Source organism: Odocoileus virginianus, chromosome 8 (genome assembly GCF_023699985.2).
Source record: "Odocoileus virginianus isolate 20LAN1187 ecotype Illinois chromosome 8, Ovbor_1.2, whole genome shotgun sequence".
Lineage (NCBI taxonomy): Eukaryota > Metazoa > Chordata > Mammalia > Artiodactyla > Cervidae > Odocoileus > Odocoileus virginianus.
In genome coordinates, this window is record NC_069681.1 from 3,472,047 (window position 1) to 3,616,225 (window position 144,179).

A 144,179-nucleotide genomic window follows, 5' to 3' on the forward strand; every position below is an offset into this window, starting at 1 on the left:
TTATATAGTTGGAATTTTAGTCACCAAATGCACAGGTGAAATCCAGATGTTTTTGCAGTCTTGTAGAGAGATAGCAGTTTTCAGTATTGGCTTTAAAGAATATTACCAGGTATCTAGTTTTAAGGATGATAACAAGATAATCTTTATCTGTCACGGACTGCTTTTTAAGTTTTATTATTAATTTTGAAGTTTGAAAGTACTTTTTTTTTTAGCATCTCTATAAACCTCATCACCTTTCAGAGCTGTTGATAGAAAAGTACTTAGGGGCGAGGAGTGCTGGGAGAAGTGGTATGGTTGATTTAATCATTTTTGAAAGGAATTTATAAGACCATGACAAATGGCTCTTTAAAGTTTTAACCACAGTGAGAAAACAGTGCTGAGGCTCATTTCTAATTGTGGATTATGGTATAGTTCACAAGTCTCTGAAGTAATTTATTGAACAGGAGTTGGGTAGGAGTTTTACTAAGCAGACATTCTGAATTCTTCTGAAATAACCAGCAAATGCTTCTGAATTTAATTTACTAACTTCAACCAACATTAATACCTGCCTGAAAAGACTGGAGACAGAATGATACCAGAAGGCTGGTGGGAAAAAAAGAAACTCAGAATTTTCAATAGTCATAGACAATTTGACAGAGAGCTGGGATACAACACTCACTAAACTAGTATTGAGATTGGGCTGTCCCAGACACATTTAAGAACTTGGTGGATGGGATTTGAAGTGTTGACTAAGATGATTGCGCTACTTGATGTTGCCTTATCAACCTCAGATTGGACATATTACTGGGTGGTAAATCTTGGTGACTGCCATCAGTATTTGTTGTTTATTTGGGAATGAACAGAGAGAATATACATGCCGCTGGCCCTGCTCTCAATAAACGGATACCTTTATAGGTATTGTTAGATAACTTGAGGTATTGCTAGCTATCTGGAAAGGCCAAGAGGATGATAGGCTAAAAAAGGGACAGCAGCCTGGCTTGCGTAACCAACGCCCTCCAGTGGCACTGCTCTATGTCTTAAGTAGATCGAGGGCAAAGAGGGCAAGCAGCCCTCTGTATCAGTTTGGAGATACAGGTAGTAGAGGACGGGAAGAGGTAGATCCTTCAAGTAAGGATATGACCTTTCTGAGATGCAAGACCGTAGTTAAATCTTGAGAATTATAGGTTAATATCAGGAGTTAATGAGATATTCTATAAAACAGTGATTTTCAAACTGGAATGGCTTTTCCCCTATATCACAAACTGGACAACTGGCAATGCCTGGAGACATTTTTAAAATAATTTAGCTAATTTGTATTGAAGTTTAGGTGGTTTAGGGCTTCCCTGGTGGCTCAGAGGGTAAGGCGTCTGCCTTTAATGTGGGAGACCCGGGTTCGATCCCTGGGTGGGGAAGATCCTCTGGAGAAGGAAATGACAACCCACTTCAGTACTCTTGCCTGGAAAATTCCATGGACGGAGGAGCATGGTAGGCTACAGTCTGCAGTGTCGCAAAGAGTCAGACACAACTGAACGACTTCACTTTCACTTTCACATAGTTGATTTAGAATGCTATGTTTGTTTTGTTTTAGAGAAGTCAGTTAACCATTTGCATATATCTGCTCTTTTTCAGATTCTTTTTCCGGGTGGGTCATTACGCAGTATTGAGTAGAGTTCCCTGTGCTGTACAGTCAGTTTTTATTAGTCACACATTTTATGTAAGCATGTGTGCTAAGTCACTTCTGTCACATCTGACTCTGTGCAACACTATGAACTGTAGGCTCTTCTGTCCTTGGGATTCTCCAGGCAAGAATACCAGAGTGGGTTGCCATGCCCTCCTGCAGGGGGTCTTCCTGCCTCGGGAGTGGAACCCACATCTCTATGTCTCCAGCACTGGCAGACGAGTTATGTGCCATTCACACCATCTGCCGGTACTGCGCACACGTCAATCCAGGCTCCCAGTTCACCCCCCCCCCCCACATCTCCCTTGGCAAACACATGTTGTTTGTTGTTGTTTGTTTCTGCATCAGTGACCCTATTACTGTTTTGTAAATCAGTGAATTTGCACCATGTTTTTTACATTTCACATATAATTGATACCATGTGACATTTGACTTTGCCTGACTTCATGTCAAATGATGACTTCTAGGTCCATCCATGTCCCTGCAGATGACATTATTTTGTTCTTTTTTATGCCTGAATAATATTACATGTATCTTTTCAAATTATGGTTTTCTCTGGGTTTATGCCCCAGAGTGGGATTGCAGGATCATATGGGAGCTCTATTTTTAGATTTTTAAGGAACTTCAATACTGTTCTCCACAGTGGCTGTATCATTTTACATTCTTACCAACAGTGTAGGAGAGTTACCTTTTCTCCACACTCTTTCCAGCATTTACTGTCTGTATAATTTTTGATGATGATCATTCTAATTCGTGTGAGGTGATATCTTATTATAGATTTTATTTGCATTTCTCTGATATATGATGATGTTGAGCATCTTTCTGTGAGCTTCTTGGTCATCTCTGTGTTCTCTGGATAAGTTAGAGATGTTTCTTTGTGGTCACTGGTATCTGGTAGCAGAGGTCAGAGATGCTAATAAACATTGAGGACAACTGGCTCCCCCCAAACATATCCCCCAAATAAAATCCTATAATGAAATGCATGGTGATGGGGTAATGGGAGGGAACACATTCTAGAACTCTTAGAACACCTGTCTTTTGCTCCAAATGAGAAGAGTATTTCCATCTACCAATGTAGGCAGCAGAAAATACTACCCAGTAGGTATAGGTAAAGGCAAGAAAGACTAAATAAACCCTGTAAATATTGTTTTAGAACTGTATAGTCAAAGTAGATGCAATATTTTTGTAGCTATGGATCTTTTAACTCATTATTCTATGCATCTGTTTCATACTTGACAAAATAATGAATAGCTTTCTCCAAGGTTGGCCTAACTTTTAATTATTTTGAATAAGGCATAAAGAAGATATTTAGGAAAGCAGAAAGCTAGCCACCAGTGAGTCTCCTGTACCCTGGACATTGTGAATATTCTCTGCTAGATCTAAGCATTGATGCTGAAGGCAAACAGTCAGTTTCCTATTAGGTCATTTCAGGCAGTTTCAAAAGCAGGTCTCTTATTTTTTAATGACAAGACTAAACAAAATCTGTCACACATTTCTCCAACAAATTCTTATACAAACTTTGTAAGCTTCACATGTTTCACTTAATTAATTATATGGTATTCATCTTCCTGGGAAAGGTACACAAAGATTTTCTGGGAGTTCACTTGAGTACCAGAGTTTAATCTGGTAATTTTATGTTTTCATTTTTTCCCCCAAGGTACAGGAAGCAATATTAAATATATGGTGTGGGTTTAGGAGACCTTGTTCTTCAAAGCAGATTTTAGCAAAGGCTTTCCTAGTCTACCCACCTAGAATAAAAAGGCCTCTACTTTGGAGATGGCTATTGTGAGTTTTTGTGGGTTTTGTGGGTTCATGTTGGCTGCTTAGATCTGTTCAGAGCAATTGAGATGTTTTGCAATATGGCCACAGAGGGTATTGTCAGTAACCTAGAACAATAAGGGCACTGAGTGGGCCATATCTTCTTTAAGAGACTGGCAATATTTGTCAGAACCTTACTAGATAGGCTGGAAACATTCCACCCAGAATGGAACCCCCTAAAATAATATGAATAACCATGAATAGCTTTTCAAAATGGTGTTGCCTGGTTTCTTAGCCCATTTGCTGAAGTTTGGATGAAGCTCTAAGTGACGCCACACTTACACTTTGAGTTAGGATACTGTCTTGGATGGGAGTGAAGTGTTTCACTCTATATGGAGCTGAACACAAGGATCATATTGGTTGGTAGATGCTTTAAATCTGGGAAAGAATGTTAATGTAGCACCACTTAGATGTGGTGCTAGGAACCTTAGAGTTTCAAAGGTCTTCAAGTTACTGTAACTTAGCAGACTACTGGAAGAGGGTTCTGTTTTTGATAATCAGTAAGTAAGAGCCTGCCAAATGATGAAGTGCGGCTGAATTTGGGCTGTGCTTATAAGACTGTGTCACGAAACTGCTTTCTGGTGAAAGGTGGGGAGAAGTTAAATCTACAGTGTAGTATTTTTCTTGTCCAAAAGGAAAACAGCTCTAGCTCTTGGTGAGAATAGAGTGCTGGTGGGACAGTGAAGAGACAGGGCCCTTCAGACCAAACTATGGAGTGGTAAGGGCAATTTGGAGAAGGAAATGGCAATCCACTCCAGTACTCTTGCCTGGAAAATTCCATGGACGGAGGAGCCTGGTGGGCTACAGTCCATAGGGTTGCAAAGAGTCGGACACGACTGAGCAACTCCACTTTCTTTCTTTTTTTGTGGAAAGGTAACATGATTGTTTTAGCCATTAATGTCTACCTTGCTCATTACCCATTAAGGAGAAGTTGAAAGGAACCAGGCAGGAAAGAAGAGTCAACTCCAACACCCTGGATCCACAGAGGCAGGGGATGAAGATTATACATGGATGACTTAAGGAGCTGGACCCAAGCAAAGTTACATGTCAAAGAGGAGAAACAGCAGGAGTAACGGCAAGCAGCTTGGTTTGAAACATGTGTAGTAGATAGCATTTCTTAATGCTTTGTGTTTAACTAGTTGGAGATCTGAAGGGTGGCAGGGAGGGGATCCAGAAGTGCAACTCAGTTCCTTCTTGTCTTCCAATGAGAGAGGACACATTTTGGAGGTAGAGATGATAAGTTTAGCTTTAACCATATTTTAAAAATTTGGTGATCATATTCAAATAAAAATGCCTAGAAGACATTGGAAAACACACTTCTGAATATTATGAGAAAAATCTGGGATCCAGCTATGCTAAAAATGAGGATGGAAGCCTTGAGGATAGATGATTTTCTAGGGAGATTGCAAGGTGTGAGGACTTAAAACAAAGTAGATGGCCTGATAACACTGGCCTTTTAAGGCTGAGCAGAGGAGAGAAATCTGAGTATGAACTAAGAAAGGGATTCAGAGGTACAGAAACAAGAAAAGCAGACTCCAGAGTCATGCGCTTCCAAGGAAAAAGCTTTAAGGCATAAGGAGCAGTAGTGTCAAATACTACTTCAAGGTCAAGTAAGGTAAAGACTATGTCCACTTGATCTAGCAAAATTAATATTAACTTTGATAAGAGAAAGTTCAGTAGATTGGTAAAGATTAAGGTCAGATTTTTGAATGTCAAGTGAGGAAGAGGGAGCAATGTGAATACATGACTTTCAAAAGGCTGTAAAGGGCAGGAGAGAAATAAGGAATCATTGAGAAAAACATGGGGTAGATAGGGAATAATTCGGTTTGGGAGATTAGTTTGTATGCTCAGTGTTCTTGAGGGAGTGGGCAGTAAACACAGCTTACTGAAGACACAAAAAGAGACTACAATATTCATTAACAACTTGATAAAGGATAGAAATGGAATAAATCAGGTTGTCATATTTAGTAAAAAAAGTAAAACAAAAAGTCAGGGTGTCTAAAAAAATTTGGGTTTCAAATAAACAATAAATACATTTTTTTTAGTATAAGTATATATCAAATAATTCCGGAGACTTAGTTATACTTAAAGAAAAATCATCTGAAATTCAAATTTAATTGGGAATCCTATATTTTATCCAGCAACTCTTAGAGATACCAATCACAGATGAAAGGTTAGCTAGATTAAAATATATATTTTTCATTATGATGAGATGTGGATTAAGTTTAAGTCTCATAGCAGGAAGTTTTCACTGAATTCCTTTCAGCAATTTCTGTTTCCTCTGAGAAGTGAAAAATAGACCACTGGCTAGGAGAGAGGCATAGTGACAGTATTATACATTTGAAGGAGATGTAGAAGGTTTGAAATAACTGCTGTGGAGAATAGGAGAAGAAATTGATTAGGAAAACATAGAATTATTTTCAGGCACTTTGCAAGCTTAGTTGACATCAGGGACCTTGAATTGATAGAGGTACCAGTTCATGCAGGTGAGTGTCACTAATCTGCTGAGGAGGGCCAACAGGCAAATGGAGCTGTCGATACTAAGAGGGTGATGGACAGGCTGGAACAATGATCCAAGGTGGATAGTGAGGGCGGGCAGTTCAGAGTGGGCGCGGGAACAGAGGAATCGAACAATGAGCAGTACATGAAGACAGCAAGCAAAGAAGTAAGAATCACTGAATAACTGAGCTAACTGGGAGCTGTGATAGGAAATGGAATGTTAGAATTTAATCTCAGAGGTTAAAGTTCTAAGTTCTGAGTAATGATAAATTCTAGCTGGGACCATGAAAAAAGAGACTGAGGAGGATATGAGGTGAACCTCACAAGAGATGGAAAGGTAAAAACCTAAAGGCATTATGATTTTTTTTTTTTAAAGAGAATACAAAAAGCTTTCTCATAGTCCTCAGGCACTATGATATAGGTAAAGGAACAATGCATTCACTAGTGCCCTTCTAGCTGCTATAACAGAAAAGCATCCAGAACTTCATGGCTTAACATAAAAAAATATTTATGTGTATACACGTAACTAACCCAGTCATCACCTCTAATGACCAACTTTCCTCCAAGAGATATTCAGGAACCTGAGTTCCTTCCAGCTATGGCTCTATTATCATCTTACCAGGCAGTTTCCAAGGCTTCCTTGGAGCGGTCTCCATTGCAGTCAAGGAAAGGGGATGGTCCTTTGGAAGAGTAAACATTGGAGGTTTTGAACGGTTTGGTTTGAAGGCAACACTCAATGCTTTTCCTACATGAACTGACCTGGATCCAGCCATGTGGTCACACAGCTGCGAGGGCTTCAAGGACCTGTGACCAAGAACAAAACAGAAATGTAGATGAGCGGGCAACCCGCCTCAGACAGTGTCTACCTGTGAGTGTTTCAAGGCTAGCACTGTCTTCAGGGAAGAATGCTTTTACTTAAGGAGAGATGTTAAGTAAATAATTCAGTGAAACCAGAGGTCTGAGGGAAAGGTGAGGGAGGGAGAAGCCCTGTGAGGCCAGATTAAGAAACAGGACACACGGACTGGAATGGGATGGCAGAGGCTCCTGGCGGTATTCGCATCCTGCCTGAGGATCAGCCACCTAGATCTGCTAGAGAGGCTTTTGGAGGACTTAGTCTCTGCTCCCGTGGTCCTGAGCATTGTTTCCAGGAGCATAGAGTATCCTGGACAGAAGGGTTTGGGGTCAGACCCTCAAGGCACTGTGGTGCTGGATCCCTAGTGTGATGGCCTGGGCTTCGTGCCTCTGAAGCAATTTCACCCGCTCCACCATACAGTCCATTATCTTAAATCTTTGGTTAAGTATTCTGCTGCACTCTATTACATCAAATTCAATTTTACATAGTGGCTTGCTGTGTTGTTCTCCTTTCTTAAGGTATATACCCTTGGAAATGAAAGTCACTCGGTCATGTCTGACTCTTCACAATCCCATGGAGTACAGTCTATGGAGTTCTCCAGGCAAGAATACTGGAGTGGGTAGCCTTTCCCTTCTCCAGGGGATCTTCCCAATCCAGGGATCAAACCCAGGTCTCCCGCATTGCAGGCAGATTCTTTACCAGCTGAGCCACAAGGGAAGCCTGATATATCCTTTAGAAACCTCAGATTATGTGGGTATATAATCTATAGTTGATTAAATGTGATATTTGTGACTACTTCTATAAAAAATGGGCATCCAGCCCACTTGGAGTTAGAAATGTGACTTCCTGTTATAATTTTGCTAGTATCATTATTCCAAATTGCAATTATTTTTCTAGGAATTGAATCTGCAATATATGTTTAAGACTATCTTTAGAGGATAATATGCTAAGATTTAAGTTTGTTTACTTATAATCAACTGTTGTTTTACATTCTCTCTCCCCCTGCCTCTTTCTCTCTCTCTCCCCTCAACTCCAGTATTGGTGTTTCAGTGTAAATGACACCCCGAATCCTTTTCACTTCTTGCTGCCTTAGCTCTGCTTAGTGATTTATTGTTCCCAGACAGTTCTGATTCTTGTGGCCTTCTAAAATAGTAGATGTGCTTCCTCAGCTGTTTACATGATTCACTGACAGTATTATGTGCACTGCAAGCCAACTAAAAAGGGGCTTTAGCTTAGCTTCTTCTAATCATTCTGATTTGTACTGGTTCAGAGTCAATTGAACAGAGGCAGACAGAAGATCAGTTTCAACATGTCTTTCTTTTAAGATTTATCTTTTCTTTCTATCTGTGTCTTATAAGAACAATATTCATTTTATTCTTTTAATGTATAAATAATTCACTATCTTACTTCTTTTGCACTGTATATAATCTTTATTTTCCCTTCAATTTCCATTCTCTTAGTCCTTTTAAAATGAGATTTTGAAAAATATCCATGGGTTTAATGGAAGTGGAGATCTTATTGGAGACATAGGCATGCCTTTTCTATCTCAGTTACATTCTTTAAATATTATTTGTGGAACCACAATATATAGAGAAGGTAATTGATTATGGCCATCAGCTGCTACAAAGAAGGAAGGATTCAAATTCAGTCAGAGTATACTTAAGTCAATTAGATTTTAGTTGTTAAAACCAAGACATAGACCTTTGAGAAGAGTTTGGGAGAAGGAAACGGAGGTAGAAGTTGAAAATATATGTTTGTGAGAATGAATTTTTGGTTATTATTTATCCAAACTTCAGAAAATGGGTGCCTGTGTGATATGAGTAAACACTGTTTTTTATTTTCAATTTGTTTTTGACTAATAGTTTGCTATTGTTCTCTAGTTCTTCATTTTCCTTAACTTGATTATAAATAAAGGCTTAAAGAACCTTGCATGTGGACAGCATCATATGTGTAGTAATAACCCAGTGACTGAAAAGAAAGCATATGAATTAATAAATGGTTGTATGAATTTCTTAATTTCTTTAAAAAATTATGGTGTTATTCGATTTCAAAATATAGTGAGTATATCACAGGAGTCTTTGAAGTGTTTCCTATTCAAAAAAATTTAAACTTGAGAAAATTTTTCTCATTCAAGTAAGAACATAAACAAGTACTACTAATAACTTGTCTTATATCAAGTTAACTTTTATCTTCTTTTTAATAGTAAAAGGGAAACAGTGTATCATGAATGGCTTGATAAAAGAGTATGCTTTGTTTTCATACATATTTCAATGGTAATTTCTATTTTCATTGAGTGTATAAATAACATTGGCTAGAGCTTTGTTTTTAAATATTTAAAGGACTGCTTATAATTTTTTTTTTAATCCAAGTGCTATTACTGAAAATGAGAAAGAACCTCCTAGAAGAAAAGAAGTAGCTTCATAAGCAGCCCATGGCTGGAATTTTTTTCAAAGCTTGTGCTTCATCTTTGAAATTCATGTGAAATGTTGCAGAAACATTTCGTCTCTTTTTATAACGTGCAAAGTTGTGAATGGTAGCTGGTAGCATCCTTTTGGGGAAGAGCCTGGACAAAGAAAGAGAAGTTGTGGATTTTATTCTTGATTCTGCTTTTAACAAATGATTCACCTTGATAAACTCAGTTACTTCAAATTCTCTTAACTTCAGTTTCTCCATCAACAAAATGAGATCGTTCATCTCTTCTCAGACAAACTACATCAAGTGAGACAGAGTTGTACCAAAGGCTGTAGGGACTTGTAGCAAGTCTCCTCAAAATGTGTTACTTTTACATGGTGATTATTTTAAGCTAAAGACAATTGAGATCTTTCAGGTTCAAGAGAAAACTGCTGCCCTTCCATTAACGAGCTAAAATAATTTAAACTGGGGATTTTTCCCAAGAAAGAGTTATTGCCAGAGATACATATTATCTAAGTGGTCCCATCTTTATTGCAAGTCCAAAAGCTACTTATCAAACAGTTGTTCTTTTTGTCCTGTGAACGATCATTCTGTCCTTGGAAGCCCCAAGTCCCCAACCCATTGTTTGGCTTAGGATGACTTCTATACATCATTTTGCCCTACTGTCTTTAAACCTCTCATTTACATGAAGTTCCCAAACATGAAAAATTGTTTGATATTCTCCTGTTAATCAGTCTCATGTCAGTTTAATTCTTTGACCAGTCAGAAGGACCTTGAAGTGTAGAGGACAGTTTTCTTCCTTCCTGACAGGGTTAAAGGAGATCAACTATATTAAAGGAAGGATATATCAGAACATACTGCTGCTATGAAGATCCATATTTATTCCACAGGTATGTACATATTATATGTTGTAAATAAAATGAATGGATATACAGTTATAACCTTAATGAGTTTGGCAAAATTACTGAAGTTTACTAGACCAAGGAAGTCCATGCTGCAAAGTGGTCATCTTGTGGGTTTTTCCAGGTTAGCTAAAACACGCAAACAACAAAACAACCAAGTAGATCCTATCCTCAGTGCTTATTTAGAATCAGGCATGATTAATTTGAATAATAATGTAACTTTTATGAGACATATCACTTCAGGCAAAATAATCCTCTAAACCTTGATTTTCTCATTGGTAGAATAGAATTATAAACAATCTATGCCAGGTTCCTCCTTTGCAGTCAACGCTGGTAAATTATTCAGTAAACGTAAACTTTTATTATAGCTCAGCAGTTTCAGGTCACAGTTAGAGCATGCAATGGAGAAACATACTTACTCCTGGCTAAACTGTATTTATTTGTTCCTGTGGTGTGTGTGAGCATTCAGCTGAGTCCATCTTTTCACAATCCCGTGGACTGCAGCCCGTCCGGCTCCTCTGTCCATTCTGGACATACTGGAGTGGGTTGCAATTTCTTCCCCAGGGGATCTTCCCAACCCAGCGATCGAACCCACATCTCAGATGTCTCCTGAATTGCAGGCAGATTCTTTTCTCACGGAGCGATAACATAAAATTTACAGTCTTATCCATTGGGATTCCCTGGTTGCTCAGATTGTAAAGAATCTGCCTGCAAGGCAGAATCCCTGGGTTTGATCCCTGGGTCAGGAAGATCCCCTGGAGAAGGACATGGCAACTCACTCCAGTATCCTTTCCTGGAGAATTCCGTGGACGGAGGAGTCTGGCGGGCTACAGTCTGTGGGGTGGCAAAGAGCCAGACCTGACTGAGCGAGTAACACTTTCACTTCACTTTCATACCAAGAAACAGAATGGCTATATGGTAGTTTTATTTACTTATTTTTGAGGAAACTGTTTTTCATAGTGGCTGCACCATGTTACATCAAGTCCAGAAGAGTTCTAATTTCTCTACATCCTCGCCAGCATTTGTTATTTTCTGCATTTTTGTTGTTGTTGTCTAATAGTGTTCATCTTAACAGATATGAGGTGATGACTTATTTTGGTTTGCATTTCTCTGATAATTTGTGACTCTGGGTATCATCTCCTGTGCCTGTTGATAATTTGTACATCTTCTTTGGAAAAATGCACCTCTTTGTCCATTTAAATATCAGGCGATTGATTGATTTTTGTTTTTAAACTGCAAAAGTTCTTTAATACTCTAACTATGAACTATTACTAAAAATCTGTCAAATTAACACTTGTTGAGTGGAGAATAGGGTGAAAAATGGCAAGTAGTGGTTCAAAAACAGACCAGAAAGTAAACTGAAATAGAGAATTTTATTATACATATGTCCTGGGGAAAGTAACTCACATTTCTTGAAGGGACACATCGAGAGGTCAACGGAAATGTAAATAGAAATATGAGATTCTGCGGGAGGTGTGGCCAAGATGGCACAGTAGGAAGACGTAGAGCTCACCTCCTCCCATGAACACATCAAAATTTCATCTATTTACAGAGCAAGTACTGATGACTGATGAGAATGACCTAAACACTAGCCAAAAAGATTTCCTACTCTAAAGAAGGAACCACAATGAGACAGACAGGAAGGGCAAAGACATGGGACAGTTAAGCCCCATATCCCAGATGGACAACCCACAGAAGAGAGAGTAACTACAAGATTATAACTGCAGAGTTTCTCCTGAAGCAGTGAGGGATCCAAGTCCCATATCTAGCTTCTCAACCCAGGAGCCCTTACATCAGGAAGACATCTGGCTTTGAAGGCCAGCAGGGATTGCTTACTTTCAGAGGTGGCAGAGGGCTATTGGGAAATAGAGAGTCCACCCTTAGAAGGCTCACACAAAATCTCATGCACTTTGAAACACAGGACAAAAATAGTAATCTGAAAGGAGCCTGGGTCAGATCCACTTGCTGATCTTGCAAAGCCACCCAGAAGGACGAGAAGCAGTTGGAACTCACACTGGGGGCATTTGCCCTAGTAGCAACCATTTCTGAGTCCTTGTCCTATTAAAAGGAAACTGGTGCAGGCAAGAACCTTTTTAAAATCCTGAAGTCTAAAATCCTCCAGCTTATTAGAACCAGCACCTGATTTTGCACATTGGTCCTGAAAATCCAGAGGCCAAGCAGCTAACTGGGCCAGGACTCAGCCCACTCATCAGCAAGCCAGAACTAGCTCCAGGACCACTTGGTTCCTGGCCCTGCTCACTCTCAGGCTGACACCAGATCCAAGAAACTCTGTGCCCCTCAGCCAGGTGCTCCAGGATTTTGCCCAACTCAGCAGCAGGCTGACAACAACTTTGGGATGCCCCCAAAGCTTCAGCCAGTGAAGGAACTGACCTGCTTGCAAACAGTTGACACCGGATCTTGGACCCACAGGCCTACAACCAGCTAACTACAAAGCTGGCCACACCCACCAGTGACCAGCAGCTTGCACATAAAGCAGGGCCTGGGAACTAACCTGACCAGGGGCCAGCCAAACCTACCAGATCACCAACAGTAATCAGCCGGCTATAACAGAAGGACCCACACAGCTTACACAGAGGGGGGACCCTAGAGAATACAGCTCTAGGTGGCCAGAGGGTAGTGCATTGTTGGGACATAAAGGATATGTCCCAACATACAAAATACCACTTCTACTACAAAAGACCACTTCTTTCATATTGGGAAACATAGCAACACTACCAGATATGTAGAAATTAAAAACAACAAAAATGGCAAAATGAAGTGACAGAGGAATGTGTTCCAAAGGAAGGAAAAAGAAAATAAAAAAAAAGACCTAAGTGAAGTGGAGATAAACCATCTATCTTAGAAGAGTTTAAGGTAGTGATCATAAAAATGCTTAAAGAACTCAGAAGAAGAAAGGATGAACATAGTTTCACAGAGTTAGAAACTATAACAGATAACCAAACAAAGCAGAAAAATACAATAACCAAAATAAAAAAAATATACTAGAAGAGATCAACAATAGATTAGATAATATAGTGCTCACTTTGGCAGCACATATACTAAGATTAGATAATACAGAGGAATGGATCAGAGAACTGGAAGAAAAAGTGACAGAAATTACTCAAGCTGAACAGAAACACATTTTAAGAATGAGGACAGTTTACAAAATCTCTGAGACAGCATCAAGTGTACTAACCTTTGCATGTTAGGGATCCCGGAAGGAGAAAAGAGAAAGTGAGAGAGAACATATATGAAAACATAATATACGAAAATGTTCTTAACCTGGGAAAAGAAACAGACATCCAGTTCTAGGAAGTACAGAGAATCCAGACAAGGATCAACTCCAAAAGGCCTAAACAGACACATTATAGTTAAAATGGCAAAAATTGAAGACAAAGAAAGTATATTAAAGTCAGCAAGGGAAAAACAGCAAGTTTCAATGACAGAAACTCCCATAAGTCTATGGACTGCCTTTTCAGTAGAAATTCTGCAGACCAGAAAACAGTGCCATAATATACTTAACTTGATGAGAAGGAAAAACATTACAACCAAGAATATTCTACCTAGCAGGATTTAAAGGAATAATAATCAATAGTTTTACAGACAAGCAAAAAATAAGAGTTCAGTAAACCAGTTTTACAGGAAATGTAAAAGGGATTGTCCTAAGTTAAAAAGAAAAGAGACTGCAATCAGAAATATCAAAATCACAAAAGGAAAAAAAAATCTCACTGATAACAGCAAATAAAAAGAAAAGATAGTGAATTAATCATTTATAATGCTAGTCTGTCTAATCAAGGCTATGGCTTTTCCAGTGGTCATGTATGGATGTGAGAGTTGGACTGTGAAGAAAGCTGAGCACCGAAGAATTGATGTTTTTGAACTGTGGTATTGGAGAAGACTCTTGAGAGTCCCTTGGACTGCAAGGAGGTCCAACCAGTCCATCCTAAAGGAGATCAGTCCTGGGTGTTCATTGGAAGGACTGATGCTGAAGCTGAAACTCCAGTACTTTGCCCACCTGATGTGAAGAGTTGACTCATTGGAAAAGACCCTGATGCTGGGAGGGATTGGGGGCAGGAGGAGAAGGGCATGACAGAGGATAAGATGGCTGGATGGCATCACCGACTCAATGGGCATGAGTTTGAGTAGACTCCGGGAGTTGGTGATGGACAGGGAGGCTGGCGTGCTGCGATTCATGGGGTCGCAAAGAGTCAGACACGACTGAGCGACTGAACTGAACTGAACTGAACTGAAGAGATTAAAACAAGTAAGTGGTAAAGTTATTTATAAACAGAGTAAGAAGTTAAGGGATGCACAAAACAAAAAGATGTAAAATTCAAAGTAAAAAACAGTAAATGTAATGGGGGATAAAAATGTGGGATTGTTAAAATGTCTTTGAATTTAATACATCAACAACTTAAAATAATCACATGTATATTTGCATATAGATAGCTATATATAAACTCACATAACCACAAACCAAGAATCTATAATAGACACACAGATAAACAAAAGAAAGAAATTAAAAAATAACACTATAATCATCAAATCACAAAGGGCAATAGCCCCAGAAGAAGGAAGTAAAAGACTAAAAAAAAAAAAAAAACAAACCAAAACAAAACAAAAATGTAAAAGCAATGAACACAATGGCAATAAGTACACAGTTATCAATAATCAATTTAATTGTAAGTAGACTAAATGGTCTAATCAAATGACATAGAGTGGCTGAATGGATACAAAAATAAAATCCCTTTATGCTGCCTACAAAAGACTCACTTCAGATCTAAAGACACACACATACATTGAAAATGAGAGGAAGAATAAAGGCATTCTGTGCACGAAATCAAAAGAAAGCTGGGGCAGCATGACTTCTATCATGCAAAATCGAACAAAAACTGCAACAAGAGACATAAGAGCATTATGTATGATCAAGGGATCCACCCAAGGAGAACATGGGTTATTCTTATATGGCCATTGTAAACTTATTGCACTATGCACTCAATGTATTAGCACCTACTTACACAAATAGCAATATATATATCTAAAGGGAGAAGTTGACTGTAACACAATAATAGTAGGGAACTTTAAGAGTCCACTTATATAAATGGAAAGAAAATACAGACAGAAAGTCAACAAAGAAACATTGGTCTTAAAGCCATGGTCCCCAACTTTTTGGCATCAGGGACTGGTTTTATGAAAGACAATTTTTCCATGGACCAGGATGGGGAAGGGAGGGGTGGTTTCAGGATGATTAAAGTGCATTGCATTTAGAAAGTGGTGGTAAATATACTTAGCTAAAGTCTTGATAATTTTTTTTTATCAGATATATTCATTGAAACTATTTTCTCCATTTCATAGGTTGCTTTTACACTGTTGAATATTTTCCTTTTGTGCAAGTTTTTAAGTTTGACATAATTTTGTTTTTGCTACCTATGTTTTTGTTGTCATATACAAGAAATATTTGCCAAATGCAATGTCATGAAGCTTTTCTCCTATGGTTTCTTCCAGGATTTTATATGTCTTTAACCTTTATATGACTTTAATGTTGGCTTAAAATTCAACATTCAGAAAACTAAGATCATGGCATCTGGTCCCATCACTTCATGGCAAATAGATGGAGAAACAATGGAAACAGTGACAGACTTTATTTTTGGGGGCTCCAAAATCACTGCAGATGGTTACTGTAGCCACAAAATTAAAAGACAGTTGCTCCTTGGAAGAGAAGTTATGACCAACCTAGACAGCATATTAAAAAGCGGAGACATTACTTTGCCAACGAAGGTCCATCTAGTCAAAGCTATGGCCTTTCCAGTAGTCATGTAGGGATGTGAGAGTTGGACTATAAAGAAAGCTGAACACCAAAGAATTGATGCTTTTGAACTGTGTCATTGGAGATGACTCTTGAGAGTCCTTTGGACAACAAAAAATCTAACCAGTCCATCATAAAGGAAATCAGTTCTGAATATTCACTGGAAGGACTGATGTTGAAGCTAAAACTCTAATACTTTGGCCACCTGAAAAGACCCTGATACTGGTTAAGATTGAAGGTGGGAGGAGAAGGGGCCGAAAGAGGATGAGATGGTTGGATGGCATCACTAACTCAAAGGACACAAGTTTGAGTAAACTCTGGGTGTTGGTGATGGACAGGGAGGCCTGGCTTGCTGCAGTCCATAGGATCACAAAGAGTTGGACATGATTAAGCAACTGAACTGAACTGAATTGAACCTATTTTGAGTTAAATTGTGTTATAGTGTAAGGCAGTGGTTCAGCTTCTTTATTTTTCATGTGTATATTCAGTTTCCCAATATCACTTGTTGAAGATATGGTTCTTTCCCCATTAAGTGGTCTTGATACCCTTGTTGAAGATTATTAGATCACATATGCAAGGATTTATTTCTGGTCTCTATTCTGCTCCATTAATCTCTCTATATAAATGATTTTATTCCAAAACCATACCATTTTGATTGCCATAGTTTTTAACATGATTTAAAATCAGGAAGTGTTAGACTTTCAGCTTTGTTTTTCTTTCTCAGGATTGTCTTGATTACATGAATCTTTCAACCTACAATATGAATTTTAGAATTTTTTCTATTTATTTAAAAAATGACACTGGGATTTTGATAACTGGTCCATTGAATCTATTTGTTGTTTTGGTGCATTTTAACAATATTAAGTTTTGAAATTCATGAACAATATTGTTTTCATTTATTCTTAATTTAAGACCTATATTACAAATGACACTTATATACTTTGAGAGATTTCAGACCCCTTGTTTAGTGAAACAAATGCACAAATTTCATATTAAGTTTAGATACTTTTCTTGACTTTCAAATATTACCTCAAAATATGGTTATCATTTTATTCAACAAGTACAACTGCATGATATAATATGACTCACTCTGTCCTGAGATTTGTTTCTAATAGATCTGTGATTTTTTTACCCAATGGATGTTCTCAACTCCCTTCTCCCTTGTAACTGAACTCCTATTATGAACAGTGAAGAGGGTTAATGTTCATTTTCCCAGTACCCATAACAGCAAGGCCTCTGGTAATTTACTCAGTGTTAGTTTAAAAGGTACAAAATGTGGGAATTCTAGGAAAATTTTCTTCCTCTATAGACTATTTCCTATTCTGTTGTTTTCCTCTATTACTTTGCATTGATCACTTAGGCAGGCTTTCTTATCTCTCCTGGCTATTCTTTGGAATTCTTCATTCAAATGGGAATATCTTTCCTTTTCTCCTTTGCTTTTTGCTTCTCTTATTTTCACAGCTATTTGTAAGGCCTCCTCAGACACCATTTTGCCTTTTTGCATTTCTTTTCCATGGGGATGGTCTTGATCACTGTCTCCTGTACAAGGTCACGAACCTCCGTCCACAGTTCATCAGGCTCTCTATCTATCAGATCTAGTCCCTTAAATCTATTTCTCACTTCCACTGTATATTCATAAGGGTTTTGATTTAGGTCATACCTGAATGGCCTAGTGGTTATCCCTACTCTCTTCAGTTTAAGTCTGAATTTTGCAATAAGGAGTTCATGATATGAGCCACAGTCAGCTCCGGTCTTGTTTTTGCTGACTGTATAGAGCTTCTCCATCTTTGGCTGAAAAGAATATAATCAATCTGATTTTGGTGTTGGCCATCTGGTGATGTCCATGTGTAGAATCTTCTCTTGTGTTGTTGGAAGAGGCTGTTTGCTATGACCAGTGCGTTCTCCTGGCAAAACTCTATTAGCCTTTGCCCTGCTTCATTCCATACTCCAAGGCCAAATTTGCTGTTACTCCAGGTGTTTCTTGACTTCCTCCTTTTGCATTCCAGTCCCCTATAATGAAAAGGACATCTTTTTTGGGTGTTAGTTCGAAAAGGTCTTGTAGGTCTTCATAGAACCGTTCAACTTCAGCTTCTTCAGCATTACTCGTTGGGGCATAGGCTTGGATTACGGTGATATTGAATGGTTTGCCTTGGAAACAAACAGAGATCATCCTGTCATTTTTGAGATTGCACCCAAGTACTGCATTTTGGACTCTTTTATTGACTATGATGACTACTCCATTTCTTCTAAGGGATTCCTGCCCACAGTAGTAGATATAATGGTCATCTGAGTTAAATTCAACCTTTCCAGTCCATTTTAGTTCCTTGATTCCTAGAATGTCAACATTCACTCTTGCCATCATCTGTTTGACCACTTCCAATTTGCCTTGATTCATGGACCTAACATTCCAGGTTCCTATGCAATATTGCTCTTTACAGCATCAGACCTTGCTTCTAAGAAACCTGTATGCAAGTCAGAAAGCAACAGTTGGAACTGGACATGGAACAACAGACTGGTTACAAACAGGAAAAGGATTACATCAAGGCTATATATTGTTACCCTGCTTATTTAACTTATATGCAGAGTACATCATGAGAAACGCTGGGCTGGAAGAAGCACAGGCTGGAATCAAGATTGCCGGGAGAAATATCAATAACCTCAGATATGCAGATGACACCACCAGATATGCAGAAAGTGAAGAGGAACTAAAAAGCCTCTTGATGAAAATGAAAGAGGAGAGTGAAAAAGTTGGCTTAAAGCTCAACATTCAGAAAACTAAGGTCATGGCATCTGGTCCCATCACTTCATGGCAAATAGATGGAGAAAAGTAGAAACAGTGTCAGACTTTATTTTTTTGGGCTCCAAAATCACTGCAGATGGTGATTGCAGCCATGAAATTAAAGATGCTTACTCCTTGGAAGAGAAATTATGACCAACCTATATAGCATATTAAAAAGCAGAGACATTACTTTGCCAACAAAGGTCCATCTGGTCAAGGCTATGGTTTTTCCAGTGGTCATGTATGGATGTGAGAGTTGGACTGTGAAGAAAGCTGAGAGCCAAAAAATTGATGCTTTTGAACTTTATTGTTGGAGGTGACTCTTAAGAGTCCCTTGGACTGCAAGGAGATCCAACCAGTCCATCCTGAAGGAAATAAGTCCTGGAAGGACTGATGCTGAAGCTGAAACTTCAATACTTTGGCCACCTCATGTGAAGAGTTGACTCATTGGAAAAGACCCTGATGCAGAGGGATTGGGGACAGGAGGAGAAGGGGACAGATGACAGAGGATGAGATGGCTGGATGGCATCACCGACTCGGTCAGCATGAATTTGAGTAGACTCCGGGAGCTTGTGATGGACAGGGAGGCCTGGTGTGCTGCGATTCACGGGGTCGCAAAGAGTCAGACACGACTGAGCGACTGAAATGACTGACTGACTGACTGATAGACTATTTCTTCCTAAGAGAAGAAAAGTTGCCCTTCCTTCCAACTTTTACATGTTGCCAAATGAAAATGTGACTCTTGGAGCTCTGAAGTCTTTCTGCAAAGAACTGGAACCAGACCTCTCATACTGCAATGCTAAACTAATCAGACCTATAGTCACACAACTCTCAACTTCTTGCAATGTGAAATGTGTTGATGCATTTTTTGTGTGTGTGTAAGTCCAAGAGAAAAGCAAAATATATTTTAAATGATACAGTTCCAATACATCATTGTTAGCATAACATATGCTTAAGAGTGAGATCTCTGTCATCTTAAGCAAGTTTTCTAATTTTAATATACTTTAGTTTCTCATCAATGAAATATGGATAAATAATATTTATTACATAGGTTTGTTATTGGGATTCAATTAAACAAAATTTATGAAGCATTTATCCTGTCTTGCATGAAGGGTTGTACAAACCTGAGATGAGCTGGTGTTATCTTTAATGTTTATATTGTTGACACTCCTTTTCTCCCTAAGATAATTTTTCTATTTTTGCTATCTCCCATTGCTCTTTACCAATTTCTTCTTAAACATACATTAGTCTTTCATTCCCAATACTTCATGTCAAGATCACCAGTGATGTCCACATTGTTGATTATTTCTTATTTTATTTAACATACCAGCAGTAATAAACTGTCAATCCTCTTCCCTAAAACACTTTCTTCATTTGACTTGCAGATAAGTACACTCATTCTGCTTGTCTTCTTCGCTTCCAGTTATTTCTTCTGCTTGTTTGACTCATTCCTCTTCATCACTTCTGAAACCTCCTTTCCAATCATGTCTATCATCAAAACAAACAAACAAAAACAAACTTTCTCCTATCATAGAACTCTTCATTTCAATAAATGGAAGCTCCATAAGCCAAATTTTTAGGCAAAGATATCTGGATTTGGCCTAGACTCTTTTTCTTTCTCTCAAATTCTCAACTCGGTCAGCACTAACTTACTCTGCCTTCAGTGAATTCCCACCAGCTACAAGACTTCTCAACAAAGTGGCCAAAGTGATCTTACTAATAAGTGAAGCAATGCTCAATGTTTTAACTCTTCTTTAAATCCTGCCAATCAGGATTAAAGCCAAAATCCCTAGAATAATCTATATTATGTTTACCCATAGCTTCCCACTCTTACCTTTTACCACTCACTCCATCAGAACTCTAGTCTCTGTTCCTTAATTGCAGCAGGCCTGATTTCTTTTCAGAGCCTTCTTCTAAATAGCTACAAAGGTGACTTCCCATTTCACTTAACTTTTTACTCAAATGAAACACTTTGAGTGAAGTCTTCCTTATATGAAAACATCTCTCTTCCTCAAAATCTCATATTTATTTTCTATGCTGTATAGTGTATTTTTTTCTCCGTGGTACTCAACAACATTTTGTATACTAGGTAATTTGTTTATTTTTTTGTGTTCTTTCTTAAAAATAAATTCTATGAGACAGAAAGTTCATTTTGCTTTTTCACTGTTGTAGCCTAGCAAATGAAACACTTATTTTACATAGTGTGTGCATGCATGCTTAGTCACTTCAGTCGTGTCCAACTCTGGGTGACCTTATGGATTGTGGGCCTCCAGGCTCCCCTCTCCATGGAATTCTTCAGGCAAGAATACTGGAGTGGGTTGCATGCCCTCCTCCAGGGGAACTTTTTGACTCAGGGATCAAACCCACATCTCTTATGTCTCCTGCATTGGCAGGTTTTTTTGTTTGTTTGTTTGTTTTGTTTTGTTTTTTGTCACTAGCACCACCTGGAAAGCCCTATATAGTGTATACTCAATATAAAAATATTTGTTTGGTGAATGTATTGGGGCGAGGAGAGGGGCATTTTAATCAGTTACTTGCACTGTAAATGAAATCCAATCCCCCATTTCACATAGCTATGACATTTTCAAACAACTCCATTAAATATTCTTATGGATGCAGAAATTCAGAGGGATTATTATTGATTTATTTCATGCTCAGTGTCATGTGATTTTAATTTCAATACAATAAAAATTAGAAATTTATTACTCAGAATTCTTCAGGATAAAAACTTGGGTTTAAATGAAACAGATTGTGTATGCTAGTTTTCTATTCAGAAATAATAGCTTCACTTGATTAATTCAGTTAGTAGAAACCATGATGTTTCTAAACAATATGTAATAACCAATCAATCACTAAAAGTTTACATACCTAAACAGTGTAGAGAAACACTTAGCTCTCTGTTTGGCCAATCCTACCTAGTTGAAGTACACTGCCTGATTTATGGGCTTCCCTGGGGGCTCACATGTTAAAAATATCTGCCTGCAATGAAGACCTGTGTTTGATCCCTGGGTGGGGAAGATACCCTGAAGAAAGGAATGGCAACACATTCCAGTACTCTTGCCTGAAAAAGTCCCATGGACAGAGGAGCCTGGTGGGCCACAGTCCATAGATTTGCAAAGAGTGAGGAGTGGGTGGAAAATCGTGTCCCATTTGGCCCTGCTGAAACTGGGGTTGTGGGATGGGTGTATTACGTGTATTAGGCTACCCTTTGGAGCGAGAAGACTTCGTGGTGCTTGTTTTTGTCGAGGCCTCTGGCAGACCTGGGATGCTAGTTTCTGTAGCACTCTGTCAGGGATATACAAAAGACAGTAAGGTCCCCCAGGAATTCAATACCCTGTCATTCTTCCAGCTCTGAGGTTCCTAGGAAGTTTGCCTTCTTCTTTCTACTTTATGGAGCTTTTCTATGCTTGTTTATTGTGCTATGTACAGGGGATTTGGGTTTTAGTAAAAGAGAGCAATGGAGTCACTCCACCTTGGCTGGATTCTAGAGCCTTATTTTATTTTATTTTATTTTATTTGTTTATTTAGTATCTTAGTCTAAGAAAAATCAATTTGCTAAAGAGTAGAATTTCAATTAATTATGAAACATTTATTTTTGTCATACAATCTTACTATGAAATGTCTTTAACAAATCAAGTGAATCAGAAGTTGTTTATATGCTAATTGATATTATTTTATAAAACCAAAAAAAGTCATAGGTTTTCTGATACTCCAAAGAGATCCACATTTCTCCCAGTAACCAGATCTCAAACCCAGCTTCTTTCCTTAGAATTCTAAAAGAATGAAATAATTCTTATTTATATCCATTATAAACCTTTGGAAAGGGCTTATTTAAAGGTTTTATGAAATATATTCACATGTTCAGCATTCATTTTATTTGTATTATATCTTCTGTCCATTTTTACAAAAGCAGACTTCTATCACTAGTTCTTTTAAGTTGAGCTGCTTCTTAGGAAAAGAGATATGTGGAAAGTAAAGGGTGATAAGAATTTTTAAATTGGGTTTTTTTTTTTTCCTCCAAAGTTCTTTCCATTGGGGAAACTGAAATTTAATGATATAACTTTACATTCACACTTTATTTTTAAATAAAAATAAATGCTCACCAAGGACATGAAACTTTTGAACATGCTTCTTTCAGGATAAAAATGAGAAGAAACTTTGAGGTTATTTTATTCATAAATAAATTAGAATTACAATTCATACTTTTCACCTAACCACACAAATACTTAGTTTTTACAGTAAAGAATTAGAAACATTTCTAACTCATGTAATATCTATAGTTAAATGCTAAATGTTTGAAAGATCTATATATACATAAATATGAAAAAAGCATATTAAAATTCAGTGAGTAAGTCATGATAACATCCCATAAAATCAAAAGAGTGGAGTCAGGGACTAAATTATTGAATACAGGACATGATGGTAAGAAAATTCATCAAATTACTAAGATTTGAAAGCCTAACTGAAAGCTGAAAATGTAATACTTATATGAATTACAGACTATATTGAAAAGAGCAAGTATCTTTGTGCTAATGCCTAGAGAAATACCAAATGAACTCCTTGACCTGCACATTTACATGACTTTGTATTAGCACATTTGCAGTGTCCAGAATATTAATGTACTAGAGATCAGTGTAGTGTCTTGAAGCATGAATATATAATTTATTTTAAGTACTAAATGCTTTTATATCATTTTGGTAAACAGCTTATATCATTCTGGTAAACGTTCTGGATATTCTAAGGCAATTTTTATTTCAAATACTCTGTTCAATGTTGTTCCAACCAAGAGTTATGTATTTTAGTACAGAACAGTGTTCTCTCTACATTTTTATTTCCTTCAGTTTGTGTAATATTCCTGTTCTATAAAATCTTTGGGTGTCATTCACACAAAGGGTACATTTTTGCAATATCTGCTGTCAGACATTGAAATTCCCTTCCCAAACACTGAATTTTAACTCCACTAGTACAAACAAAACCTGAAATTCATTGGAACCCAGACTATCACAATGTAGACTATGGTCTGTATTTAAAAACAAAAATCTTTTCTATGAGCATGATTATTCATTTTAGAAAGCTATTTCTTTCTCTTCATTTCAGAGAGGATTAATTTAAAGGATTATGAAATTATTTTAGTGGGCCCTGCTTGGCATTAAAATAAATGAAATAATAGAAGCAAGTATAGAATAGTGTGGAAAAAAAAAATATATATATATACACACATATATACCAGGGTTCATGGTAAGAGAAATATAATTAGACAAGAATGTATTTAGCTTATCAATGTATTTGCTTGCTATTTAATTATATTATGTACTGTGTTGTCAAACAATTGAAAGTCATTTTCTTATAAAACATGTTAGATATGTTAAGCTAATGTCCATTAGGCACTTGATATGCATTGTATACTCTACTAAGTGCTTTATCTGCATTTCTCTTACTTACTCCTGACCAGAATCTCATGGAATAAGTATTACTACTATTTTGAAACTTTCCAAGCTAGAGCTTAGTGAAGTTAAGATAACCAGGTTTACAAGGCTAATAGATGGTAGAGACAGGTTTCAAACCCACAGGAAGACTATAAGTTCCATGTTATGCATGACTTTGCCCTCTGTGTAGCACAGCGATTTGTAAATAGGTGAATGCACACACTCATGCAGACACATTTACCCTATGGCATAAATCATTCTGTGAGTGAATGAAAACAGTCTGGGACATAAGACTTTTACTCCCGGGGGAAACAATGAGGCTTCACTGGATTGCAATGTGTCATAATATGGACTCAGTCAGTGTCAACCAATGGAAAGTGTCTAGAGTTGAAATTTAGTAGTGTTTAATTCAATATTTTTTTATTGATAAAATAATATCCAGTACCTAATACGTATACAATAATTTACCAGAAATTTTGGGGCAGTGGAAAACATATTTCTTTTCTTGTATCAGTACAACTTCTTATTTCAAAGAAGTTTAAAGGAAGATAACTAGAAAAATGTGCTTGAAAGTATCAATAATATGATTTTCATTTTGTGTAAATTTTATTCCATAAATGTAATGAGTTATGGAAAGAAATATTAGGTACCTCACATAGACTCAGCAGTATACTGAGCTTTCAACAACTGGTAGACTCAGCATCCATAAGAGAGTGAAAGTTCAAGACTTTCTCTTTGTTTCCTGGGTACCAATCTTCTGGTTTCTCCTACAATCTTAGAGAAAGGGAGTGAGGAGTTGGAGTAATACTCTGGAGACAGATTTAAATTGATTAAATAAACAAAAAGAAAAAAAAGAAAAAGTTTTTTTTTTTTTTAAACAAACAATGGTATTCCATCCACATCAGAGTTTTTGAATAAAGATTTTTATTTGCCATTTAAGGCAATTCAACTCAAACTGCTAAAGTCCTTGGATAAGTAGAATCCTCAACAGAAATTTATTTTAGCCACCGAAACTGGAGACAACTGCTTTGTAAACTATTGCAAAGAAGCAAATGTAGATACTGAAGTCATCACTGATTGGAGATTTTCTAGTGGAGTGGGGACTCTGAGTTTGAAAGATTGTACAGAATGAATAAAAGCATTATAGTGAGGCCTGTGCAGCACCTAAGCACAGTTCACACACGGGGCAGGCAGCACAGACAGCTCTTTGTGTATGACAGAAACGAGGATGTACCAGAAATGAGCCCTAGGTATTAAAGGAGTGTTTCAATGTTGGTCACACTGCTCAGTGATGACTTACTCTGTGTCTGAGAGCTGTGGTTTCTGGGGCTATTTGCTTTCTCAGGGCCAGGAATCATATTTCAGTGCCTCTATATAGTAGAATGCCTTACAACAAATTCAAGGCCATACTATCACCTGAAAAACACTTTCTAGACAAATAGTGGAAGGGAGTTCGTGTTAATTTTGAGACTGTTGACTTTAGGAACATGGGTATTGGACCAGGTCGCTGTTGAAAGTGTAATGTGGGAGACCCATTCAGAATGGATTTCAGCAGGCTTATAGATGTGGTACTGCTACACTCAGTGGCCCCAACCCTGCAGCAGGTCACCACCGACCCACGCCTCTGATGGAGACTCTTGGACAGTCATAGGAAAGTCTGAGGCAGTGTCTTGTGGAGTCACTGCCCCTTTCTCCTGGGTCCTGGTGCACACAGGTCTCTGTCTGTGCCCGCCAAGAGTCTATTTCCCAGCCTTGTGTAAGTTCTGGCAGCTCTATGGTGGGGTTAATGGCGACCTCCTCCAAGAGGGCTTATGTCACACCCAGGTCTGCTGCGCCCTGAGCCCCGCCCCTGCGGCAGCTCACTACCTCCCCAGGAGATGCTCAAACACAATTCTGTCTCAGTCTCTGTGGGGTCCCTGGGTCCTAGTGCACACAAGGTTTGTTTGAGCTCTCTGAGCGTCTCTGATGGGAATGGGGTTTGATTCTAAACTCGAATTTACCCCAACTACCATCTTGCTGGGGCTTCTTCTTTGCCCTTGGGCATAGGGTATCTCCTCACAGCCACTCCAGCACCTACCATCTTACTGAGGTTTCTCTTTCGAAGGAGATAACCCTTATCTCCATTACCTCCATCATAGTTTGGCCCCAGGTAAGTAGCAGGGAGGGGACACAGCTTCACCCATCAACAGAAGATTTGATTAAAGAGCATGGCCCCACCCATCAGAATAAGACCCAGTTTCCCCCAGAGTCAGTGTCTCCCATCAGGAAGCTTCCATAAGCCTCTTATCCTTCTCCATCAGAAGGCAGACAGATGGAAAACCACAATAACAGAAAACTAACCAATCTGATCACATGGCCCATAGCCTTGTCTAACTCAATGAAGCTATGAGCCATGCTGTGTATGGCCCCCCAAGATGGATGGGTCATGGTGGAGAGTTCTAACAGAATGTGGTCCACTGGAGAAAGGAATTGTAAACCCCTTCAGTATTCTTGCCTTGAGAACCCCGTGAACAGTATGAAAAGGCAAAAAGATAGGACACTGAAAGATGAACTCCCCAGGTCAGTAGGTGCCCAATATGCTACTGGAGATCAGTGGAGAAATAACTCCAGAAAGAATGAAGAGACAAAACCAAAACAAAAACAACACCCAGTTATGGATGTGATTGGTGATAGAAGCAAGGTCTGATGCTGTAAAGAGCAATATTGCATAAGAACCTGGATTGTTAGGTCCATGAATCAAGGCAAATTGGAAGTGGTCAAATAGGAGGTGGCAAGAGTGTAGTCGACATTTTAGGAATCAGTGAACTAAAATGGACTGGCATAGGTGAATTTAACTCAGATGACCATTATATCTACTACTGTGGGCAAGAATCCCTTAGAAGAAATGGAGTAGTCATCATAGTCAACAAAAGAGTCTGAAATGCAGTACTTGGATGAAATCTCAAAAATGACAGAATGAACTCTGTTTGTTTCCAAGGCAAACCGTTCAATATCACAGTAATCCAAGTCTATGTCCTGACCAGTAATGCTGAAGAAGCTGAAGTTTAATGGTTCTATGAAGACCTACAAGACTTTTTGAACTACAACCCAAAAAAAGATGTCCTTTTCATTATCGGGGACTGGATGCAAAAGTAGGAACTCAAGAAACACCTGGAGTTGGCCTTGGAGTACAGAATGAAACTGGGCAAAGTTTAATAGAGTTTTGCCAAGAGAACATACTGGTCATAGCAAACAGCCTCTTCCAACAACACAAGAGAAGATTCTATACATGGACATTACCAGATGGTCAATACTGAAATCAGACTGATTATATTCTTTGCAGCCAAAGGTGGACAGGCTCTACACAGGCAGCAAAAATAAGACTGGGAGCTGACTATGGCTCAGACCATAAACTTCTTATTGCCAAATTCAGACTTAAATTGAAGAAAGTAGGGAAAACCACTAGACCATTCAGGTATGACCTAAATTAAATCCCTTATGACTATACAGTGGAAGTGAGAAACAGATTTAAGGGACTAGATCTGATAGAAAGACTGCCTGAAGAGCTATGGATGGAGGTTTGTGACATTGTACAGAAGATAGGGATCAAGACCATCCCCAAGAAAAAGAAATGCAAAAAGGCAAAGTAGTTGTCTGAGGAGGCCTTACAAATAGCTGAGAAAAGAAGAGAAGTGAAATGTAAAGGAGAAAAGGAAAGATATACCCCATTTGAATGCAGAGTTCAAAAGAATAGCAAGAAGAGATAAGAAAACCTTCCTCAGCAGTCAGTGAAAAAAGAAACAGAGGAAAACAATAGAATGGGAAAGATTAGAGGTCTCATCAAGAAAACTGGAGATATCAAGGGAACATTTCATGCAAAGATGCGCTCAATAAAGGATAGGAATAGTATGGACCTAACAGAGCAGATGATATTAAGAAGAAGTGGCAAAAATACACAGAAGAACTATACAAAAAAGATCTTCACAACCCAGATAATCACGATGGTGTGATCATTCACCTAGAGCCAGACATCCAGGAATGTGAATTCAAGTAGGCCTTAGGAAGCATCATTACAAACAAAGCTAGTGGAGGTGATGGAATTCCAGTTGAGATATTTCAAATTCTAAAAGATGATGCTGTGAAAGTGCTGCACTCAATATGCCAGCAAATTAGGAAAACTCAACAGTGGCCAGAGGACTGGAAAATGTCAGTTTTCATTACAGTCCCAAAGAAAGGCAATGCCAAAGAATGCTCAAACCACAACACAATTGCACTCATCTCACATACTAGCAAAGTAATTCTCAAAATTCTCCAAGCAAACCAGGCTTCAACAATACGTGAACCATAAACTTCCAGATGTTCAAGCTAGTTTTAGAAAAGGCAGAGGAACCAGAGATCAAATTACCAACATCTGTTGGATCATCAAACAAACAAGAGACTTCCAGAAAAACATCTGTCTGCTTTATTGACTATGCCAAAGCCTTTGACTGTATGAATCACCACAAACTGTGGAAAATTCTTCAAGAGATGGGAATACCAGACCATCTGACCTGTCTCTTGAGAAACCTATATGCAGGTCAGGAAGCAACAGTTAGAACTGGACACAGAACAATAGACTGGTTCCAAATAGGAAAAGGAGTACGTTAAGGCTGTATATTGTCACCCTGCTTATTTAACCTATATGCAGAGTACATCATGAGAAACGCTGGGCTGGATGAAGCACAAACTGGAATCAAAATTTATGGGGAAATATCAATAACCTCAGATATGCAGATGACACCACCCTTATGGCAGAGTGAAGAAGAATTAAAGAGCCTCTTGATGAAAGTGAAAGAGGAGAGTGAAAAGGTTGGCTTAAAGCTCAACATTTATTAAACTTAGATCACAGCATCTGGTCCCATCACTTCGTGGCAAATAGATGGGGAAACAATGGAAACCGTGACACTCTATTTTTTTGGGCTCCAAAATCACTGCAGATGGTGACAGCAGCCATGAAATTAAAAGGCACTTATTCCTTGGAGAAAAGTTATGACCAACCTAGACAGTATATTAAAAAGCAGAGACATTACTTTGCCAACAAAGGTTCGTCTATTCAAGGCTATGGTTTTTCCAGTAGTCAAGTATGGATATGAGAGTTTGACTATAAAGAAAGCTGAGCGCTGAAGAATTGATGCTTTTGAACTGTGTTGTTGGAGAAGACTCTTGAGAGCCCCTTGGACTGCAAGGAGATCCAACTAGTCCGTCCTAAAGGAAATCAGTCCTGAATATTCATTGGAAAGACTGATGTTGAAGCTGAAACTTCCATACTTTGGCCACCTGAGGGGAAGATCTGACCCATTAGAAAAGACCTTGATGCTGGGAAAGATTGAAGGCAAGAGGAGAAGGGGACAACAGAGGATGAGACGGTTGGATGGCATTACTGACTCAATGAACATGAGTTTAAGAAAGCTCTGGGAATTGGTGATGGACAGGGAGGTCTGGCATGCTGAAGTCCATGGGGTCACACATCAGCAGACATGACTGAGCGACTGAACTGAAAGGTGTGGTAGGCTTCTACAAGCCATATTTTACTGAACATTGTAATGTCTTCAGAAGTACTGAGACTGATGAGAAAAATGAGAGATGGAATACTGTTGGTTAGCTATCTGAGGAAGACCAGGAAATTATCAATTTATTATTGTATTCTAGCTAGGGGTGCGAAAGTCCTTCTCACCTGTGAAAAGTCCTGCCCTAGCTAGAGTCCAAGAATAAATTGATAGTTAGACCTTCTCAACCTTACTTTGCAAGAAAGCTGAGGATGAATGTCTACTGCAGTCCTGTTCACGTTCCTCTAACTTCTCCACACTTCTAGCACCCATGCCATCACAAATCTCAGTTATCTGAAAACTCCCTTCTTCCCCGTATGAGTACTAGTGGGAAAACGTTTTTTGTTTTCAGTCCGTGACTGTCCTGGCTCCTGTGTAGTTTCTCAACAGTGCTGCTGCAGTAACCATAAAAAAAAATAATAATAAAAATAACCTTCTCTGCTCTGTCCATTGCTGTTTCAGGGAGTCTTTCTTACCCCTTAGTGGGAGAAGCTGCCTGTGCCCTAGACCCATCCTCCGCTGGAAACCTTTTGCTTCAAGTCTGGTTGTTGCCCTCTGAAAGCGTCCCAACACCTGCGCTCAGGACCGGACCTCGATTTTCCTTTACTTGGTGTTGTTAGGGAGCCCTGCCTCTCTGAGTTTTCCTCTGCTCTGACAGAACCTCCAGCTTCCCCCTTGCCCCAGGGCAGAGTAGGGTTAAGAAGGTCTAAGTGTTTGGGGACAAACAAGGCAGAAGTGTTGGCAAGTTGTTTGTGAAAACCCGTGTGTGTCCCGTAGCCACCATTCAAATCACTTGATTTCATTAATTATTTAACAATTTACCATAAAAGCAGAGAAGCTTATGTAGATCCTCCTTCTTTAAATTCAGAAAGTCTTAATTTCTATGAAATATTCTTCCATTCTGAAGGCTGCAATTAGTGTTGTGATGTGACTCTGCCTTGTCAACTTTGGAGTGTAGGGAACATTTCCAGAAATACAGCAGACTTCCTGGCTATGTCTCTTGTTTATGAAATACTTTATACATTGACATTTAGAAATTTCTATTTACTTGCTCTCAGATGGTCATATATCACATAAAAGAAAATTAGAAACGATTACAACTTTCCGAAGTCAGGGAAAATTTAATATCTAGCACATTGTGCATTTTTCCTATGCACCATTTAAAAAATACATTTCTAAATTCCGATTGCCTTTCTAACTCTACCACTAGTAATGATGATGGACTTAGTGATTTTCTAGCACAACTTTGAGTGTAATCCAATTCAGCCATTTGCCCTTACATTCTGATGCTTTGTAACAGAAATACAGGTGATGTAAATTGCCATACAATGTGCTCATATTGTATGGGTAGCTCTTCTTTTAGGTAGATTTTTTTTTTTAAGATTCTAATTAAAAAAATTCGCAGTAAGAAATTATAAAAGTAAAAATGAGAAAGTGAAATATATATAAAATACTTGATATGGGCTAGAGATTGTAGATTTTTTTTTTTCTTTTTTAGAATGAATCAAAAGAAATTATGATGAATTCTAATGAAACAGCGCACTGCTAATACATCAAACACATTATATAGGTAGAAATTGAATTTCTGAGGCTTGTGTTAGCATTCTGCTGTCCAGCTTTATCAAGGCAGGGAACAAAGGGAGAAATGTGCAACAGTAGAAGAACTGTAATATGATAAGACCGTCATCAGTGAGATATTTCACCTGTCAACCCACCACCAAAATGACAGAGGTTTTAATACAGCAATTATTTGGACAAGATATGGCCCTTATTTCAAAAATCCATTTCATATTTAGTCATATACCTTTCGTGGATAGAGACAGTGGTTGGCTTGGCACTGTCTCAGTAATATATCTTGAATCCTTTTGTTTGTGGTTTGTAGCAAGAGCTCGTTGTCATTTCTGTAGCGTACTGAGACAAGGCAAAGCCTTGCCATTTTTCCTTACTAAAGGAAGTACAGTAGTATGATGCTGGCTTAAAAACTCTTATTTGTGAGAATAGATCAAACTTTATTTAATTTTTCTGCCTTAACTGCTCCTGTAACATCATTATTTTTTAACACTCAGTATATGCTTTTGCCATTGTTTTTCTAGACTAATTTTTTTCAAGGTAGCTCTGTGAATATTTATGTATTTGTTTAATATATAGTCTCTAATAATCTACTATGTGCCAGGCACTGGCCTGTGTATCTAATTAAATATAAATACCAGAAAAGAATCTGTTACGTGGCTCCATTAATATTGATTAGAAAAGTCCCTTTGTGATGTGGGCAAAAGTGAGACAAAGGAAAGCCACTTCTTGAGAAACAATTCAGGTTTTTGGAGAACCACTGGGAAATTTACTTTGTTTCTGATAAATAATGCTTCAAACTAAAGGAAGCAAAACCAACCAAATTTTACCATGTTTCTTGTAACATGTGGCATTACAAGAACTAATCATCCTAACAACCTCTAGAAAATAATCTTTCAAGGGTTTTATAGGGTTGTCAAAACTATCTTTCTGAGTTTGACTTTGGCTCACTTGTAGATACCCATGCTCTAAGATTTATCTCACAGCCACACAGTTCTGAAGCAGACCATGCTATGATCATCCATTATAATTGGAAGGGTACATGAGATTTTATATCATATAACCATTTCATTGCTGAAGCTTAATTCTATAAATTCCTCATTCATTATTCAAAGGTCATAACAAAGAAATGACAATTTTACCCTTTATTTCTCAAAATATAAATAATTTATTATATTGGAGTAATGGTCTTGAGTTCCTTTCAAGGTATGAGTTTCCATTTTATTTTATCTATTTTTGCTTTGTTTATGCCAACAAAATCATCTGCTTGTCTATTACTGTCACTCCAATTAAGTCCTGTGTACATTACAGGAGCATAAGGACAGCCCGATAAGAAAAAAATAAAGCAAGAGTAAATAGTTTAAATATAAATACAGTAAGAACTAGCATTTAAATAACAAGTAACATGTCATGAACTCCTAAGTGGTTGACTTTGATACCCAGTTAGGTTCTTAAGTTTTGACTTCTTGCGTTTTTCACTATGGATGTCCTTGATTCTAAGTTTTAAATATCAGGATCTACATGTATGTAGTTTTCTTTTTTTGTATCACCATGCACATTCATCTTACTTTATTGCAACTTTTTTCATTATATGTCTTTTTCAATATGTTGTGGGCTTCCTGAAGGCATGAGTATGTCTATTTATGCTACTGCTGTGTCCTTTGTATTTAGCATAGTGCCTGGCAGACAGGAAGCCTTAAAAATAATGTGTAGAAAGAACAAATTAATACTTAAAAATGATGACTATTTTCTCATGGATAATGAGGATTATTATGGCAAGTGTTATTATTACTCTCTCACCAACTTAAACATACATATTTCTCCCTGAAGTTTCAAGCCCTTAGGAGAAGAAATTAAAAGACTTTTTTTCACCTTGGGGCAGAAAGTGGAAATTAACAACAACAACCAAAAAGTGGATATGTGAAGTATTATTAAATGTACTTTAAAAATATAATCATTTGGTCATGAATTCACTGACCAAAGAAAATGTAGCCCGTACTAGTTGTTCTTGAGATCATGCATGTTTAATTTAAAATCATTTGAATTAAACACTTGAATAAAATAATTAGATATTAATTTAGATAATTATCAGCAAATTATGATTGCATGTGCTCTAGAGAATTCTCCTAGGAAAGATGACACGATATCATCAGAAACAGACACAGAGTGAGGGCAGAATAAAAATAAGAGAATTTTATTTTTATGAAGCATTTTTCAGTTTATTAATCACATTCCAAACATTTTCTCATCTTATCTTCACAGAAACTCTCTGGTAAAGTGGGACTCATTATCCTCATTTTACAGAAACTGGGTCTCAAAAAACTTAAGAACTCAATTTGTAGCAATAAAAGCTGATGAGTGGAGGAATCAGGGCTCAAGCTCGTATCTGCTATTTTCAAGTTCTGTTGTTTTCTATCAAGAGGTCTTATGTTTCAGGGTAAATATTCTGCAGAGGATCTAGTAGATAGAGTCAATTGCTCATTTTCAGAAAATTGGGGAAAAAAAGATTAAAAAATTTAGAATCTACCCTAAACAAAGAACCACACTGTTTAATCTAGCTCTCTCTAAGCTATTGCTAGCAGCAGTTTATACTTCTTTAATACTTCACTTTTACCATTTCCCTGCCTTAAATAGATGCCTATCTTTGACACGTTTCTCTACTTTCGCATGAACATCTTAAAAATTGACTTTAAGAATTTTCAAACACTGATTTCATGCCTTCACACCTCTTGTGAAGTCTTCTCTTGTCCTGAACCCCACATTCAAACCTAAGTTGGGGGTTCCTCCTCATGTTGGCAGAATATCTCATGTGGGTTTCCAGTGTGTCCTTACCAATTACATTTTACTTGTATGCATTTATTTTCACTTAACTCCGAGGTCTTGCAATTGAGTTTATTGACGCATTAAAAAAATAATGTGCATAGGAGGGACTGTGGTAAATATTGAAAATACAAAGTTAAGAGCAACCACTTTCTTATCTTTGGAGAAATTAAACTTAGTAGGAGAAAGCATACATACAAATTGGTCATCCAATACAATGTGGAGGGTGAGGATGTGCACTAGATCATCAATGTACTCTGTGAGCAGAATCTAGGAATACTTGGTTTCTCAATATGAGTGCCGAACTGTCAATTACTTCCTATACTAAGAATTCAGTGAAATCAAAATAGACTTTTTTTTCCCCATGAAAGTCAAGGTAGATGCATTGATTGGCTGTAGACGTAGCCAGATCATGGGAGGCTATTTTAAATCCCACCTAACTGGGATTAACATATACACACTACTATATATAAAATAGATAATCAACAAGGGACCTACTGTATAGCACAGGGAACTCTAGTCAATAAATGCTCTGTAATAATCTATGTGAGAAAAGACTGAAAAAAAATATATATGTACATGTATAACTAAAGCATTTTGCTGTATATTGGAAACTAGCAAAACGTTGTAAATCAACTATACTCCAACATAAAATAAAAATTAAAACAAAATTCCATCTAGCTGGATGTTCCCATTGTTGGCCAGTGTAGACTTAGCTGTACAGCAATTATAGGGAAATATTATTAGGTATATTGATTCCTTGCAGAGAAAGTATTTTTTTTTATAAAACATTGAGTAAAATATAAATATATTAATATTCATAAATGATGATGAATAATTGTTAAATGGAATGCAAGATTCATATTTTCCAAAAGAATTTGCAAAAAGTGATTCTGATATAAGTCAAGTTTAAGAACCAATGCATGGGTAATCTGCAAATTACTTTCAGTAGGTAAATCATAGTTCCAATTAGATTGTAGTCATAGCCTTCTATTAGGGGAAGCTGTAAGAATACAGGAAGTTTTAAGAGCCGAAACTTTGAGAAGCCTCAAAAATGTGATGTTCCAAGCCTCCATGAACAGCTGCTAGGGAGTCTCTAGTCAGCTCGCTAGGACCTTATGCCTAGCCACAGGGAACTGCAGCTTAGAACAGCTATTATCACACATGGAGGCCCCTGAGAAAGTTGGCAACGTCCCATGAGCATGAATAAACATCACAGAGATGCCATCGCATAAGCAGGCATAAGCATTTGTGAGCACAGCAGCAGGTCTGCATGTCCACACTTATCTTGGCGATTACAATAATTATTCTCATCTTCCCTTCTTGGCCATCCCTTTTTACAGTGATAATCACTCCCACATTGCCCTGTACATCTCTGAACTGGACCTAATCCCTATTCATTTCCCACCTCTGGAACATTACCTCTGTGAATTCCTCCACAATTTTTGCCTTATAAAACTTGAAGATATTGTTTCCTTACAGTTCTCTCAAGGAGAGGATCTTTTCTTCTTTTATAACTTCATGAATCTCTGGGTGTGAAGGTGTAGAATATTATTTCCTTTTTCATTATCACCATTTTTCTCTATTGTTCCCTCTTGTTTCTCTTCCTTTCTTGCCCACCTAGGATATATGATATGTTGTTTCAATTATCCTCTTAGAAGGAAGATATCCTTTTTTTTTCTTCTTATAGTACTAGCAAACTCCAAACACAGATGAGCTCTGATATTTCAACCTTAATAACTTCAATAGCTAAAGATTGATGGAGAACAGGGCAGCACTCAGCTGCTTTGTTTCAATTAAATTACTGTTCTTGGAATTTCTTTACTTCAGTTTTCTAGTGAGCTTGCTTTCCAACTCTCACAGACAGTTTCATTCTTCCCACTCCTACAACTCTCCTGTATGCACTTCCTCTTTACCTGGTCGCAGACGACCTCATGCCAATCCAGGCCGGCATGTTTTTACCTGGATTTCTGCAGTGGCCTATGGAGTAGTACCTTTGATTCCATACTCACTGCCCTCAACCCAAGTTTTTGTTTGTTGTAAAAATGTCCTTTAGATTATGCTATTCAACTGCTTAAAATCCTTCAAGGGCTTCCCACTGTACTTAGAATACAATCTGAACTTCTTTCTATTCTCTTCTAGGAGATGAATATCTGGACCTCCCTTCTTCAAACTCATGGCTCTATGGATACTCCAGTGCTGTATTCACTTTTTCGAACATGCCAAGTTTTGTCTAGCCTTGAGGGGTGTTTTTCTCCGTCTAAGATGCTTCTTGCTGACTATCAACACATGACTAGATTTTTCTCTACGTTTACATCTCAGAAAATGTCTCCTTTTCAGCCAGGATTTCCTTAACCACCGTACCTAAGTAGTCCTTGATTGTTCAGTTCCCTATATAAGCCTCACGTGTGTTTATTGTTATTGTTGACCATACAACCATAATACAGACATAATGAAGTCACAGTTTTCCCTGTTCTTTGGCCAGCCCTTTCTGGCTCCTTTACAGATGTTCATGGGGAGAGAGCTGCTAAATTCTTACCTCCTGATTGAGTGGCAGATTGTTTATCTTCGTTTTGACTGTACTTATCACATCATGGCAAGGTTTTAATATATGTACTGAATTTTAGAGTCTTTAAATTGTATGCTTTCTTAAATTTGCTTATCTCCCCCACTGTAGTGGAACAGAGTTATAAGGACAAAGACCATATAACTTTCTTTCAGTAGTTCTGTGTTGTATGTTTTCAGTCACTCAGTCGTGTCCAGCTCTTTGTAACCCCATGAACTCTAGCCCACCAGTCTCCTTCTTTACAGGTAAGAATGCTGGAGTGGGCTACCATTTCCATCTTCAATGTGTTCTGTGCCCAGTAATAAATACACATACATATTTTTCTACAGAATATCCAACTTCATTTCAAGAATATTTAAAGCAGAACATTTATATGTGTGCATATACTTTTCTACTTGAATTCAAAATTTTTAAAAGTTTTCAGAAAACTAAATTTGAAATTTTCAATGGCATTTAGTCCCTTTCATCATTTTTTCTTCTTAAAGTTTCAGATTTAGAAGTCAAATTTCAAAATTTAGACTTGAACAGACTACTCTATGCCTCAGTTATTTTATAAGCCTCTGATTATAAGCCAACTGTTACTTAAGTAGACTGAGCAGAACACTGCTTCTGTAACATGTTAGTATTATAGAGGGGGGGAAAAAAAGCTGTCCAAGGTAATTTAACAAATGCTGGTTTTAAAAAAAAAATGCCTCTTTACCACAGAAATTCACAAATTAACATGAGAAGATGTCTTGCAAATTGCATTGGGTATACCCATGTATCCTTGAAACCCTTATATTTTGACTGCTGTCTCATAGTGCTAATACCTAAAATATGTTAGTTGCCCTAAACTTTGTTTATCGTGTTCATATTAATAGATTGATATCTTTGCCAGTATTCCAAAGCCTTCAATTTTTTGAAGTTTTGATGGAGAACAGGAACTACTTATTTTCTAGTTTAATTCTGGTTCTGGATATTTTCAATTGAAAAAAGTTCTGGATATTTTCCTTTGAAAAAGATTTGGGTTACCATTTTTAGAATACCCAGTTGCAGTAGAATAAAAGGATTCCATACCCTGATTGCTGTGGGCTATTTCTTGAACCACTACCACCACCCCATAGAGACATATGGCTCTGTCTGTGCTGATTTCTTGTTATGGCTTAGAAGAGCCTAGCAGAGCACTCTGCCCTGGTTATGTCAGTCCCATCAGTCACCCATCAGCTCCAACTTGCTTATCTGATGGACCACCACAAGGTACCCATCTTCACTTCCTCTATGGCTAGAATGCAAAAATAGCTAGTTCTACTGTACTATCTGCTTCATTTTCATCTTTCCAATAATTTCTATTATTCATACTAACTCTACTTTCCATCCTCCAGATACAAAGATTATCAACAATTATTATTTTGTATATTTTTTGTATTTTTATATATATGTATATATATTTTGTATGTATATACAAAACACAATATATATATTTTGTATTTTTGTATATTATTTTGTATAATTATTATACAAACACAAATGAAGAAAAGACAATTTCTTCTCATTATTTCATAAATAAAAGTCATTCTTCCCAAAGACAAAAGAACATTTATAGTCGAAGAGTAAGGTGTGTGCGTGTGTGTGTTCAGAGTCACTCAGTTGTGTCCAATGCTTTGCGACCCCGTGGACTGTAGCCCACGAGACTCCTCTGTCCATTTGTAGTATACTGTTTATTCCCAGGATATAAGAATTTTAATAATCTCACAGACAGATTGTTCTAACCAAAATATTTGGTTGACTAAAATTTGATTGAAAGTATATATTTGCTTTATTTTCTATATTTTATGACTTCCCTGGTGGCTCAGATGGTAAAGCGACTGCCTACAAGGTGGATATTTTATAATTATTTACCCTTTGAAATATTTTATAATTATATATCTTATTGTGAAATTGTCTACCCTAGTTATTTTTAAATGTTCACATGTATGTATGTATATAGTAATATGCATAGTTAATATAATTTGTGTATATATTTTTCAGTTAGAGCAGGGGTCCCCAACTTCCGGACCACAAACTGGTACCTTCTGTTAGATCAGCATTAGATTAGAAATAAAGTGCACAATAAATGTAATGCACTTGAATCATCCTGAAACCATTCCCCACTCCTGGTCCATGGAAAAATTGTCTTCCATCAAACTGGTTCCCGGTGCCAAAAAGACTGGGGGGCCACTGGCTTAAAAGAATACAAATTTATCAGAAAACAGACAGAAAATCATATGGTTGCTTTAATTTCAATCACTATTAGCTCTATACCATTTGAAAATCCATTGAGAAATTGAGCAACATAGTGTAAACATGTGGGTTTGTAATTATTGAAACCTTTTGTAAGCTATCACATTGATAAAATTATTGATGCCTTGAGTTAATTATAATTTTTATAATAAAATGATTGATGCAAAATTGTCAAGCTTAAAGAATAATAAAAAATTGAATAACATGTACACTACTGATAACTAGTGTTGGAAAAGCTGACTATTCACGTGAGAAGAACTATAATGCCTACCTCATACCATTCTCAAAATTTAATTTGCAAAGGTGATATAAGGAAACCATATAATAACAGAATATAAAACTATTTCCAAGACATGAAAATAAATCACAAACAAAAACATTGATAAAGCCTAAGCTAAATCAATGAAGCCTCTATATTCTATATAGCCTCTGTATTCTCCTTCCCAATGTATTTCTTGCACCCTTGCACCCAGGCATTCTCCAGCATAAATAGTATTTTTATTATTTCCCAAATGCAAATCAAGCTGAGATAAAACTTGCTTTTTCAGACCATTTTTAGCTTGTGTAATTTAAACGTGTTAATATGTGTCATTTTAGTTCTGTAAGCTTGCTTTGAAGCTTGAAGCCATGAAGCTTGCTATGATTTTTACTTATCCATTTCACTGTTAATGGAATTTTAGATTATTCTATGTTTTTTCCTTTTTTTTTTCTTCTGTCCCTCCCTTACTATCATTCTTTTTTCTATATTTCTTCTTTCTTTTTCCTATTTTAAGCAATATTAATATAACTATTTCTGTATCTAGTTCTTGGTACACATATGTGAGTGGAAATGTTGATTCATCAGGTATGCAGATGTCTCAATGCATTTTTATAATATTGAATTGTTTTCAAAGAATACTGGATGCATTTATGTTACTACCAGCAGAATGTAGTAATTTTTCATCCAAAATTCTGGATGAAAATTCCTGTGTTCTGCATTTTTACTAAAGCTGGGTGTGATTTAAAAAATTTTTTTGCCAATGTTGGGAACATAATTATATCTCATTGTGGTTTTACTTTGTATCCTCCTGTGAGGGTGATAATATTTTCCAACACTTGAAGGCCATTTATTTTGCTCTAAGAACTTCAGGACTTTTGCCCTTAGTTTGCGGCTTTGCTTTTCAGTGTCCCTTTTCTCTAATTTTTGATTAAGTGAGCTCTCAATTTAGCTTAGGCTTTATCAATGTTTTTGTTTGTGATTTATACTTTCATGTGTTGGAAATAGTTTTATATTCTGTCATATGGTCTCCTTATATCACCTTTGCAAATTAAGTTTTGAGAATGGTATGAGGTAGGCATTGTAGTTCTTCTCACGTGAAATAGTCAGCTTTTCCAAAACCAGTTGGATAGCCTATTCTTTAACAGTGATCTGTAATGTATTTTGTCTACCCCATTGCTTGTCTTTTTTGTACCGAATATGAGTTTGACTTTGCTATGTTGACTCATAAATCTTACTAATTATTAATTCAGGTTTGTCCAATGTGTTTTTCTTTTTTATGAGGCTCTTGGTTATATATATGTTTTATTTTTCTGCTATTAACATTTAGAATTAACATGTCAAGTCATCCCAAACCAAAACAAAAACCCCTCAACAAATATAAATATTATTGGAACAAGAAATCCACTGAATCTATTGACATATTTGAGAAGGAATGATATATTACCATTTATGTATTATTTAAGGTTTTTCAATGATATTTTATATCTGAACTTGAAGATTTTTATAGAATTTCTATAAAATGCTTTAATTTTTAATGGAATTATTCAGGGTTTATTTTTCTACTTTGTTTATAAGCATAGGTTCATTTTGTTTAACCGCTGTTAAATTTGTGGTATAAAATTGAAATGTCTTATTTACTGTTTGATCTCTGCTACATCTATAGATATAGATCTTTTTGCATTCTTTAATGCTCTTCTGCACTCCTTCATTCTCTCCCTCCCTCCCTTGTTTTCTGTCTCTTTGTCCCGCTCTCTTGCTCAAACACACACACACACACACACACACACACACACACACACACACTTTTGCAATTCTGCCTCTGTATTAATCTTGGCATAGATTTGACAATTCTATTAGACTTTTTACAACTTAAGTGGTTTGCTAAACTTGTTTTACTATAATATTAAATCATAATTTGTTAATTACTTCTTCTCATATGATTATTTCTTTTCTTTGTGTGTTTTTATTTTGTTGTCCTTTAATATCTGTTAGATGATTTAGTTATTTGATTTATATTCTATCTTTTAATTACCAAAAGATTTTAAATATAACATTGATTCTTAGCTGAATCCAAAAATTATGATGTAGTTTTTAAAAATTTTTATTTCTAATTAAAAAAAAAAGTTCTGTAGAATGTTTTCCTTAACCCACAAATTCTTCTGAATTTTATTTTTAACGTATAACCTGATTACTTTCTCTTTTTGTTATTTTCTCAGACTGAATTAATTTTGAACTAAGAATATGATCTGCTGTAAAGAGATCTATTTAATTTTTTTTTTTTTTTGGTTTTCTGGCCAAGTGTATATTCCATCTTTTATGTCTTTGAGAAGAATATTAATTCCCCAATATTGTGCAATGTTCCATTTGCATACACTTTTTAAAGCTTGTTAATTATGTTGCTCAAATCTCTATTATTCTGATTTATTTTTCTATCTGATTTATAGTTTACCGAGAGATGTTTTTAAATTTGTGGATTTGTCCATTTTCCCACGTTTCATCGGTTTTTCTTCTTCACTGTTAAAGCTGTATTGTTCATTTTAAAAAGATTAGAAGTGTGTCTGTTTTATGACTTGACTATGTTGCGACCACATCATGATCATACTTACCTACTTTCTCTGTGTGGCTGCGGCAACGCCTTCCAACCCCCAGGCACTCTCACAGTGCGACTCTGACATTCCCTCCCTTGAAGGTACACGTTTGTTCCCTCCTCCTGAATCTGGGAAATTTGTGTTTAAGGAGGAAGTAGTAATAATACTATGTGCCTTGCAAGTCTGGTTTATAAAGGCAGTGATACTTCCTCTTGCCTGCCGAGCTGTGAGGAACATCAAGGAGACCATGTAACTGAAGAATGTGAGGAGGCCACATGGAGGTCAGGTCTAAGGTGAGAGCTGGTGAAGAGCAAGCCTTGGGAGAAAGGCTCTTCCAGATGATTCTTACCCCTTACATTGAATCAGCCCCAGACTTTCAGAATTTCCAGCCAGCGGTCCACATGTTAAAAATCAGAAACAGACTGTCCCTGTGCACTGTGCGGATTACTGACCCACAGAATACAAAAATAAAATGTTTTCAGTCACTACTGAGGGAGTGATTTATTTTGCTTGAATGGAGTAGTCAGACTCATCTGATCACAATTAGTCTCATCAGCACTCTTTTGATTATTATTTTTGTGATATGTCACTTAAGATTTAGTACAGTTGTATGCAACCAAAGACCCAAAGTGAACTGCAAGATTTTTTTTTTCTCCTACAAAAATGAAGTCTGGAGATAGCAACCCAAACTGAAATGACAGAGTCGCAGTTGCCATTAAAGTCTACGCCGTATCTCTATGCCATCTTTATCACGATGCCCTAATTTTCACCTTCACCTCCTATCCACACCCCAGGTGGCAGAGAGGGGAAATGAGAAGAGTGCAGAATGAGTCTTCCTCCCAGCTGAGGGGATCTCCAGTCAAGAGATTTCCTCGAAGCCACCAGTTCAGCTTCATTGGGTACATTACTGCAAGGGAGCAGGGAAAATGCAGTTCTAAGACTGACAAACTGCCATTCGGAAGAAAATCAGTGTTCAGTTACTAAGACAAACTGAAAAAAAAATGATTTAAAGTATTCCCTACTAGCCTTTTCTGTTGCAAGTGGCATATCTGTTACTTTTATTATAATAAAAGTAATAGCTTTACTATTCTAGATTGCCTCTCATGAATGGTACATAGCTGCAGTTTTTGCCATTGGGCCATTTTGGCATATTATTAATCATTCAAATTTATTGTGATTACATTCCTATCTAATAAACTTATTTTGTGTCTATTTTTCTGTTTGTTATTGTGAATCTTTAAACTTTAACAATTATATAGATTTATCACGGACTAGTAATATATCTATATCTTTATATTACTTTCTATCTTGATATTATATTACATATCTTTATATTACTCTGAAAAATTGAAAAGACTATGGAATAATTCTTGCCTGGACGATTCAGTGGACAGAGGAGCCTGGTAGTGTACTCTTTTTTTTTTTTTTGTCTGTGGAGTCTAAAAGAGCAGAACATGACTGATTGACTTAACACTTTACCTGTTATGTGCTATTTCCCTGCATTTATTTCTCTTGTTTTAAGATCTCACAAGTTAGAAAATTCTAATATTGACTTAGATTTATCTCCAAGTCTACTGCTTCTTTCCCCTCAGTATTCTTTCTTACCCCTCAGATTTTATTTAGAGATAATTTTTCTTATTCCTGAAATACATCTTTTTGGAGTTTCTTCATATTGTTTCCATGTTTTCAAACTCTGTTCTAATTAATACATATAAATAACATATCATATATATATTTTAGAAAACTTATGATATTTTGGCTAACAAACTTTCCTTTCATTTTGATTCCACTTGACTAAGTATAAATAGAATGTAGATTCCTAATTAATAGATATGCAACAAACAACAAAGATTTACTGTATAGCACAGTGAACTATAATCAATATCTTGAAATAAGCTATAATAGAAAATAATTTCAAAAATATTTATATGTATATGTATAACTAAATCACCTCGATGTGCTTCTGAAACATTGTAAGTCAACTCTACTTCAATAGAATATATACATTAAGAAAAGTATATATATATTTCTCATTCTTGAAATATGATTTCATGAGGCAAATAATAAAATTATTTTTATTCTCATTTTACAGCAATTATTTAATTATTTTCTGACATCTTTTTATTGTTTATTTGTGGTTTTTGTTCTTGGTGTGGTTGGCTAAAGAAATGACTGTCTTTCTACTTTTTCTTTATTCACTCAATATTTTTTTCAGCAACCATGTACCAATTACTGTTCTAGGTTCTGAAGATATATAATGGTAAACAAAACATTACTGACCTGATGAAATTTAGAGATTTGCCAAAAGAAAAGAAAAGTGATACAATTTAATTACAGAAAGAGATGTGATATGTACAATATTAAGATTTCTATAGTAGCATCTAGCAATATTTATTCTCTGATGATCTAGGATTTTTCTCTCTCAATGTCTTAGATGTAACTTATCTATATATAAGCCCAATAAAAAATGATAAATAATTAGCTTATTGATGAGGAATAACTATAAAGGCCAATGCCTTTTTAATTTTAACTTTGACACTAATATATTCAGTAATGACAAAGTTGTCTTTTGACAAGATTATTTAAAAATAGTTCAGAGGGTAATGTAATTTTTGAAAACTGCAATGTTACAAATTTAAACCCAAAGCTTATCTTAAAGGTTCTGATCAAATGCTGGCAATTTTTGTTCCTAAAAGAACCCAAAAACCAGCTGATGATGTTGAAATAAAGAAGTGTCATGGGTAGAGAGGGACTCCAACAGGCAGGCATAGTGACTATTATAAACCTTGTGTCTGTCTTAAATGGGTTCTTTTGATGATAATGTCACAAGAATGACCTCTGCTTAATCTAAGAAAGAGGGTTATATTTTAAGCAAATGAGACAAAGACAGAAATAAAAATACAACCAGTCCTTATTGCATTCAAAGCAGAAACACAGAGAGAACTGTTGGCATAGGATGCCATTCTCTCAAAAGCAGATTCTGCTTCTTATTTTTTTTTTCTTCTTCTCTTTTTCTCCTCTATTCCTCATCTCCTGTGGATGTCCACAGGTTTCTTGCATCTATTTTATTCACCTCTTTTTGCATTTAGGTTTTCTTGATTGCTTTTCTCCTCTATATCCCAAAATGATTACCCAGGTTCTACCACGTTGTGACAACTTAGGGTGCATTATTTTTGCCACAGCTGGAAGTGCAAATGTTGTCTTCACTTCAAAGTCAATTATTCCTGAAAGGGGAGATCTGTTTGGCTCTGATTCCACTGTTGAACTAGGTCACTACCCTATTCTTCGAGCAGAATATGGATGGATTTTCCTTGATCAGATTTCCACACCTATCTAATCATTTGAAGCCAGGGTTTCAGGAAATCCTATGATATATAACTCAGCAAGGGAAATAGAGGGTCTTCCTAAAAATACATGTAATGTACTACATGTGCACATGTATGTTTCATTATCAGTAGCTCTCAGAGATTAAAAGTTCAATAATAGGTTTCAAAATTCTTATCCATACACCTACTACTCACTGGGAAAATAACTTCAATGTTCTTTATTTGTAAAGAGAAATTTCGTTAAGAAGAATATAATGAAGATTGAAAGTTGCTAGTCTATCTCTCACCAAATATTTTTGACCTGTTAATGAGAAGTTAGATAATAAAGCTTTTAAATCCATGAATATATTTTAAATAAACTTTTCGCTTTAGAATAGCTACAGATTTGCAAAATTATTGCAAATACAACAGAGTTCATGTATGCCCCATTCCACATTTTCTCCATTATTAACATTTTTCTTTAGTTAGTAAGGTTCATTTCTCACAATTGAGGCAATACTGATACATTAGTATTAGTTAAAGGTCATATTCTTATTTCTTCAGTTTTTCCCTTTGTCAGTTCCAATATCCCAACGAAGATAACAGATTGCTTTTAACAGTGATGTCTGCTTATGCTCCCCTTAGTTGTGCTTATTTCCCCTTTTACTGTTGTCTTCTACCTTAAAAATATTTTCCATTTTTTTATCTGTTTCAAAATTTTTACTGATAGAGCTCCAGAAAGTGATTTGTAAATATGCAACAAGACTAGAAACTTAATTAATTCTGTAGCTTAAAGGAAATAAGAAATTGTATATAAAATGCAATAAATCCACAAAAATAAACCATACTTTTAAAAATGATTGACATCTAAAGCCTGCTGATACTAATATTCTTATTGAAATTATTTTACTTTGCACATGTATTCATGGTTTTATTTATGAAGTAAATTATTGCTATACTAGCATGTACTTAATTAAGCATTATAAAAACTACAAGTCACATTTGTTCAAAGTCCTTTCATAATTTTAAATTTAATTATCTAAAATCTATCTATCATTTTATTAGTCAATATTTGATATTGCATGCATGTCATTATAATTATTAATGCCAGCCCATTTACTAGCTCATTTACTTCAGTTATGCATGATTATGTGTGACATTTAAAAAAGAACACTATTTTCATCATGAAACAATCACTTTTCTGAAGATCAACAAGAGATATATTTTTTATAATTCTGTTACTTATTGTTTCCCTGATGAAATTCATAGAGCCAGATGATAATAGAAAATAAGACAGTAGAAATCTATTTAATTGGTATCTTAATTTTTTTCCTTTCTACCCCACAAGAATCTATGTTTTATTTCTTTCACTACTAGAAGACAAGAAATGCAATATTTTACATTTTATGATATTTTTATACTTATTTTTCATTTGAATCTTGAAATATTTGGTGATATAAGTATAGTTAATATAAAAACAACATCACCATCAGTTCTTCCAGTGAGTATTCAGGGTTGTTTCCTTTAGGATTGACTAGTTTGATCTCCTTGCAGTTCAAGAGACTCTCAAGAGTCTTCTCCAACACCACAGCTCAAAAGCATCAATTCTTTAGCATTCAGCGTTCTTTATGGTCCAACTCTCACATCCATCCATGACTACTGGAAACTATATGAACCTTTGCTGGCAAAGAGATGCCTCTGCATTTTAATACACTATCTAGGTTTGTCATAGCTTTTGTTATCATTTGCAGTGATTCTGGAGTCCAAGAAGGTAAAATCTGCCACTGTTTCCATTATTTCCCCATCTATTTGCCATGAAGTGATGGGACCAGATGTCATGATCTTAGTTTTCTGAATGTGGAGTTTTCTGCCAGCTTTTTCAGTCTCCTCTTTCACCTTTATCAAGAAGCTCTTTAGTTCCTCTTCACTTTCTGCATTAGGATGGTGTCATCTGTTTATCTGAATTTGTTGGTATTTTTCCAAGCAATCTTAGTTCCAGCTTTTGCTTCATCCAGCCCAGCATTTCACATGATGTACTCTGCATAGATATTAAATAAGCAGGTGACAATTTACAGCCTTGACCTACTCTTTCCTAATTTGAAACCAGTCCACTGTTCTATTTCTGGTTCTAATTGTTTCCTCTTGACTTGCATACAGATTTCTCAGTCAGGTAAGGTGGTCATTATTCCCATCTTTTCTGGGTTTCCCTTGTGGTTCAGCTGGTAAAGAACCCATCTGCAATGTGGGAGACCTGGACTCGATCCCTGGGTTGGGAAGATCCCCTGGGGAAAGGAAAGGCTACCCATTCCAGTATTCTGGCTTGAAGAATTCCACAGACTGTATAGTCTATGGGGTTGCAAAGAGTTGGACATGACTCAGCAACTTTCACTTTCACTAAGAATTTTCAACAGCTTGTTGTGATCCACACAGTGAAAGGTTTTGGGGTAGTCAATGAAACAGAAGTAGATGTTTTTATGGAATTCCCTTGCTCTTTCTATGATCTGAAGGATGTTGGCGATTTGATCTCTGTTTCTTCTGCCTTTTCTAAATCCAGCTTGTTCATCTGGAAGTTCTCCATTCACATACTGTTGAAGCCTAGCTCTAAGAATTTTGAGCACTGCTTTGCTAGCAAGTGGAATGAGTGCAATTCATGGTAGCTTGAATGTTCTCTGGCATCGCCCTTCTTCGGGATTGGAATGAAGGCTGAACTTTTCTAGTCCTGTGACCACTGCTGAGTTTTTCAAATTTGCTGGCATATTGAGTGCAGCACTTTAACAGCATCATCTTTTAAGAATTGAAATAGCTCAGCTAGAATTCCATCATTTCCATTAGTTTTGTTCATAGTAATGCTTACCAAGGCCCTCTTGACTTCACACTCCAGGATGTCTTGCTCGAGGTGAATGACCACAGCATCATGGTTATCCAGCTCATTAGACATTTTTTTGGTACAGTTCTGTGTATTCTTGTCACTTCTTCTGAACATCTTCTGCTTCTGTACCATTTCTGTCCTTTATTGTGCCCATCTTTGCATGAAATATTCCCTTGATATCTCTAATTTTCTTCAAGAGATCTCTAGTCTTTCCCATTCTAATTTTCCCTAAATTTCTTTGCATTGATCACTGAGCAAGGTTCTCTTATCTCTCCTCACTTTTCTATGGTACTCTGCATTCAGATGGGTATATCTCCTTTTCTCCTTTGCCTTTCACATTTCTTCTTTTCTCAGCTATTTGTAGTACCTCCTCAGACAACCTTGTTGCATTTCTTTTTCTTGGGAGTGGTTTTGATCACCACCTCCTGCACAATGCTATGAAATTCTGTCTGTAGTTCTTCAGGCACTCTATCAGAGCTAATCCCTTGAATCTATTTATCACTTCCACTTTGTAATCATAAGTTATTTGATTTTTTGGCCTAGTTGTTCTCCCTAGTTTCTTCAATTTAAGTCTGAATTTTGCCACAGGGAGCTCATGATTGAGCCACAGTCAGCTGCTGGTTTTATTTTTGCTCTACTGTTAGACCTTGTTTATCTTCTGCTGCAAAGAATATAATCAATCTGATTTTGGTTATTGACAATCTACCTATGTTCATATGTAGATCAACTGTATCAATTAATATCAAGCAAATTTTCTAAGTTCCAACCATACTTAGATTTTAGCTTTTCTCCAACCTCATGTATTCTTTTAAAGTCTTTCCTCTGAGGATCCCCTTTTCCACTTTCTTCTTCTTTCCCTCTAGGAAATTCCTACTCTTCTTCCAAGGCAAACTGGTGTTCTCCCTTCTCTGGGGAAGTACTCTTGACATCCTCAGGCTATATGCTCCCAGAGCACTCTGGGAATATCCTTTTCATGGAATTCATTGCACGTAATCTGCCTCCTCCCATTATGAGTTTGTCAGTGAAGGGGACTTCCCTCATTCCTTTTTTGCATCCTTTTCCTCCTCACTACAATGACCTTACAGAATTGAAATATTTATAAACTTTCATTGAGTGGGCCTCCCAGGTGGCACCAGTGGTAAAGACATGCCTGCCAATATAAGAGTCATAAGAGATGCAGGTTAAATTCCTGGATTGGGAAGATCCCTTGGAGCAGGGCATGGTAACCCACTCCAGCATTTTTGCCTGGAGAATCCCATGGACCAAGGAGCCTGGTGGGTTATTGTCCATAGGGTCACAAAGAGCCGGACCTGACTGAAGTGACTCAGCACACAGACATAAGTTGAATATATAAGGAATACACTAACAATCAAAGTAACTTTTTAAAAAAAATGCTTTTAAAGAAATTTTTAATATTTACTTTTATTTGAGATAAAGATAAATTGTCAAAACAAGGCATGACATTGTGCAGAAGAAATATGCCTCTGAAGAAATTGATAGCAATGAAGTAACAATGCATATTGGTTATATTCTTATTAGGTTTATGGAGAAAGATATCGAAAGGTGATCATCAATTACTCTCAATCGGCCACAGAGTAAAGTTTGGCCAATGTATTTCCAAATATTTTAGGCAATTACTGCTCATATTGCTTTGTGGGAAGAAAAAAAGAAAACTGAAAAGCTTTACTAGGTATTTTTTTGAGACAAACCTGAAAACACACATTGCAAAGTAGGCACTAAGCCACTTGATGGCTAGGATTTCAACATTTTTCCAGGTTGATACCGCTCATTGTTGTGGAGCAGATGTCAGGATGTTTGGCTGATCTTTGACATTTTGGTGACAACATTACCAACAAATGCTAATGTCAGCTTAATCTGAAGAGGCTAAAAAGAAATTCTAAAAGGAAATGAACACTGTTTCCACATGTTTAGAGACATGGCAGATATTCTTAATGCAAGTGACACAGGTCAGATATATATATTTAAATTTATCTTGACTATTTCCTGAAAATAAAGGGTTCAATTGCTGATGGTCCCATGATCTCTTGATTGCTTTGAGAGATAAAACTTACTTTAAATGACAAGGAATTTGTTTAAAATCACTCTATACTTTTAAACAAAGAAAGATTTTGTGAATCAACAAAATACAAGTGAAATTTTCAGATAACTGTGACTACAATTTTTAGTCTCAGCCAAAACTGGAAGCTGTATTTAGCTTTAAAATATAAAATATTAACATGGAAAATACCTATTGTAAGTGAAATGGTAATATTTCTTGCAAACAGACACTGGAGACTATTAATATACATCCAATAGCCTTAAGCCCTATAGGAGCAAGAGCTTAAAGTTTTGAATAATGAGTGGAGGCTATCCCATTACCTACACATTTTTTTTTTTTTTTTCAAATGCAGAAATTCAAAAAATGTGTGTGGCTTATTCTCAAGTGCTATAATGAGCTCTTACTTCTGAAAGTAAGTGCAGGTGAATGTTACTGAGATTTTAGATGGGGCTTTGAGAGTGATGCGATAGTATTTTACACTGACTCAGTGACTTCTTTTTAGGACCTTAGTTATCATGAAACAGTTAACAGAATCCAGTAACTCCTTCATAATGCAGCCCCACAGACAGGAGTCTTCTCTGTTGGCTATTAGAGTGAGACTTGAATTTGACCTGGATACACCTTGCCACATTTTATCTTCAGTTCTTCCACCTCCCTATTAATAATGCACTTGATTTCACTTCACAAATGTTTTGTTCACCAAAGTTAGCAAGGTCTTCCCTAGTGGCTTAGGTGGTGAAGAATCTGCCTGCAATACTGGAGACCCAGGTTTGATCCCTGGGTTGAGAAGATCCTCTGGAGAATGGAGTGGATGACAACTCCAGTATTCTTGTCTGGAGAATTCCATGGACAGAGGAGCATGAAAGGCTACAGCCCATGGGGGTGCAAAGAGTCAAACATGACTGAGTGATTAACACTAATTAGCTAACTAAAGCCAGCAAACTCTTTCCATCCTATAAGGAACACATTCAATTAAGAGTCTTTGTAAGGTACAGAAATATAAGGAGGACAGAAATATCCATTCATAATCCCACTAGGTAGAGACAATAGCTATATACCTTTTTAAATGTGTAAATGCAGTATTTAATCAGTGCATAATATTTTATTGAATAGTTGAATCATATTTTAGTTTTATTTTTTATGTTGTTTCCAAATTTATATTGATTAAAGTCACAATATTATCTTTAGGTTTGAAATTTTGAATCATTTCTTCAACATATTTCTAAGATGGTATTTAAGATAGTTTAAATTTTTTGACAAAAGTTATTACTTTGGTTTCCACAGAAATTCTCTAAAATTATACTTCACTGAATGATTACTAGTGTCATGAACTCATATGAGACTGAATATCATGAAATTTCATTGCTACTGCAGTATATAAATAAATGATTCTTCATTGTTTCCATTACCATTAACAATTTTTTATCAATAGTAAGATTGAACATTTCATAATACATTAAGCATTTGTTTTCCTCCTGTTGTGAAATCATTTTTCTTTATCTAATGGATCTTAGTGTTTTTGTTATCAGTTGTATGATTGGCTTTATATTTTATGGTAAGATCTCTTGCACATACACTAATTTCCTTGTATAGTTTGATGCAAAACCTTTGTCTTGTTCTTGGGAATTTTCACCTATTCTATATGAAAACAGAAATATTTGTGAGATCCTTTATATAATTATTTGTGATCCACTTCAGAGCCACAACTTGGGGCATCACAAATATATGTGGTAGCCTCTCAACTGTCATGCAGTGTTTGAGATGTCATGTATGATCTCAACTAATTTTTTTTTCAAAGATATTCCTAATTAAGCACACCCCTAGTCACACTAGTCCGTCCTAAAGGAAATTAACCCTGACTATTCATTGGAAGGACTGATGTTGAAGCTGAAGATCCAGTTCTTCAGCCACCTGATGGGAAGAGCTGATTCACTCATTGGAAAAGACCCTAGTGCTGGGAAAGATTGAAGGCAGGAGGAGAAGGGGATGACAGACGATGAGATGGTTGGACTGCATCACTGACCGGATGGACATGAGTTTGAGTAAGCTCTGGGAGACAGTGAAAGGCAGAGAAACATGGCATGCTGCAATCCATGGGGTCTCAATTGGACACAACTTAGTGACTGAACAACAGTAACTCGTTTTTTTGTTTCCATTTTCAGGATCTTTTCCTTTCAATGAAATATTCATGTTGTTGTCTTGTGCTTGTTTTTAAAGTCATTTCCTTTGAATATGCAGTCTGTTTTCTGCATTGTGGACTCATCAATGTCTTCATAGGACAGTGAGGAGTTAGTTTAAGTGATTCCTTAAATTATACCTTTAAGATGTTCTGTGATTTTCATTTTAAAGGATAGAAACTAATTCTTTCAAATTTTTATTATCAGCATTAAGTAAGTAGTAATATGCACAATAAATACTTTATTATAACAAAATAATAGTTACTAATTAATTAATAATAGCTATTGTTGCTCAGTGTTATGATCCTATACACATTGTGTTTGATTCTGCTGTATATATATTTGTGCTTCTTTAATCTCTCCAGAAAGAATCAAAGTTTGGTGAATTTGCACTACTCTTCATTTTATTTTTTAATGGATTTATTTTTAATTTAAGGACAATTGCATTATAATATTTTGTTGACTCCTGCCATACATCAACACGAATCAGCCATAGATATGCGTATGTCCCCCCCCTTGGGCCTCCCTCCTACATCCCACCCCATCCTACCCCCAGGTTGTCACAGAACACCAGTGTGAACTCCGGTCAGGCAGCAGACACGCACTGGCTGTCTATTCTACCTGTGGTGATGTATAAGTTGCTATGCTACTCTCTCAGTTTGGCCACCCTCTCCTTTCCCACGGTGCCTGTTCCGTGTCTCCATTGCTGCCCTGCAAACAGGTTCATAAGTACCACCTTTCTAGATTCCATAAAGATGTGTTAATATATGATATTTGTTTTTCTCTTTCTGACTTGCTTCACTCTGTACAATCGACTCTAAGTTCATGCATCTCATTAGAAATGACTCAAATGCTTTCCTTTTTATGGCTGAGCAATATTCCATTGTATATATGTCCCACAGCTTCTTTATCCATTCATCTGTCTGTGGACATCTAGGTTGCTTCATATCCTAGCTATTGTAAATAGTCCTTCAATGAACATTGGGGGTACACATGTCTTTTTCAATTATGGTTCTCTCAGATTAAATGCCTACTAATAAGATTGTTGTGTCATATCATAGATTTATTCTTTTCTTTAAAGGAATTTCCACACTGTCCTCCGTAGTGGCTGTATCAATTTACATTCCCATCAACAGTTCAAGAGGGTTCACCCTTTTCCACACCCTCTCTGGCATTTATTGTTTGTAGATTTTTTTGATGATAGCCATTCTGACCAGTGTGAGGTAATATCTCATGTTAGTTTTGATCTGCATTTCTCTGATAATGAACAATGTTGATCATCCTTTCATGTGTTTAGTAGCCATCTGTATGTATTCTTTGGAGAAATATCTGTTTAGGTCTTCTGCCCACTTTTTTACTGGGTTGTTTATTTTTCTGAAAATGAGTTGCATGAACTGTGGTATATTTTGGAAATTAATCCTTTGTTGATTGTTTCATTTGCTATTATTTTCTCCCATTCTAAGGGTTGCCTTTCCATCTTATTTATAGTTTCCTTTGTTGTACAGAATCTTTTAAGTTTAATTAGGCCCCATTTCTTTATTCTTTGCTTTTATTTTCATTTCTAGGAGGTGGGTCATAGAGATCTTGCTGTGATTTGTGTCATAGAGTGTTTTGCCTCTCAAATGTATTCTTCTCAAATACTTTGTACTCAGTAGGTATTCAATAAATGCTTTTCAATTTGGTAGAGTAGCCAGGAAATTTTGTAGAGTGCTAATATTAAATGCAAAAGAAGTAAAAGTTAATCTGAAGTGTGAAGCAGAGGTTAGGAAGAAGCAAGTTTTAAAACACTGAAATTGCTTACTTTTAAGGTAACTGGACTATAGAATAGTTCAAATCTAGCTTTTTTGTTTGTTTTAATCTTGACTGAAAATACAAAGCACGCTTTGTTCATTTTATCTTCAGAATTTTCTGTAATTACTAAGTCAACAGAGGGCAGTCTTATTTAGTTTGGGAGTCTTGGGTGAAACACCTGTTTAGAACTCTCAGCAGTGTTTCACATTGTGCCTTTACTGTACCTACTTATTTGTTGTCATTAAATCATGTCTGACTCTTTGTGACCTCATGAACTGCAGTACACCAGGTTTCTCTGTACTTTGCTATCACACAGGGTTTGCTCAAACTCATGTCCATTGAGTCAGTGATGCCATCCAACCATCTTATCCTCTTTCATCCCCTTCTCTTGCTCTCAATCTTTCCCCAGGATCAGGGTCTTTTCCAGTGATTCAGCTCTTCCCATCAGGTGGCCAAAGTATTGCAGTGTCAGCTTCAGCATCAGCTCTTCCAATGACTATTCAGGGTTGATTTCTTTTAGGATTAACTGGTTTGATCTACTTGCTGTCCAAGGGCCTCTCAAGAGTCTTCTCCAGCACCAAAATTCAAAAGCATCAATTCTTCGCATCCCAGCTTTCTTTTTTCATACATGACTACAGGAAAAACCATAGCTTTGACTATATGGACCTTTGTCAGCAAAGTGATGTGTCTATTTTTTTAATATGCTGTCTAGGTTTGTCAGAGCTTTTCTTCAAAGGAACAAGGGTCTTCTAATTGAGTTGGAATCAACACTACCACAAGAAATATCAACAACCTCAGATATGCAAATGATGCCACTCATTTGAGGTATAACTATTATCTATATCTATAACTGTTATCCCAAGTATGTTACGCTTTTGCTTTGCTCTGTAATGTTTCAGCCAAATTTAATTTAAAATCACTACCCGTTTTTTTTTTTTTCTGGCTTTCAAAATTAATGTATACTGAGCTGGGACATATAAAACATAGGCAGAGAAAGAGAAATATTTTTCAATATGTTCTCTTTTTCTTCACATGCATTCTCTAAATCAGATTCAATGATGAAGATTTTTTTTTTTAATGTGTAGGAGGATTCTAAGACAAACACAGAGCTTTTAAAATTGATTCATAACTTGTCAGAGTAGAAGGATATAAAATCTTCTTCATTTAAAAATTAATGAAGTATAACTACATTTTTATTGTATTTTAAAACTAGGTAATTTGCCTTTTGTGGGTATAAAGATAATTCATATTAGAAATACTTCTGAAAATACAATATTAACTTAATTGTTATCATTGGATATGATTATATCTAGATATACATATTATAAATTGCATTTTATAGATTTTATAGCTATAATTTATACACAATATTAAAAGCCTTATTGGTTTTTTAAACTAACAGAAATTGGTTGCTTTTACTCTACAGACATATTTTAGATGGCTATAATATGTATTGCATGTGTATGAATGTGAACATATAGACACACAAAGGCATATTGTCCTAATGATAAATATTAGTACTTCTCCATCCTGAAGGCATGTGAGATATTCCTTGCTTGCCTATGAACCTATTATATACAGTTTGGCAAAAAATAATAATTGAAAACTTGGAACTAAAAAGCAAACTTCTTAAACCTGAGATCAAGAGGTTTAAAATAATCACCTTCATATAATTATTTCATTGTTTTACTTTAATGGCTCTAATCCCTGGAGAGGGGAAAGGTTACCCACTCCAGTATTCTGGCCTGGAGAATTCCATGGAATATATAGTCCATAGGGTTGCAAAGAGCTGAACTCGACTGAGCAAATTTCACTAATGCAATGGTTGGATAGATAAGAATAAGTGGATTTCTGCCTTACCTACTATAATATCAATGTGGCTGGTCAAGCGAAGGCAGTCAATAAATATATACTGAGAGGCAAAATGAATGCATTAATATACTATATATGCATGTATCTGTATACATGAAAATGGAAGGTCGAGACTAAACTAGATTTCTAGCTGCAACAAGAAGAAACATTGTGTCATAGTTAATTAAGGTAACGTTTGGAAAGCAAAAACAGTTTACCTTTTACTGACAAACATTTATGATTGATGAAAGCTAAGCAATTTGCTTCAAATGATTCAGATGTAAAAGTTGGAATAACAGAATTGAATGGGCTTCTCCTTTATCCTATGAATGAGCCTTAATTCCATCTTTATCGAGGCAAGAGCAGCATATATCTCAGTTATTCTTTGTCTTCTGCTCCTACCTTGGCGGCCCCTTCTGGAGGCATCTGTCACCCTCTATTCAGTTCACTCTGCATTCTGTTAGCGCTCAGAGCTAGCTGTAGGGGATCTGCTTAGGAGCAACTAGAGTACTCCCGGTAGGGACAAGTTACAAGCAGGAAAGAATAAGCAAAACTACCCACGGAGGTACTGACTTCCAACAATTTTGCAGAAGTGTGAAGACTTTCCGTAGAAAATAAAGCATCCCATGCTGGGTCTGGCTCCAAGCCTCCCCCGAGAACTTTCCACTTAGGCAATCTTTTTTATCCTCTGAGCTTAGTGTTCTTTCTGAAGGAGTTTAAGTTTCATATTAACAAATTGGCTTAATTATTTTTAACCAAACTGTTAACTACCTGCAGTGAGTGTAGAAAAAGCTCCCAACAAGTTTTAGTTTTTCTTTCAAGAGGAAATCAAACAAAGCTGCTGACAATTGAATACAGTTTCCTCTGGGAAGGAGCATGGATTCCTCTCCCTAAGAGAGATTGAACAGCTAGGTGGGCAGCTTACAGGAAAAACTATAAAGGATCTGAGTTTGCCCATAGTGACAGGGTTTATTTATTATGAAAGCCTTCTCTCTGTTATTTTGCTTAAATTTCTAATTTGGTAATCATCAAACAGTGTCAACAAGGTATGTTAATTTCAGTGTGTTCCGTCAAACTCCACAGAGCATATAAATGTGAATATTTTACAAAGGATCCAGGTCAAAGAAAATGAATCTGATGGATTTCATTTTGCCCACTGGTATGGCAGTATTCATTTAAAGTTAATTATGTCCAAGAATTAGTTTCTTTTATTTAATATAGACATGTATTTGTATAATGTCTTTGCAAAACTATATTCATTCTTCTAAACAGAAAAATGTTGAGAAGTTTAAAATTATAAAATATTACATCTATTGCTGTTGACTATAGAAGAATCACGATCTTATTAAAATGTGAAAATACATATATTAGCACCATTCATTCCATATGATGATTTTAGGAACATGAGGCTCATCCATTTTTTATCATCATGTTGATGGTATTAAATACAATTTTGTTTTATTATACTGAGCACATTTGTGCACATAACCATAATTTTCTATTAGTCTATGATGTAATGGTAGTTGTTTTAGTCTGCTGTGGAAATTGATATTCTTATTTTGTTAATTGAAATCAGTTTGGAATATTTCCAGGTGCTGTCTCTGTAGGACAGATGCTTCTGGGCAGTTGAGTTAAGGGATACATATGGCTGACCAACGTGGCTTCATGCTCCTTTCAGTTTGACTTACATTTAGACAGGTTTCTTCCTGACTCTTCCTTTTCTTAGGATATTGACCTCGGACATTGAACTTAGAAATTCTTTCTCTCCCCTTCCCCCAGCTTCCTGACCATTTTACAGCCTAGGGTTACATTTTGCAAGGACCAGGAGCCATCCTTTTGAAATGTAATAATGTAATCATCGAGGAAGATAGAGCTCATCTCTCTGTTTTTATGGCATGGGAGTAAGGGACCTAATTTCAATAGAATAATTGAAAATTAGCTATCACAGGTAATCTAGTCATGGATCACCTAACATTAAAAATCTTCTTGACTTCTGTTTCAGAGGGGTTATGTTCAATCTCTCTCCCTTATTGTAATAGTCTTAAACAAATTCTTCTTGACTTTTTAACTCCATTTGGTGCTTTTTTTTTTTAGGACATGGAATTTTTAACAATTAGGATTATGAGAGAGACAAATAATGAGTATTACATATGTAAAAAATATGATGTGTGGTTTGCACATGGGTAAATAACTTATCAGATCTTTATAGTATCAGATAACAATAAAGACATTACCACAGTTGCATCACTTTTCTTCAGTTAAGAATCCTATATTCTTCACTAAATTCTAAAATAGGGCATTGAATAAGGTTTCTATGATCTAGAGGGAAAACAAATTCAATCAATCTAGAAAGCTTAATACATTATTATTTTTTTTTCTTTTAAAAATCAGCACCTTAGAAATTTCATCATTAGACAAAGATAATACATCTTGAATGTTTGCTATTATGTCATTTTAGCATCTCATATTAAATGTGTACTCCCCTGGTCCTGATACTTAGACTAGAATATATAGTCCGCAAGCATTCTGTTGGTGGAATGTCTGGTTAAGGCTCTTTGTCTAGTTTGTATACTGCTGACTGTGCCATTCTTTGACAGAACTCTATGGTTTTGAATTTTCTAGAATTAACATGAGACGCTTTGGATCATTCCTTTATCCCCTTTTTGTCCTTTCAATTTGTTCCTTTTGGAATGATTTGTGCTTGCCAAGTTACTTTCTGATTCCCTTGGGGCTTGTTTGCAATCCTATTTTGCTTTATATTTAGATATTTTTAGCAAATAACATTATTCAGTGCTATGGCCCGCGGTGTCATACGCATGCAGACAGAACTCAGATATTTTTTCCAGTCCCTGCAGACCTATGAAGTGGCTTGATGTTTGCATAATTGTCTGTGTGATATTCAGGCATGGATGTCTTCAAATTTCCCTGAATTTAGTACAGATAAAATTGGGTTGCTACTGGTTGGTTCTCTAGTATAAATGTTTAAAATATAAACCATGCTGGTAACCTTAAAGAGGTGATTTTCTTTGCTTTAAAAATCACATTTTTGACTTTTGGATTACTGTAGACTTGTGTGTGCATTCGTGTGCATGTGTCTGTGTGTGTGTTTTACTAGCCATATGATTTCATTTTTGTACCAACCCAGTACACACTTGTCACATAAAAGATTTTCTGATTCTGGAAGCATTTCTGTCACAATTTCAAGCACTAACCTCTATCTGCCACTTTGCAATCTGATTCTAATAGATCACAAGTCCTTCTACACCCTGTTCTCCAGCCAGGAAATCTATTCTTTTATGCATGAGAACTTTAAAATTACTGTTGATTTGTAAGGTTCAACAACAACAAAAAAAACCTTATTTGTTTGATTTAGCCTTTTAAATATTTATTGTATATTCTTTTATATTAAGTCTGCATAGCACTGTCGATGGACACGTGAAGGACACTCATAAATGTAAATTGAGTAGATTGATAGGCCATTTGAAGTGTTTGCAGAAAGTACCATTTTACAATGAGAAGGACTATTAATGAGTCCATGGTGATTCTGAGTTTTGAATAAATGTATACCTATCCTATCGTCCCACCAGGCAGTCAAGGAGTGTACAACATTTTGGATACTGCATTAAATAAATGGAGTAGAATAAAATTCCTATGAAATGGTCTCGATTCATTAATCTGGTAAAGTTTAGGTATCACTTTAACTAGAAGGGTATTTTGGATGATAACTGGTGCTTTCTTTCAGCCCTTTAAAGAAATGGGGCTTTACATTCCTGTTCGATGGCCTGAAAAAGTCAAATTAGTTGAGTCTGCATTAAATGGAAAAATGCATTTAATTGATAGACCAGAACATAGAAACATCTGAAAGTAATGCTTGCCTTGCCAAATACGCTTATGAGATTTCTGAATCTGATCAAGCTTTCCTGCTGTGAGTTAAGACTGTAAATACATGTATTGGTTAGAAATGGCTACCACAACTTGTAGGAAATGGAGCCACAAATGATGTGCAGAGTTCTTATACCCAGGGCATTCCAAGCTTGGCTTCTGGAGTTACTGACTCATCAAAAAAGTCTGGGCATGTCTGCTGTCTCCCAAGAGGAGCCTTTTGACCCTGGGATGGTACTATTTAGCTAAGCTAAAAGAGCAGCCTACAAAGTAAGAAACGCACGCGTGCTGAGTCACTTAAGTCGTGTCTGACTCTCTGTGACCCTATGGACTGTAGACTTGCAGGCTTCTCTATCCATGGGATTCTCCAGGTGAGAATGCTGGAGTAGGCTGCCATTTCCTTCTCCAGGGGTCTTCCTAACCCAAGGACTGAACCCACATCTCTTACATCTCCTGCATTGGCCAGTGGGTTTTTACCCCTGGTGTCACCTGGGAAACCAAAAATAGGAATATAAAATGGCAATTAACAGAGCTAATTAAATTATATTTTTCATGGTGCAAAGACGATTAGACCTCAGTGTAGTAGCACTTTGGGCTGTGGTCTTCATTTCCTTTGAGATAAACTAGAATACATGAACCTTGCTCCCTGCAGGGAGCACTAGTAAGCACGATAGAACAATCGGTATATCTCACGTGGGCAAAGAATGCTATCTAGGAGCACTTGTATATGCTGGGTTTAAAATTTACTGAGATGTATCTCATTGCATTATTTCCCAGAGTTACATACACTGTGTGGTATGCCCTGGCATTTGCTTTGTAAGAAATAATACATCTCAGGGTATGTTTTTCCATTTTATCCCTCTCCTTCTTCCTTTAGTCTTTCAAAGTGTCATTCTTTTTCACCCTTACCGGAGTCACCTCTGAATTGTATAAAATTTTTCCCTTCCATTTATTTTCTATGGCTGCTGAATGGCTCAGAAACGAGTAGAGGGCTTCCTGCTGGCCGGCTCAAGCATCAGTCTTCATGCAGACTCTGTTATCCTTGCAACGGTTTTTGCCACAGGTCAGGCTTCTCTGAGAAATCCCTTTAATTGTAGCACAACAATAATGTACTACGGACCTTAATTATTCAGATTATTTTATGTTTTACAGCATTGTATACTGGATGACTGAGATGTCACCAAATACATTTTTAAGTTTACAAATGAAAGGAAACTAAAATTAAGAGGGACTAAGCTATTTTCCCAGAGTCATAGCTGGTAGGAAGTGGGAGAAATTTTTTTTTTTCCAACTCATGGTCTCTCCACTGAACTAGTAGTCAAACCTCTCAGTATAGGTTAGAAGGGAAACTGATATCTTGATAACAGAATATTCATAATTGCATCTCTCATACAAAGTATGGAGATGGGGTAGAGATTTGGACTCACATGATTCTGGGGACTCATAGGTTTGTAAATATTTCTCCCACTGTGATCAGTCCTCAGGTCCAAAATATCCACATACAGTTAGGTATATATAAATATATATATATGTGTGTGTGTGTGTGTATGTGTGTGTGTGTATAGGCTTGCCAGGTGGCAGTAGTGATAAAGAATCCACCTGCCAATGCAGAAGAAACGAGGCGTGAGTTTGATTCTGGGGTTGGAAACATCCCCTGGAGGAGGACTTGGCAAACCATTCCAGTATTCTTAACTGGAGAATCCCATGGACAGAGAAGCCTGGCAGGCTACAGTCCATAGGGTTGCAAAGAGTCAGACACAACTGAAGTGATTTAGCAAGTACACGTGCATACACACACACACACACACACACACACACACACACACAGACACACACACACACACACACACACATTTGTTGTTGTTCAGTTGCTTGGTCTTGTCCGACTCTTTGTGACCCCATGGACTGCAGCACTCGAGGCCTCCCTGTCCTTCACCAACTCCTGGAGTTTACTCAAACTCAGGTCAATTGAGTTTATGATACCACCCACCCATCTCATCCTGTCACTCCTTTCTCCTCTTGCCTTCAGTCTTTCCCAGCATCAGGATCTTTTCCAATGAGTCAGCTCTTTGCATCAGGTGGCCGAAGTATTGGAGCTTCAGCTTCAGCATCAGTCTTTCCAATGAATATTCAGGACTGATTTCCTTTGGGATTGACTGGTTTGATCTCCTTGCAGTCCAAGGGAATCTCAAAAGTCTTCTCCAACATCACAGTTAAAGCATCAATTCTTCAGCATTCAGCCTCCTTTATGGTCCAGGTCTCCCACCCATACATAACTACTGGAAAAACCATAGCTTTGACTATACAGAACTTTTCATACTTAAAAATTCTCTTTATATTTATTTTCTATTGGAGTATAATTGCTTTGCAATGTTGTATTAGTTTTTCTATACAACAGCATGAATCAGTCATATGTGTACATATATCTACTGCCTCTTAAGACTCCCTCCCTGCCCCCAGCCCACCCCTCTAGATCTGCCCCTCAATACCACCAGGATAAGGTAAATAGTTGTAATTATGGTCTATGGGCCTTTCATAAGCTTGTCCCACTACATATGCATCTCTCCTTTCTGCCATCCTCATACTGTAGCCTTCTAACAGGGTGTACTGTCTGCTTCTCCTAGTATCCATACTCTGCTTCGGAGTCTTTTTACAAGTTTCCCGAGTTTGAAGCATTCACATTTCCTTATTTTCTCCTTCAGCTGGATAACCCCTCATCCCACCAAACCCTAGGTTCAGTTCAGTTCCATTCAGTTGCACACTCATGGCTGACTCTCTGCGACCCCATGGACTGCAACACGCCAGGCCTCCCTGTCCATCATCAACTCCTGGAGCATGCTCAAATTCATGTCCATCAAGTCGGTGATGCCATCCAACCATCTCATCCTCTGTTATCCCCTTCTCCTCCTGCCTTTAATCTTTTCCAGCATCAGGGCTTTTTCTAATGAGTCAGTTCTTTGCATCAGGTGGCCAAAGTATTGGAGCTTCAGCTTAGTTTAGGCGTTGCATTATCTTGAGTGGCCACTCTGATTCCCCATAGTTGCGTCAGGTTCCTGTACTTGCCACACATCATAATTGTCTTTTCACCTATTAGATTTAAAGCTTCTTGAGGAGAAACACCCTTGTCTTTTTCACCAATGTGTCCTTAGTTATATCACAATGTAAAAGTATACAACAGATGGCTCAGTGAACAGTGGCTCAGTGATAAAATATCTGCCTGACAAGGCAGGAGATGTAGGAGGCATGGGTTTGATCCCTGGGCTGGGAAGATCCCCTGGAGTAGAAAATGACAACCTACTCCAGTATTCTTGCCTGGAAAATTCCATGGACAGAGGAGCCTTGGTAGGCTATTATACATGGGAGCACACAGCGTCAGACGACTGAGTGATGGAGCACACACACATGCATGTAACAGATAGTCATTAAATGGTTTGAGGTCATTGTAAAGGTAAAAAAGAAAGATTCCAAACAGCAAATGTACCAATGAAATCCACAGAAAACTTTGAACTCTTAGGGATCTTATAATTTGGTCCCATCTCTTGGGAAAGTTTTCTGAATATGACCCCACTTAGGAAATAAAGCTGGAGAAGGCAATGGCACCCCACTCCAGTACTCTTGCCTGGCAAATCCCATGGATGGAGGAGCCTGGTAGGCTGCAGTCCATCGGGTCGCTAAGAGTCGGACACAACTGAGTGACTTCACTTTCACTTTTCCTTTCATGCATTGGAGAAGGAAATGGCAACCCACTCCAGTGTTCTTGCCTGGAGAATCTCAGGGACAGAGGAGCCTGGTGGGCTGCCATCTATGGGGTCGCACAGAGTCGGACACGACTGAACTGACTTAGAAGCAGCAGGAAATAAATCACCTCATGGAAGTTATGGTTCCCGCTATGATAATACTGGCTAGGCCTTTAACTTAGAAGAACTCAATGTTCTAGGATATAAAGCAAGAGACTGTATCATTATCTTCATTCTATAGTTACTATCCAAGGCCCATTGGGTGGCAGCAGGGTTCTTGGGGCTCATCTCAATGTCTACATGCCGCAGCTACTCTGGGAGACAGTGACGGACATGTAGCCTGGAGTGCTGCAGCCCCTGGGGTCACAAAGAGTAGGACACAACTTAGTGACTGAACAACCAAAATAATGTGTTCAAAAAGCAAGTCATGAGATGCACACGTGAAAATACACAAATAATTTGGGAGATAGGAGGTATAGGAAATCAAGACAAAGAGTGTTAAAGACGTTTAAAGCTCTGGAATGGCATCAATAACTGTCTAAGGCCAAGTGAAGTTATGGTTCACTTCATTACACACAATATAAGACAACATTTTGAAAGTCTGGAAGTCTTTAGGTTGGGCACACCTGTTCCTGCTTCACTTTTTGTGAAGGTTAAAAATCAGTTATGAGAAGCTTTGAGATTTTAGAAAATAAATAGAAAGAGAGAAAGGGAAAATGGAAGGAAGGAAAGAGGGAACGAAGGGAGGGAGGCAGAGAAGAAGGAAAGAAAATGTACCTCTCAGTTCATCCACTTATAGGGGCCCCAAATGGCCTTTTATGTTGGGCTCCAGCCTTACAAATGCCTCTGTCAGAGTTCTGTGACGGGATAATTTACCTCACCCAAATTAAGAAATGCTTTAATATCATTTAAATGCACACAGAGGAAAACCAATTTCAAAGTACCCTTTGTGTGGTATTTCAAGCTAGCAGATACCCAAACTTGCTGTCACATTACTGATCCATTAATGGACTATGGCATTTAAAGTTGCTCATTCAGAAAATTATGATTTGAAGAAGGAAATGAATGAATTATTACATTATCATCAAAAGAAAATATTATACGTGAAAACAAAGAGTCCTGGGGAAAAGCCAAAGCATCTGGGTCATTTTTTCTTTCCTTATTATTAATACAGGTGAAGAAATTTTTACATAGAAGGTAGTTTCCCATTATAAAATTAGTCAGAAAGGAAGAAAGAACACATCAAAACAAAAACTTCCTATTAGAAAAAATCTGACCCTTAAATTCTTCATTTTGGAACCATGGGGGCGGGCGGGTGCGTGCCCACCCCTCGCATTAGTCTGGAAGCACCCTCCCAGCACCCTTTGCATCTCCCCTTATCCAGCCAGCCGGTCTGTGCATATTTAATACCAATTCCATTTTCATGCCTGTGAACAAGCAGGTACTAGCAGCACATCTGGGAGCAGGATGTCTTATGCATATGCAATGTTTACCTGAAGACGAAAGTTTTGATGAACACTTGGCAAACAAATATTCATCTCATTGGAATACAATTTGTGAATTTTTCAGCAGTTTCATGAAAAACTGAAAACGACTTGAGAGGAATAAATGAGCAATTTCACACAACTCTAGTTTGCTTCCTCTTGTTTCCTGTTTTGCTCTGTTATGCATGGTGGAGAATCTTCTAAAAAATGCCTTATATTACTGACCCAGCACTTTCTGAAAGTGGTTTTGTCATCCTTCAAGTCCTTAAAGAATAGATGAAAGTAAAAATCTGAAAGTGTTTGCATTGAGAAAAATGAAAGTTGAAAGGCACAAAGAAGAGTTAGGAACACAGACGGCGGCTACTGATAGACATTCAACATCTAATGAGCATTTCAAAATGGAGCTACAATGAAAAGAAATGGTCTGCTTTAGCAGAAAAAGAAGAATATTAGAAAATAATTCCTAGAAGAAATAGAGCAGATTTAGAATTACTAAAATGTAGAAAGGAGGATTATAGCCTGGAATCCATAACTAAATTGGTAAAGGCATTACTTGATATAATATTTCACCTAATACTGAAAAATGAAAATACATTATGTCCTAACGAAATTTAAGAATATATTCACAATTCAATGGCAAATAGACTTGAGCATAACCTGATGAATTGTTCTCTTTCAAAAGACTGTGTTTAGATTAGATTTTTATCTTTTTTTCTGTGGAGTAAGAATAGTATTTTCTAGACATCTTGGGAGTTAACTTTTCTTCCCTCAAAGATCACAGATGCTACCCTGTTGAAAAGGAATCACTGCTGATGAACCACAGGGCAGGGCTCTGACTATGAGGAAAATGGTAAAAGAAGAATTTTTTGCATATTCCAGTGTTTTAGCCCATCATTTATTCATTCTAAATGATGACTCAGGGTATGATATCAGGGTATGATAATTTATTTGTACTCATAGTCTATGTCAAAATCCACATATATCAATACCCTTCCAAACAGTTGTGCAAATCAGATTGCACTGTGATTTGAAAAGAAAATCTCCAATCTTTCTCAGTAAGAAAAGAGAGGGAAAAGTACTCAGACACCATCACAAAAGAAATGCTTGCCTTCATTTTCAGGTGTCAATTACAGAGAAAGAAAAGAGTCAGATTCAAAAGATGATGGTAATATAAGAGATGAATATGATATTCTGTTGAAAAATTCTTAATTTTAGGTCATGGCATAGACTATTAGGAGGAAGTCTAATGACTGGAATGTGACTTAATTCTGGTTCAGTTCAGTTCAGTCACTCAATTGTGTCCAACTCTTTGGGACTCCATGAACCACAGCACGGCAGGCCTCCCTGTTCATCACCAACTCCTGGAGTCCACCCAAACCCATGTCCATTGAGTCAGTGATGCCATCCAACCATCTCATCCTCTGTCATCCCCTTCTCCTCCTGCCCCCAATCCCTCCCAGCATCAGGGTCTTTTCAAATGAGTCAGCTGTTCACATCAGGTGGCCAAAGTATTGAAGTTTTAGCTTCAAAATCAGTCCTTTCAATGAACGTCCAGGACTGATCTCCTTTAGGATGGACTAGTTGGATCTCCTTGCAGTCCAAGGGACTCTCAAGAGTCTTCTCCAACACCATATTCAAAAGCATCAATTCTTTGGTGCTCAGCTTTCTTATAGTCCAACTCTCACATCCATACATGACTACTGGAAAAACCATAGCCTTGACTAGATGGACCTTTGTTGACAAAGTAGTGTCTCTTCTTTTTAATATGTTGTCTAGGTTGGTCATAACTTTCCTTCCAAAGAGTAAGCATCTTTTAATTTTGTGGCTGCAATCACCATCTGCAGTGATTTTGGAGCCCAGAAAAATAAAGTCAGCCACTGTTTCCATTGTTTCCGCATCTATTTGCCATGAAGTGATGCGACCAGACGCCATGATCTTAGTTTTCTGAATGTTGAACTTTAAGCCAACTTTTTCACTCTCCTCTTTCATGTTCATCAAGAAGCTCTTTAGTTCTTCACTTTCTGCCATAAGGGTGGGGTCTCCTGCATATCTGAGGTTATTGATATTTCTCCTGGCAATCTTGACTCCAGCTTGTGCTTCATCCAGCCCAACATTTCTCATGATGTACTCTGCATGTAAGTTAAATAAGCAGGGTGACAATATACAGCCTTGACATACTCCTTTTCCTATTTGGAATCAGTCTGTAGTTCCAGGTCCAGTTCTAACTGCTGCTTCCTGACCGGCATGCAGGTTTCTCAAGAGGTAGGTCAGGTGGTCTGGTATTCCCATCTCTTTCAGAATTTTCCACAGTTTATTGTGACCCACCTAGTCAAAGGCTTTGGTACAGTCAATAAAGTAGAAATAGATGTTTCTCTGGAACTCTCTTGCTTTTTTGATGATCTAGCGGGTGTTGGCAATTTGATCTCTGGTTCCTCTGCCTTTTCTAAAACCAGCTTGAACATCTGGAAGTTCATGATTCGCATATTGCTGAAGCCTGGCTTGGAGAATTTTGAACATTACTTTACTAGCATGTGAGATGAGTGCAACTGTGCAGTAGTTTGAGCATTCTTTGGCACTGCCTTTCTTTGGGAGTGTTACGTTAGTCTTATTCAAAATTTGCTAAAATTCTGAATTAAAACATTTGGCTGAGTCATTTGACTTGATTTTTGAAATGCCCTTCCTCAGATATGATAAAAATGTATCTATCAACAAATAAACTAATGACATAATGTAAAAGACATCAGTGGAATTTTACTTATTTCTTCACTTTATTTAACCATTTAGATTATTTTAAGTTATTACAAAACACTGGTTGTGGTGAAGATGAAACACTGGGGCACTTTTATAAAATATTTTGAATGCAGTGGATATATTATATGGCTCTTTGTAAACCCTTAATATTATAATGATCCTTTCAACCCTGCATCTAGCTCTTAATTTTATAGACATACAGACAAAGAAATGATCTCTAGTTCCTTAAGTTCCAAAATTTACAGGAGACATGATGAAGGAGCCTGTATTTTACAACAGTAGCAACTGCCAAGAATCTTCTTAGGTCACTATTTTATCCTTTGGCAAAGATCAATAGAAGTCACTTATTGTGCTTTTTGTGGGTGGAAATAGAAGGGAGCCCACTGATGGGCATAATTCAAATCACATACTGTGTGGGTAAGTATTGGGGAGTGGAACAGTGAAAGTGACAGCCTGCAAAAGTTCTTTAGATTCATTTGAAAGGAGAATGGCAGAATAATGCATTCTACAAGACTGGACTGTCTCTGTAGACATTTTAACGGCTCTCTGTGATAAATATAAATTCATATACATTATCTACACGTTTGAATCATCTAAGTGACTTATAAAACTTGTATGACTTATAAAGCATCTGTACCATGGCACCTCCTAAAATCTCCTAAAATCTTGACAATATAATGAAATTTGGTGAGCAACAGAGTTTGGGAGTTTCAGAGAGACCAAGAGGTATACAGTATTCTAAAATTCCATAAACAGTGACAGTTGAGAGATGTAATTTCTTCAGTGTAACAGATATAATCTCTGCATTAAAAAATATAATGATCCTTTCTATGGCTTGCTAGAAAATAGGTTTTATATGCTTAATAAAAATCAGTTGTTCCTATCTTAGGCTAGAGTTAATGAAATCATTATGATACATGAGTCAAGTATAGTCACATAGTAGGCTCTCAAACACATAAGCCTGTTACAAGGTACTCAGGAAAAAGGTTATGTTGAATGAAGTGAATAACTATACACATTTATGTGATATGCTATAACAAATCATATATAATACAATTAGTTTTTGTTGACACTTGCTATTTGCCAGGCAAAATGCTGACACTGAAAGTATTACATCTGAGAGAGATGTTATTACTCCTCTTCTCCAGAAAAGAAAGCCCAGAATCATGTATTTCATGTTACTAAAAGTCCTCCTAACCTACAGCTTACTTTGTTTAGTGCTGACTAACTTTCTTCTTGACATTGAACTGGTTTGCTAGTCCCCCTCACTTTTAAAGGTGTGTTTATATTTTACGTGCACATGAAAGCATACTTAGTCTTTATTGGTATGTTATTGCAATGATAATACATGCCTGCTAAAAACTGCTAAGGTACATTTTAAAGCAAATTGACAGGAAGAAAAGTGTCAGATAATTTAGGTTGTTACCTATTGGAGATTACATAGCTCAAAGACACAAGAGTGGCAGGCAACTAATTAAAGTAGAAAATAGCTAATAGAAGACTTTCAGGCCCTTAATACACCAAAGAGAAGGCATGACACCATAAAATAGACAGAGCATAAACAGCTATTTGCAGTACATTTCATACAAAGTAAAAATGAAACACAAGGAGACCCATCAGGGAGTCTCATTGTGCAAGAAAACGCTGTTAGTGGAGACAGTTGAGCCCTGAGCAGAGTGCTGTGTTGCAGCAAAACTCCATGGGAGCTCGTGGAGAAACAGCTGCCCCCTGAAGACTGAAATGCAAAAACAATGGGCTGGACATTTGCTGACAACAGAAATCCCATAGGTCATTGTATGAATAGCACTGTTGGGCCAAATGATTAACTCTGAAGTCATCCATGGTCCCTTTTGCTGTGTCCTCCAAGTGGCCTTCTCTGTAGTTGTTTAATTAAACAATGTAAATTGAGAACACTGTAAAGGAGTCAAATGTGTCTCAGTGCTTCATAGGAAAGAAGCTGTGATGTGTTTTCATAATCATTCTTACTAAAATCAGAAAAAAAAATTGTCTCCTATAGGTAATTACAAAACAGACACCTGTTAAAAAATAATAATCCTGCAATTTCCAACTACTAAGCAACATGTAACCAAGGTTTGCTGATAGACAGCTAGTATGGTTTATTTTTCTTGATGTAATTTAATGCAAAGAATGGTGAAGTTATGGGGAAAAGTGTTTAAATGACCAGATAAGTATTGCTCTTGACATCCTCATTAACTGTCCACATACTGACAACCATTGAGGATAGGCATCAATTTTATATTTATCAGCCTTTTCAGATAAAACTTGCATGCAAAGATTCACAAGAGAAAAGTAAATTTTTAATGACTTTGGGACAAGCAAAATTTTATCATCCCAAATATTTTGCTTGCTCTTGTAGCACACTGGATTTAAGAAAAAGCCACCCCCCACTCTGCCAAAGCAAAGTATATGCTTTTCAAAACAGTATGAATATGTCAGGATTCATTAGGAAGATTAATCTCAAGATGGCTTACCTTATAGCTCAGCTGGTAAAGAATCCACCTGCAATGTAGAAGAGCCTGGTTCAATTCCTGGGTTGAGAAGATCTGCTGGAGCAGGAATAGGCTACCCGTACCTGTATTTTTGGGCTTCCCTTGTGGCTCAGCTGGTAAAGAATCCACCTGCAATGTGGGAAACCTGGGTTCGATCCCAGGATTGGGAAGATCCCCTGGAGAAGGGAAAGGCTACTCATTCCAGTATTCTGACTTGGAGAATTCCATGGACTATACAAACAATGGGGTCACAAAGGGTCAGATACGACTGAGTGACTTTCACTTTCACTTTTCAACCTCAAGATATACACAAATACAGCTGTGGTAGGGAGTAATTGTGGACTTCCCAAGTGATTCAGTGGTAAAGAATCTGATAGTCAACGCAAGAGACAGGAGATACAGGTTTGATCCCTGGGCTGGAAAGATCCCCTGGAGTAAGAAATTACAATTCACTCCAGTTTTCTTGCCAGGAACAGAGGAGCTTGGCGGGCTACAGTCCATGGGGTCTCCAAGAGTCAGAAATGACTGAACACACATGCACACAGGGAGTAGTTGTACCCCAGTACACCCAAGTCATAATCCCTGCATCCCGCGAGTCCTACCTTAAATGGCGAAAAAGACTTTGGCAATTTGATTAAAGTGTTATTGTTCAATTGGATCCGACTCTTTTGCAATCGCATGGACTGTAGCCTTCCAGGCCCCTCTGTTCGTGGAATTCTCCAGGCATGCATAGTGGTGTCGGTTGCCATTTCGTTCTCCAGGGGATCTTCCCAACCCAGGGATCAAAACTGTTTCTCCTGCATTGGCAGGCAGATTCTTTACCAAGCCACCTGGGAAGCCCTCTGTTAGATAGTAATAAACTCCCTCAGGTTTTGTTTATCTTGGAGAGTTTTTATTTCTCCTCTACCCTGATGCTGGGAAAGACTGAGGGCGTGAGGAGAAGGGGATGACAGAGGATGAGATGGTTGGATGGCATCACCGACTGGATGGACATGGGTTTGGGTGGACTCCGGGAGTTGTGACGGACAGGGAGGCCTGGCGTGCTGCGGTTCATGGGGTCGCAAAGAATCGGACACTACTGAGCGACTGAACTGACCTGAACTTGACTTTAAAGGACAGTTTTACCTGACTCAGCATCCTTGGTTGACAGAAAGCCTTGGGAAGCTTTCTGGCTCAGAAGAGCAACTCAGCCATCACACTTGCACAGTGCGTTTGGTCCCTGTTGTGTTGAGGAAGGGGTGTTTATAACTAGCAGGTGTAGTGACAACTCAAAGAGAAAAGCGATGTCCCAGTTCCCCGTATTCGGGGCTGGAGGGCGGGGCTCTTAGGCTAGAGTCCTTGGGGGTGATGCCTTCAGATTTCTGTCGTTGGTTTCCACCCCAGACAGCCCTGCTGACAGCAGACCTCAGGTGATGGGCAAAATAAGCTCGAAGAATCAAAATGAGCAATGGCAATCCTTTGAGTTTTACTGTGTAAAAACCTCTAAGAAAGATATCAACAGCCTGCAATATCCGCGGTATAACCCAGTGCAGTGGGCTGCGGGGCTCTGGCCACCGCCGAGCCTGAGAGCCCGGAGCTGGCTCCCTCGGCAGCGCCCACGGCAGCCAGAGCATCAGCGGCCGGTCCTCCTCTCGCTTCGGTCCAGAGGGAGGAGCCTGGGCGTGGGAGGCTCCCCTCCAGTCGCTCAGCACGGTGCCACGTGGGCGAGCGGCCCGGGGGGCGCCATGAGCACGCCTGCCCTCTGGCTGGAATCATCTTGGTTCACAGCGGCCTGGGTGCCCATGGCTTCCCAGCTGGTCCCTGGAGATCTCAGACAGGGTCCTTGTCTGGAGTTTTCACTAACTCCATGTCTCATCCGGGAAGTGGGGCGGCTTCCTAGTTTGCGGTCTTGCGGACATCACGCTCCTACGGGCTCACATTTTAATATTTCTGAAATAGGGATGACTTTTTTTCATGATGTCTTCTAATTAACTATTTCTTTTCCCTTTTGTGTGTAAAATATCTTAAAACAAGACTGATTTAAATTTGATGAAATACAGAATTTTTTTGAGTTTAATTAAAAAATCTCAACTTCTTTGTCTGTAAAATGGAGACAAGATAAGAACAAAGTTCGTAAGATTCCTGAGAGTTCCTGCACTCAGCCACGCAAGGAATACATGTCTCTGCTTTTCCCTTCCCTCTGTCTGTAGTCTACAGGGGAAAAAGCATACAAACTAGTAAATGAGCTCTCTCAATCACCTCCTGTATTAGATAGAAATCCTCTGAACAATTAGAAAATATTGAAAAAGAGATCTCCTGTAAATGACCAGAACTGCAGGCATTTCCAGGATCTCTCACTTGGGACCTTGTGATCCCAGCAAATCACCCGGTTCAAGTGACCTCTCTCCCTCCTGGGTGTGGCTCTTGTCCTAGCTCCAAATTCAGCATCTTGAAATAAACTTTGATTTTTATCTTCTCCCTATATGACCAATTCACCATTCAATAATTCACCAATTTTTATTAAAACATCTCCAGCATTTGTTCCTTATTTCTCTTTCAACTGCCTCTATTTAAGCCCAGCCTCCTATATTGAATTACTGCAATAGCTTCCTGATTAGTTTTTCTCTCCAGGCTTTCCCCTCTGATCTTTCCTGCATCCAACGACATAGCACCATTTCTGAATTACTGTTTTCATCATCCTATTTCTCAACTCAAAAAGTTCCTCTGGGTTGTCCTTGTGGGATAAAATACAAATTCTTCAGCTTGGCATGAAATCTCTTCCACTACCTGACACTGTCTGCTCATTCGACAAATATTTATTGAGAGCTGACTGTGAGGTTAGCATTCTGTGTCTTGTAACTCCATACGTCCTGCAGAATTTCACGTTCTGGTTGGAGATTTTTTAAAAAATTAAATAACAGAGCCAGATAACCATTTAAGAGTTACTATAAGACTGTATATGTTATTGTGTGCTTGTATGTGTGTGTTTGTGTGTACTTTATATAAATATATTTTAGAAATATATATTGAAGCAGTAATAGCATGTTTTATGCTGCATTGCCGTTACTATAGTTTATAATGCACATACACATGTGTTTTATTTTAATCCATCTGAGCAATTATAAATAGTAATAAACTGATGTTGAGGAGAGAAGGAATTTTATAAGAGAGAAGTAATATATTTTTGTGCTATAATCTCAAAAGCTGAATATAAGTATGGCAGATTTGGAGGTTGTTATTTTGTCTGTTAAAGCAAGTGTTATGCAGGAATTGTTTTCCATTGTGACAGCTATAAATTTTATAGTATGTATCCAACATACTTCACTAGATATTTTGACTGGAGCAATTTTATGAATTTGTATATCTCCTCTTTCTGGTCACATGGAAAATCTCTAAACCTATATTATCTTATCTGTCTTGCAGGTAGGTTGGGTCATGTGACCGAGTTCTGGCTAAAGTATGTACATGGAAGTAAGACTAGCCCATTTTGGATCCATCGCTTTTATTTCCACTATTCTCAAGGCTTCTTTTCATCTGTTAGGGTGTCTTTGGAAGCCCCCTGTTTCTTACGACTTAGCTACCAATATGTAGGATTATCCGACTTGCTTTAGCTTTGCATGTGTAAGAAATAAACTGTATTTAATTAAATCACTGAAATTTTTAGAGTTTTCCATTACTGCAGCATCCTGACTAATGCAGGCATATTCTGTACTAAATGTAAATTCTAATTCTAGTTGTAACACTGTCACTTTCTTTAGTCTCAGTAAAGCATGTTAGAAAACAAGAAAGAACAGCATTAAAACAAAGTCAACCTTGTATCAACTCTGACTATGTATGGGTGTGTATATGTGCTGTGCTGTGCGTAGTCACTTAGTCATGTCTGATTCTCTGCAACATCATGGACTGTAGCCCACCAGGCTCCTCTGTCCTTGGGATTCTCCAGGTAAGAATACTGGAGTGGGTTGCCTTGCCCTCCTCCAGAGGATCTTCCCAAACCAGGGACTGAACACAGGTCTCCTGCATTGCAGGTGGATACTTTACTGCCTGAACCACCAGGGAAGCCTGTTTATATACATATGGTTGTGTATGTATACACTGATTTGTGTATTGATATAGTTACACATTTATCCACATGTGCACGTGTGCTAAGTCGCTTCAGTCATATCCAACTCTTTGTGACCCCATGGACCATGGGGTCCTATCAGGCTCCTCTGTCCATGGGATTCTCCAGGCAAGAATACTGGAGTGGGTTGTCATTTCCTTCTCCAGGGGATCTTCCCAACCCAGGATTTAACTTGTTTCCCGTATGTCTCTTGCATTGGCAGTGGGGTTCTTCACCTCTAGGGCCACCTGGGAAGCCCATTCTATCTACATCACTGAAAATACATATATGCAGATATATGTAAATTTTCGAGCACATATATTCAATATATGGAGAAGGCAGTGGCACTCCACTCCAGTGCTCTTGCCTGGAAACTCCCATGGATGGAGGAGCCTGGTAGGCTACACAGTCCATGGGGTCTCTGAGAGTCGGACACGACTGAGCGACTTCACTTTCACTTTTCACTTTCATGCATCGGAGAAGGAAATGGCAACCCACTCCAGTATTTTTGCCTGGAGAATCCCAGGGATGGAGGAGCCTGGTGGGCTGCCATCTATCGGGTTGCACAGAGTCGGACACGACTAAAGTGACTTAGCAGCAGCAGCAGCATATTCAATATAGGTACAAAAAGAAATCATGTACAAATTTCAAAGCCATTATTATCCATAAATACACCAAATTCACTACTTGCTACTAACTACATTCAATTCTTTCAGTCCTTACAATCTCCCTAAGAAGCATGTTCTCACTTGAAACAATTTTACAGTGAGAAAGCAGGCAAAGAGAGGGTACTTGATTAGTATTAGCATCATTAGAGACACATTACTTGGGATGCACCATGAAACTAGGGCCTGGGGTGTGAATGAAGACTCTGGTCATCAATATCTTCCTGGAAAGCTCTCTCCGTGGCTGACTGGCTCCTCACCCTCTGTATCTCAGATTTCCCCAACCACACAATTACACCCTCCTCATGTCCTCTCTATATTTCCAAGATAGTGTGTTCTTTTGTTTATTACCTTTTCCCTTTTATTAAGACCTAATATTTATAGGGCAGATGCCTTAGATGTGCTGGTTACTCTTCCTTAACACAGTGACTGAAACATAGTATGTTATCAATAAATACCATTTAACTGAATGAATGGATGAGTGAACAAATTAATACTGTATTTTGGCAGGAGTTATTAGGGTGATTTAAGCTTTATAGCCCTTTGAATTGGGAGGAACTAGAGCAAATTCTTGACACATGCAGAGCTTTCTTCTTTGCAGGTACCAACATCAATGTGGAGATACCCAAACTTTATCACAGAGAGTATTAAAGTTAGTAGACCTCTTTGGAGCTCTGGAGGCAGATAGTAACATAAAACACTTTCTGAAGGTGGAATTATTATCCTTACTTACTGATGAAGAAACAGAGGCTCAGAGAGTTTCAGTGACTTCTATAAAATCTCAGAGTTGATTGTGGATTTGAAGCCAGGCAGTCTATTTCATAGCTTACAACTCATCTTCTAATATCACAAAATGGACACTCTATTAATGATGGTGGTAAATGACACTGGCTTCATGGAGATGAGAAAGAATTTGACCAGTTCATGAAACATTCATACAACTTCCCTCCTTCATCAAATCTTTCCTGCTCCCCCTAAATCTTTTCTCAAAGTTATTGTCTTGGGACTCCTCTTCTCATACTTATTATTTTGTATATTTTCACAGATTCACTTGCTTCTGATGTTAGTCTAGCTATCATATCCTTCAAATGTGTCCCCTTTGTACATTTCACTAGTATACCCTGAAAAAGTCTTTCACAGCTTCTCACTTCTAGTCCTTGTTTTGAAAATGACTGCTTTGCCAGTCTTAGTCAATGCTGAAGATTCAGGACAATTTAAAGTTTCTAAAGTATGATTGCAATGGTCAGTTCAAAATCCTTGGATCTTTCCAAAATCTACAGGTAGTCCACACACAAATCATACTAATTCTGATACACTAAGCCCTCCACCTCTAGTTCCTCTCCACCTCCCTTCTCACAGCTTCCATCCACACAACTTCCTCACACGAGGCTACTCTCTGAGCCATCTGCATGCCATTTTGTATAATGAAAACATTGCTAAAATTTGCATAAATCATCTTACTTCTGTCAGGAGCTCTTTCCTAGATCCCTATTTACTGGCCTCTCCCTTCCCCACAAAACACTGCAAACCACCACTTGTCAATGGCCTCCTGTAAGGATTTGCACCGTCTATGTAGGCTAAGCTTTTTACATTTAACATTCCATTCCTGTTATTGGTACATGGACCTCTTTTCCTTCTCTAAAGGATACGTTTTTCAATTCATATCTGCTAGAGTACCTGGTAAATGACTGCTGCTGCTGCTGCTAAGTCATTTCAGTCGTGTCCGACTCTGTGCGACCCCATAGACGGCAGCCCACCAGTCTCCCTCGTCCCTGGGATTCTCCAGGCAAGAACACTGGAGTGGGTTGTCATTTCCTTCTCCAATGCATGACAGTGAAAAGTGAAAGTGAAGTCACTCAGTTGTGTCTGACTCCTAGAGACCCCATGGACTGCAGCCTACCAGGCTCCTCCATCCATGGGATTTGCCAGGCAAGAGTACTGGAGTGGGTTGCCATTGCCTTCTCCAAGTAAAGGACTATTTCTGAGCAATTATGGAGTAACCAAAATAGCTTACATTTCATGCTTTAGATTAACCAGGGATTTTTCATGGAAGGAATATTTTGACTCAAGCATATAAACAAAAACAGTAAAATTGATCTGGAATCCAATGCTTTCCTGTGTGCATGCTCAGTTGCTTCAGTCGTGTCTGACTCATTACAACTCCATGGACTGTAGCTGCCAGGCCCCTCTGTCCATGGGATTCTCCAGGCAAGGATACTGGTGTGGGTTGCCACACCCTTCTCCAGGGGATCTTCCTGACCCAAGGATTGAACCCAGGTCTCCTGCCTCTCTTGCATTGCAGGTAGATTCTTTACCACTGAGTCACCAGGGAAGTCCTTGGAATGTAATACATAAATACAAATATATTTTAAGTGGAGAAGACCCAGGAGAAAAAGTATATCGCATGATTTAAAGGTGTTCAAAAGTAATAAAAAAAAGCAGGTAATCAATCATAGTTTCAAATGACTTCTAAACACGTATTAATATTTACTAAAAGCAAATCCTATCTTTAAAGTAATCCTTGAAGAAGTTGTAGGACACATTTTTCTAACTAAAGGGCTTGCTATTATTAGGCTATTATACTCTAATATAATGCCAATTATAGGATCATTTGCATAGCATAGTCATTAATTTTAGTGTTAGCCTTACAAGTGAATGTTATGTCTTATTACATAATGAGTTGCTTGATAGTTTTTTTTACATACCTAACTTGTAAAGGGTTCATAATTAATTTACATAACAGAAGCTTTTACATGTCTATTTAATTTTAAAATGCTTCAGACTTGAACACACTCTTTAATGTGTATTTAACTCTAAACTGAGAATCTTTATATATCAGTCCAAATTTAGTACATTTGTCATAATCCAAATGGTGAAATATTTGCACAGATATTCACTATTCTAAGAGATGGCTGTTCTTCCATGTGATAAAACAGCCCATAACATATAGATTAAAATATATGTTTCTTAATCTATATTAAAAATATCTACATGTTTTTGAATCACATATATAACTGCCAGTCTTCAGTAAAGCAGCATTGCTATCAAGCACCATTTCATGGAATCATTGAGTTTTAGGTACTCTTTTCCCAAAAAGTAGAGGACATCTCCTGCACAGTAGGAGACACTTCAGCCTTTGCTACAGCTTATTCATACTCCCAACCGTGTTCTCTCTCTTCTCGCGATATAGAGAGATGTAAATGTGCTCAAACTCTCCATAACGGCCCTGTGTTCACACAGATTTCCAGCCTCCTTGTGGAGAGCTGCCATTTTGGTGCCTGTGTTGACAAGAGCTCGCACAAATTACAAATGTAAATGAGAACATTTCATGACCAAATTCCACACAGCTTGCCTGATTTATCCCCCAGATGGAAAAGAATCAACCATTCGAACCAGTGCTTTTGGTAGTATCAACACAATTAATGAAGGTGCCCTAATTTTAAGCACCATTGGCTAGCAAAATTTTGTGTTTTACCTGGTTAAACAGAATCGCATACTATAAGCTTATTTTTTATGCCTAATAAAATTTAATCTTTGAGTCAATCTTCCTAAAGGTATATAAAATAATATAGGATGAGGCACATATTTTTAGAAAGAGAATAAAACACAAATATGCCACATAGACTTTTTTGGGATGGTGAGGGATTAAAGCTGGCCGTGGTTGCTCCAGTTTTGTCTGTTCTTTGGCAAATAAACAAAGCCTAAATGTATACAGAAATCTCTCTTTGCTGAGCAATTTTGCTGCAGCCTATAATTGCACCACTATTAGTGATAAATTCTGATTTACAGCTTAATTGGCCAGAAGTGAATATAGCCTCAAGGTCATTGCAATAAAGATAGCAGGAACTTTAGGGAGGCACATAAGTTAGCCTAGAGGTTGTCTGGTGCAGCTGGTGGAGAAGATCTGTCTAAAATATTAGAATACTACATGGGGTCATATTGTGTAGTGCTGACTCCATACATATAACACAAAAGGTCAATTTGAAGTGCTCACAGAGGTTCCACAAGAAAATATTTCACATTTAACAACAAGCGTCTGGTGATTATTTCCTACAAAGAAAACTGATAATTATATGGTGTCCAAATGGACTAAAAACAGACCAATTAAAGCTTCCCAGAAAGTTAAATTTTAAAAGAAATGCAGCAGAAAATTGGTGAAAATAGAAACAAGAATTTTAGTCACCTAGTATTGTAATATAGAACTGATGCATTTGAGAGAGCTTGTTATTTCTCTATAAAAATAAGAGAAAGCCCGGGATATTGGGAGTGATTCTGAATATGATAGAAGCAATAACAAATGTATTCACAGGTAAGCTTGAAGCATACTGTTTCCTAAAGTACAACAGAATATATGGAAGATACTTTTGCTTTCACAAGAAAACAAAGAGAGGCGATCTCATTGATCAATGGGCAATTGATTTTTAACTGATATTCAAGTCATGAGAATTTGAGACATGATTTAAAAAAGAAAGAACATCATGTGAAATCTCATCAGACTAAGAATAGAATGAGACTAGTCCCCAGAGACATGAGCAAAGTGAGCGAGTACAAGTATTTCAGCTGTCTACAATTTAAGAAATACCCAGAAAGCTAACAAAACCTCTACTATTAATAGTATTGCCTGTCACCAGGGACTCTAGCATATTTGCTTTCTTAAAAAGAACATTAAAACATCTTTAACAGTATCTAAAACTAATTATTGCTACTGTGTTAAATATGCATTATGCACTAATAATATGGTCTCCATTTAATAAAGTGCAGGCACCAAAATAGCTCCTTTTCATTGGTTTCACATAGTTGAATTCCCTTCAGTTGTACAAAAAGGAAGGAAAAGCCTTTAAGGGAGAAAAAAAAAACGTGGACTTTGGGCAAAAACTAAGAGTACATTAAATACTGACATTTTTATTGGTGGGTGTTGACAATGGGGGATGGGATGTTCTGATAAGAGCTTCCAGGAAATGAAGAATTTGTTCCATGGGCATGAATGGATTCTAAGAATGGTGTGTCACAGGAGAGGGAAAGGAAGGAACCATCCAGAAGGTGGATCTCTGGATACTTTGTTGATTTGAATTCCTCTGCTTCATGTACAGATTTTGTCCTCCCTTGAGATAAACTAGAGTCACAAGATCCCCATACAACTGCAATATTAGGAATTTATAAGTGATTGTTCTTAGATTTGTGTTTTTCTCTCCCAGAGCTCTTTTTACCATGAGAAGTAGCTTCCAGAGGCTCAAGAGAGCCAAGAAATTCTATCATAAATAAATCCACAGGCAGGCAAGGGCCCATTGATGACAAATACCCGGAAGATATATGGGCAACCAGCTGCAGTCACCTCTGCTCAGACACCTCTGAAACCATGAGCCCAGACCCTGGAAGCAGGGAGACTCCATAGGTCCCTGTCACTGACTCACATCTGCCTTTGGAGGAGAATACAACTTGAGGAGGAAATTGTATAAAAAATAAACTAGCACATAAAAGTGAAAAGGGGAAAAATTAAAGATTAGTCTAATAGGATATCTCAAAGGCAGAAAATTACAGAAGTTAGGAAAATATATATTAGATTATGAGTATATTAGATTATGAGATAAGTGGTCAAGATAGGGAGAGTGAAGGAGGATAAAGGGACTAGTGAATACTTATTAAAATAAACCTATTTGCCTGGTATATGGGATTTTTGTAGTGCTAGCCTGATTCAGAGGTGACATGGGGGGGTGATAAAAGAATAAAGAGTTGCAAAAGTGTATCATGTTTCATGACACCCATATGGATTTCCACACCATTTTCACTTCTCAGAAATTGAATGGAGGTTCATACAGTGAGAACACTACTAATTATATGAATTTAGATGAGGGTGCTAAAATGCACCAGCTGTGTGACATTGATGCAGGCACTTAATCTCTTTGAGTCTTATTTCTTCCACTATAATATGGAATTCATTATACCTGTGAAATTATATTATTTCAAGGTCTCTTCTTATTCTAAATTCCTGTGGCTCCAAACATTTTCTCCCCTAATTGACTATTTTTTTTTTTTAAATGGGCGTATCCACCACCCTCATCTTCTAAGTTATCCTTTCCTGAGAGGCTTGTACTTGTGGTGGCAAGAGCAGTGCTAAGCACAAGAGAGAAGCGGATGCTTTTATTTCCTGATTTCCTTTACCTGCACACCCGAGCACAGTACCTGGATCTAATGAGTTCTCAACTTTCTCCCCCATGGAAATATACTCGTTGAGAAGTACAATGTACTAATTTGCTCATCAAACATTTATTACATGTCTGTGTTTTTGGATAGGGGGAGCAAAGACAAAACTTTCAGAGCACAGATGGAATAAATTACTAAAGTCTAGATTTGTATAGGTTTATATAAAGAGAAGGGAGTGGCAAGGCATTCAAATATGGTAAATTACACTAAATATTGAGTGTTGAGTGTGTTGAAACTGACCACATAAAGATATGGAGAAAGAACATTCTAACACATTCCGAGAAATAGAGAGGAGAATTCAGATTTGTACTTTAGATCAATTGCTGTGGTAATATGGAGAAAAGAGAAAGTATAATGCTGAGATGGGAGATCAGATAAAGATTGTTTGCAAATTACAGGGACTACACATAAAACAGCTGAAACATGGTAGGGATTAGTCTCTAAACTCCAGAAAGCTAAGGACTCTATGGCCTTTATCACGTTTTATTTCTGGTATATAGCACAGAACCTGGCCCACAGTAGTCACTGACAAAATGGCTATTAAATAATATATATAATACCTGTAGCACAGTATTGAGCAAGTATCCAGCTTGAGTTTCTTCTTGACCTGATCCATGTTGGTCTAGGATGATTAAAGAAAGCAGAGAGGAGGATACGAGTTGTAGGCAGAAAGTAGATATTTTAGACAGGGACCTAGAGAAAGCTCTGGAATGCAGTTATTTCATGGAAGTGAAGGACGTAGTCCTGTGGATGTGGAGGGTGAAGCATGGGAAAGCATTCCAGGTGGAAGGGACGGTGGTGGGAAGGACTGAGAGGGAAGGCATCAGGTGTCTCTGAAAAATGGCAATTAGACTATCCCTCCAGGTCCTAGGGCATGAGGCACATGAGACAGGCACTTCAGAGAACGGGTTATTAGGGGAGAGCTGGGCTTCAGCTGTGGTAAAAAGGCAGAGTGAATTTTCATATAAGGGATGAGGATAAAGGTTACTCTGCTTATGCTTCGCTTTGAGTTTCAGAGGGCACAGGGAAATGGATTCAGTAAATGGGGTGTGGGGAAGACAGGCAGAACAAGCACTGTCCAATCCTGTGAAGACTGCTGGGGTCTTAGAGTCCAGGTAATGATCAGAAAGTCCAAGATAGTGGCAACTAAGATAGCAGGAGTCTGCACTGGGATGAGCCTACCACTCACTCACATCCAGATACTAACGGAGGGTCTGCAATAGTTGAGGAATTGTGGGCAAAAACAAGACTAAGCCTTGGCTCTTTGTCAGCATTTCAGCTAAAACCGCTAAAACAGTATGGAGGTTGCACTGTGTAAAAACCTGCTTAAAAAAAAAAAAAGAAAGTACACAATAGTCACCAAATCAAGTGCGGCCTAGATTTATTTTTTATTTTTTTCATTTATTTTTATTAGTTGGAGGCTAATTACTTCACAACATTGCAGTGGGTTTTGTCATACATTGACATGAATCAGCCATGGATTTACATATATTCCCCATCCCGGTCCCCCCTCCCACCTCCCTCTCCACCCGATCCCTCTGGGTCTTCCCAGTGCACCAGGCCCGAGCACTTGTCTCATGCATCCCACCTGGGCTGGTGATCTGTTTCACTATAGATAATATACATGCTGTTCTCTCGAAACATCTCACCCTTGCCTTCTCCCACAGAGTCCAAAAGTCTGTTCTGTACATCTGTGTCTCTTTTTCTGTTTTACATATAGGGTTATCATTACCATCTTTCTAAATTCCATACATATGTGTTAGTATACTGTAATGTTCCTTATCTTTCTGGCTTACTTCACTCTGTATAATGGGCTCCAGTTTCATCCATCTCATTAGAACTGATTCAACTGAATTATTTTTAATGGCTGAGCTATATTCCATGGTGTATATGTACCACAGCTTCCTTATCCATTTGTCTGCTGATGGGCATCTAGGTTGCTTCCATGTCCTGGCTATTATAAACAGTGCTGTGATGAACATTGGGGTGCACGTGTCTCTTTCAGATCTGGCTTCCTCAGTGTATATGCCCAGAAGTGGGATTGCTGGGTCATATGGCAGTTCTATTTCCAGTTTTTAAAGAAATCTCCACACTGTTCTCCATAGTGGCTGTACTAATTTGCATTCCCACCAACAGTGTAAGAGGGTTCCCTTTTCTCCACACCCTCTCCAGCACTTATTGCTTTAGACTTTTGGATAGCAGCCATTCTGACTGGCGTGTAATGGTACCTCATTTTGGTTTTGATTTGCATTTCTCTGATAATGAGTGATGTTGAGCATCTTTTCATGTGTTTGTTAGCCATCTGTATGTCTTCCTTGGAGAAATGTCTGTTGAGTTCTTTGGCCCATTTTTTGATTGAGTCATTTATTTTTCTGGAGTTGAGCTGCAGGAGTTGCTTGTATATTTTTGAGATCAATCCATTGTCTGTTGCTTCATTTGCTATTGTTTTCTCCCAATCTGAGGGCTGTCTTTTCACCTTACTTATAGTTTCCTTTGTTGTGCAAAAGCTTTTAAGTTTCATTAGATCCCATTTATTTATTTTTGCTTTTATTTCCAATATTCTGGGAGATGTGTCATAGAGGATCCTGCTGTGATTTATGTTGGTGAGTGTTACCAGTGGTATTTTTTCGCGGCCTAGATTTAAATAAATATTATGACCAAAACTGCCATGCTTGGTGGGGGCCTGAGCTAACAAAATTTGTCTAGAGTAGCAAGCTCAGAATCAGAAGTTTAGTACAAGCCAGCCAAGCTCTATTTTGGTTCTCGGAAGAGGACTCTATTTAGGTTCTCAGAAGAGGACTGAGCTTGCAAAGATGAGACTGTTGCTGCATGTCTTAAAAAGTAATTTCTATTGGGAACCTAGGTCAATTTAAGATAAGTATTTATGATAAATTGCAAGGGTATTACCATCATCTTCCAACATTCTGAATAATTACTGAGAAATATGTTTTAAGTACCAATCAAAAATTATTTTATTGGAAGATTAAAAATTAATTTTTGGAATAAAGTTAGTTTCTGTTTCTCAATCAAATCTTTTGTTTTGTTTTGGGAATTGAACACTATCCAGTATGAATTAAGCTTTAGACATCTGATTTGAAAGCTTAGATTTCTAAAATTATTTTCTTTCCCAGAATATTCTCATTCTATAAAGCTCAAAAGAGTTCATTTCATTTTTTTTTTCTTTAAAAGAATGCGACTATCTCATTCCACAATGTGTGAAGTTTATCTTAGAAATTAGTACTTTTTGTTTTTGTTTTTTTATTTTACTTAAATTATATCTTTTTTTTTTTGGTAGGCAGTTCAAGCTTGATGAGCAGAATATAAAGCCAGACCTCAAAAAGCTGCTTCAACTATATATAACAAAATAAAACAAAAATAATTCTCTAGAAAAGGTTGATTCCTGTTTAAAATGAGTTGACCGTATATATGTATATATTCACGTATTTTAGTTGCCTTTGAATGGCATAAACATTGCAACCTACTGACTGGGAAAATACCTTCTTGATTTTGAAATTGTTGTCTGAATATCGTGCTACCATCTGATGAATTGATGAGGGCAAATCTGTTGATAGACTGGAGTTTATCTATCCTTTGTTTAAAGTTCTTTATGTGCTATCCGTCTTTGTCTCTAGATTTGAAGCTAGAGGGTTGAGGAAAGAAATGAACTGAATAGGTGATTACTGCATTTTCATTTAACATCAGCATTGACTGGGCTTTTAGTTTGAGTCAGGCACTGTACTAGCTACTTTTCATACATTACTTGAAGCAGTCATCAAGCCAAGGGAGACTGACTAGAGTCTTCCTTCTAGTCTGTTAGACTTTGTTTCCTCAATTCCATTCACTCACATACTATCAAGCCCTGCCAGAGCCACAAAACCCCTGTGACTTATAAAATTGACATTTTTCTTTATACAGATTAACTTTTCAAAATCATATCTTTCACATAAACAAGGATGTCAATAAAATCATGTTTTATGTATTAATGTGATTCTTGAGAATAAATGTTAAAATAAATTGAATGGGATCTATAAAATAATTAACTTTTATAGAGTACATTTAGATTATAAACCATTATTTAATAAAATATGTCTCTCTGTCACTTAAAATTGCCTTGTGTATTACCAGTGTCACATATGCCACAATTTGAGAAATACAACCAAGTTACGCTTTCTCATTTTACACACTAGCAAAGTAATGCTCAAAGTTCTCCAAGCCAGGCTTCAAAAGTATGTGAACTGAGAACATCCAGGTGTTCACGCTGGATTTAGAAAAGGCAGAGGAACTGGAGATCAAATTGCCGATATCTGTTGGATCATAGAAAAAACAAGAAAATTCCAGAAAAATATCTATTTCATTGTCTACGCTAAAGTCTTTGATTGTGTGGATCATAACAAACTGGAAAATTCTTCAAGACATGGGAATACCAGACCACCTTACCTGCCTCATGAGAAATCTGTATGCAGGTCAAAAAGCAACAGTTAGAACCAGACATGGAAAAACAAGACTGGATTCAAATTGGGAAAGGAGTACGTGACACTATATACTGTCACCCTGCTTATTTAACTTATATGCAGAGTATATCATATGAAATGTGAGTCTGGATGAAGCACAAGCTGGAATCAAGATTTCTGGGAGAAGTATCAATATCCTCAGATATGCAGACGACACCACCCTTGTGACAGAATACGAAGAGGAACTGAAGGTCCTCTTGATGAAAGAAGAAGGAGAGTGAAAAAGCTGGCTTAAAACTCAACATTCAAAAAACAAAAAACTAAGATCATGGCATATGGTTCCATCACTTCATGGCAAATAGATGGGGAAACAATGGAAACAGTGACAGACTTTACTTTTGGGGGCTCCAAAATCACTGCAGATGGTGACTTCAGCCATGAAATTAAGATGCTTTCTTCTTGGAAGAAAATCAGTGAAAACCTAGACAACATATTGGAGAAAAGAGACATCATTTTGCTGACAAAAGTCCATATAGTCAAACTATTTTCCAGTAGTTATGTATGGATGTGAGAATTGGATCATAAGCAAAGCTGAGCACCAAAGAATTGATGCTTTTGAACTGTGGTGTTGGAGAAGACTCTTAAGAGTCCCTTGGAATGCAAGGAGATCCAACCAGTCAATCCTAAAGGAAATCGGTCCTGAATATTCTTTGGAAGGGCTGATACTGAAGCTAAAGCTCAATAATCTGGTCATGTGATGTGAAGAACTGACTCATTAGAAAAGACCATGATGCTGGGAAAGGTTGAAGGCAGGAGGAGAAGGGGACAACAGAGGATAAGATGGATGTCATTGCCAACTCAATGGACATGAGTTTGAGTAAACCCTAGGAGATGATGACAGGGAGGCCTGCCATTCTGCAGTCCATGGGGTCGCAAAGAATCAGACATGAGTGAGTGACTGAACAACAAAATGCTTTCTCCAAACACAAGGGTATACGTTTTGGCCATAGTACAGAAGATGTGGAGTATGTATCCATTTTTATAGCAGATTCCAAAAACATCTGAATCACAGAGGACACTCAAAATGATCTAGGGTAATAAAAAATATTAAAACATTTGTTTGCTCAAATGTTTTTTTCATTGTTTTCAACCTCAATATTTTTGAGTTTGATATTGTATATAATACATAAATAGGGTTACCTTTAATTTATAAATATACACTACTGAAGGTAAAAACCATTTTACTGATGGAGTAAAAACGAGTTTAGTCTTTCACTTAGTGCCCAGAGATGTCCATTTTGTAACTCCACCCTAGCTTCATAGCTTTTGCTTGAAGGAGAATTGGGATGAGCATTAATAGTCATCTATTTATTGTACTTTGGGAAAAAAATGCTAGAATCCTTAGGACTACTAGAAATAAGGCATTTATGTGTGACTCCAAAACTCAGTTTTTATTCAAGTATTTTCTTGCATAATTATATCATGCAATCCTAAAGAAAGAAAGCAAAATCATGATTCAGAATTTTGAAATTTTGAAATCTCATAAGCATGGGAAACATAAATATTTGTTATAATGTATTTTGATCATAAACACTGATTTGACCTAAACTTGTTTAAGAAAAAAAAAAAAACTGACTTGAACTGATGTGAGGATTTTTTTTTCTTTATGACATTTAGTATGAATATATATGTTTGTTTCAGAAATATTTGGCTATGAAGCACTGTCTCAGGTCCCGCTTAAAATGTTGCATATTACAACATATATAATGTAATTGCATGTTACAACTAAAACTGTAACAATTTGGAACTCCAAGACATAGTTGCCTTCAAGGATGTCAGATAAAGGACTCTGGACCTATAGATCAATGTTGTATGCAATTTGTTAAGGTTGCATCATAGGACACCCTAGGAAATGCTCACTCATTTTGAATGAGCCCCAATTTTTTATTATTATTATAAGGCCCCAATTTATTAAAGTTTCGGATATTAATTTCCAAGAGGTTTTAGAAATGTAAACATTTGAATAGGTGGCTATGAGGTAGGAGGTAGATGAGTCCCTGGGCTGGACAGCTGGTGTTTTGTCAGAAGGAGTGAAATGGAAACTTTTTTCTCACCCAGACACTCCAAGGACAAAGCTAGGGGCAGAGGCTGAGCACCGCTAAAGTAAAGCGATAAGAGGACCACTCCTGAGGTCACAGAAAACTTCCCTCTCTGCACGTGGCCAGGAGGCCTCCGCGGGGGTCCTAAAGGGTGGGAGTGCTCCCAGATCGTAAGTGGAGAGAGCCCCACAGGCCTCTGAGATGGGGTGCCTCTTATCAGAGAGTTGCATACCCCTATTGGGGGGGTCAGGTGTGGGGAAGAAAGGGGATGGTTCACCGGAAGTAAGCAAAGACCTGGGTGAACTAACCTATCCACGGGGTTTAAACCACCTCTTTGCTGCTCTGTTCCTCACTTGGAAGGACACCCGCACTCTCTCTGAGTGTCTGTATTTCTTCCCGGCTTCAGTCGTAAACACACTGCTCCCCGTGTGCTCTCTCACTTGTGCTGTGTCTCTAATAATAAACTTGGTACCTGCTTTTACAACTTTTACCTTCTTAAAACACTCCTGCTTTCAAATGGGGTAATAACCAGGGGAACTTAGCTTCTAGACTTTAACCCCTGGTGGTCTAGCAGCTGGGATTCCTGATTTTCATCCAGGCTGAAAGTGAAAGTGTTAGTCGCTCAGTCTTGTCTGACTCTCTGTGACCAACCCCCTGGACTGCGGCCAGCCGGGCTCCTCTGTCCATGGAGTTTCCCAGGCAAGAACATAGAGTGGGTTGGCATTCCCTTCTTCACGGGACCTTCTGAACACAAGGATAGAATCCAGATCTCTTGCATTGCAGGCAGATTCTTTACCAACAGAGCCACAGGTTATCCAAGCTACCCAGGTTACATTCCTGTGCAGGGAACTAAGATCTCTCTTCAGGAACTTTCACTGCTATCTCTCTGACACTGGTTGTATCAACTAACGTGAGGAGTTCTCCAAACCTGGCATTTTGTGATTCTATGAAATATTAACAAAGTTATATATGTATATATATTTAACCCAGAAACATACACACATATATATGTGTGTGTATAAGCAAGTGTGTATAAGTTAATCTGTCAATTTGAATTAGCCTTATACCCTTCTTTTCCAAAAATGATTTGTCCTAATGTCTTGATTTGATAAATAACTAATATGTATTACCCAGCTCCATTAACTTTTTTTAATGAAAATATGTTGAGCAAATCAGGAGATGGAATTGACCAATACATAGAGGTTAGCTTAGATATTTAAACTGCATTTTTGTTTCATGGTTTTAACTGACACGAGTTCATTTTATATATACATGAGGTTGTATTGCCAATGCTGGCAGATTTTACTGAGGCAAGGGAGCTAAAATAGCAAGTTCATAGATTAGTCTCAGAAGACAAATGAAAACTATCAGAGAAATATGCTAGTTAAGTCACTACTGAGGGATAACTTAAAAAAAAAAAGATGACATGACATATAATGGTGGTTATCACTATGATGGAAAAATCTGTAGAGTCAGGCAGATTTTATGCTAAGAATGGTAATATAATTATTAAAAAAAAAATGATGGCAGTTCTCTGTGTACACACTGACCTCACCACTGAGACTATTAAGAAGAGAAAGTTCAAGTGAATGTTAGTGTGCGGAATGATGGAAAAATAGGAGAAAAATAATAACACTGCCATTCTTAAATATTTTAATATGAATAAAAAATTTACCAGAGGATATAAATTCTTTGGGATTAGGGAGTCTATGGCTTAAAAAGTGTATGAATGCATATTCATAGAACTACCAAGAGCTACCCAGTAAAACTTCTCAAATATAAACTAAAGGATCGATGCTTAGAGCTGATGTACTCACCAATATCTCTAAAGAAAACCATGACCCTTGAAACTGATTCCTGCTTGAGGTTACTTTTGGACATTTTCTGCAAGTCATGTGAGGAAAGTATCTATAATTACTTTCTGGCTAGAAGTGTCAGCAAGGTCACTTTAAAGATATTGGTCTAAGTTCTCATAATTTGTTCATAAATTCACAATGTACCTTCTTATATACATATTTATATACTTTATTACTATGTCTGTGTATGACTCCTTTAGACTCCTCAGGTCTACTCTGGCTCACAGTCATGATCAAGCAGATGACCTTAATACCTCAGTTGTAAAGTGACTTGCATAAACATTGAGATTTCCGCTCTTTCATTGAAACAATTTAAGTTACAGCTAAATGTTCAATTGTATCTGTACATATATTTCATTAAACATCTGTGGACACATTTGGGGATAAAGGCCAGTGTTATGCTATAGAACATAAGGAATCAGTGACTATGGATGAGAATGGATCAATGGAAAATCAGAAACGAGGAAGTAAGTTGAACAGAGACTTTGCCAGGGGCTGGGGTAGGGGGAATGGGGATATGTTGCTCAAAGGGTACAGTGTTTTAGTTACTACATGCATGCATTCTGAGGGTAAAATGTACATCATAGCAACTGTAGTTAATAATACTGTATTATATACTAGAAGTTTGTTTAAAGACTACATGAGTTCTCATAAAAAGCAAGCTGAAAAATAACTATATGAGATGGTAGATGTGTTAACTTCATTTAATTTCATTGTGGTAATCATTTCACCATATGTGTATATATATATATATATATATATATACATATAGGGAAAAGTGAAAATGTTAGTCACTCAGCCGTGTCCAACTCTTTGCAGCCCTGTAGACTGTAACCCACCAGGCTACTCTGTTCATGTGATCCTCCAGGCAAGAATACTGGAGTGAGTTGCCTTGTCCTTCTCCAGGGGAGCTTCCTGATCCAGGGACTGAATCTGAGTCTCCCACATTTTAGGCAGATTCTTTACCATCTAAGCCACCAGGGAAGCCCAAAGAAAGTCCTGTATGTGTGTGTGTGTCATTGCAATGTACATGTTAAATGCATACAGTTTTGTTCAATTATACTTCAAAGAAAAATCAAGAAAGAAAATTGGGGAGAGACTCTGACATCAGAAATGTGATTTTTTTTTTTTTTTAATGCATTTTGTTGATGTTGCTTCTAGCTTTGTGGAAGTGTGGCTCCACTGGTATTCATAACCATTTTTACAAATGAGCAACTATGGTCCTTAATTGCTTTGCAGTTTGCCATAAGCAGCAAAGGCTTTAGTAAACAAGGCACTGGGAAACATGCTATGGTGCAGTTTGCTTATTATTACAACTTTCCTTTGATTAAATTCATTTTACTGTTGATACAGTTAATGGGACTAATACTTTTGATAATTAGTGTAAATTGCTCACTTTTTAGAATTACATATCTTTAAAAAATCATAATTAATAATAAAGGAATTACTTTGGGTAGCCAAGGTCCATTTTGTAAACTGCAGTAAAGTGATTTTATAGGATGCTAAAATAGTCTAATGTAAATAAAAAAGTTACCTTCTTTAATTTTCCCACATTAAAACAATGTATACTATATTTGCATACTTACCAATGTTATGAAGAAAAACAATTACTATAGGTTCCATGAGCTACACTACTATACAAATTTATGTGCCAAAAATATTTCTCATACTGATGAGAAATTATTAAACTGGAAAACTTTAATCATATCATATATGGCTAAGGAAAATAAACTAAGTATAATATGAATCTTTCTGAATTTAATTTTTTAAAATAAAGAAATAATTTTAGATTTGCAGAAAGATTCCCTTGTAGTTCAGTCAGTAAAGAATCTGCCTGCAGTACAGCAGACCCTGGTTTGATCCCTGGGTTGGGAAGATCCCCTGGAGAAGAAAATGGCAACCCATTCCAGTATCCTTGCCTGGAACATCTCATGGACACAGGAGCCTGGTGGGCTGCAGTCCATGGGGTTGAAAAGAATTGGGCACAACTGAGTGACTAACACTTACTTACTTATAGATAGTATAGACAGTTTATATATAGCTGGTAACCACTTCCCACTCCTCAACATTTAATATTAGTATGGTTTATTTGTCATGATGAATGAAAAATAAAAAATACAGTGTTATTCACAGTCCATAACTTATTCATATTTCCTTCATTTATAACTAATGTCAGTTTTTGTTCCTAAGATTCCATCCAGGATACCACACCACATCATATTTAGTCATCATCAGACTCCTCTTGTAAAAGTTCCTGAGTTTATTCTTTAATTTTCTGGCTGTTAAAGAAATTATTTATATTCAAAAACAGTTGTTCTAAATATAAGCAGCCTATTGATTTCTAAATTTTTATGATGATGTGAGATAAGAATAATTTAAATCTAAAAGTGCACATACAAAAGCTAATATAAACACACACGCAAGCATATTTATTTCCAGCTTTGTAAATCCTTTGAAGACAATGTGTATTAATAACTCATACTTGGTTTGGACACACTTTGGTATCTTTAGTCTTTTCAGTGGGACATCTGGAGAATACATGTGGAGAATATTTTTTGATAATTACTCTAGCATTGCTACTTCAGATTTCATTAAGTGTGTTTTCTGGACAATTATCAGAAATTTTCACTATAAGTCATATTTTAGAAATTGGTACTTAATACAAAAAACCCTTAGCTTTATATTAGTCCCTCCACCCCCAGAATATTGGTGCAAAGACCTTTATTATAGCTTGCTGTCTATAAGTTAGAATTCAAAGAATTTTAATTGGATGGTAAAGCATTTGAGATAGAATTTCAGTTAAGATATTCAACAAACACCATTAATTAAATTGAAAAACCAAAGAAGATTTCAGATTAAAAAGATCTGAGAAAGGATCAAATAAGAGAGCTTAGGAAAAACCTACACTAATTATACTATATATTTGTAGAGAAAAAAGGAAGATATTTAACAGCTATGGTGAGAAAGAGTAGATCATACAAAAAGCAAACATTGGATTAACATCAGAGTTTTCAATGTCAGCAGTGGATTCAAGAAATCCTTAAGATGACATTTATAAAATGTTGAAAAAAAAAAAGCATACAACACCAGTTCAAGATCCAGATGAACTCTTATTTAAATATTCAGTTCAGTTCAGTTCAGTCCCTCAGTCGTGTCCGACTCTTCACGACCCCATGGACTGCAGCACCCCAGTCCTCCCTGTCCTTCACCAACTCCCGGAGTTTACCCTAAGTCATGTCCATTAAGTCGGTGGTGCCATCCAACCATCTCATCTTCTGTCGTCCCCTTCTCCTTCTGCCTTCAATCTTAAGAGATGAAAAAAATATACCCAGGAAATATTTGCAAAAATATATAATTCCTCAGAAGGGTTATTACACAAATATCTTCAACAAAAATTGTTTGGAAAATGACTTAAAAACAGATACATTCAAGAGATGCTGTCCAATCAGAACAGAAAAAGAAATAAAAGGAATCCAGATAGGAAAAGAAGAAGTCAAACTCTCACTGTTTGCAGATGACATGATCCTCTACATAGAAAACCCTAAAGACTCTATCAGAAAATTACTAGAGCTAATCAATGAATATAGTAAAGCTGCAGGATATAAAATTAACACACAAAAATCCCTTGCATTTCCATACACTAATAATGAGAAAACAGAAAAAGAATTAAGGAAACAGTACCATTCCCCATTGCAACAAAAAGAATAAAATACTTAGGAGTATATCTACCTAAAGAAACAAAAGACCTATATATAGAAAACTATAAAACACTGATGAAAGAAATCAAAGAGGACACAAACAGATGGAGAAATATACTGTGTTCATGGACTGGAAGAATCAATACTGTGAAAATGAGCATATTACCCAAAGCAATCTATAGATTCATTGCAATCCCTATCAAGCTACCAATGGTATTTTTCACAGAACTAGAACAAATAATTTCACAATTTGTATGGAAGTACAAAAAAACCTCAAATAGCCAAAAAAATCTTGAGAAAGAAGGATGGTACTGGAGGAATCGACCTGCCTGACTTCAGGCTCTACTACAAAGCCACAGTCATCAAGACAGTATGGTGCTGGCACAAAGACAGAAATATAGATCAATGGAACAAAATAGAAAGCCCAGAGATAAATCCATGTACCCATGGACACCTTATCTTGGACAAAGGAGGCAAGAATATACAATGGAAAAAAGACAACCTTTTAAACAAGTGGTGCTGGGAAAACTGGTCAACCACTTGTAAAAGAATGAAACTAGAACACTTTCTAACATCATACAAAAAAATAAACTCAAAATGGATTAAAGATAAATGTAAGACCAGAAACTATAAAACTCCTAGAGGAGAACATAGGCAAAACACTCTCCGACATGAATCACAGCAGAATCCTCTATGACCCACCTCCCAGAATATTGGAAATAAAAGCAAAAATAAACAAATGGGACCTAATTAAACTTAAAAGCTTTTGCACAACAAAGGAAACTATAAGCAAGGTGAAAAGACAGCCTTCAGAATGGGAGAAAATAATAGCAAACGAAGCAACAGACAAAGGATTAATCTCAAAAATATACCAGCAACTCCTGCAGCTCAATTCCAGAAAAATAAATTACCCAACCACAAAATGGGCCAAAGAACTAAACAGACATGTCTCCAAAGAAGACATACAGATGGCTAACAAACACATGAAAAGATGCTCAACATCACTCATTATCAGAGAAATGCAAATCAAAACCACAATGGGGCACCACTACACGCCAGTCATAATGGCTACTATCCAAAAGTCTACAAGCAATAAATGCTGGAGAGGGTGTGGAGGAAAGGGAACCCTCTTACACTGTTGGTGGGAATGCAAACTAGTACAGCTACTATGAAGAACAGTGTGGAGATTCCTTAAAAAACTGGAAATAGAACTGCCATATGATGCAGCAATTCCACTCCTGGGCATAAACACCAAGAAAACCAGATCTGAAAGAGACACATGTACCCCAGTGTTCATCACAGCACTGTTTATAATAGCCAGGACATGGAAGCAACCTAGATGACCATCAGCAGATTAATGGATAAGGAAGCTATGGTACATATACACCATGGAATATTACTCAGCCATTAAAAAGAATTCATTTGAATCAGTTCTAATTAGATGGATGAAACTGGAGCCCATTATACAGAGTGAAGTAAAACAGAAAGGTAAAGACCAATACGGTATACTAACGCATATATATGGAATTTAGGAAGATGGTAACGATAACCTTATATGCAGGACAGAAAAATAGACTAATGTATAGAAGAGACTTTTGGATTCTATGGGAGAAGGCGAGGGTGGGATGATCTGAGAGAATAGCATGTAAACATGTATATTATCAAGGGTGAAACAGATCACCAGCCCAGGTTGGATGCATGAGACCAGTGCTCAGGGCTGGTGCATGGGGAAGACCCAGAGGGATGGGATGGAGAGGGAGGTGGGAGGGGGGATCGGGATGGGGAACACATGTAAATCCATGGCTGATTTATGTCAATGTATGGCAAAAACCACTACAATATTGTAACTAGCCTCCAACTAATAAAAATAAATGAAAAGAAAAGAAAAAAGGGAGAAATGCTGTCAGATTTACTTTGGAAAAACACAATCAAATATGTTTATCATAATCTTTAAATAAATAAGTAAATATTTCTATAATATATTTATATTTTTCATCAAATCTATGGATGCCTATGTGCACATATATAAATGTAAATAAAACATATATGTATATAAAGAAAAAGAAAAAAATAAATATATTCATAAGAAGCTTCAAATGAAAATCTAAATCATATACATAAAATTAACAAAATGGGCTGGTATCACAGAAAAGAAAACACCAACAGAGAGGAGAGTATGTTAAAGTTCTTTATAGTATCACAGGTTGAGGGAGGTTTGGGTGTAATTTTAGAAGAATAGGAAGAAATTTTTTTAACTTTTTTTTAATTGAAGGATAATTGCTTCACAATATTTTGCTGACTTTTGCAATACAACAATGAGAAACGGATTCAAGTAGACATATGCCCCTTCCCTCTTGAACCTCTCTCCCACCGCCCCCTCATTCCACCCTTCTAGGTTGTCACAGAGTACCAAGGTGAGCTCCCTGTCTTACATAGCAACTTCTCATTAGCTACCGATTTTGCATATGGTAATATGCATGTTTCTATGCTACTCTCTCAAGTTGGCCCACCCTCTCCTTCCACCCTGGGTCCACAAGTCTCTTCTTCACGCCTGTGTCTCTATTCCTGCCCTGCAAATAGATTCATCAGCAATATTTTTCTAGATTCCACATATGTGCCTTAATATGTGATATTTATTTTTCTCTTTCTGACTTACTTCACTGTGTATAACAGACTCTATATTCACCCACCTCACTAGAACTGATATAAATTTGTTCTTTATAATGGCTGAGTGTTATTCCAAAATGTATGTACCACAACTTCTTTATGCACTCATCTGTCAGTGAACATCTATGTAGCTTCCATGTTCTAGCTACTGTAAACAATGCTGCTATGAACATTGAGGTACATGTGTTGCTTTCAATTATAGTTTTTCTCAGGTTATATGCCCAGTAGTGGGATATGGTAATTTTATTCTTAGTTTTTTTAAGGAATCTGCGTATGATTCTCTGTAGTGGCTGCATCAATTTATATTCCTACAAACAGTGCTTCCCTTTTATCTACATCCTCTAACATTATTCATTTGTAAATTTTTTGATGTTGGGCATTCTGACTGGTGTGAGATGACACTCCATTGTAGCTATGATTTGCATTTCTCTAATAATAAGCAATGTTGAGCATCTTTTCATGTGTTTGATGGCTATCTGTAGGGGCATTCCTGATAGCTCAGTTAGCAAAGAATCCACCTGCAATGCCACAGAGCCCAGCTCGATTCCTGGGTCAGGAAGACCCACTGGAGAAGGGATAGGCTACCCACTCCTGTATTATTGAGCTTCCCTTTGACTCAGTTGGTACTGCAATGTGGGAGACCTGGGTTTGACCCCTGGATTGGGATGATCCCCTGGAGAAGGGAAAGGCCACCCACTCCAGTAGTCTGGCCTAGAGAATTGCACAGACTGTATAGTCAACGGGGTCACAAAGAGCTGGACATGACTAAACGACTTTCACTTTCAGTTTTTAAAGATTGCTTTGGCTATTTGGGGTCTTTTGTGTTTTCATAAAAATTGCAAAATCTTTGATTCTAGTTCTTTGAAAAACTGATGATTTGGCCTCTGGTGATTTGATAGGGATTGCATGGTATCTGTAGATTTCTTTGGGTAGAATAGTAATTTCCACAATATTGATTCTTCCAATCTAAGGACATGATATATATCTCCATCTGTTTGTGTCTTTGATTTTTATTTCTTTTATCAGTGTCTTAGAGTTTTCTGTATACCAGTGTTTAGTCTCCTTAAATAGTTTATTCATAAGTATTTTATTCTTTTTGATGTAATCATGAATGGAATTGTTTCCTTAATTTCTCTTTTGGATTTTTCATAGTTAGTGTGTAGAAAAGCAAGGAATTTTTGTTTGTTATTTTTGTATCTGGCAACTTTACTAAATTCATTGATTAGCCCTAGTAATTATCTGGTGGCATCTTTGGGATTTTCTATGTATAGTATCATGTCATCTGCAAAGAGTGAGAGTTGTACTTCTTTTCCAAACTGGATTCCTTTTATTTTATTTTTTTCTTCTCTGATTGCTGTGGCTAGGAACTTCAAAGCTACATTGAAGGATAGCGGTGAAAGTGGGCACTCTTGTCTTGTTCCTGATCTTAGATGAAATACTTTTAACTGTTTAGAAGAATGTTTGCTGTGTGCTTGTCATATATAGTCTCTATTATGTTGACATAGGTTCCTTGCATTCCCATTTTCTGGAGAATTTTGATCACAAATGAGTGTTTCATTTTGTCAAATGCTTTCTCAGGATCTCTTGAGATGATGATATAGTTTTATCTTTCAATTTGTTAATATGGTCTATCACATTGATTGATTTGCATATGTTTAGAAATCCTTGCATCCCCGAGAAGAGCTCCACTTGATCATGGTGTATGAACCTTTTAATGTGTTGCTGGATTCTGTTTGCTTGTATTTTGTTGAGGATTCTTGGATCTATGTTCATCTGTGATATTGGCCTGTAATTTTATTTTTTTGTGAAATCTTTGTCTGGCTTTGTAATCAGGGTGATGGTGGCCTCACAGAATGAGCTTGGGAGTGTTCCCTCTTTATTTTTAAAATGATGAAACTGAGGGAAATATTTAAATAATATTCTAGGCTATAAATATATATATATATATATATATATATATATATATATATAGACTAAAATAAAAGAAGCAAATTCACCAGTTAAAAAACAAAGTAGACAGATTTATTACAAAAATACTTTCAATACATAATGAGATACTTCTAAAGATATAAAAGTAAAAGTTTTGAAAAAAGAAATATTAGATATATATTAGTCATGAAGAACACGGCTTAGCAATATTAATATTAAATAAAATAGACCTTAAGACAATAAAGTGCTTTTAGGAGTGAAGGTTTATTTGCCTTTATTGTGACACAGCATGATCAAGTGGACTTTATTCTGGGAATCCAAGATTGGTTCAACATTTCAAAATCAAGCAATATAATTTGCTATATTAACAGATGAAGGAAAAGAACTGGGAAAAACTAAACATGTTGTTTAAAGTAAGAAGAGAATGGAACTTCCTCAGTACAACCTCTAACTAACAGACTAATCAAAGGAAAAAGAATTAATGCTTTCTCCTAAAACCAGGAACAAAATTCCAATAGATTAATAAAAGCCTTCAAGATAGGAAAACATGATTGTGTACCTTAAAAATCCACAGAAGCATAAATATTGGGGAGAAAATAATAGAAATATCTGTATTTGAAAACAACATCATCATAGGCATAGAATATACCAAGCATTTTACAAGAAGTTACTAGAACCAAGAAGTAAATTTAGTGTAGTTGCAGAATTCAAAATCAATGTGAAAAGTCAATTACAAATCTCCAAATTACCAAAATAAAAACTGGATGATGAATTTTAAAAATACCATTTACACTAACATAAAAAAATACAAAAGGGTTTTGGAATAACTATAAAATAAAATGTATGAGATTTATATAATTATAACTAGAAAGCATTGTAAATAAAATTAAATAGAAATGGTCAGTCATTCTCAGAGATTAGAAGATTCAGTGTTATAAGATGTCAATATTTCCCTCAATTAATCAATAATTTCCATGAAATCTTTATGCGAATTTCAGCAGGCTCTTTTCAAGAAAGAAATAATTCTAAAATTTACATGGAAACATCAAGAACAATTGTACATCCAAGGTAAAAAAGGAGACACAAACATAAAGAACAGATTTTTGGACTCAGTGGGAGAGGGAGAGGGTGGGATGATTTGAAAGAACAGTGCAGAAACATATACATATATACATTACTATATGTAAAATAGATTGCAGGTGTGAGTTTGATGTATGCTGCAGGGCACCCAAACCTGGTGCTCTGACAACCTGGAGGGATGGGGTGGAGAGGGAGGTGGGAGAGGGGTTCAGAAGGGGGAGGACATATACATGCCTATGGCCGATTCTTGTTGATGAATGGCAAAAACCATCACGGTTGTGCGAAGGGATTATCCTCCAATTACAAAAATAACAGAGAACAACTTAAGCAGTCTTCAAAAAAGACAAATGTGCAGTAATGGCACTGCCTGCACTTCAGGCTTAAATTAATCTACATTATTCAAAGAATGTGATTGACCTAGACTAGGCAGAGAGATCAGTGGAACAGAATATAGGTTCTAGGTCTGTCTAAATTTAAAATGATAATTAAATAAAGTGAAAGATTAGTTGTCTCAGTGTCATTTCAAGAACTCATTAGCTGGGTGTGGCTAGTGACTACCCTATCAAGCAGTATAGATACAGTACATTTCATTATCACAGAAAGTTCTTTTGAACTGTGCTTTTTCTATTAGACTTACTCATGCATGGTCAGTTTGATTTTTGACAAGGACATTAGGTCAGCTTAAGAGAATTGGATATTTTTAATGATTATGATTGCTAGAACAACTGGATAACTCCATTAGCCAAAAGAAATAAAACCTCAAAACTCAATACCTATTTCATTCTGTACACAAATATCTGGATTGCAGGTCTGCACTTAAAACTCAGAGCCATAAAACTCTAAGAAGAAAACAGAAGACAAGAACTTTGTATTTTGGGGGTTAAGAAATGACATACTTGGGCAGAAAAATTACTAAGAAGAAAAAATTTTGATGAAGGAAGCTCCATAAAGTTAAAATTTCAGAGGGTGAGATGTATGGAGAGAGTAGCATGGAAACTTATATTACCATATGTAAAATAGATAGCCAATGGAAATTTGTTGTATGACTCAGGGAAATCAAACAGGACTCTGTGACAGTCTAGAAGGATCAGATGGGGAGGGAGATGGGAGGGAGGTTTGAGAGGAAGGGGACATGGTGACCATGGTTGATCCTTATTGCTGTTTGACAGAAAATAACAAAATTCTGTAAAGCAAATATCCTTCAATTAAAAAATAAAGTGGTGAAAAAATTAATATTTCCCTTTCATTAAAGTGCACTATTAAGAAAATAAATGCAAGCCACAACAAGGGAAAATTATTTGCAATAAATTTATTTATCAGCAGCCTTGTTTTCAGAATATATATGGAAATAGAAACATTCAAACAACCTAAAAAACTCAACAATCAGGTGAGAAACAATAAAAATTGTCAAAAGACTTAGAACAACACTTCAAATCACCAATAAGCACTCAGAAAATGTCACCATTGCTGCAAATTAAAAGCACTATGCACCACACAGAGAACAGAATGGTTGCAGTAAAAAAAAAAAAAAAGACTGATAAAACCACACAAGGGCAAGATATGAAGCAATTGAAAATTGTATACATTACTGGTGGTGATTCACTCATCTCACAGGCTAGCAAAATAATGTTCAAAATTCTCCAAGCTAGGCTTCAGTACATGAATAGAGAAGTTCCAGTTGTTCAAGCTGGATTTAGAAAAGGCAGAGGGACCAGAGATCAAATTGCCGAAATCAGTTGGATCATAGAAAAAAACAAAATAACTCCAGAAAAACATCTGCTTTGTTGAATATTCTAAAGTCTCTGACTGTGTGTATCAAAACAAACTGTGGAAAATTCTTCAAGAGATGGGAATACCAGACCTCCTTATCGGCCTCCTAAGAAATCGGTATACAGGTCAAGAAGCAACAGTTAGAACCGGACATAGAAAAAAACTAACTGGTTCCAGATTGAGAAAGGAGTGCAGCAAGGCTGTACAGAGTCACCCTGCTTATTTAACTTATATTCAGCGTACATCATGGGAAATGCTGGTATGGATGAAGCACTGGCTGGAATCAAGATTGCTGGGAGAAATATCAATAACCTCAGATACGCAGATGATGCCACCCTTATGGCAGAAAGTGAAGAAGAACTAAAGAGCCTCCTGATGAAAGTGAAAGAGGAGAGTGAAAGAGTTGGCTTAAAGCTCAACATTCAGAAAACTAAGATCATGGCATCTGGTCCCATCACTTCATGGCAAATAGATGGGGAAACAATGGAAACAGTGAGAGACTATATTCTTGGGCTCCAAAACCACTGAAGATGATGACTACAGTCATGAAATTAAAAGACTCTCTCTCCTTGGAAGAAAAGTTATGGCCAAACTAGGTAGCATATTAAAAGACAGAGACATTACTTTGCTGACAAAGGTCCATCTAATCAAAGCTATGGTTTTACTATTAATCATATGTTGATAAGAGAGTTGGACTGTGAAGACAGCTGAACGCCAAAGAATTGATCCTTTTGAATTGTGGTGTTGGAGAAGACTCTTGGACTGCGAGGAGACATCCTGAAAGAAATCAATCCTGAATATTCATTGGAAGGACTGATATTGAAGCTGAAACTCCAATACTTTGGCCATCTGATGCGAAGAACTGACTCATTAGAAAAGACCCCGATTTGGGGAAAGATTGAGGGCAGGAGGAGAAGGGGATGACAGAGGATGAGATGGTTGGATGGCATCACAGACTCAATGGACATGAGTTTGAGTAAACTCCTGGAGCTGGTGATGGACAGGGAGCCTGGTGTGCTGTGGTTCATGGGGTTGCAAAGAGTCGGACATGACTGAGCTACTGAACTGAACTGACTGGTGGTGAAGTGAAGTGGTTAAATCACTTTGAGAATTATTTGGCAGCTTCTCACAAATTTAAATATACATCAACCTCGTTAGGCACCAATTTTGTTCCAGAAGAAATGAAAATGTATGTTAATAAAAAGACTTGTAAAATATTGCTTAAAAACTGCCTTATTCATAATAGCCCAAACTTAAAAACCATCCATATGGTCATCAGCAAGAGAATGGATAACCAAATAGTGATATATCCAAAAAATGAAATATTACATATTCATTTTTCTCATCTGTTCAGAAGGAATATACTCTTTATACACATATTCTCACAATTATGCTGCCTCATTCTTTGTAATAGTTGAAAGTGAAAGTGTCAGTCACTCATTGTGTCCGACTCTTTTCGATCTCAGTGACAGTAGCCTGCAAGGCTCCTCAGTCCTTGAAATTCTCCAGGCAAAAATACCAGAGTGGGTTGCCATTTCCTACTCAAGAAGATTCTCCAAACTCAGGGATCAAACCTGGGTCTCCTGCATTGCAGACAGTTTCTTTTCCATCTGAGCCACTAGAGAAGATCTTGTAGTGGTTACTGAAACCTATTCTTTACATATCAGGACTGCTAACTAATTTTATTGATTTTTTTTTTTACTTAAAGTATATCAAAATGCAAAGAGTTTTTGAAAACAATGTTTTCATATAAATGTTCTCTGCTAACAGTTTCTATAAGCTTTTCTGCCACAGTTAGAATGAAACATTCTGTGGTCAGTCACACCACCCAACTGCTCCCCACTTGCAGCTTATAGGAGTAAGCAACTTTGAGAGATTTCCCATGAAAATCCATTGCTGTCTCACCTCCTTCCCTTGAATTTCTCAGTATCCTATAATACAGTGTCTGCACTTAATGTTCACCCTACTATACAAACAGCTGGGTGCGGATTCTGACCTCATTTGTATGCCACTATCCATTGCTATACTATAGATAAGACACTCAGTACACAACTATATGAACTTAGGAAAGAAACTCAGAAGAACATGAATGAATCTGCAAAGTCTGGTAACTTTTGGAGTGAGACACATGTACAGGTATCAGGCATCAGAAGGGGAGAAGCAAAGAGTAAGAAAGCAAACTTACTTTTTAAATATAATTGTCAGGAAAAGCTGAAGGGAAAGTTTTTTTTTAATTAATTCTATTGGTATATAATTGACTTACAGTATTAGTAAACCAATTAGTTTAGTTTCACTGCATAGCCAGGATAGCAAAGTGAATTATACACACACACACACACACACACACACACACACACACACACACACACACACACTCTTTTTTAGATTGAGGATATATATTCCACAAGAAGAGTTTCTCTGTATGCATGCATGCTCAGTCATGTCCAAATCTTTGCAACACCAAAGACTATAGTCCACCAGGTTCCTCTGTCCATGGAATTCTCCAGGCAAGAGTACTGGAATAAGTTGCCATTTCCTCTTGCAGGTTATCTTCCTGACATTGGGATTGAACCCACATCTCTTGCATCTCCTACATTGGCAGGCAGATTCTTTACCTCTGAGCTACCTGGTAAGCCCATGAGAAGAGCAGGCTAAAGGATCCTTTCTTCTTCAGCTTGATCCTTAGCAAAACAGATGTAGAGATATCTGGAATTCAACTTGTAGCCTGGAGTTAAAACCCAGCTAATTCACAACTGAAGACAAAGCAACATAGTTGAGTCTAGCCTAAATCAGGCAAGTCACAACCTGTAGATCATGCACAGGTGATTTATTTCAAACCACTGATGTTAGTTGTGGTTTATGTGGCATTGATGTGACAATGGCTGACTGCTACATCCTCAAAGACATTGTCTACTCAAAATACTCCATATTTCTCCTGTTCCCTTCACTTGTTCTGATGATGAAATACTGCAATGCATATTATATATATATAATATATATATATATATATAATATATATATATATTAAAGAAAAACATATCCATTGAACCAGTTTTTTACCTTAACTTCAGATACAACATTTCAGGGCTGCTACAGACCTAGGATCTTCATGAAATGCCCTTCTCTTTTCCTATTGTGTTAGTCATTCTTTGTCTTCAAATTACTCTTGTAACTTATTATAGAACAGTGACATCGAGTTCATGATACTTAGCTTTCCTGTAATTCTATCCTCATCTTTGGACAAAAGAAGTATTTGTGCCAATGAGTCAATCTGAGACTGCCTTCTCAATTCTGTGAATTCTGTTCATCTGTTAATCCAAGTTAGAGATATCTTCATGGATCCTATTGTCAGCGAAACTGTGCCACATTTTAAGTCTCAAACCCTACAATTTACATTTCAGATAATCTTTTCTCCATTTCTAAGTCTATATGTCATGACAATTTGCTCATTCAAACAGTATCCATGTACTGTTTTTGCAAAATGTTAAATGAGATTAAACTTAGCACATGTATGTACTCATTACTCTTTTCTTGACTATTTCTAATCCACTCCCCTAACTTGTACCTGAAAATTGAATCATGTGCTTTGAGTCTTTGGGCTCAGCAAATGACAATATTCTCTATGGTGCCATACCCTAAACACATAAGATATTAACCTCACTACAGCAACTTTGCATCACTCCCTAAAAATAACTATATTTCAAAATTGCTTCACAATGCCTCACATAAAATATATGCTCAATAAATATTTATTGAAAGATTGTTGACATAACCAAGGAATAACTCCAAAGAAAGAATTTTTGATATTGTGACTAAACATTAAACCTTTTAAATTATTTAAAAGGGAAAATAATACCCACTTTCATAAATCCTACATAACTCTGACTTCCAAATGTTGTTTTGGAAATAAAATATCTCTTCTAGTTTTTGATGGCCATAGAAATAAAGTTTTACTTGCAGTATTCCATTTCAGGCAAAATTTAGAGTATGAGGGAGAATTACAGCTTTAGAAGAACTGGTTATAACCATACAAACTTATTAAGAGGGGCACAATGACCTATTCACCAACTCTATTGTTCCCATCAGTGACCTTTGAGTAAATTAAAAATAGCAGAATATTTTTTACACATTTCTGAACTGTCCTTTTTATCTCTAAGTCATGGAAATACTACAGAAAATCACAGTGTGTATTAAGAGGATTCTTGGATGTCAAGAAAAGTCATTTATTTCCAGTGAATAAGCCAATCACAAGATCAAAATAATCTTTTTCCCTTTGGACTCAGTACCAGTTTTGTTGGCAGTATGACACTCTGACAGAGAAGAGAGGTGAAGTCTTTCTACTACATTTGCTGAATTAAGCTGGATGGGAGAAACAGAAAGGCAGAGAAATTATGATCAAATGCTCTATGAAAAATATTTAATATGACCATGACAGATTCAGTTAAGTGAAACAAATAAGATAATTAATTATCATTTTTAATAACTTGCCTTCAATTACTCTTTTGAGAATAGACACAATGGATAAACTCTTCTGAAATAAATTAGCAGTAAGGTCACCTGGCAAATGGAAACACACATTTGAGCAATCATTGTGCTATATCGTAAGACCACAGATTTTTTATTGTGAGTTTCTTGTGAGAACTTAAGTAGAAGATTTTTGTCACTTACATATTTTGGTATTTTACGATTTTATTTTAGTCAGCAATTTTATCATTGTAGGTTTATGTGTTTAAGCTCCATATTTCATCTTTGCTCATTTTAAAAATAGCACATCTATGCATAATATCTGCATTACTCTCATATATACATAGCTATGAAAGAGCAAATTATGCAGTGGAAACATAATTGCCCCTTTAGAATTTTGATGGAAATTCAGAAGGAACTTATCTGTGTTGAAATGTTCTAGAATATATACATCCTTCCTTGACTGCTTGCTCATCACCTCCCTCAGCATTTATCTGGCCTCTCCCACAGATTTCTACACTTACATATTACATATATCCTTGTGTTACATATTCACAAACATTAGACTTGCACCTGAAAGACTACAGAATCCTTTTTCCTAGTCTCTGCTGTGCTTAACACAGAGCTGGACAACTTGTCCATCTTCAGAAAGGACTTACTGGTAATATTTTTATGTAGAGAACTGCAAAAGGTTTGAAACTTTAGTGCTGGAAATGTATCTTTACTAAATAATGTCATAGCCAATTCAAGCTGCCAATGTCAGAGCAATATCACTATGACCTTATTTAGTCAATTCAGTTAAAATATCCGGGACAAAACTCAAACACACCAGATTATGCTGATCAGTCTGTTCCTTTTCAATTTTTTTCTTAAAATCATGGCATCATGTAGGCATAAATTATTTGCGTTTCTCTTGTGCATTCCTGTTATACCTTTGGCTTAACTTTACATGAATATATGTATTCTTGTGTTCAAATCAGATTTATAACTGGGAAATACATTTGCAGAAAATTATACCTTCACTTGTTCAGCATTAAAAAAGTGTGAAAGAGCTATAAATTGCCATTTGAAGTAGTAAAAAAAAAAAAAAGATAGCTTGGTTCTGACTATATAACAATCTGTGACAATAACAATATTACTGTCTGTAAGAAAGGTTCCTAATGGCAAGGTACAATTTCTCATTCCAAATTCTACTCCTGAGGAAAACTACAAACTATTGAGAAAATTTTTCACGTAATATAAATAGGAAAGATAATAAGTCTATTACCATTTGTGTTAGACTTATAAATTCAAATTTCTTTTGCTGGTTTTGGCTCAATTTGAAGGTAGTGAACATACAACCTCAGTAGGAAAAGCTGTAGCTACAGTTTATAGATCTTTAACTTTGTGAAACTGTGTGAGTGAACTAAGCATGGTCATTATAAAACAGTTTGAAAATGCATAAAATTTAGAAGGAAAATATAAAGAATCACAATTCTATTTTTGTCACTTAATTTATAATAATTTGTATAATACTCAAGTTCTTCTAGGTGTCAAATAAATACATAATGTCCCATTATATAGATGCAGGAGATCTCATTAAATTTTTCTCTTATTTTTGTGCATTTTGGTTGTTTACAAACTGATATTAAAAACACTGATATAATAAAAAAAATTAGATGTTTAGAGATACAACTGTGCCTTTAATTTGTGAAATATATTTTATCTATCTTTATAAGTCAATATTCTGCATTTATCCAGAGAATTACATGGTGTTAGAGATTATAGTTTCCTTTTTCTCTCCTCTCACTCTTAAGACAAACATTGTAAACTGTTTTAGCTAATTCCTTGCTGATGTTGTTTAACTACCATATCTCAGCTCAATGTAATTGTTTTTCTCCGTAACTTTTCAGCTTGAGGCATTAACAAGTGATTTTACACGCTGGAGGATGACAATTTAGTTTATATTTCTCTCTCCATCTCTACCACACACACACACCTGTGTTGCCTGACTCATCTTCCCTATATGTGTACAGCATACCAGTGATTTCATGATTAAGGACATACACGTTCATAGAGCTATATTTGTATGTAACCTACTTTTTACCCCTGGAAGCATGTCAAATTTTGTCCAGCCTCAGTTTTCTGAAATCTCAAAATAATGTGCCTTGGTGGTGATAGACTTTTTTAGTTTGTGGAGTAATGTGTGCCCTATGTAAACACACATGCATCAGCTCTGGAAAACGTTCTTGTTTTGTTTGCTAATTCCTTTCTTCCCTTTTACTCAGTTCTCTCTCTTTCTGGAACTCTATGGGCTACTCCCCCCCTCCCCCACCTTTCTCTTCCCTTCTTTCTTTTGCTCTTTTGTTCTCTCTTGAACTCTCAGTCTTATGGGAGATTTTCTCAGCTCTCTTTTCCAAAACTTTTAATTAAACTTTAATTTCATCTATTACATTTTTAATTTTCAACAGACTTATTCCTGTTCTCCTTTTCAAAAAAAGTATTTCCTTCTTATTTTAAGATGGTATAATTGCTATTACCTCTCTCTTAGATACACTTTTCTTTACCACAAATATGTCTATTTCCTTTCATTGTCTTCTGTTGTAATTCATTTTGGCTTCTGTGTTTAGTGTAGAGGATTCTGTGGCCTGTGGCTTAGATTTGCTTCTTGAGGGCTTGCCTGAGGGTGATATGATGCCCTTGTATCTTTTCTACAAGAAAAAATAAAAAGTATGACTTGTTTACCCCAAAGTGCAAGAAGTGAGGCAGTTGGGAGAAGCATACAGGTGGTTTCCTCTTTCATTAAGTGCATCTTTTCTTCATTCTTATTTCTACCTGATACATACATTTAAATAACTTCTGTTTAGTGGTTTTATTTCTTTTTCTTCTTCTTCTTTTTTTTTTTTTTTAAGAGAAAATGTTCTGCTCTTTCCTGGGGAGTGAGTGGTTACATGATGAGACAGGATCATTGGATTATTTAGAGTTGAGGTGGGGTCATGGAGAGGGAATGACCTAGGAACTTCTTAAATACTTTTCAACCAGTTAGTTCTCTTTATTGTAAAGCCTTTACTTTCTACTCATCTGGATGCACCCATTATTGAGGACTTGGGGAACTTGGTAGCAAAAATGACGTTAGAGCTCACCCTTTCACATAATCAGCTTTAACTGAGTTTTCTTCAGTCTCCTAAATCTTTCATCTGTGAATTTCCACAATGTTGCTCTTTATTTTACTTTACCTTTCTCCTTCTCCTTGAGGCATTTTTACTTATAAAAAAAACTCTTTCTACTTTCTGTAAGCAAATTTAATGCCATTGTCCTCTATCTCTACCAAGAAGTCAAATTTCAAAACTATGAATACTTGTGCCACTGTATTTCCAGAAATGGTGTATTAATTTACACCCTTACTAATGGTACATAAGAGCTGTTATTACTTATTTCTGAATATCTTTGCCAGCTAATGCACATTTTTCTTAATATTTCCAGTTTGATAGTCAGAGAAATGACATAATTTAAAATAAGAACAATAAACAAATGAAAGAATGAGGGTGACTGAAGACCAGACATATTTGGTAACTCTGAGTAAGTCACAGATGATCCACAGATATTCATGACTATAGCTGATTATACTTCTGCTTCATTGCATGCTTTCATGAAGAAGGAATCCATGGACAAAATAACAGAGTCTTGTAAAGTGAATGGGGAAATTATATCATAATTACATTGTATTGTAGTATTAGTAATAGCTACAATATTGTCATCAGAAATAATCATACTGTATATACTTATATACATTTTGACTCTAGACCTCCTGAAATGCTTAGTATGATACAATTACAGAATATGCAGCACTGTGACTGTAGTTAACAAAACTGTATTTCATATCTGGTGGCTAAGATGGTAAAGAATTTGCCAGCAATGCAGAAAACCCATATTTTATCCCTGGGTAGGGAAGATTCCCTGGAGAAGGGAATGGCAACCCACTTCAGTATTCTTGCTTGGAGAATTCCATGGACAGAGGAGCCTGGGGTTACAGTACCTGGAGTCTCAAAATGCTAGACATGATTGGGCAATTAACACTTTCACTTTTTTCACTTTTCAAGAGAGTAAATCTTAAAAATTTTCATCACAAGGGAAAAAAATCTATAATTATATGAGGTGATGGATATTAACTAAATTTATTATGGTAGTTATTACACAATATATGCATATGACAAACCAACATGCTGTACATCTTAAACTAATATAACTTGTCAATAAAAATGGAAAAGTAGGCTTCTGGTTCAAGATGGCCAAGTAGAAGGATGTGTGCTCATTTCCTCCTGCGAGAGCAACAGAATTGTAACTAGCTGTTGAACAACCATCAACAGGAGGATGCTGGAACTCAACAAAAAAAAAGATATCCCAGACAAAGAAGCCTCAGTGAGACAGTGATAGTGAAAGTGAAGTCACTCAATCGTGTCCGACCCTTTGCAACCCCGTGGACTGTAGCCCACCAGGATCCTCCATCCATGGGATTCTCCAGGCAAGAATACTGGAGTGGTTTGCCATTTCCTCAGTGAGATAGTAGAAGGGTCAAAATCACAAGAAAATCAAATTTCATACCCGCTGGGTGGGTGACCCAAAATAATTCCAAAGAGTTTCTCCCCCTGTTGTGAGGGTCTGAGCCCCACGTCAGGGTTCCCAGCCTGGGGATCTGGCAAAGGGACTAGGAATCCCCTAAGGAATTTGTCTGTGAAGGCCAGTGGGATTTGATTAAAGGACATCCACAGGACTGAGGGAAACAGAGACTCCAATCTTGGAGGGCAGAAACAAAACCTTGCACACTCCAAGACTCATAGGAAAGGAGCACTGACTCTTTCCTGCTCAACCAAATCTACTTGCTAGTGTTGGAGGGTCTCCTGTGAAGGTGTGGATCAGCAGAGGCTCACCACAGGGACATGGGCATTGACAAGATTAGGCCAGAAAGGCCCCCCTTGGCATAAACTCTCTGGGAGTTCACTCTTAACCCTATTATAGAGCCCCTGGACCCCAGGGCTGGGTCATCTCAGGCCAAACAAATACCAGGGAAGGAGTGCAGCCCCACCCATCAGCAGATAACTGGATTAAAGCTTTATTGAGCAAGGCCCTGCCCACCAGAGCAAGACTCAGCATTACCCATCACCAACCCCTCCCATCAAGAAATTTACACAAGCCTCTTAGCCTCCTCCATCAGAGGGCAGACAGAAGAAACAAGAAGAACCACAGTCCCACAGCAGCTAGAACAAAAAGCATATTACAGAAACTTAATCAGCATGAAAAAGCAGAAAGTTCTGTCCCAGATAAAGGGACAAGATAAAATCCCAGAAATAAAGAGTAGATAGGGAATCTCCCAGAAAAAAGAATTCAAAATAATGGCAGTGAAGTTGATCAAGGATCTCTGGATGGAGGGAAAGAAATGTTTACCAACATTAGGTCTCTACAGGAACTAATGAACAAGCCAGCAGAGATGAATAATACATTAGAAAGAATCAATAGCAGAATAATTGGGACAGAACAAGATATAAATGATCTGGAAGACAGACTGGTGGAAATCAGCGCCACAGAACAGAATACAGAAAGAGAATGGGAAGAGATGAAGACAGTCCAGGAGACCTCTGGGACAACATTAAATGCGCCAACATTCACACTATAGGGATGCCAGAGGGAGAAGAGAGAAAGGACCTGAAAAAATATTTGAGGAGATAATAGCTGGAAACTTTCCTAAAATGGGAAGGTAAATAGTCTACTAAGGATGGACATAGAGTCCCTGGCAGGATAAACCCAAGGGGCAACTGAGACACATAGTAATCAAATGACAGAAATCAAATGCAGAGATAAAATACTAAAAGCGACAAATTTAAAATAATTTAAAATGTTAAATAACATACAAGAGAACTCCCATCAGGCAACCAGCTGAATTTCTCAACACTAACTCTACAAGTGAAAAAGGAGTGGCACAATATATTTTAAGGAATGAAAGGGAAGAACCTACAACCAAGAATATGTTACCCAGCAAGATTCTCCTTCAGATTTGATTGAGATACCAAAAGCTCTCCAGACAAGTAAAAGTTAAGAGAATTCAGTATCACTAAACCAGCTTCATGACAAACGTTAAAGGAACTTCTCTAGGCAAGAAACACAAGAGAAGGAGAAGACCTACAGAAAATAAACCCAAAGCAATTAATAAATGGTAGTAGGAAAGTGAAAGTCACTCAGTTATGCCTGCAGGTCTCCTCTGTCCATGGAATTCTCCAGGCAAGAATACTGCAGTGAGTAGCCTTTCCCTTTTCCAGGGGATCTTCCCAACCCAAGGACTGAACTCAGGTCTCCCATACTGCAGGCAGATTCTTTACTTTCTGAGCCACCAGGGAAGCCCTGTTGAAATGTATAGAATCATACATATCGATAATTATTTTAAATGTAAATGGATTAAATGTACCAACCAAAAGACATAGACTGGCTGGGTGGATGAAAACATATGCATGTATGCACTTCCACTTACTACATCACTCTGCTTGATTCCCCCAAACTGTATTTAATTATTTTACATTGTTAAGTTAATCATGTCCTCACTATGGCTTGCAATTGTAGTAATATTTTGTTTTTTGTCTGATTATTTGTTGTGAAAACTGATAAACATCTTTCACTATTTTAATTATGAAACTATTACATAATACCATTGTATCATAATAGGTTAACAGAAAAATAATAGAACTTCATATCATCAAAACTACAATAGAAAAGCCTATAATCACTTTTTAAAATCCAGGTGCATATCAGAATTAGCTTGAATTTTTTTTTGAAAAATATAAACAGCCAGCTATTGTTTTTTTTTAGCTCCAGATATGTTTTTAATGAGCAGTCATGTTTAAAAACAACTGGACTAGATGATCATTAAATTTCATCTACTTTGTTTCACTTTTTAATTCATATTTAGTGTTCTCAATTAATTTAGTTTATGTTTTCCAATTTCTCCATCTCTTCTTATTTTGTGTTCTTCCTCAAGCCTTTATCAGTGTTATATACTTACATACATACATATATATATATACACACACACATATATATATATATAGTATATATATATATATATAGTGTATATATATATATATATATATAGTATGCATAATGTATATATTTTAGAAAAATTATGAATTATTGCCTAACTAAAAAAATAATGACATTTGGGCCAAATCACTGGAAAAGACCCTGATGCTGGGAAAGATAGAGGGTAAAAGGAGATCAAGGGAGCAGAGGATGGGGTTAGATAGCATCACTGACTCAATGGACATGAATCTGAGCAAACTCCAAGAGATACTGAAGGACAGGGAAGCCTAGTGTGCTGTGGTCCATGGGGTCACAAAGAGTCAGACAAAGCTTAGTGACTGAACAAAAAACAACAAGTTGAAGACATTAGAAAATGGAAATTTTAGAAATAGAAATCAAAATATATTAACAACAGCAGTAGGAAATCATTGACTATTAGCTAATGACCACAACACTGTCAGTTTTGCTATTTTAATTGCATGAAATACAAAAGGAAATCTGTTTATTTATATTAGCTTTTCCTGAAGACCATTCCATGAGGTAGTTTATTTGAAAGACATACCTAGATAAAATAATCTGTGTTGAAAATGATGAGGAAATATGGCACAGAATATATCTGTGAAATTTAGGCAATTTGAGACTAGTATAGTCTTGAGACTATGTACATTAGACTTAATTGAATTCCTACAGTAAGGATAATTGTATTAATTTGGCTGCTAAAACCATTCATTAATATCAATACTAATGAAAAATAAAAACCTTTGAAACATATTTTGGAAATGCTGGTTTGATAGATTTGTCTCAGTCTCAGTTCAGTCACTCAGTCATATCCGACTCTGTGCAGCCCCATGGACTGCAGCACGCCAGGCTTCCCTGTCCGTCACCAACTCCCGGAGTTTACCCAAACTCATGTCCATTGAGTTGGTGATGTCATTTAGCCATCTCCTCTGTCATCCCCTTCTCTTCCTGCCTTCAATCTTTCTCCAATTCAGGGTCTTTTCCAATGAGTCAGTTCTTTGCATCAGTGGCCAAAATATTGGAGTTTCAGCATCAATCCTTCCAATGAATATTCAGGACTGATTTCCTTTAGGATGGACTGGTTGGATCTCCTTGCAGTCCAAGGTACTCTCAAGAGTCTTCTGCAACACCACAGTTCAAAAGCATCAATTCTTCAGCTCTCAGCTTTCTTTATAGTCCAACTCTCACATCCATACATGACCACTGGAAAAACCACAGCCTTGACTAGATGGACCTTTGTTGGCAAAGTAATGACTCTGCTTTTTAATATGCTGTCTAGTTTGGTCATAACTTCTCTTCCAAGGAGCAAGTGACTTTAATTTCACAGCTGCAGTCACCATCTGCAGCGATTTTGGAGCCCAAGAAAATAAAATCTGCCACTGTTTCCATTGTTTCGACATCTATCTGCCATTAAATGATGAAACAGGATGCTATGATCTTAGTTTTCTGAATATTGAGTTTTAAGTCAATGTTTTCACTCTCCTCTTTCACCTTCATCAAGAGGTTCTTTAAGTGTGGTGTCATCTGCATATCTGAGGTTATTATTTCTCCTGGCAATCTTGATTCCAGCTTGTGCTTCATCCAGCCTCACATTTTGCATGATGTACTCTGCATATAAATTAAATAAGCAGGGTGACAATATACAACCCTGACATACTCCACTTCCTATTTGAAATCAGTCTGATGTTCCATGTCCAGTTCTGACTGTTGCTTCTTGACCTGCATACAGTTTTCTCAGGAGGCAGGTCAGGTGTTTTGGTATTCCCAACTCTCAGAAATTTTCACAGTTTATTGTGATCCACAGAGTCAAAGGCTTTGGCATAATCAGTACAGCAGAAATAGATGTTTTTCTGGAAATCTGTTGTTTTTTCTATGAGTCAGTGGATGTTGGCAAATTGATCTCTGGTTCCTCTGCCTTTTCTAAATCCAGCTTGAACATCTGGAAATTCATGGTTCACATACTGTTGAAGCCTGGTTTGGAGAATTTTGAGCACTTCTTTGCTAACATGTGAGATGAGTAAAATTGTGTGGTAGTTTCAACCTTCTTTGGTATTGCCTTTATTTGGGATTGGAATGAAAACTGACCTTTTCCCATCCTGCAGTCACTGCTGAGCTTTCCAAATTTGCTGGCATATTGAGTGCAGCACTTTCACAGCATCACCTTTGAGGATTTGAAGTAGCTCAACTGGAATTCTATCATTTCCACTAGCTTTGTTCATAGTTATGCTTCCTAAGGCCCACTTGACTTTGCATTCCAGGATGTCTGGCTGTAGGTGAGTGATCACACCATGTGGTTATCTGATTTCACTAGATTTCACCTAGTGACATATGCAATAAGCCCATACATATACATAATCACATTTTTCTGCTTAATAAACTCTTTTGAATGAAACAAGTAGAGTGAAGTTTAAAAAACTGGAAAGAGATGAAATTTTTTAAAAAATCACTAAGGGGACAGTTTAAGATGTTTGTTTTATGATATGTTTTTATTTTGCAATATTAGGTACACTTATTAAGTTCACTGCTAATTTCAAGATTAAAGAGAAAATCCAATAAATAACAATTATTTTAAAATACTGAGGAGAGCAGTTATTTTTAATTTTGGAAATGGCATTTGAAAGTTTTACTGTTGATGTAACAATCATATTTGTCATAGTAATTATAAGTGTATCATATACACAATCCATATACCTACTTGAAAAACTTCAGAAACTGGCTTCCTAATTCTACATCTTTTTTTAATCAAAATACCAGTGAAGCTACTAGTCAAGATAGTTTGATTGAACATTTCTGAATAATTAACAGAATTTCAATTATGAGAGAAGAAAAGTTCTTGTGAATGTGAATGACATTCTTTTATTATGAGAAGAAAACTCTGAGGGAAAAGTACTAAGTCTTGAAAGTAATAATATATTCCAAATAATTGCAACACATTTTCTATTCGACATAGTTCAGATTTTAGAAATTTTGAGAAAAAGAGTGAAAAGAAAATGTACTTAAAACTATGGTGAAGTTTAAGAATAATATTTATACAATAAAGGATTAAAAAGTCATCTAAATTTTATACTTAGATTCTAATCACAGACAAGATACACTATTCCTCATCAGAAAAGAAGCAATCTTAATTGAAACTGGAAAAATAAAAAAGACATGGATACAATCAAAGTCATCTAAATCAAACCAAATAAAGGCCATGAGACGAGATGAGAGTTCTTTTAGACTAAAAACATAGTAGTGTAATTTATAACTAAATAGGAGATCAAAAGGGAATTACATATTCAGTTACTGACTAATGAGACTGAACCAAATGATGGTTCATTGTATTATCCACTTAAGAATATTGTGCCAGAGAAAGAATAACTGAACAAAAGTTGCATTTTTAAAGTGAAGGAAAGCTGCGTTTTGAAGGGCCATAACCAATATCACTTGGTATAGAAGTAGTTAAAGACACATTAATAAAAATGGTGATGAACCAAATATTTGAATTCATGTGTAATTATGGCTATTCCTATACAAACATCATGTTTTCATTTTAGTGAGACTTTCCAATCTGACAGCAAATTGAATTTATATTTTTTAAGAAGGAATTTAAAGCATATATTTTAAGGTGTTTTTGTAATTTGCAATTTATATAATATGAATCAGTGCTTCAAGATGTTCAGCCATGTTTCTGTCTTTCACATCACTCCAAACCATGGCCAATTTCTTCTCCGTTTACATCTGATTGTGTTGCAGGTATTCAATTATATCTTAAAGTGGTGCTTTGTTGGATATTTTCCCAATCTATTGTGATATGAAGCCAGGTAAGTCATACAAATGACTGCCAACAACTGAAATTGGCATGTATTCTAAATGCTTATGAACGGGATTGGCTGTCTTGAAATTCACTTGAAGGGCCTAACAATTTTCAAACCATTAACTCAAGTCTTCCTCCATGAAGAAAATCAGAAGACGGTCTCTAAGGCTATAGCAACAAAATAAAAATGTCAAATTATTTAGCAAATTTATATTTTATTTGCTTCCTACTTTGTTTCTATTTCTTGATTGTATTCCATGGAGTAAAAGATCATGGAATAGCTGAAGAATTACTCTATTTGGAGCCACTCAAAACATGCCTTTCCAGAAATTTTCAAAGTGTGTATCAACCTGAGGCTGTGTATAGTCTCAGACCAGTTTGACTTTTATATTATCATTTACTGATTTGACTCTAAAATATCAAAAGTTGAGGATTTCATTATGCATATCATTCTCTGATGGTCTGAATTGAATTGACTAATCTATGCAAACCTTCAGAGAAAAAGAGCTTGGGTTTATAACTGATCTTCATTCCCACTATAATTCTCAAAAATTAGGCTCTTTGAAAACACTCAAAACATGATTTTTGTTTTCTGTTTACTCATTTAAAAAAAAATATTAGTGAATCGGGGACACAATCTTCAAGTTGGAATAATAAAAATAATTGTGGTAAAATGATCCTATTGTTATAGTTTAATTAACCTGTTTATTATCAATGGACTACCCAGGAAGCACAGTTGTAAAGAATCCATCTGTCAACCCAGGAGACTCAGGAGAAGCAGGTTTGACCCCTGGGTCAGTAAGATCTCCTGGAGAAGGAAATGGCAACTCAATCCAGAAAATTCCATGGACAAAGGAGCCTGGCAGGTTACAGTCCATGGGGTTGCAAAGAGTTGGACTCGACTCAGCGACTGAACACACATACATTATCAGTGATTTAGATCAGGTTTATAAGTAGTGTAGTGTTTATAGAGTTTAGTTCTGTATAACTTCTTTTAATTAATAATTACAAAGTAGGTACACATACCATATTGTGTGAAAAAATCTCATAAATCATTAGTGTTATCAATTCTACATTTAAACTATTTAAATTTATTAACAGCAAAACACAAATATGTATTACATTTTTATTTATCAGATGCTCAGTATGTGCCAGTCTGTGCAAGGCATAGAGGATACAAAAGTAAACAAGGCAGGTATCCTTTATAGAGGTCATATTTTAATCAAGGAGATGGGAAATATACAAATATGATTGTATTGACATAGAACAAATGAATAATTCATCTAATAATTTGTTCCTAAGCTTGGCAAACACTAACCTATGGATTGTAAATGACTCTGTTATAATTTCAAAGGATCCCTGGTGGGTAACCTAATGTTAAATGTCGATAAATATGGCCAACCAGGTTTTGATCATGCAAGGATAATTTTTTTATCTCTTGAAGCCCCAGTCATGTCTAAAATTTTATTTGTAATTGATTAATGAGAAAGACTATGAAGAGGGTCATTATATATTTTATGGCATTTATTGAAAGTATTTGTAAATAGAGACTACCCTAAATATCAACCAATCAAAAGCATGCTTAGGCCTTTCAATTCTCTTAGCAGCCTTACAAACTCTTGCAAATTCTTACAAACAGGTAAGAATTATGAGGGACAGAAAGTTATGCAATTTACTTAAAATTACATAACTGTTAATTGAGAATAGGTGTATATGATTAAATATATTGTAAATAGTATATTTTATTCTTTATTACTAGAATTAATAATTTATTGAACGTATACAAATAGAGAAGGGAAATTCAATACTGCAAGGGTATAAAAAAATAAAGTAAAATAAATGGGTCAGGGAAAATGTGACTTAAAGTTTAAATTTTCTTCAGAGTAACTGGAAAAGATGAAAATAATTTTATAAAGAGATATATCTAAATGATAAATATAGGAAAGCAGAGTTACTGGTGAATGCCCAGAAACTATCAACTACAGAATTCACAAATAGGTGAAGGAAAGAAAAAAATTAACTTATTACAGATTCATAACTTTGAAGCCTCTTTTATGAAAAGAATGGAGGACTTGGAATGGAAGCAAAACACAAAACTGCAAAGAAGATGTGGCCCACACAAAAGTCAGTGTTAATGTTTTTAATGATATAATTTGGGGCATTTTTATTGTGGATAATATTTGTTAAAAATTGTATGGGATGTGTCATGGCATTTATTTTCTGCCTAACAGGGGAATCCAATTACACTTAGGACTCAATCTGGAATGTATTACTACTGCCTCAAAGCAAACTGGATGCATCAGCCCTCTTATTACCACAGTGGTAATTGAGCAAAATGCTGATCAGGCAGGATTCAGAGACAAGTAGCCAGGGAACAAAGAATACGTGTTAGAAAAGGACAAAAATATACCAGCAACTGTTAAGTAAAGAGAGTTCATTTCCTAGTAGTTTGGCACATGCTTTGAGCACATGGTTGTAAATAATATTTTCTTAGTAATGAAACTGAGTGCATCTTCAGATGCACCAACAGGAAGGTAATATACCTTTAACTCAGTCTAGTTTTAGAGCTAAATTCAATATTTTTGGGTTACCTTGGTGACTCAGTGGTAAAGAATCTGCCTGCCAATTCAGAAGCTGTGTTCAGTCCCTGGGTCAGGATGATCCCCAGAGAAGGAAATGGCAACCCACTCCAGTACCCTAGGCTGGGAAATCCCATGGACAGAAAAGGCTGGTGAACTACAGTCCTTGGGGTCTGCAAAAGAGTCAGACACGACTTTGCAACTGAACAGCAACAATAACCAGTATTTTCATTTGCAGAGCCTCAGGAAATGTGACAAGTATTCAGCTAGTTACTGAAAATAAATTAGAAACTAAAGGCTGAGCTTGGATCCTCAAAACAGTGCAAAAGAGAGATGATTAAAGTATGTTGGCTAAGGTATCTGCTTCTGACTTAGATAAATAGCTGGTACTAAACTAAATTTTATTAACTAAGCCAAAGCCTTTGACTGTGTGGGTCACAATAAACTGTGGAAAATTCTGAACAGATGAGAATACCAGACCACCTGACCTCTTGAGAAACCTGTATGCAGGTCAGGAAGCAACAGTTAGAACTGGACCTGGAACTACAGACTGGTTCCAAATAGGGAAAGGAGTACATCAATGCTGTATGTTGTCACTCTCCTTATTTAACTTATATGCAGAGTACATCATGAGAAATGCTGGGCTGGATGAAGCACAAGCTGGAATCAAGATTGCTTGGAGAAATATTAATAACCTCAGATATGCAGATGACACCACCCTTATGGCAGAGAGTGAAGAAGAACTAAAAAGCCTCTTGATGAAAGTGAAAGAGGAGCATGAAAAAGTTGGCTTAAAGTTCAACATTCAGAAGATTAAGATCATGGCATCTGATCCCATCACCTCATGGGAAATAGATGGGGAAACTGGAAGCAGTGCCAGACTTTATTTTTGGGGCTCCAAAATCACTGCAGATGGTGACTGCAGCCATGAATTTAAAAGATGCTTGCTCCTTGGAAGGAAAGTTACAACCAACCTAGACAGCATATTCAAAAGTAGAGACATTACTTTGCCGACAAGGTCCGTCTAGTCAAAGTTACAGTTTTTCCAATGGTCATGTATGGATGTGAGAGTTGGACTATAAAGAAACTGAGCACTGAAGAATTGATGCTTTTGAAGTGTGGTGTTGGAGAAGATTCTTGAGAGTCCCTTGGACTGCAAGGAGATCCAACCAGTCCATCCTAAAGGAAATCAGTCCTGGGTGTTCATTGGAAGGACTGATGTTGAAGCTGAAACTCCAATACTTTGGCCACAAGATGAGAAGAGCTGACTCATTTGAAATGACCCTGATGCTGGTGACTCATTTGAAAAGACTCTGATTCTGGGAAAGATTGAAGGTGGGAGGAGAAGGGGATGACACAGGATGAGATGGTTGGATTGCAGCACCAAATCAATGGACATGAGTTTGAGCAATCTCTGGGAACTGGTGATAGACAGGGAAGCCTGGTGTGCTGCAATCCATGGGGTCACAAAGAGTTGGACATGATTGAGTGACTGAACTGAACTGGGAACAATTAAAAAAAAAAACAGACAAAATATATGAAATAGCTACTTTCATATATTGGGGGGAAAAAAAAAGCACCATAAGCCAGTATCCTATTAAAAAAAAAAAAAAAGTTTCTGTTTTTGTTGCTGTTGTTAACCTGGAAGCATTTACTGTATCCCCAACCTAGAAAGAGTGGCTCCAATCAGAGCTTTATAGTCTTGTTGAGCAGAGAAGCAATTCAAGAAAGTTGAAGCAGTTGAAATTTGAGTTTCAGTGCAATTAAATCTGTATGAGAATCTTTTGAATCCTAGTTTTAACTCTTTAAGCTACAGATACATAGAATGATAGGGAATGAATTCAGGCAAATAACTACTATTAGGAAAGTATTAATCACCAAGAAACTATAGCCTGAAGAGTTCTTACATCTCATGGGATTACAAGACTTCATGACATGAATAATCAGTGTCTAGACTCCATCGAATATAAGTAGCATTCAATAGAAAGTTCAGCAAGGCCATAATGTAGGTGTATGGCTAAACAAGTCCTAGAGCAAAAATACTTTATATTCATCCTCACAAAGCTCAAATGAATCAAATGATTAAATGCATTAAATGCTTTCCAAAACAAAATTCAACACTCTTTTATAAAGAAGGATACAAAATCCAAATACTTACAATGTTTATAATCCCTATTATATCATATACATTTCTAGACATGTGAATAGGCAGGAGTTTATATCCCACAACCAGAAGGAAAAGTCACGCAGTAGAGTGGAAACCCGTAAATGACAGGCATTATACAGTAAGAAGATACTGACTTAGAAATAGTTATATTACATGCACAAATATGTGTGTATATATATATGGTTAGTCCATATGTTTTGACTATATATAAATCTTATGAAGATTATAAGAAAGAGCTAAATTGAAATTCTATGTCTGGAAAACACAAAATATGAAATAGAACTTCACTTTATTATTTGAAAATGATTAACACTACAAAAAATTATCAAACTAATGAATTTGAACAAAGAGCACCAGAAACTATCCCAAATTAAAATATAGATTGCAAAATGGCAAAAGGTAGAAAGTTCAGAATCTTAGTGATTTGTAGGACTATATCAAATCATTTATCACTGATTCAGTGAGAATACCAGAAGGAGAGGATACGGAGGAAGGAGCAGAAAATTTTTTGAATGTACAAAAATATTTCAGACTTCATGAAAATCTGAAATGGGCATATTCAAAATAATCAATATGCATGCATGTGAGCTCAGTCCTGTCTCACTGTTTGCATACCCAAGGACTGTAGCTTGCCAGGCTCTTTTGTTATTGGGATTTTTTTTAAGGCAAGAATAGTGGAGTGGGTTTCCATTTCCTCCTCCAGGGGTTCTACCCGATCCAGAGATCGATCCCTTGTATTCTGCATTGTATCCTGAATTGGCAGGTGGCTTCCTTACTGCCAAGCCACCTGTAAAATCCCATTAACCAAGATAAACACAATGAAAATAATACCAAGATGAACTACAGAAAAATTTCTGAAAAATGGCAAAGAGAAATCTTATTTAAAAAACAATCAGAAGGGAGAAGAGGAATAAAAGTCACACTCATGTAAAAAGGAACAACTATCACACTGATGTTCTATTTTTTATTTTAAAAAGCAATGCAAGGCACATGAAAATGAAATAGCATTCCTCAAAGTATTAAATGAAAAATATATTAAACTGGGCTATGTATCTTACTAAATTTCCTTCAAAAGTGAAGGAAAATTAAGCAAATTTTTGTTATATACTATTCCTGAGAGAATCTGTTGACAGCATATTTACACTACAGAAATTTGCTGAAGAGTTTTCTCCAGGCAGAAAGAAAACAATTGAAAATGGAATGTAAGATGTGGACATAGAGAAAACAGTTCAGAAACACAGAGGCAGAAGGAAACATAAAATTTTTTCTCATTTCTAAAATTCATTCTAAAAATTTGGAACTTAAAGAAAAAATAATATACTAATGGGTTTATAATATATATTGAAAATATATGACAATTATAACAAAGGACACGAGGGGAAATAAACTCATGCAATTTTAGGGGATGCACATTATAGATGAATAAGGTTAAAATTATTTGATGTTAGAATGTATATCACGGTTACATGTTGTAAATTCTAGAGAAATTAATAAAATGACAAAGAAAGAAATATTAATGAGTCAATAGAAGAAATAAGATGGAATACTAAAACAATTCTTGTGTAACAAAATTTGATGGAAAAATTAATAAAGAATATTAGGAAGTATAATAAAATAATTAATGTGGTGAAATATTTAAACCAAATCATATGACTAATTACAACTGATTCAATACACCAATTAAAAGACAAAGGTTGTTCAATTGAGTTCTGTCACTCAGTCATCTCCTACTCTTTGCAACCCCATGTACTGCAGCACACCAGGCCTCCCTGTCCATCACCAACTCCCGGAGCTTACTCAAACTCACGTCCATTGAGTCAGTGATGCCATTCAAACATATCATCCTTTGCTGTCCCCTTCTCCTCCTGCATTCAATCTTTCCAACCATTGGGGTCTTTCTAATGAGCCAGTTCCTTGTGTCAGGTGGCCAAAGTATTGGAGCTTCAGCTTCAGTATCAGTCCTTCCAATGAACACTCAGACTGATTTCCTTTAGAATGAACATCTGGATCTCCTTGCAGTCCAAGGGACTCTCAAGTCTTCTCCAACACCACAGTTCAAAAGAATCAGTTCTTCAGGGCTCAGCTGTCTTTATAGTCAAAATCTCACATCCATACATGACTAGTGGAGAAACCATAGCTTTAACTATATGGACCTTTGTTGGCAAAGTTATGTCTCTGCTTTTTAATAAGCTGTCTAGGTTGGTCATAACTTTCCGTCCAAGGAGCAAGCATCTTTTAATTCCATGGCTGCAGTCACCATCTGCAGTGATTTTGGAGCCCAGAAAAAAAAAAAAAAAAATGTCTGCCACTGTTTCCACTGTTTCCCTATCTGTTTTCCATGAAGTGATGGGACCAGATGCTATTATCATAGTTTTTTGAATGTTGAGTTCTAAGCCAATTTTTCACTCTCCTCTTTCACTTTCATCAAGAGGCTCTTTAGTTCCTCTTCTCTTTCATAATAAGAGTGGTGTCATCTGTATATCTGAGGATATTGATATTCCTCCCAGAAATCTTCTTTCCAGCTTGTGCTTCATCCAGCCCAGCATTTTGCATGATGTACTCTGCATATAAGTTAAATAAGCAGGGTGACAATATATAGCCTTGATGCACTCCTTTTCCAGTTTGAAACCAGTCCATTGTTTCATGTCCAGTTCTACCTGTTGCTTCTTGACCTGCATACAGATTTCTCAGGAGGCAGGTCCGGTGACCTGGTATTCCCATCTCTTGAAGAATTTTCCACAGTTTGTTGTGACCCACACAGTCAAAGGCTTTACTGTAGTCCATAAAGCAGAAGTAGATGTTTTTTTCTGGAGTTTTCTTTTTTTTTTCTTTTCTGTGATCCAACCGATATTGACAATTTGATCTATGATTCTTCTGCCTTTTCTAAATCCAGCTTGAACATCTGGAAGTTCTCAGAAGCCTGACTTGGAGAAATTTGAGCATTACTTTACTAGCATGTAAGATGAATGCAATTGTGTGGTAGTTTGAGCCTTCTTTGGCATTGCCTTTGTTGGGGATTGGAATGAAAACTGACCTTTTCCAGTCCTGTGGCCACTGCTGAGTTTTCCAAATTTGCTGGCATATTTAGTGTAGCACTTTCATAGCGTCATTTTAAGAATTTGAAATAGGTGAACTGGCATTCTATCACCTCCACTAATTTTGTTCATAGTGATGCTTCCTAAGGCCCTCTTGACTTCACATTCCAGGATGTCTGACTCTAGGTGAGTGATCACACCATCATGGTTATCTGGATCATGAAGATCTTTTTTGTATAGTTCTTCTTTGTATTTTTGCCACAGCTTCTTAATATCTTCTGCTTCTCTTAGGTCCATATGATTTCTGTCCTTTATTGTGCCCATCGTTGCATGAAATGTTCCCTTGGTATCTCTAATTTTCTTGAAGAGATCTCTAGTCTTTTCCACTCTATTGTTCTCCTCTCTCCTTGTTTTCCTTTGGAACTCTGCATTCACATAGATAAGCACTGTTAGATTGGATTAAAAACATGATAATGCATGTTCCCTCTACAGGAAAAAGTTATACCATTCTAAGAAACAGAGTGCTTATATCAACAGCAGGTAAAAGAAACATTCTCTGGAACCAGAGGAAAATGTAAAACAGCTATTCTAAATAAAAATTGTGCTTAATATTCAATCATCTTCCATATAAGATGTTAGTACTTCTCTCCCTATATTATAGCCAGAAAGTTTGCCACTCCTAAGATATAAACGTATTTCTAAATTTTAAACCATCACTGTGTTAATGATATTTCTACAGTTATTTAATTAGTACAAGAATTTCACTGATCACTTTTGCCTACCTTTCCAGCCCTGTCTTTCATTTTTTTTCTCACAGGCACCTTAACTACGCCTACACTGAGTGATTTGCAGCTACCCGAAGGCAAGTACAACATATTTAATCAAATGTCTCAGTATTTCTATGTTTATTTTCTAGAATGCACACTCTGACTCCTACCCATTGATATTTCTTACAAATCCATGAGTGTTCAGCTCCAATATTACTTATTTCATGAAGTTTTCCATTATGCCTTCATCTTAGGTTAGGTTTCCCTTTCATGAGTTTCTAAAATGACCCCTCTCTTTGAACGTGCTGACTACTGCAGCTTTGTTTCTGAAATGTGTTTGTGGGGCTACAGTAAAATAACTCCCGGAGAAGAGAAATCTTGCTTTTCGCCTCTACTATATTAGCACCTAAACTCAGTAAATAGTACAGATAGATGACAGCATTACAGATTTTATGGAAGCTAAGATGTTATATTCCAACATTTTTATTTCAGCACTGGTACACTACTTTGCAGGCTATAAGCACACTACTAAAATTGAAGCCTTTGTTACTGGTGTTGTTTTTACAGTTGTCAAGACATGTTTACAGTACACAGCTTAACCGCATATCCACACTCCCCCATTCTATCTAAAGACAATGTTAACCTTCATGAAGCTTCAGCAATTTCCAGGTCACTCTCACTTAGAAATATAACAAGACAGGAGATGAAGAAGAGTTTTCATATTCTAAGAATAGAGAAACTTACTCTTGAAATATATCATTCCCTTTTTCCATTTGAGAGTTGATTTCACTGAAATAAAAATCTTTAAATAAAAATTATTGTAATGCATATAACCAGATTACCAAGTTTATTTTTTTCTATTTATTGTTACTATGTATTGAATTTTCATGATATCAAATTCATTCAGTAATTATTTGAGAGTTTACCATTTGTCACATGCTAAACTGGATGCTGAGAATTTAGCAGTGGACATAGACAAGGAGAGAAGACAAACATTAAATAAAGTATTACATGAAATTAGTATATTCATGTTGTTGTTGTTTAGTTGCTAAGTCCTATTCAACTCTTTTGTTGAGACCCCATGCGCTGCCGACCACCAGGCTCCTGTGTCCATGGAATTCCCGAGGCCAGAATACTGGAGTGGGCTGCCATTTCCTTCTCCAGGGGATCTTCCCAGCCCAGTGATAGCACCCATGTCTTCTGCACTGGCACGTGGGATCTTTACCGCTGCACCTTCCGGCAGCCCCACTGCAGTCATGATACATGTTAAAGACAAAGCCTGGTGGATGCTGCCTGTGGTTGTTTTAGGAATGCATTGCTGGTTAACAAAACAAGAAGAAGCACAAAAAGGTCGACACTAGGTAGCAGATATCTTCGAAATCTGATGTTAGATCTTAGGCTGTCTTGTTCTTATTAGCTTCTTCAGAGCTTGTCCTTAGTGTTCACTGAAATAGGTTTTTCATTCAATAATTGCTCAGTTATAATAAACTGCTGTCATTTTTAAATTTGATGTTTTACCTATTCATTACATTTTTAGCACTGCAGAAGCCTTTCCCCCAGAAAAAGAAATATATGTGTGTGTGTGTGTGTGCATGTGTGTGTGTATGTATATATTTCCCCCAAGAAATAATTCTCCAGAATGTAAGTGTTTCAACACTTTCCTTAATTTTTAGGATCACTTAAATTTGGTGAAATGGATTTCTATGTTGAAGAAAAAATTCAAAGGAAACCTATAAAATTTAGAACTTCTTGGATAAATTCATGGTGACAACTCATAGGAAGGATGGTAGAGAACTTTAGAAACTATCCCATCCTTGGTAATGAAGGGGCTAAGTGAATAAAATTAGGGTATTATCATAAGAATATATTTAAATTTCATTTTCTTGCTGTCAACTATAGTTGATTTTTTCATAATTATTTCATATTATTCATGGGAATAATTTCCGGGTCTAACCCTGGCCATGAAAAATGACTTCAGATAAATTCCATAACTTCTACAGAAGGGTTTATGGGAAAGACTTTATTGGATAAGATGTGATCCTCATTGTCCCATGAGAGGTGAGAGCCTGGGACTCTTGGATTCTTAATGTGTGTCTGAATTCTAATATGGAAATTCTTTATCTCACTTTTTATAGGTAGGAGATCTATGGAAAATTAGCCTCCTTAATAGAGAATGAATAGGCTACTGGAAGCCTGTTCTGCAATTGGAAATATACAAGGTTAGTATAAAAATAAACTTTGGATAACTGGCTGTCTGAAAGAGTGTGGTACCCACCATTTCCAAGTTAAACCTACTCTGGTCATCCAAGTCTATTTATGTTTCCAGTTTTCTACTTTACCCTATAGCAAAGCTCACTTCTTATACTTTGTAGTGTGTACACTCTTCACACTAAGAATTGTCTAAAACAAAGCTTATTTAATCTCTTACACTCCTCTTAGATATGAACTTTAGTCAGTTTAGAAGTTACTCTTTCTATTGAGGAATATTAGTTCCTTTAAGTCCCAGCTAGCCAATAATTAAGTGATCTCCCAAGGTAATTTTTGAAAATTCCTTCTTATTTCACTACTCTTAGATATGTAAAAAAGTAATTCATCTTGAACTTGTCAAACTGCAAACATTTAGGAAAAATGTAGGGAATTTTCAAAATGAGTTATTCAATGACAAAGAGTATGAACTGTTCCCTGAATGGATAAAAAAAAAAAAACCTTCTGATGAAGTAGAATAAATCTTTAAACTAATTAATATTAAAAAATAAAGAATTTGTTTCTTTTCAGTGTTAGTCAATTTAACTAACAGAACATGTTGCACAGATTTATAGCTTGAATGTGAAGCCATGAAATGAGTGTGCCTAGCCATCTGAAATATGTCTTAAGTGGACAAATAAAATTAGCTATGTTGTTGCTGAATACTAATGCTAAGCACTATTTTTCCAGTAAATGTCTTTCTACTAAAATTTCTTTTAGAGTTAAACAGATTTCATTTTACTCATGAGAAAACAAACAGTGTTATATTTTCTTAAGACTTACTGCCTTGTACCACACTAGCAACTAAAACAATTAACTGTCATTTCTCTTTATCCTTAATGAAAATAAGTTACAGTTTAAGCCAGGTAAAGAGCAGAGATTCTAGATCTCCAGGGAATGTGCACATAACCCAGTATCTTCAGTAGAATATGTTGGCCTTTTATTTTTCCCATCAAATTTCAAGTGCCTCTGAGCACTCAGAAGTAATGAGGAATAAGCCTGTCTCATTTTCCCCATGGCATCTATTGCTCAGATGGTAATATAATCTTTTGAACTTAAACTCGTTATTATTATCAACATCTTCTTAAATATCAAATATTTCTTAGGCAATAAACAAGATGTCACTTAATAACCTTAAAGAATTTACTTATTTATTTTTGTCACCAAAATAAATTACACAAGTAATTTGAACTCTGCTTAACTCAACGACTCTTTTATGAAGCTTGATGGCAGTATGATTACTTAGAATATTCTCAAGAATTTTAGATGTCAAACCTGGTATACGTTTTCTTTATTTATCTAACAAACTCCAAATATAATTTTCAGTGCATTTTGATGTTGATGTAGGGTTCAGATTTAAACAAAAACTGAAGTGCCTCAATAAACAATTTAAATAGATATCATTGAACCTGATTAAAACTGGTTAAATCAAAACTGTCAAACTGCTTTCTGCCCTGATTTATGTGGCTATTCACTGACAGAAGCAGGACTGAAATCAGATGTCTGATTCTGAAATCAGTCTGTTGTCAGATGACAACAACTGGGTAAGTTGTCATGATTACATTTAAGTAACTCACAGAAATGATAAGTTCACTGGACACATGTGGCTTCTTGTACCTATGACAGTAAGATGCCAATACCTATGACAGTATTCTCCATTCAGGAAAAGAGTGACCTGATTCAACTGTGCTAGGCAAAATGCCATGGCAACAGATGGCTTCTCCCTCTAGCAATGATTTTATAAGCCTGCTGGAAGGCCATCAGCTATAGGCCTTTCCCCCTTCTTTGTTCAAACTCTTTCTATTACTGCAAGTGAGTGTTAGATGTTCTTCAGAATCTGATAAGGAGGGGGAAGGTGGCATCTGCATGTGTGTAGTATTTTCTCCCATTAGCAGTAGAAAGGGAGAGGAAAAGGAGATGGCAGAACAAACCAGTAGCAAATAATAAAATAATTCTGGTGAAAATGATACATGTTAAAAGGTTCTGGCTGTATTAAGTGAATAAAAGATTTATAAGAGATGAAAATTAAATTCAGCAAGGATAGTAACACTGAAAAATGGTGTATGAATAATCAGAAAATGAAGCAAATAATGATGGGAGGGAAGGCTAAGTAGAAAAAAATCAGTAGGAAAAAGAGACAAAAGGAATAATCCGTATTCAATCTTCCTTCAGCAAAACTATTAAAAATTAAGTAAAAACAGCCCTTTGCATACCAATATAAGCCAAAGGAGGTCTTCCCTGGTGGCTCAGAGGTTAAAGCATCTGCTGCAATGTGGGAGATCTGGGTTCGATTCCCTGGTCTGGAAGATTCCCCTGGAGAAGGAAATAGCAACCCACTCGAATACTCTTGCTTGGAAACTTCCATGGATGGAGTAGTCTGGTAAGCTATAGTCCATGGGATCACAAAGAGTCGCACACAACTGAACAACTTTCATTCCACTTTTCTTCTTAAAAGTTTATAAAACTATTTAGTTGGAAGACAAGTGGAAATTGTAAATTATTTTAAGCATAAGGTAGATGAAACTTGACTTAGGAATATTTTGTTAAACCTGATACTGTGAATTATGCAGTAGTTAAAATATCTCTCATTGACACAATAGGTAAATTAATGATGTACTTCATTGTTTTTAAATTTATACATTAGCATTAATGTATGATTTATTACGGTACATAGCAAAACATTTCAAAAGGTTTTAAGTCTGTTGTGTGAATGACCCATTTTTCAAAATTATAAGGTCATCTATCAATTGTATTAAGAATTTCATTATTTAAATGCTGATAATGTATGGAAAAAATAGCTGCCATAAACTTTCAAGCTTGTTCGATATTTGTCTTAGTATTTAGTCATATGAGTTCAGTTCATCAGTCACTCAGTCGCATCCGACTCTTTGCGACCCCGACTCTTTGCTGGACTGCAGCACGCCAGGCCTCCCTGTCCATCACCAACTCCTGGAGTTCACCCAAACTCATGTCCATTGAGTCAGTGATGCCATCCAGACATCTCATCCTCTGTCATCCCCTTCTCCTCCTGCCCCCAATCCTTCCCAGCATCAGGGTCTTTTCCAATGAGTCAGCTCTTCACATCAAGTGGCCAAAGTATTGGAGTTTCAGCTTCAACATCAGTCCTTCCAATGAACACCCAGGACTGATCTCCTTTAGGATGGACTGGTTGGATCTCCTTGCAGTCCAAGGGACTCTCAAGAGTCTTCTCCAACACCACAGTTCAAAAGCATCAATTCTTCGGTGCTCAGCTTTCTTTATAGTCAAACTCTCACATCCATACATGACTACTGGAAAAACCATAGCCTTGACTAGACGGACCTTTGTTGGCAAAGTAATGTCTCTGCTTTTTAATATGCTATCTAGGTTGGTCATAACTTTCCTCCCAAGGAGTAAGTGTCTTTTAATTTCATGGCTGAAATCACCATCTGCAGTGATTTTGGAGCCCCCCCAAAATAAAGTCTGACACTGTTTCCACTGTTTCCCCATCTATTTCCCATGCAGTGATGGGACCAGATGCCATGATCTTAGTTTTCTGAACATTGAGCTTTAAGACAACTTTTTCATGCTCCTCTTTCACTTTCATCAAGAGGCTCTTTAGTTCTTCTTCACTTTCTGCCATAAGGGTGGTGTCATCTGCACATCTGAGGTTACTGATATTTCTCCCAGCAATCTTGATTCCAGCTTGTGCTTCATCCAGCCCAGTGTTTCTCATGAAGTATTGTGCATATAAGTTAAATAAGCAGGGTGACAATATACAGCCTCGACGTACTCCTTTTCCTATTTGTAACCAGTCTGTTGTTCCATTTCCAGTTCTAACTGTTACTTCCTGACCTTCATACAGGTTTCTTAAGAGACAGGTTAGGTGGTCTGGTATTCCCATCTCTTTCAGAATTTTCCACAGTTTATTGTGATCAACACAATTAAAGGCTTTGGCATAGTCAATAAAGCAGAAGTAGATGTTTTTTTTGAACTCTCTTGCTTTTTCAATGATCCAGTGGATGTTGGCAATTTGATCTCTGGTTCCTCTGCCTTTTCTAAAACCAACTTGAACATCTGGAAGTTCATGGCTCACATATTTAGTCATATAAGACACTAGAAACTTTCTAGACTTCTTAGTCATTAATCAAAGATGAGAAAGAATCTCACACTCAGAATTGCCTTATTAGTAGTATTTATTGTGTGTATTTACACCAAAGCAAATTAATCTCCTTTAAACTAGGATCCATAGTTTTCATCTCTTTTGTCTACATTACCTTGCTTGGGTCCTTATGCCTAGTAAACACTGAATAAATATAAGAAGATTGTTGAAAATTAAGATGAACTTGTCTGTGATGATTTAATTTTGCATTATACAGACATATTAGCTATTTAGCTCAATGATTATGTTTCATATTTTTATTCCAATGTTGCTGTCACAGACTACAAACATTATTGTTTGTCAGTGACTTTTTAAACCTTAGGAGTTTCTTTTACTCATGTCTTCATCAACAATAAAAGAAGTTAAGGTGAATTATTAATTAATTAATTAATTTTAATGTTTCCATTAGAGGTTTGTGTAATCTTAAAGGATAAATCATACACTGATGGACATCTTAGGGAATTGTGTGGTCTGGCTGGTCTCCTGTGACTTTGATAGTGACACCAGTTCTTCTGTCTTGAACTAAGGAGCTGACATCTTCTAGGATAACCTTGTCAAGCTCTGTCCTGGAATGACAATTGCTTCAGCAACAGCAAGTATGTGATCATGACCTCCAACTAGAGAGCAGAGGTCCCTGTTCTCCTTTAGTTATGGGAGAAATAATGCTCTCATCATATGACAACTTATGTCATGATTTACTGGAAGTGTGGCATCTCTTACAGATTTTTATATCAGATACCTACTGTTGAAATCAACACCAATATTGCATAAAAAAGGAACAAGCCGTAAACAATCAGGAGGACCAGAGGGGAGTATGAGCAAGAAAAAGAAATAAAAAAATAAAAAAGACAGAACGTATCCACATTGTTATTTTTTTGGTAAGTTGAAAATCTTTTTTCTTGGACATTGTTATTCAGGAAAAATAAGTTAGAGGTTATTTAAAAAATATACTTCCTTGATGTACCCACAGGCACCATGGTAGTTCTGAGGCTAACCATAAGAAATCAAAAAGTGGGTGGTGGTGCAGTTTCTGGAAATCCTTTCATCTTCCCTAAAATTACTGGAATAATTCTCCCACTCATTAACCTATGAAATACCCAGCCCAAAGAAACTGACCATGCCATATTTCAGAGTGTCTTGCCTTCTGAGACGGTCCATACTATGTTTGTAGAGTGTGTTTCTCTCTAAATAAACCCATTTCTTAGACATCTATCTACCTTTCTAACTATATTTCTTAAAATTTGGCTATATAAATAATATTTGTGTTTTCTTGCCCAAGCAAATTCATACAGTTTGTTGGACCCCTTTCAGTAATCAATTGTATTTTGTTTTCCAGTTTCTTAATCTAGAACTAGCTGACTCTTTGCAAGAAGCTCCTACGTATTTTTCTCTGGTTTTCTTTTGATAATCTGTGCAAGTTAATCTACAACTTTTTCTATTTCTAAAAGCTTCATTTACTTTTAAATAGCAACTTTTTAAAGATGTTTCAATCTTTCTGGTATATTTACCAAGACAGAGTTCTAAGTGTTTTTTGAGCACTACTTCTTGATCCAATCTCACTAATTCCTACTTAAATAAGCTAACAGAAAGAGAAAGGAAACAATACCATTCACCATTGCAACAAAAAGAATAAAATACTTAGGAGTATATCTACCTAAAGAAACAAAAGACCTATGTATAGAAAACTATAAAACACTGATGAAAGAAATCAAAGAGGACACAAATAGATATAGAAATACACCGTGTTCATGGATTGGAAGAATCAATATTGTCAAAATGACTATACTACCCAAAGCAAACTATAGATTCAATGAAATCCCTATCAAGCTACCAACAGTATTTTTCACAGAAGTAGAACAAATAATTTCACAATTTGTATGGAAATACAAAAAACCTCAAATAGCCAAAGCAATCTTGAGAAAGAAGGATGGAACTGGAGGAATCAACCTGTCTGACTTCAGGCTCTACTACAAAGTCACAGTCATTAAGACAGTATGCTACTGGCACAAAGACAGAAATATAGATCAATGGAACAAATTAGAAAGCCCAGAGATAAATCTGCTTACCTATGGACACCTTATCTTTGACAAAGGAGGCAAGAATATACAATAGAAAAAAGACAACCTCTTTAACAAGTGGTGCTGGGAAACTGGTCAACCACTTGTAAAAGAATGAAACTAGAACACTTTCTAACACCATACACAAAAATAAACTCAAAATGGATTAAAGATCTAAATGTAAGACCAGAAACTATAAAACTCCTAGAAGAGAACATAGGCAAAACACTCTCTGACATAAATCACAGCAGGATCCTCTATGACACACCTCCCAGAATATTGGAAATAAAAGCAAAAATGAATAAATGGGACCTAATTAAGCTTAAAAGCTTCTGTGCAACAAAGGAAACTATAAGCAAGGTGAAAAAACAGCTTTCAGAATGGGAGAAAATAATAGCAAATGAAGCAACAGACAAAGGATTAATCTCAAAAATATACAAGCAACTCCTGAAGCTCAATTCCAGAAAAATAAATAACCCAATCAAAAAATGGGCCAAAGAAGTAAACAGACATTTCTTCAAAGAAGACATACAAATGGCTAATAAACACATGAAAAGATGCTCAACATCACTCATTATCAGAGAAATGCAAATCAAAACCACAATGAAGTATCATTGCATGCCAGTCAGGATGGCCACTATCCAAAAGTCTACAAGCAATAAATGCTGGAGAGGGTGTGGAGAAAAAGGAACACTCTTACACTGTCGGTGGGAATGCAAACTAGTACAGCCATTATGGAGAACAGTGTGGAGATTCCTTAAAAAACTGGAACTAGAACTGCCATATGACGCAGCAATCCCACTCCTGGGCATACACACCAAGGAAACTAGATCTGAAAGAGACACATACACCCCAATGTTCATCGCAGCACTGTTTATAATAGCCAGGACATGGAAGCAACCTAGATGCCCATCAGCAGACGAATGGGTAAGAAAGCTATGGTACATATACACAATGGAATATTACTCAGCCATTAAAAAGAATTCAGTTGAATCAGTTCTAATGAGATGGATGAAACTGGAGCCCATTATACAGGGTGAAGTAAGCCAGAAAGATAAAGACCAATACAGTATACTAACACATATATATGGAATTTAAAAAGATGGTAATGATAACCCAATATGCAAAACAGAAAACGAGACACAGATGTACAGAACAGACTTTGGGACTCTGTGGGAGAAGGCGAGGGTGGGATGTTCTGAGAGAATAGCATTGAAACAAGTACACTATCAAGGGTGAAACAGATCGCCAGCCCAGGTTGGATGCATGAGAGAAGCACTCGTGGCTGGTGCACTGGGAAGACCCAGAGGGATGGGATGCGGAGGGAGGTGGGAGGGGGGATCGGGATGGGAAACACATGTAAATCCATGGCTGATTCATGTCAATGTATGGCAAAAACCACTACAATATTGTAAAGTAATTAGCCTTCGACTAATAAAATAAATAAATAAATAAAATAGTAATATCGAGGGGGGAAAAAAAAGCTTTTTATATTCTTAATAAGGAATTTCCCAGGTGACATTAATGGTAATGAGCCCACTTGCTAATAGAGGAGACAGAAGAGACAGGGGTTCAATCCCTGGGTCAGGAAGATCCCCTGGAGAGGGGCATGAACCCACTCCAGTATTCTTGCCAGGAGTAACCCGTGACAGAGGAGCCTGGAGGGCAACAGGCGTGGCTTAGCATTCATACACATTCTTAACAAACGTATGTTTACTAAAGTAGCCCTTGCAGAATAAAACACATCAAAACTGTTTGCTTCAATTCTTCTTTATTACATTTACTATGTGTGTATGTATGGGATACATGTGTATGTGTGTGACTTTCACAATGTCTAGGATGAGCTAGTTGAAAAAATACAGATATAGATATCTGCTAAGGTCATGCAATGGTGAAATCTGTAACCTGATAAAGGAGACTTACGTGTTTCTTTAACCAGCACACTTCAGATTCTCCTCTTTCTTAAATGCTCCAATTATCAATAATAAAACCAGCTATTTTGTCTATCATACACTAAATTCCATGATGTTTTAAAATTAACACCCCAATTTTACCCTAAAATTCATAGCACAGCACATGGTAAATAAGAATTTTAATACATTCATATTTATATGGGATATGTGAATGTCTGTGTTATTCCATACAAAGTCAGTCTGTTTAATTAACTGTTATTAAAAACATTATGCTTCATTCAGTCTTTCAGCAGTATTTATCGAACACTTCCTACATGCACTTTTGTTGTGTATTATTAAGACTTCCACATAGATGACATTTATTATTATATTTATTACCATACTGTATACAACATAATAAATCATTATTGATGTTTATATTGCTCTAAGCTTCTCTTCCTCTTAAATTTAGTGCTGCTATATATTTAGATCTCATTGAAAAATCTGTGATGGTTGTTGCACAATAGAAGTTGAGTAGATGTGATTCTTTGGCATCCACAATGTACAGAGAGAAAAATAGTGAAAAGAAAACAGTGACATGAGAAAAAATACATCAATTATATTTATCGACATGAATATGCTAGGTGTATTCATAGTCAATCAGGAAAGAAGGGCAAGAAAATACGTCTTAAAATAAGTGAAAATGAAGATAATTATTATCACCCTTAGCCCTGTGGATAAACAAAAGTCATAAACTCAAAAAGTTATTATAGATGATACTTGCCTGATTCTGAGTCCTATAATTTTCATTTACCATAGATATGATATAGCTTCCTTCCTAGTTATTTGTAAGGTTTTCTCTCTAGATTCTTTCAGTATTTGTTTTTAAAATCTTATAGGATTTTAATAAATAATTTAGTTCAGGATACAGTTACATGACTAAAAGAGACAAAAAAGTGTTTCTGCTGATTCTTTTTTTATTAGAGTCCATGAAACATGATTTTAAATAAGCTTTTATATATGCCTGACTTCTATTTGCCATTAAAATTAGCTTTTGGACTGCTATATTCATTTTTACCAAATAATTTAAAAATAATCAAAGATTCTATCAAGGCTCATATTTATACACATATTAGGAAATATATACATATAGGAAATGTTCCAATGAACATTCATTGGAAGGACTGATGCTGAAACTGAAGCTCCAATACTTTGGCCACCTGATGTGAAGAGCTGACATTGGAAAAGACCCTGATGCTGGGAAGGATTGGGGGCAGGAGGAGAAGGGGACGACAGAGGATGAGATGGTTGGATGGCATCATTGACTCAATGGACATGAGTTTGGGTGGGTTCGGGAGTTGATGATGAACAGGGAGGCCTGGCATGCTGCAGTCCACAGGGTCACAAAAAGTCTGACTTCAAAAAATGCCTGAGCGACTGAACTGAACTGATTAGAATTAAATCCATATTTATATAGGTGTAAATGATAGATTGGCTAAGTGAAACTATATGCGTATGCATTAGTTTTGTCCAAAGGAGATAAAGAAGCCTATGATTCATACCTCAGAGAACAAATATGTGAAACAAGTAGAGAAATTCCAACAAAAATTTGAGAAACTGTATTTGGAAAGTGGTGATTGGGAAAACAATAAGAAAATAGTAATTTTTATATCTAGCTAATGAACAGTTGCAATTTCTGCCAATTAAGACAAGATCCAGGCCAATCAATATAAAGATATCACTGTATGGATAGATCAACCAAACTTAGAATCTACACAATTTAAATAATAAATAACCTTTCATAGTCTGCTTCTCAAAATGAAAAGAAGTATGTTATTACTTTTCTCCATCTTGTGGCTAATCGAGTTTTTTAACCTCCTTTCTTCTTTCAGACTGAATTATGTTTGACTGGATCATTGCCCATTTTGTGAGGTAATTTCTCAATGTACATTCTGAGGTCTCCTTGACTTATTTTTGGAGAGCAATTTTATTATTTAAGATTGTTCTGTGCACTACCTGCATGGAAACTGTGTGTCTGCTATCTGTTTTGACATTCAACAATACATCCAAAGTTTTCCTTCCCCCTATCCTCCTTCTTTCCTTTCTTCCTTCTTTCCATGCTGGCTCTTCCTACTGCTACTAGTTTGATATAATTGTTTCAGGTATTAAAGATAGTATGTTGACCTTCCAAATTAGTTTACAACAATTTTGAATAAAATTTTACTATTTTTCTTGGTGACAATTAGCCAATCAGAAATTGTGGTGTTTATAAACCATAAACTCTATGCACTATCCTTACTCTATTCATGGCAAAGGAAAGTCACTTTAAAATTCAGCTTATTACTACAATTAATATAGGCACCTGTATATTATTACCTAAAAAAACTGCTATTAATGATATAATTAATGAAGGAATTTCAGAGATTACCTAATGTAAATTTCTCTTTCAGTAAGCTAAGATTTGGAGATTTAGAGATTACACAAAGAAAGCAACTGGAGAATTTGCAGACCATAAGTAGAACTCAGCTAATCATTCTTTTAACTCAATAATTTCTAATTACAAATAAGCCTAATGATACACTTATATTTTTGCTTGGCATACATGATTAGCAGTAATAGCCAGCAACATGTGTTTGCATATAACTGATACAAAGTTGTCAATTAGTTTCTTTTGAATTGAATAGCAAAAATGTTTCCACATATATATTAACTATATTTCCATTTATCAATTTTGTGGAATAGCAATTAGAAAACTAAGACTGAAAATGAATTGTCAAAGGTTACTTAGCTGCTAATTACAAAACTCTAATTTTGAATCTGAATATTTCTGATTCTTCTGAATCACTACACTTTTGATCAGAATTTGAAAATATCATAGCTGTGTTTTTCATAATGTAAAATAGAGTGACATTCAAAATAAATTTCATACTTTGAATTTTATCATAACTGATTCAATATATGGAAGCTAGTCTGGAATGGAAATATGTATCATCTAACACAAAAGAATTTATTATCTGATAATCTTTGGATTAGATTTTCTAGTCTAGAAAAAATCTAGAAAAATAATTAAATTTTCTAGATTTTCTTCGCATTATCATCACAGAATAACCAAAAAAAAAAAAAAACCACAAAAAACACACACACATTTATTTAGATACCAGCTAGAAGAAATAATGACAATAAAGAGACAGTAGGATCCATTTTATGACTTATTTATTGAAGTCACATTTTGCAAAAGATGAATAATTTTAGATGAAGAAAGATACAATCAATTGGAACTGAGTTCTAGACATCAGTGTTCAATATTAATATGAGAAATAACATATTAATCATCCAACAGTTGCTGCTTAATCCCATACTAAGTAATTTACGGCAAAGGTGAAAGAGGAGAAATGACTCAAAACTGCAATTGGAACCTACAATAAATATTGAGCAAATATTACATTCTGTCCTTTTCACCCTTTCTTTAGTAAGCTATACTCTCTAGGGTAGCTAGTTTTGGTGGTAAATAATTTTTACATATTATGTAAATCTCTTTCTAATTTTCTCTGCAATTAATGGTATTTTACACACACACACACACAGAAAGGACCAAATGACCAAGTAATGATATGTTATAAATTGAAAATATGATGTTTCCATTGAAAAGAACAAATAAACCAATAAAATAGATAATAGAATGATCTGCAAAGAATATTATTTACAACAAAGAAAAAGGCAGTTGAAAGTATTAGTGTACAACAGGTGTTAAAATGACAGGGCTGCAGTCATGCCTGCATTCTCTATGTTTGAACACTGCATGTCTCTAAAATTATATCTAGGAGACCATTGCAGTGTCTGTCTTTGGGGAGGAAAGAAGATGGGAGCTGGATGTTAAGGATGAAACTGGTTTTTTTCCTTTATGTATCTGGCTGAACTGGGTCTGTTGTGGCATGCAGGCTCTTTCGTGGCAGCATGTGGGCTCTAGCTCCCTGACCAGGGATTGAACCCAGGGCTCTGCTCTGGGAGCAGGCTGTCTTAGCCATTGAACCACCAGGGACATCTCTGATTTTTCTTTTTAGGACCTTTGAGCTGTTGGAATTCTTTATGCCATGAACATATATTTATATTAAAAAATAAAATGCAGATTGCTTATGATCCTTATAAAAGGTTTTCTAGTATGCCTTTGCTCTGTGCACTATCAGCCTTTATCAAAGTTCTTAAGTGTTTTCTGATATTATGTCAGTTGAAAATGCTATGAGAGAAAAACATACAATTTTAAAAATCCTTTAATTCCTAAATTATTTATAATATTTTCATTTAAGCATGCTTTACAGTAGAGACTCAAGTTAACAAGCAATATTATTATAGTAATAAAATATAATTTTAAAGCATAGCTTATAAGAATCACTTTAATTTTACTGAAGCTTCTTGGCATTTTTTTTTTTTTTTCATTCAATTTCAGGGCAAATTTCTCTTAGAGTTTAATATGGAAATTTGGATGCCAGTTTTCATTTTGGACATCCATCAGAAGGAAGAGTGTTTACAGAAGGAAGAAGAATACAATAGAGATTTGAAAACTTAATTTATTATTCAGTTCAGTTCTGTCACTCAGTCGTGTCTGACTCTCTGCTACCCCATGGACTGCAGCACACCAGGCCTCGCTGTCCAAACCAATTCCTGGAGTTTACTCAAACTCACGTCCATTGAGTTGGTGATGCCATCCAGCCATCTTATCCTCTGTCATTCCCTTCTCCTTCTGCATTCAATCTTTCCCAGCATCAGGGTCTTTTCAAATAAATCAGTTCTTTGCATCAGGTGGCCAAAGTATTGGAGTTTCAGCTTTAGCATCAGTCCTTCCAATGGATATTTAGGACTGATTTCCTTTAGGATGGACTGGTTGGATCTTCTTGTTGTCCAAAGGACTCTCAATAATCTTCTCCAACACCACCATTCTTGGAGACTGGTAAAGCATTAAATGAATTTGAGATTGCCCTTGAGAGAATCTCCTAATCTTTGTGGCTGTGTCACTTAGCTCTCATTAGTCCCATTTAAGTAATTGTATTTGTTTCCAACTGCTGTTGTAATAAATTACTACAAACTTACAGACTTAAGCAAAGCAAGTTTATTTTCTCACAGTTTGAAGGTCAGAAGTCTCGCTTCAACCTCAGTCTTGCTGGATCAAAGTCAGTGCTTTGACAGGGCTGTTTCCTTTCAGTGTTTCTGTGGGAAAAATCGTTGTCCACCTTTTTTGGCTTCTACAGAGTCACCTGCACTAGTTGGACCCTTTTCTGACATTGTTCGCTCAACCTCCCTCTAATGTCTCTCTTCACATTTATGACTTTTTGTGAATCTCTCTTATAAGAACTGCTGTGTTTACACTGGGTCCATTTTTTTTTTTGCTGTTGTTCGGTCGCTCAGTCATGTTACCTTTGCTACCCCACAGACTGTCGCCCACAAGGCTCCTCTGTCCATGGGATTTTCTAAGCAAGAATATACTGGAGCAGATTGCCATTGCCTTCTCAGGGGATATTTCTGACCCAGGGATCAAACCCATATCTCTTGCATTTCCTACACGGGCAAGCGGATTCTTCACCACCCGGAATAATCTCCTCATCTCAAAATTACTCAGTCAGATCTACAAAGTTCTGTTTGCCACATAAGGAGATGCAGGTTGAAGGGATCAGCAATGGACATCTTTGCGAAATCACTGAGCAACTTACCATGTAGCCTGCAAAGAAGGGTCCTGGAAAATGTCTCAGCAGAGCCAGGTCCTCAGCTTTTCTTCTTCTTAGATAGGAGACGTGAGAAACTATAGTTCTCAAGTTATTTTTTAAATAATTCTGCTGTCGGTTATTATGCTATTAGCTCATAATACAATTCTGGATTTCAGCTCATTATGTAATTTTGGCTTTCATTTTAGCGGCTTAAAGGACTTATATCTTGAGAAGGTGGCAACGGGTAATAAACTGCCTTATTACCTCCTTAAGTCACAACCACCATTTTTATGATTATTTAAAAATCTCATAATCTATTTTTTATAAATTCCATTGAGTGTATGACAAGGCCCAAATTTAATGCTTCCTGTAGCCATCAACTATATTAAGAATCTTGGGACAGAGCAGACATGTGGCCTTTAACATTCATGGTGCCTCCAAATGACTCCTCCTCGGGAGCATGAGCTATTCATCACCCATTCTCTTCTGTCCTATCTTACCAGAAAGTTCAGATGCAGAGGAAGAGCTCAGATTTTTTATTATTATGCATCAGACATAAATAGATTGTAATGTAGCATGTGCTTATACCTTTTTAAATGCTGCTGTAGATCGATAAGCAATAACAATTTCTCACTTTGCTTAAATATTTATTAAAGATAATTAAAGAACTTTCATTTTCATACATAGATCAGTTCAAAAACATCAGTGACATAGGGGAAACATCTTCATATATGTCTCTTTTACATACATGTTTGGGTGTTAATTTGGCGCTAATTTGAAAGTCAATCTTTCAGCGAATGAATTTTTCTCATGTATGCCTACTGTTGAAACACATGTATCTGAAATTTTTTTAAATGAATTCTTGTTTTAATAATTTCTTGATATTTCCTTTGTAATATATTTTGTTAAATAATCTCTGTGTGTCCTATTGTGTTATTTTTTCTTTGAATTTTCTTCTTTTAAATATGGATTGTTATGTTTTCTCTCCAAGGAAATATATGTGTGCATACTATATAGTTTATTAATTTCCCTACTAGTATTATTACCGTGCCACTTGTGCTCACTTGTTTCCGACTCTCTGCAGGCCCACAGACTGTAGTCCGCCAGGCTTCTTTGGAGTTTTCCCAGCAAGAATACTGGCTGGTGTTGCCATCTCCTGACTCAGGGGAGGAACCCACGTCTCTTGCATCTCCTGCATTGGCAGCCAGTTTCTTTACCACTAGCATCACCTGGGAAGCCTCATAAGATTAAAAATATTCTTGAAATTAATTTCCTCCAGGTTTAATGACAACTTTTTTCATATGTATATATGTCTGTATACACAGGTACAAATATAAGTGTGTGTGTATATATATATAATTATTAAAATAAATTACTGCTGAAACCAAAGGACACAAGTTAAATAAAACCAGACTATGAAAGAAATTTCATATGGCAATTTAGCTTTTAGAAAAGTTGAAACAGTGTTAACCCTTGGGTTAACACTGCTTCACATTATAACACATTAAAGAAAAATATTAACAAATATTTACATAATTGCTACCATAAAGTGAAAGCTAAATATAACTCTATATTTTGTCTTTGATACAAGAAAAATTACAGTAATTCTGAAAGTTCAGTTTTAATAACTCTGAGGACTATTGACTTGTAATCTTGAGAATATGCATGTTTGTCAAAAGAAATTGCTTGTTAGAATACTTGTTGAGTAAACCATTTCTTCATTTCAGCATATAAATTATGCTTGTCATTAACCTGCTGATTGTAGTAACACTGATTTAGTTGTGAAAACAGAGTGCAGATTATTGAAGAAAGAAATATATCTGAAATCATTACTCTGCAAAATCTATTTGCAATTAAACTAAACTCTAGAACACAATGTAGAAATATCATTCTTCCACACTACTGTAATTCTGTAATGATGCTGAAGCAATTCTCATGCATGGTTTTGTTGTGACTCTATCCCCCAGGTCCTATTTCCCAAGTCCTGCATCCACCTCTCCATTTACATGAATGCTAGTACTAGTTTTATACTGTGGCCATAACAAACTACCACAGACTTGGTAAGACACAAACTTTGTGTCTTATAAAAGCAACATAAATTTATTACCTTACATTTCTGTAAGCTAGAAATCTAACAATGGTTTTGGTGGGAGAAAACCAAATTATTGTCAGGGCTGCATTATTTTCTGGAAGCTTCGGAAAGGAATGCATTTCCTTGCCATCTCTGGATTCCATAGGCCACTCACACATCCCACCTCCTCCCGCTTCCTCTGTCCTCAAGGTCGGCATCCTTGTATCTCTCTTCACTGTCACATCCTTACTCTGATCACAGCCAGGAAGGGTGCTCTGATGGGACCCACTTGGATAATCTACAAAAATGGCCCCATCTAAAGTCCTTTAGCTATACATTGACATGAATCAGCCATGGATTTACATGTGCTCCCCATCCCAAACCCCCTTCCCCCCTCCCTCCCCATCCCATCTCTCTGGGTCATCCCAGTGCACCAGCCCCAAGCACTTGTCTCATGCATCCAACCTGGACTGGCGATCTGTTTCACACTTGATAATATACATATTTCGATGCTGTTCTCGCAGATCATCCCACCCTCGATTTCTCCCATAGAGTCCAAAAGTCTGTTCTGTACATCTGTGTCTCTTTTTCTGTCTTGCATATAAAATCATAAATACAACAGTACCTAATTTGGTGGTATGAAAATAATAAGACAGAGGAGAGTTACTGGGATTATATTTTTTAAGTTCTTTGCATTTTTCTGGCAGAAAGGTAAAGAATGTTAGTTAAGGGTAATTTTCAAGGAAATAAAATGTATAAATTAAAAAAATATATATATAACATAAAAAAATAAAAATAAAGTCCTTTAATCACATTTGCTAAAATGTTTTTTTATGTTTAATCTCAAATTTATCTCCAATTAATGCATTTATTCATCAATGACAAGTTTAATACGGACAGTTACTTATTAGAGTCTACAAAAGCAAATGAGAAAGTAAGAAGTGTTCATTATAATCACTAGATTTTTACTAGGAAATATTCTTACAAAATGCATTGGTTAAATTTTCAGTAGTCGTGTATGGATGTGAGAGTTGGACTATAAACACAGCTGAGTGCCGCCACAGAATTGATGCTTTTGAACTGTGGTGTTGGAGAAGACTCTTGAGAGTCCCTTGGACTGCAAGGAGATCCAACCAGTCCATCCTAAAGGAGATCTGTCCTGAATGTTCATTGGAAGGACTGATGCTGAAACTGAAACTTCAATACTTTGGCCACCTGATGCAAAGAACTGACTCTTTGGAAAAGACCCTAATGCTGGGAAAGACTGAAGTCAGGAGGAGAGGGAACGATGGAGAATGAGATGGTTGGATGACATCACCTACTCGATAGACAAGAGCTTGAGCAAGCTCTGGGAGTTGGTGATGGACAGGGAAGCCTGGTGTGCTGCAGTTCACGGGGTCACAAGGAGTCTGACATGACTGAGCGACTGAACTGAACTGAAAGTTTGATAAGTGACAGCTCAGTCTCTAAAGAATAAATTACAAACCTAGATTGGAGGGCAGAGAAAAATCTCTCTTG